The sequence below is a fragment of the Heliconius melpomene genome, unplaced genomic scaffold, assembly GCF_056956725.1.
Source record: "Heliconius melpomene rosina isolate 202511_hmr_F unplaced genomic scaffold, ASM5695672v1 ptg000057l, whole genome shotgun sequence".
NCBI classification, from domain to species: Eukaryota; Metazoa; Arthropoda; class Insecta; order Lepidoptera; family Nymphalidae; genus Heliconius; species Heliconius melpomene.
The window spans coordinates 34,403-178,581 of NW_028181880.1; the positions used below are offsets into that span (position 1 = coordinate 34,403).

The 144,179-nt window shown below is 44.7% G+C and overlaps 7 protein-coding genes and 2 pseudogenes across 7 annotated transcripts; 5 read left to right on the plus strand and 4 right to left on the minus strand.

The window, feature by feature from the left end:
• Positions 1-16,723: 16,723 nt before the first annotated feature.
• Positions 16,724-18,886, minus strand: LOC146526363 (uncharacterized). Its single transcript, XM_085207203.1, has one exon. It carries the CDS (start codon positions 18,884-18,886, stop codon positions 16,724-16,726), a length of 2,163 nt encoding a protein of 720 aa, XP_085063329.1.
• A 3,164-nt stretch (positions 18,887-22,050) lies between these two features.
• LOC146526364 (uncharacterized) lies at positions 22,051-23,170 on the plus strand. Its single transcript, XM_085207213.1, has one exon. It carries the CDS (start codon positions 22,295-22,297, stop codon positions 23,048-23,050), a length of 756 nt encoding a protein of 251 aa, XP_085063339.1. The 5' UTR covers positions 22,051-22,294; the 3' UTR covers positions 23,051-23,170.
• A 4,528-nt stretch (positions 23,171-27,698) lies between these two features.
• Positions 27,699-28,931, plus strand: LOC146526365 (uncharacterized). Its single transcript, XM_085207204.1, has one exon. The coding sequence runs from the start codon at positions 27,699-27,701 to the stop codon at positions 28,929-28,931; it is 1,233 nt and encodes a 410-aa protein (XP_085063330.1).
• A 17,437-nt stretch (positions 28,932-46,368) lies between these two features.
• LOC146526366 (uncharacterized) lies at positions 46,369-47,172 on the plus strand. The gene has a single exon (XM_085207205.1). It carries the CDS (start codon positions 46,369-46,371, stop codon positions 47,170-47,172), a length of 804 nt encoding a protein of 267 aa, XP_085063331.1.
• An 857-nt stretch (positions 47,173-48,029) lies between these two features.
• On the minus strand, positions 48,030-51,051 carry LOC146526367 (uncharacterized; annotated as a pseudogene).
• Positions 51,052-63,850: 12,799 nt separating this feature from the next.
• LOC146526368 (uncharacterized) lies at positions 63,851-90,413 on the minus strand. The gene is made up of 7 exons (XM_085207206.1): positions 89,774-90,413; positions 88,367-89,542; positions 87,809-88,240; positions 82,851-83,117; positions 78,463-78,784; positions 64,800-64,972; positions 63,851-64,005 (listed from the first exon to the last, which is right to left on the minus strand). The coding sequence occupies exons 1-7, from the start codon at positions 90,411-90,413 to the stop codon at positions 63,851-63,853; spliced, it is 3,165 nt and encodes a 1,054-aa protein (XP_085063332.1).
• A 264-nt stretch (positions 90,414-90,677) lies between these two features.
• Positions 90,678-91,999, minus strand: LOC146526369 (uncharacterized; annotated as a pseudogene).
• Positions 92,000-103,891: 11,892 nt separating this feature from the next.
• Positions 103,892-106,792, plus strand: LOC146526370 (uncharacterized). Its single transcript, XM_085207207.1, has 2 exons — positions 103,892-106,373; positions 106,733-106,792. Exons 1-2 carry the CDS (start codon positions 104,028-104,030, stop codon positions 106,790-106,792), a joined length of 2,406 nt encoding a protein of 801 aa, XP_085063333.1. The 5' UTR covers positions 103,892-104,027.
• Positions 106,793-124,285: 17,493 nt separating this feature from the next.
• Positions 124,286-125,089, plus strand: LOC146526371 (uncharacterized). Its single transcript, XM_085207208.1, has one exon. The coding sequence runs from the start codon at positions 124,286-124,288 to the stop codon at positions 125,087-125,089; it is 804 nt and encodes a 267-aa protein (XP_085063334.1).
• Positions 125,090-144,179: the final 19,090 nt, after the last annotated feature.

Genomic DNA, 144,179 nt, shown 5'->3' on the forward strand with positions numbered 1-144,179 from the left:
CCGCGCGGGAGCAACCTGTGCGCGCCTACTCGGGCCAGGTTGGTAGGCGGTCAGCTTCCCCAAGCTGACCGCCCTCTAGCAAATTAGGGCGGAAGGCGGCGATCGTGTGCCGCCCTCCGGCGACCCGGTCTCTTACGGCGGATGGCGACTTCGGCAAAAGCCTCCCTCGCCCGTTCCGCCGACTCCTTCTCGAGCACCACTGCCTCGCAGAAGGATGAGACCGCATCCCACGACGTCTCGCTGCCGGCCATAGCCTTGACCACGGCCGGCAGGGAAAGGTCGTCCCCTATGACGTCGCGCAAAGCGCGACGTTGAGACGCCCAGGCTGAGCACACCTCCAACGTGTGCTGGGCCGTCTCATCGAGGCAGTCGTCGCAGTGGTGGCAGCGAGCGTCGGGCTCCCTCCCGGCGATCCGACACAAGTAACCCCCGAAGCAGCCATGCCCCGAGAGCACTTGTGTCATGCGGAAGGTTAGGACGCCGTGACGCCGCGCTAACCACTGGCGGAACACTGGACGAACAGCCTCGATCGTCCTCAGGCCGGCAGTTGGTGTTGCCAGCCGAGTTTCCCACAACTCCATTGCGGCTACCCGCACCTCCTCAGTGCGTGCCTGGCTTGCCGGTTCCCCGGACACTAGGCCTATTATTTCTTCATTTGGTTCATATATTTCATTATTTTCCATAATTTTAATTATTATTATTATTTGAGAATCAATAATTAATCAACGAATAATCCTATTTTCATTAAATATACCATCCTCTATTGAATGATATCAAAATTTACCTCCTTCTGAACATTAATAATAATAATAATAAAACTCTTTATTTCACACCATAATACATAGCATAACTTAAAATTAACAATAGCTTATAAAATAATAAAATGTGAAAAAGGCGGCCTTATCACTAAAAGTGAACATTCTTATAATGAACTTCCTATTTTAAGAAATTTCTAATATGGCAGATTATATGTAATGGATTTAAACCCCATTTATAAAGGAATATCCTTTTTTTAGAAATGGCAACCTGATCTAATTTAAATTACCAAAATAGAGCTTCTCCATTAATAGAACAAATTATTTGAAAAAAAAGATTTCAGAAATAATAAATAAAATTATTCCTCACCGTAAACCTTTTGATACTATAATAGTATGTTTTCCTTGGAATGTTCTTTCTCGACAAATATCTCGTCATCATTGAAATATAGTTAATAATACGATAATATATCCAATAAATAATAAGTTTATATTAAAATTATGAAATCATTTTACTAAACCAGTTACTAAGGTTATTACTCCAATAGCTCCTGTTAAGGGTCAAGGTCTATAGTCAACTAAGTGATAGGGATGATTATGATTAGACATTAATTTACTTCTCTAGAATAAAGAGTTCTTAAAATAGAAATTACATAAGATTGAATAATTGCTACGGCAGATTCAAGAATTAATAATAAAATTTGAACAATAATTAAAATAATTAATAAATAATTAAGTATATTAATACCTGTATTACTTAATAAAGTTAAAAGTAAATGACCTGCAATTATATTAGCTGTTAATCGAACTGCTAAAGTTCCAGGTCGAATAATATTACTAATAGTTTCAATTAGTACTATAAAAGGTATTAAAATAGTTGGTGTTCCCTGAGGAATTATATGAATAAATATATGTTGTGTATTATTTAATCATCCATAAATTATAAATCTTAATCATAATGTTAAAGATAATGAAAGGGATATATTAAGATGACTTGTTCTAGTAAAAATATATGGGAATAAACCTAAAAAAATATTAAATAAAATAAAAAAGAATAATGAAATAAAAATAAAAGTTGATCCATTAATTCTATTTGGTTCTAATAAAGTTTTAAATTCATTATGAAGTTTATTAGAAATAAAATTTCATAATAAATAATGACGATTAGGAAAAAATCAGAAAGATAAAGGAATAAATAATAATCCAATAAATGTTCTAATTCAATTAAATGGGAAATTAAATAAATTTGTTGAAGGATCAAAAATTGAAAAAAGATTATTTATCATTTTCAAAAAATTTTTTTGAAATTATTTTTATTATTTTTTTTAAAATTAAAATTATTTTTATAATTATAAATAAAATAATTTATAATTATAAAACTAATAAAAATAGAAATAAAAAATAATAATGAAATTATTCAATTGATAGGTATTATTTGAGGAATAAAAGAATATTACAAAAAGTAATAATTTAAATTTGACATATTTATGTTATTTATTAACTAATTCTTTATCATTAGAAGTAAATGCTAATTTACTATAAAATGGTTTAAGAGACCAGTACTTGCTTTCAGTCATCTAATGAAAAATTATTAATTCAATTAATAAAGTTTCTTATAGGGATTCTTTCAATAACAATAGGTATAAAACTATGATTTGCCCCACAAATTTCAGAACATTGACCATAATAAATTCCAGGACGATTAATAAAAAATCTAGTTTGATTTAATCGTCCTGGATTAGCGTCAATTTTTACTCCTAATGATGGAATTGTTCAAGAGTGAATTACATCTGTAGCTGTAACTAAAATACGAATTTGATTATTTATAGGTAAAATAATTCGATTATCAACATCTAAAAGTCGAAAATTATTTAAATTTTCATTAGATTGAATTATATATGAATCAAATTCAATGTTATTAAAATCAGAATATTCATATCTTCAATATCATTGATGTCCAATTGATTTTAATGTAATTAAAGGATTATTAAGTTCATCTATAAATTAATTTTTAACAAAAACAAAAACCGACTTCTAACAACGAACTAAAAAGTGAAAAATAATTTTACAAAGATTTTATAATTTTGAAGTCGGTGTCAAGCTAATGCTAATACAACACCTTTACTACAATATCTAATTACTAAGCCTGTTTGTTCTACTGAGCACCGACTTCAAAATTATAAAATCTTTGTAAAATTATTTTTCACTTTTTAGTTCGTTGTTAGAAGTCGGTTTTTGTTTTTGTTAAAAAATAATTTATTTTACGATTTTAAGTGATGGGTAGATCTTAAAATGATGCTTCTTGAACGAGTGGTGATGGTGGTGGTAGTGGTTGTCAACGAGTGGTTGTCCCATGTAAAACTTCATTTAATTAGGGTTTATTTTTGCGCAAAGTAACATTTTGGTATATTGACAAGAACATACATAAAAAGTATTCGGGCGAATTGGGAATCTCCCTTTTTTGAAGTTGGTTGAAAATGAGAACATTCTCTTTTTTGAGGTTGATTGAAAAGAAATGTAACGATCAGGAATCTCACTTCTGACATCGAGTTAAAAAGTTTTTGCTTGTAACTATTACAGTATAATCAATTTTTTACCAAAAAAAACAAACTTTCTCAAATTTCACCGGATTCCATAATCGGAATCTAGCCAAACTTTCACCAAATTATCCTTGAAGTGTATCCTTTCAAATAAAATAAGAATCATCAAAATCAGTTTGCGCGACATTAAGTTATGCGTCTATTTGTCGCGCACATACCTAATGCAAATTTAAGACTTATGTGATTTTCTCATGGATACCATTGTCAGACATGGACCAAAAAAAAATGGGACCATTCGGGAAGCTTCACCTTTCAAATAAAAAAAAATATCAAAATCGGTTCACCCAGTCAAAAGTTATGAGGTAACAAACATAAAAAAAAATAATAAAAAAAAAAATAAAAAAAAAATAAAAAAAAAAAAAAAAAACAGTCGAATTGATAACCTCCTTTTCTTACAGAAGTCGGTTAAAAATATATAACAATCGTAATGATGGAAGTGCAATAAAAATTAAAGTAATAGCTGGTAAAATAGTTCAAATTAATTCAATTATTTGACCCTCTAATAAAAATCGATTAATATATGTCGGCGTGGGTGATAATTTACTTAAATATTGGGAATAAATTCATAATTAGTTAATTAATTACAAAAGATGTTTTAAGGAGTAAAATTAGAAATAACATTTAGAGTTAATAAAATGCTGTAAATATTGAATTGATGGTTTTGTATTTGTCAGTTTCCAGTGGCGCCACTTTGGGCGCGTCACCGTTGTCAATGTCATTGTTAACTTATAAAAGGCCGTGCGGGTGTTGTACGCCCAGTCGAGGCTCTGCCACGGCTCGGAGCACTACTCGTGCTTCACCGCTGGTTAACCTCGACTATTTTAATTATGAATGTTGTTAAGACCTATTCGTAATTATACTGGACTGGAGCAGTGAAAGGCGAGTGTTGATATATCGGAAAGGGATCCCTTAAGCCTACTCCTGGGGTCACAAGTCCCAGGCACTGCTCCAAGCCATCATTTAAAGAATAAGATAATGTTGTTATTATTTTCCTTGTAATTTACTATGTTTCCAGTTATTATTTGGTTTATTTATTTGTTTTAGATTTACTTATTTATTTAATTTAGTATTTCGAGTAGAACGAAAGGCCAGGACATGGTCGGAGGTTCTACTAGTTTATTTTTAATGTCTATTACGCCTCTTTATTTCCGACATCAGAAGCGGGATAGATCCAGCAGGTCCATCCTTTCACATCTTCTGAATAAACAAACGTGCCAAGGCATTCGGAGACACTCTTGCTAATAGAAGAGATGAGAAACGCTGTCTAAACAACATCGGGCTAGTATATTACGTGAAGTAGAGGGTATGTGTGGAGGAGGAGAACTAACGGAGGTTGCTCATGAACAACTGCGATTGGCGCCCAAACCAGGTGAGAGAGTAATGGTGCAGGATTCCGTGTCGGCATCGGGAGAGGTGACACATAAAGGATCAAGTTTTGCTTAGAAGAAAGTTATTTGACTATATTTATTATTATTGTTATTTTTGTGTTATAAATTGAGTTTAATAATTTTGTTGAGGACAGGGGCCTCCAAAATTTGTGTGTATGTGAACAATTTTGTTGAGGACAGGGGCCTCCAAAATTTGTGTGTGTGTGTGAACAATTTTGTTGAGGACAGGGGCCTCCAAAATTTGTGTGTGTGTGAACAATTTTGTTGAGGACAGGGGCCTCCAAAATTTGTGTGTGTGTGTGTGGACAATTTTGTTGAGGACAGGGGCCTCCAAAATTTGTGTGTGTGTGTGAACAATTTTGTTGAGGACAGGGGCCTCCAAAGTTTTCTTGCTACCTAAAGTTTTTCAATATTTGTTAACTTATTATGATAAAGGTCAGGGGCGACCTTATTGCAGAATGGCCGTGTCGGCGTGGGTGATAATTTACTTAAATATTGGGAATAAATTCATAATTAGTTAATTAATTACAAAAGATGTTTTAAGGAGTAAAATTAGAAATAACATTTAGAGTTAATAAAATGCTGTAAATATTGAATTGATGGTTTTGTATTTGTCAGTTTCCAGTGGCGCCACTTTGGGCGCGTCACCGTTGTCAATGTCATTGTTACTTTATAAAAGGCCACGCGGGCGTTGTACGCTCAGTCGAGGCTCTGCCACGGCTCGGAGCACTATTCGTGCTCCACCGCTGGTTAACCTCGACTATTTTAATTATGAATTTGTAATTATACTGGACTGGAGCAGTGAAAGGTGAGTGTTAGTACTGTAAAGGGACCCTTAAGCCTACTCCTGGGGTCACAAGTCCCAGGCACTGCTCCAAGCCATCATTTAAAGAATAAGATAATGTTGTTATTATTTTCCTTGTAATTTACTATGTTTCCAGTTATTGTTTGGTTTATTTATTTGTTTTAGATTTACCTATTTATTTAATTTAGTATTTCGAGTAGAACCAAAGGCCAGGACATGGTCGGGGGTTCTACTCGTTTATTTTTAATGTTTATTACGCCTTTTATTTCCGACATATAATTATTGAAAAATAAATTTATTATTAAACTAGCGGACGCGCGCAGCTACGCTTGCGTATTTAAGGGTGAATTCTAATAACCCATGAAACATGTGTTCAATGAAATATTTTTAAGAGTCTAAATATCAATTTTTTTAAAAATCGGCGATTTGAGAATTTTCCCATACAAACTTTCAACCCCTTATTTGCATCCTTAGGGGGTGAATTCTAGAAAACGATGAAACACGTATTCAATTAAATACTTTTAAAAATCTAAATTTCAAATTTTACAAAATTCGGTGCCGATTTAAATTTTTTTCCATACAAACTTTGAACCCCTATTTCACCCCTTTAGGGTTAAAATTTTTCAAAATCCCTTCTTAGTGGATGTCCAGATTACGAAAGTAAACTTTTGTCCAAATTTCACGTTTCTACGCACAGCGGTTACGGCTGTGCGTGCGTCTTACCTCAGTCAGTGAGGACAAGTCCTTTTATATATATAGATATGCTACTAAAATTGTAATTATAATTAAAATAATTAATGTATGGTCATGAAAAAAAATAATTTGTTCTATTAATGGAGAAGCTCTATTTTGGTAATTTAAATTAGATCAGGTTGCCATTTCTAAAAAAAGGATATTCCTTTATAAATGGGGTTTAAATCCATTACATATAATCTGCCATATTAGAAATTTCTTAAAATAGGAAGTTCATTATAAGAATGTTCAGAAGGAGGTAAATTTTGATATCATTCAATAGAGGATGGTATATTTAATGAAAATAGGATTATTCGTTGATTAATTATTGATTCTCAAATAATAATAATAATTAAAATTATGGAAAATAATGAAATATATGAACCAAATGAAGAAATAATAGGCCTAGTGTCCGGGGAACCGGCAAGCCAGGCACGCACTGAGGAGGTGCGGGTAGCCGCAATGGAGTTGTGGGAAACTCGGCTGGCAACACCAACTGCCGGCCTGAGGACGATCGAGGCTGTTCGTCCAGTGTTCCGCCAGTGGTTAGCGCGGCGTCACGGCGTCCTAACCTTCCGCATGACACAGGTGCTCACGGGGCATGGCTGCTTCGGGGGTTACTTGTGTCAGATCGCCGGGAGGGAGCCCGACGCTCGCTGCCACCACTGCGACGACTGCCTCGATGAGACGGCCCAGCACACGTTGGAGGTGTGCTCAGCCTGGGCGTCTCAACGTCTCGACGTCATAGGGGACGACCTTTCCCTGCCGGCCGTGGTCAAGGCTATGGCCGGCAGCGAGACGTCGTGGGATGCGGTCTCATCCTTCTGCGAGGCAGTGGTGCTCGAGAAGGAGTCGGCGGAACGGGCGAGGGAGGCTTTTGCCGAAGTCGCCATCCGCCGTAAGAGACCGGGTCGCCGGAGGGCGGCACACGATCGCCGCCTTCCGCCCTAATGTGCTAGAGGGCGGTCAGCTTGGGGAAGCTGACCGCCTACTAACCTGGCCCGAGTAGGCACGCACAGGTTGCTCCCGCGCGCTACTCCGAGCAGGCCGTCGAGGGTGCCCACACACCCTTGACTCCGCGACGTGCCTTGCAGGCTCCCGCCGCCGCGTTTCGCGGAAGACTCACGTCCCCGTGTCTCGCGGCCAGTGGCGGTCGAGGAGGAGCACCGTGAGGTTTTAGTGGGTATTGGGATAATACTATCCAATTAGCAGAAAATGTTAAATTCTGAGGCATGATTCTCGATAAAAGACTGAACGGAATTGCCCATGCTGAACATGTCAGTAAAAAATGTGAAAACGGCATCAACGCTTTAAGAGCTGTGTCTGGTGTGTGGTGGCGTGCACACCCTTATACTCTCAAACTACTGTACAATGCCATTATCCGTAGTCACATTGACTACGGATTATTTGTTTTAGACCCCTTTAACAAAGTTGCTACTGAAAAACTCAATAGGATCCAATACAAATGCCTACGAATTATTATAGGTGCAATGAAGTCATCTCCCACCAACGCACTGCAGGTTGAGTGTGTTGATCCTCCTTATCCTATCCGTCGCCAATTCCTGTCTGATCGGTTTGTTGGTAAAATGTTACAGCTGTCATCCCACCCTCTATGGTCCAAGCTATCTGATTTAGCGGACCTCATTCCTCCGGGCAGGCCCCTACCCTACTTGCTCAATAGTTTCCTGAAATTTACCTCTCTTCCTCATCCCTTGTCCTCTTCTCCGTCTAATCCTTAATTCAAAAATTAAAAAAATAAAATTTATATTATAAGATAATAAAATTATTGGTGAAATTTTTTGTCATGTTATTAAAATAAATCTATTAAATCATGATAATCCTTCTATAATATTAGGAAATCAAAAATGAAAAGGAACAGAACCTATTTTTATTAATATTGCAGAATTTATAATAATTGATAATAAATCATTAATAAATATTTTTATAAGAAATAAATTCAATAGGATAGAAAATAAAAAATTAATTGATGCAATAGATTGAGTTAAAAAATATTTTAAGGAAGCTTCTGAATTTAATAGATTATTGGGGGAAGAGATTAAGGGGATAAATCTAAGTAAATTAATTTCTAAGCCAATTCAGCATCCTAATCATGAATTTGATGAAATAGAAATTATAGTTCTGAAAAATAAAATAAATAAGAAAAATATTTTATTGGAATTATTAATTAATAAAATAAAAAATAAGAATAAAATATTCTAAAGATGAATTTAAATTCATTATAAAAAAATATATATTTTAGTGTAAAATGCACAATAATTTTTGAAATTATTAGATATAGTTTAATTCTATAAAATATAATAAAGGTAAAAAATTACATTATTTATCCTATCAGAATAATCCTTTTATCAGGCACTTTATTTTGAAAAAAAGGGGATTTCCTTTATATTTGGGGTATGAACCCAAAAGCTTATTTTAGCTTTTTTTTATTTGTTAAGTAATACTTTTTGCGCCTTACGATAATTTCTTGCATAAGTCCTGCACTTTTAATGGTTGCCTGTAAGAGATCACTTGCAGTGATAAGGCCGCCATTGCACATGTTAATTTAAGTACCTATGTATCCTTCGTTTTCTTTTCTTTTCTATTTTTTTTTTCTGTGTAAATTTTATATATATATATATTTTTTCAATGCAATAAAGTATTATTATTATTTTTTTTTTTTAAATTAATTAATTATTATTTAATTAATATTATATTTATAATATAATTTTTTAAATAATTATTAATCGTTTATTATATATTTTAATTTTTAATATGAATATTATAAAAATAGGAGAAAGAAAAATATTAAAAATTTAATAATTAATATTAATATATATATACATTAATTAAATTTATTATTATATATATATATATATACGTCGGAGTTGGGTGGATTTCCCTCGCACATAGTTTTGAGTGCCCGGTCTACTGTGTGCTTTAGTGGATAATGTTGGCATGAGTAAACACAATTTGTGATATTACGAATTAATTACAACACCGTAATCAATACACAAGAAAGCAGCTACCGCTATCCCAGTAGGTAGATACACAACACGGAACGCGGGACAGTTTCAGTGTCGTCTGCACCGGCCGACTGCCAAACACAAAGTGAGTCGAGGTCCGTCGGCCACGCTTCGACTCGCCCCTTCCATACCAATGCATAACACTAACTCTGTCGAGCGCCAATAGATGGCGCTGGCGTTCCGGAACCACATCAATACTACAAATTCCGACACGGCCATCCTGCTAGCACACGTCCTCGTGTGTTGGTTAGCCTAGAAGAAAAAGCTACAACAGTACCTCGTACCGCTCGGCCAACCTACATCAGAACCTTACCAACCAACTTCCAGAACCGTACACTAGAATTGTAATAGACGTACACTAGTAATTACACTAGTAATTGTATACCAGAACCTTATACCTGAACTGTATACCTGAACTGTGTACCTGAACTGTATACCTGAACCTTATACCTGAACCTTATACCTGAACAACTTGACCCTCGACACTAGATCAACTCGACACCAGATCAACTCGACACCAGATCAACTCGACACCAGATCAACTCGACACCAGATCAACTGGACACTACAATTTGACACCAATCTGGATCATAATTGTAACTAACCACTACACACAAATACCACAGCCATGTACCATCGACATCATAACCAAAACTTCACTTTACTTTACTTTACTTCACTTTACTTCAGCAACAAGTTACAACCAAATTAACAGAAACCTCCGAGTAAAGACCTCTAACGCCACAGCTCTCCAGCCGAACAGCAATCAAATTGCTCTCTCACATCTCAATACGCATATCAATCGAGTGGATCGCCCGTGTACGTCACCTCTGCGACAACACGCTACGGTCTCTGCAGACCACGACCTCAGTACGGTCGAAAACCTCTCAATACGCATATCCACCGCGTGGATAGCCCGTGTATGTCACACCTGCGACAACACGCTACGGTCTCTACAGACCACGACCTCCGCCAGAGTTAAACGCACACCGCGCACCCACGGACTACTTGAGTTGCCCCAAGAGATACCGATTTCTACCGGGCTACGACTACGAAATAACTACTGGTACGGTCGAACACATTACGGCCGATAGAACCATTTACTCGAGTCTCTTCAACTACTTAAGCTTGAACACCATCATATCATCAACAACATCATAAATTACACATTGATTTCGTCGGGTACATGACTTGCTGGCATTTTCCTCAACCTATCGTGAGCAAATTTGTACGTTACAAGACGTTTACAATTTACAGAACCAAAACTGACAACCTTAAATGAACCTTTAAATTTTGAATCGAATTTTTACACTTATTAACTTTACAATATTAACAATACGCCAACAGAAAACTTACTTACTTTCGTTTTTGTCATATCAAAACGGGACCTACCATATTCCGCACACTTCGTAATAATGTCTGATGCTACTTAACGAATTTCGTCAATGTCAACGACAGTCTATACCTCACTACTACACATAAATGATATAAATCAATGATACATACCAATGATACACATCAAAGATACACACCACAGATACACACCATTGACACACATTAACGACAAATCAATGACACACACCAATGATACACATCAATGACACATCAATGATACACACCACCGATACACATCAATGATAACGGTATCGTTATTTTATGAATTAAAATCTACCGGTTCATCGTACAATTTATCTCGAGTTGTACCCTCCTACAGATTCTTGCCACAACTTATTACCACCGCTAGTCTCAAACGTTGTCGACATGGACTTTAACACACTTCTGACGCGCTTTACCTGCCTGTTAGCACTGGGTAAGCCCGCCGCCGTAAGATGCCAACCTAAGTCTACTAGTGAAAACTACCACCAGTAAAACAATCTTCCCTGGTCAGCTATGATGCGAGTTGGAGCCCCAAACAAAGCCACAAGTCACCTCGTGAACACTCCAAGAGTCAATGCCTGCCGCACGAAACAAAAGAACACACTTCGCGAACGCGTCTGTCAGAATGAAAATGTACTCCTTATCGTTTCACCGCTGAGCCTATTCGCCACGTCTACACGAACCGTATTTCACGGCATCATTACCTTAGGGATTTGATGCAGGCCAGTTTGAACTGTTCCTGAGTGAGATTTCGCGACCCTACAAGTAACGCAGACATCCACAAATCCTCCAGCACACCATGACCGGAAACCAGCAAAAGTCAAAATGCTGTTCAATAGTCCCCTCAGCCTCGAGACGAACAACAGATTCAAAACTGACGGAAATAGGAAGCTAATCCGACGAACTGCTACTACTTAATCACAGTCTCTGGAGGCGATAGAGACCTGACTAGCCTCCACTTCAAAAGGAACACTTCACTAGGTTCAAAGAGAAACCAGCCCTTGTCACAGCTTCCAACACTGCATTAAGTCCTCCCATACTGGACCGCTAAATCGGTTGAGACAATGTCAATGTCAAAATGTCCTCAAAATACACCACCACGCAATCACGAACCAAATCACCCAACACGATCACAATTGTCTTCTGAAAAATCGAAATTGAATTCTTCAGACCAAAAGGCACAGTCAAGAATTCAAACTGCCCTTCAGCTGTTATGAAAGCAGTACTGTCTACAGAATTTTCGTTTACTGTGATCAAATGAAAACCGCTTGCGCTATAGAGTTTCAAAAAATAATTAGCACCCTGAAAACGTGAAGTTTGATCAGTAATTAATGGAAGCGGATAACTGTCAGGGTTGGTATTATTGTTAAGCTCACTATAGTCAATACAGATACGGTCTGAACCGTCATACTTCTTTACTAATAAAGCCGGACTTTCAAAAGGAGGACAGCTCGACCTAATGATATTCACGTGTAAACCTTCCTTTACTCTGTTGCGTATAACGCTACGTTCGTCCGGCGACATCCTATATGGACGCCGCTGTACTGTGCGATTCGAACCAACCCGGTCACTACCACCGGTCACTACCAGTAATATCAGCTGAGATATCAGTCAAAGTCAACTCACTCACACTATCGTTATTCACTGAATTTACATAAAGATTCCCGTCAAACAAAATGTCAGTCAGTTATGTTTACTGTACAACCCTGATTTAAAATCTCGCGACAATAATATCCTAAGAGGGCAATCGTTAATACTACAAAACACAGAATTTGTTCGGTACTGTATACTCGTGTTTGACTAATACCGGTCATAGTAACAACATTACTAAACCGTCGACCACTAAATGTAACAGAAAAACTTTCAACTAACGAGAATTTAGCACCAGAATCGTAAACAAAACAAAACAGTTCACCTTTTGTCTTGTACCCTACCCTTTGGAAATTGGACACTGCATACGTCCACACGCCGCTCCATCCACTCACCGTTCATCACGCGCTGCGCCGTCCCTGCTGCCATCGCTTGGCCCGCCGCCTTCGCTCGTACACCAGATGGCGATATGACCCGGTTTGCCACACTTGAAGCACACTAAAGGCCTCGCTGCCGGCTGCTGCACCGCTTGACTCAACGTTGAAGATACAGGTGTTCGTACCGTCGCATCGATAGGCTTGCTTCTGCATTCCGCTCACTTATGGCCAGCCATTTTTCCACCGCTCAAACACTTCAGTGTTGTAAACGCTATACGTTAAAGCCGCGGGTCAGACTGATGTGATGTGAGAGAGTACAGTAGCCACAGCAACCTCTTCTTTGCCCACATCACAATGTCCAGTGATTTGTGAGGGTAGCATGTCATACTCTCGTACGCTGTTTGAGACAGCCACAAAGATGCTTCACCTTCCAGTGCCTTACTTACAGCAAGCTCGAGTTGACTGCCTCTCGGGGAGTTTGTCAAAAGCACAAGTCAGCCGTTGCGCACCACGATCTCGCGTCCGTGTCTTCTTTGTCAGGATCATAAGTGGGTAACCACATATACCTCCCTGAATTAGCCTCGGTGTATACAGGGCTTCGAACATAGCACGCCAGTGGTTATCTCCATTGTTCTCTGTGCCAACACCGATCGCACTTCTGATGTCGGAGTTGGGTGGATTTCCCTCGCACATAGTTTTGAGTGCCCGGTCTACTGTGTGCTTTAGTAGATAATGTTGGCATGAGTAAACACAATTTGTGATATTACGAATAGAAATAAAAGTGGCGAAAACCGATTTTTTCAGTTTTCCCCGCTCGGATTCAGTTGAAACTGGTGTCGATCGTTCGGTCTCCGAGGGGCCTTCAAGGTGGTATACAACCCGCGGGAATGCGCGGGAAGGTGCGGGCGGTAAGTGGCGAAAACCGATTTTTTCAGTTTTCTTCGCTCGGATTCAGTTGAAACTGGTGTCGATCGTTGGATCGTTGGTGTCGCTGCGGAGGGGTCAGTTGGTGATGGCCAGAACGTAGGAGTGTGGAAGGAGCCGAGAGTGGTTCTGACCAGATTGGACGTTGATGACGGAATGTCGACTGTCGGTAGTGTCAGGTCGAGACGAGGGTCCGGATCATCATATGGACGGTTGTGGGGAGCGTTGGAGTCAAAGGACTCAGATACTGAAAGTTTTGTGTCGATGGTGTCGGAGAAGTCAAGGACACGGGCACAATACCTGAAGGACAGGCGGAAGAGGCCTCGGAAGCCGATCGATCAGTCGGGGTCTTCTGGTGAAGGAGAGCCAGATAGACCGGCGCCAAAAGTGGTTGCCATGAGGAGACGGAAAGGTCTCGGTGAGGCAGAAAGGAAGGAGTTGCCGCTGAGGTCAGAACAGGAGGTGTCTGACAGCGCTGCGGCCGTACTGGCCAGGGCTAGCTCCAGGCTCTCGGACATGTCTCTACCATCCGAGAAAGAGCAGGACGAAGCCATACTTGCGTCTGACCTACAAAATCAGGTGGTGGACAGCCTAGCGGTGATAAGGAAGGGTGCCAGCAGATCGGGCAACCTTAAAGGAACTTTCACCAAGGCCTTTTGACGGATACCGGCCCGAGTGGGGACTCGAGCGGGTTATGTGGGACTCGTGGACCGGCTGAAGGCCAATCCCAATACCCACTAAAACCTCACGATGCTCCTCCTCGACCACCACTGGCCGCGAGACGCGGGGACTATAATCGTCCACGAAACGCGGCGGCGGGAGCCTGCTAGGCACGTCGCGGAGTCAAGGGTGTGTGGGCACCCTCGACGGCCTGCTCGGAGTAGCGCGCGGGAGCAACCTGCGCGCGCCTACTCGGGCCAGGTTGGTAGGCGGCCAGCTTCCCCAAGCTGACCGCCCTCTGGCACATTAGGGCGGAAGGCGGCGATCGTGTGCCGCCCTCCGGCGACCCGGTCTCTTACGGCGGATGGCGACTTCGGCAAAAGCCTCCCTCGTCCGTTCCGCCGACTCCTTCTCGAGCACCACTGCCTCGCAGAAGGATGAGACCGCATCCCACGACGTCTCGCTGCCGGCCATAGCCTTGACCACGGCCGGCAGGGAAAGGTCGTCCCCTATGACGTCGCGCAAAGCGCGACGTTGAGACGCCCAGGCTGAGCACACCTCCAACGTGTGCTGGGCCGTCTCGTCGAGGCAGTCGTCGCAGTGGTGGCAGCGAGCGTCGGGCTCCCTCCCGGCGATCCGACACAGGTAACCCCCGAAGCAGCCATGCCCCGTGAGCACCTGTGTCGTGCGGAAGGTTAGGACGCCGTGACGCCGCGCTAACCACTGGCGGAACACTGGACGAACAGCCTCGATCTTTCTCAGGCCGGCAGATGGATTTGCCAGCCGAGTTTCCCACATTTCAACCGCGGCTACCCGCGCCTCCTCAGTGCGTGCTTGGCTTGCCGGTTCCCCGGACGCTAGGCCTCGACGCCGGCAATAGACCGACGCCAGAGAAAGAGCATCCAGGTCCCACGGTATGACTCCAGCCAGCACGCACGCCACTTCACCGGAGATGGTCCGGTACCCCCGTATCGCCCGGATGGCCATCACCCTCTGCGCACGTCGCAGCAGAGTGATGTTGTGCCGGTCGGATCGGACCACTCCGGTGTACAGCCGACGGCTAGAGGCGCTCGGCCCATCCACATTGGGCAAAAGGCGCGCCAGTGCCGCCGCTGTCTTTAACAGTTTCGGGGCCAAAGATGTAAAGCGGCCCCGAAAACTCCACCGACCATCCAGAACAAGTCCGAGGTACTTCATGCTCCGGGCAACGTCAATTTTGACGCCACCGACGACGATGTGGGCATCTGCCGGTGGGCCCTTTCGAGGAGCATGGAAGTAGATTGCCTCGGACTTGTTGAGGGAGACTTCCAAGCCCAGCCGCTTTATGCGGCCGACTACCTCCGCAACTCCAGCAGTCGCGAGGACTGCCGCCTCTCGATAGGTCCACTGCTGCGCCAAGACCAGCGTGTCATCGGCGTAACAGAGGACCTTTATCCCCCTCAGGGTGCCGCCCCGCAGCACCCAGTCGTATCCGATGTTCCAGAGGATCGGACCCAGCACCGATCCTTGTGGAGCACCGGCCGACACAACGAACTCCTTCCAACCTCCTCCAGGAGCTGGAAAGGTCACAGACCTACCGGACAGGTAAGCCCCGATGACGCGGCGCAGGTATGGAGGCACACGATAGTATAACAGTGCCTCCTTTATGCAGGGCCATGGCAGGGAGTTGAAGGCGTTGGCGATGTCTAAAGACACCGCCAAGACTCCATTGCCTCGGGCCACCGCATCCTGCGCATAGGACTTTACCTCCAGTATGGCATCCACCGTCGATCGCCCCCTACGGAAGCCATACTGGTGGTCCGAGAGGTCCGGACCTGTCCCCTCCAAATGGTGTTGTAGCCTCCTGGCTACAACACGCTCAACTAGCTTGGCGATCTCGCTCAAGAGCACGATGGGCCTGTAGGCGGAGGCTGAATCCGCCGGGCGACCCTCCTTCTTGATGAGGACTAACCTGCCTGTCTTCCACCGCTGTGGAATTATGGCTTGAGCCAGACAGGCAGTGAATAGTCCTCGCACTCTGGGTCCTAAGGTGTTGAGGGCCAGAGTTAGCGCCCGGCCGGGAATGCCATCCAAGCCCGGGGCGGTGCTCTTGAGCCGAGATCGGCGTACAGCTTCTTCGAGCTCCTCCTCCTCCACCGGTGGTGTGACGCTGTCCTCGTCGTCCTCCTCTTCCTCCTCACGCGCTGCAGGGCGGGCCATACTGGGTGGTGCAAAACTGGCCCGCTGCGGGAATAGCGACGACAGAACCCCTCGGAGTACGTCCGGTTGGAGTGTCTGCGTCAGTGGTGGTGCCCAAGCCCGTAACCTACCGAGCACCATTCGGTAAGGTGTGCCGTACGGGTCTAAGTCTATCCCCGCGATCAACCGGTCGGGAACGCTGTAGGGCTCCGAAACAACCGCCACCTGGATAGACCACTGCGCCAGGCTTTGGACCAATAAGTCCTGGGCCCTAGCACAGTGGTTAATGTTCGCATGCAACACACGGAGAGCCATTATTGGTCTTCCATGTGTTGCACCTCCTCAGGCCCAGCTGGGATATTAGACCTGGCCGATGTTGCCGGCACTCGTCTGCGCTTTCCACCGTTATTGGTGCTAGCCTTTCCACAGGCAGCATTCCCCAACATGTGATTAGCGGGCCTTTGCGCCGCCTCACACACCGGACAATGAGGCTCTGCCGAACACGATCTCTGCTGATGCCCGGTCTGGCCACACTGGAAACACTGTTTGCTCCGGTCCACCTGGCTACTGCACTTCGCAGCCATGTGGCCCACTTCGTGGCAACGGAAACAACGTTGCGCACGGGGCATCAACAGCCTCACTCCAGCAGAGACGAAGCCAACAAGTAGTCTCGCCCCGCTAATCTTCTGCGCTGCGCCGACAGGACATCGGACCCATACTATTCCTAGACCGGCCCGGTCCTGTCGGATCTCTCCGACTTTTATATTACCCGCAGCACAGCCGGAAACTCGGCTTATTGCCGCCGTCACGTCCTCAGCAGTGGCGGAGTCATCGAGGCCAAACACCCTCAATTCCGCACATTTCACTGGCCTCGACACCTGGACCTCTTCGGGGCTGAGAACCCCACGCAACTTCTCAGCTAGCGCATCCGCCTTCTCAGCAGTGTTGGCGCCAGGCATTCTAGCGCCTAGCATTCTAGCGCCAGTAGACGCAACACGGAATCTCAGGTCCTCTATACCCAGGTCTTCCAACTTTATACTTTCCTTGACCCGGGTAAGGACATCGCTATACGACATCTTGTCGGCGACGGCTGGCTGCAACTTAATCGTCACAACTTGCGATCTAGGACGACGCAACTTTGGCTCCTTTTGCGCTTTAGCCTTTTGCGCTTTCGGCTTAGGAGCTGGCTTTCTCTTCTTGGCCCCCTTCCGGGCTACTACAGTCCAGCCCTCAGACATATCAGCCGGAGCGGGTGGCAGAGGTCGAGGCTCAGTAGATGCGGTCTTCACCGGGCCTTTCTTCTTCTTGGCCTTTTTAGACCTTTGCTCCTTTGGTGCCGGATTAGCCGGCGCCATCAAAGTGGATGCGACAGGGTCCACTTGCGCCTGCTTTGGGCTATCCACCTTGCGCTTGTCCGCCGCTAGCGGAGGTCGCAGATTTCTCTCCGGTGGTAGCCGATCTTTAAAGGCTTCCAGCCTGGTGGAGACCATAGTGCCCACTATGTCCTCCACAGCAATAGACTCCGTGGGAGTGGGTCGCAAGTCCGATGCTCTAGACCGCTCCAACTCCGCTCTCAAAAGGGCAAACTCCTTCCGCAACTCCACCAACTCCGACTGCAGTCGCGAGTTTGTTGCCTTGAGGATATCCACTTCCTCTGATGCCGTCCTCTTTGCCAGAGTATTAACGGCAGAAGAGATAACTCCGGCAGCGTCTTTAAGGGCCCTAGTAAATGTGCCCTTCAGATTCCCCGACTTGCAGGCGACTCTATTGATTATAGCCAAGCTATCAGATACTTGGCTACGCAAGTCGGAGACCATGTGCTCCTCACCGTAAAGTTCCAGGGGCACATCCGAGAGCCTAGAACTTGCTCTAGTTTGTATCGCCGCGGAGATTTCAGCAACTTCCTCCTCCGCCCTCAGCCGGCGCTCCTCGCGCTTGGCATCGTTTAGCGCCTTCTTTCCAGCAGCTAGCCCTATATTCTCATCAGGAATATTTGGTACGACCACGACTCCCTCTGGCCGAAGCAACCTTCGCTTTCGGCTTGTCTCTGTCTCCCCATCCGCATCCGAGGATTCAGAGTTACTCTTCCTGTGATGGCGCCTCTTTCTGTCCTTTCGGAACTGCGCTTTAGCCCCCTCGATAGCATTGGAGCTGTTCGACCCAACAGACATCACGCCATCGGCGTCTGACTCGGAAGCCGCCCAGAAACGGCCTCGCGACGAAAGTGACGACCTGGACCTATCTCTTATAATAGAGGCAACCTCCTCATGGTCCAGACGCTCTAACACGACTCGCGCATCCTTCAACCCCCCTCCTATTGGCACAAGTGCCGGACTTTTGCCCCTTTCGAGCAAAGTACTCCCTACGCCTTTCTCGGGCACAACTACTACTCCGCCCATCTCGGGCAACAACAGATCACCGCCCTCCTCGGGCCTCCCTACGTCATCATTTTGGGTTTTTAAGTTAACATTTTCCATTTTGTTCCCACGAGTGTGGGGGAAAAACGGTCCATCCGAGCAGTGCCCCCTGTACTCGGATAAGCCTATTACGCCAGGGTGTCGGCCGGTACCCTGGCGGGACCAGCAGTAGCGACTGATCTCCCCATCAGCCATGAACCCCTCGCGCTGCTTCGCCGCTTGGGTTGGGGTAATTTTTTATAGAGGTTTTCTTCCTCGCAGCCCGGCCGGTAAAGGCAAGGCCCTCAGTTCCATTCCTGATTAGGAGACATGACCGCAACCAAGAGTGGAGTTCCGATATTTTCGGCGCTGGCACATCACTGCACCTGCGTGGCGGTAGGGTGAGTACACACCACGCACGCCCTCCGGTTCCTCACACTGTGACCTCTGCATGACAGAGGACACGCGAAGAACCACGCCGGATTATTAGCCAGCGAGCAATCATTACCCAAGGACGAATCCTGTAGGCACCAATTACTCGCCGCCCAGGGTGCACCGGTCCGCAACACTGTTCGTCCCCCCCGAACGACAAGCATTCGAGAAAGGGCCAACAGCGGGTGAACACACGAGGAGGTCATCCGACCAAGCACCCCAACCTAACCTGACATTTTTTTTTTTTTTTTAACGTGAGGAAATCCTTTTACGGATACCGGCCCGAGTGGGGACTCGAGCGGGTTATGTGGGACTCATGGACCGGCTAAGGCCAATCCCAATACCCACTAAAACCTCACGGTGCTCCTCCTCGACCGCCACTGACCGCGAGACGCGGGGACTAGAATCGTCCACGAAACGCGGCGGCGGGAGCCTGCTAGGCACGTCGCGGAGTCAAGGGTGTGTGGGCACCCTCGACGGCCTGCTCGGAGTAGCGCGCGGGAGCAACCTGCGCGCGCCTACTCGGCCAGGTTGGTAGGCGGCCAGCTTCCCCAAGCTGACCGCCCTCTGGCACATTAGGGCGGAAGGCGGCGATCGTGTGCCGCCCTCCGGCGACCCGGTCTCTTACGGCGGATGGCGACTTTGGCAAAAGCCTCCCTCGTCCGTTCCGCCGACTCCTTCTCGAGCACCACTGCCTCGCAGAAGGATGAGACCGCATCCCACGACGTCTCGCTGCCGGCCATAGCCTTGACCACGGCCGGCAGGGAAAGGTCGTCCCCTATGACGTCGCGCAAAGCGCGACGTTGAGACGCCCAGGCTGAGCACACCTCCAACGTGTGCTGGGCCGTCTCGTCGAGGCAGTCGTCGCAGTGGTGGCAGCGAGCGTCGGGCTCCCTCCCGGCGATCCGACACAGGTAACCCCCGAAGCAGCCATGCCCCGTGAGCACCTGTGTCGTGCGGAAGGTTAGGACGCCGTGACGCCGCGCTAACCACTGGCGGAACACTGGACGAACAGCCTCTATCGTCCTCAGGCCGGCAGTTGATGTTGCCAGCCGAGTTTCCCACAACTCCATTGCGGCTACCCGCACCTCCTCAGTGCGTGCCTGGCTTGCCGGTTCCCCGGACACTAGGCCTATTATTTCTTCATTTGGTTCATATATTTCATTATTTTCCATAATTTTAATTATTATTATTATTTGAGAATCAATAATTAATCAACGAATAATCCTATTTTCATTAAATATACCATCCTCTATTGAATGATATCAAAATTTACCTCCTTCTGAACATTCTTATAATGAATAATAATCCTTTTTTAACCGACTTCTGTAAGAAAAGGTTATCAATTCGACTGTTTTTTTTTTTTTTTTATGTTTGTTACCTCATAACTTTTAACTGGGTGGACCGATTTTAATATTTTTTTTTTATTTAAAAGGTATAGCTTCCCGAATGGTCATATTTTTTTTTTGTCCATGTCTGACAATGGTATCCATGAGAAAATCACATAAGTCTTAAATTTGCATTATGCATGTGCGCGACTAATAGCCGAATAACTCAATGTCGCGCCAACCGATTTTGATGATTCTTTTTTTATTTGAAAGGATACACTTCAAGGATAATTTGGTGAAAGTTTGGTTAGGTTTCGATTATGGAATTCGGAGAAAATTGAGAAAGTTTGTTTTTGTTGGTCAAAAATTAATTATACTGTAATAGTTACAAGCAAAAACTTTTTAAATTGATGTCAGAAGTGAGATTCCTGATCGTTGCATTTCTTTTCAACCAATCTCAAAAAAGAGGATGTTCTCATTTTCAACCAACTTCAAAAAAGGGAGATTCCGAATTCACCCGAATACTTTTTATGTTTGTTCTTGTCAATATACCAAAATGTAACTTTGCACAAAAATAATAGCTAATTAAATGAAGTTTTACATAGAACAATCATAACCACTCGTTGACAACCACTACCACCACCATCACCACTCACACCACATTCCTCAAATAATACCTATCAATTGAATAATTTCATTATTATTTTTTATTTCTATTTTTATTAGTTTAATAATTATAAATTATTTTATTTTTAATTATAAAAATAATTTTAATTTTAAAAAAAATAAGAAAAATAATTTCAAAAAATTTTTTTGAAAATGATAAATAATCTTTTTTCAATTTTTGATCCTTCAACAAATTTATTTAATTTCCCATTTAATTGAATTAGAACATTTATTGGATTATTATTTATTCCTTTATCTTTCTGATTTTTTCCTAATCGTCATTATTTATGAAATTTTATTTCTAATAAGCTTCATAATGAATTTAAAACTTTATTAGGACCAAATAGAATTAATGGATCAACTTTTATTTCTATTTCATTATTCTTTTTTATTTTATTTAATATTTTTTTAGGTTTATTCCCATATATTTTTACTAGAACAAGTCATCTTAATGTATCCCTTTCATTATCTTTAACATTATGATTAAGATTTATAATGATTAAATAATACACAACATATATTTATTCATATAATTCCTCAGGGAACACCAACTATTTTAATACCTTTTATAGTACTAATTGAAACTATTAGTAATATTATTCGACCTGGAACTTTAGCAGTTCGATTAACAGCTAATATAATTGCAGGTCATTTACTTTTAACTTTATTAAGTAATACAGGTTTAATACTTAATTATTTATTAATTATTTTAATTATTGTTCAAATTTTATTATTAATTCTTGAATCTGCCGTAGCAATTATTCAATCTTATGTAATTTCTATTTTAAGAACTCTTTATTCTAGAGAAGTAAATTAATGTCTAATCATAATCATCCCTATCACTTTTTTTTCTGAGGGTAGGTGCCAAAAAGTAAATACGTTTTTAAAGTTGCTCCCAAATAATTTTCTTTTAAAAATAGTTAAAACAAATTATAAGTGAAATGTGTTATGTATAAGTGATGTATTAACAGTCACCAACCTGCCAGCAGTTATTCGTGCAATAATTTCTACACCAAAACTTTTTATCCATAATCACTAGTCTTTTGAACTCAATTACATCAACATGGAAGCTATTAAGCAATCAATACAAGAACTGTCACTACACTTCAATTCGCAAATGGCTGACTTTCAGCAAAATTTGAGTTCTGCGCTTCCTGCGGCAAGCCCCACTTCCCACATTGCAGCTCAATTTAGTGCATTTCGATCTTTTGTATTGAGTGCACTGGAGGGGCTTCAGCTGCAGGTAAATATACTGTCAAAACAGTTAGACCTTCTTGACTTGCGGACCAGAAAGAAGATACTGTTGGTGCATGGTGTGCCCGAGGAGAGAAGTACAGCTGATTCTGCCATTGCGGTGAAGGTCCTGTCCCAACATCTGAAGTTGCCTGATCTGGAGCTGGGTGACATTAGCAGATGTCAACGCCTGGGTACTGTAACATCTGATAAACCAAGACCCATACTTGTAAAATTCCGAGAGTTATCTATGCGAAATCAAATATGGTATGCTAAAACCAATTTGAAAAATACAGGCATCACTTTATCGGAATTCCTCACTAAATCCAGGCACGAGACTTTCATGGCAGCCCGAAAACGTTTTGGCATAAATAAATGTTGGACGAAGGAGGGCTACATCATTGTCATTGGGCCAGATGGGAAGCGCCATACTATTTCCACATGCAGTGAGCTAGACAATATCCACGACACGGCTGGGGCTCAACCTCTTAAAGCACCTATGGCGAGCTCAAGTGCTGGTGATTCTAAGACAAAGCCAGTTCCTCAGGTTACACGAATGAAGAGGATCGTAAACTCGAAGAAGTAAACAACTTCCTTAATGCATTAGTTTGTTCAATTAATGTTGATAGAATACTTTTAACCTTATATCTAATAACTTATGAGCTAGTGTCCTATAAATCACTAATATATTCACTAAAATGTACAAATTACCCACAACTTAAATCGTTAATATACTTATCCATTAAAATATATAATTTACCCACAATTTTAAAACGTAATATTAAATGTTGTAATGTTCGGTCCGGTTCGGTTCTTTATTTATGGCGCTTCGAGCGTGCCAGTTGAGCACTATTCACTTCGCCAATGTCACGTTGTATGGAAAACACACAAAGGAGATTGTACGGTAAAAAAGAGATTATATTACACAATAGGAGAATGCATGTCAAAAAGAGTCCAGTTAAAGTGTTGCCTTCACCTATAAAATAAAAAATCATAAAATAAATATATACATGAACATGAGTTTGTAATGTTTACTTTTTGTTAGTTATTTTGACAGGCTTATTGACACTTAATCTGTCAATGGCCGGAACTGTCTTAAACGTTTCTTTTCACGATAACTCCTAGATTACGGACTTAGTTGTATTTATCGTGTTTTACCTCTTTTTTTTTTTGTTATTGTAAGTGATTATTTGTTTATTTTATTTTTTTTATTTTTATTTTTCTAATTTTATCACTAATATTTATTTTGCTAATTTATTTATTTATTTGGACATACATATATTATATAGCTCTTATTATTATTATCATTAACATTCTGCATATACACACATTTTATTTTAATCTTATTTTTATTTATTATATATATTTATTATCTTATTAATTTTTACTTGATTATTATATTTTGGTACTGCACTATGTTCAACAACGCTAACTCAAACAGTGACACCTCTGATAATGATATATTTTGTCAGTCTACATCGTTATCATCAGATTCTAGTTTCCATAGCACTTCCGCGTCGCTAAGCACTGTTTTGGGCACGACTTTTGCGAACTCTGCCAAGCACTTCAACGTGGTGCATATCAATGCACAAAGTGTTCCCGCTCATTATCCTGATCTCCTAGCTTCCTTCGATGCCAAAAACGTTCACGCGATCCTAGTTTCCGAAACTTTCCTAAAACCTTCCTTACCATCCACATCCTATGCTTTACCCGGCTTCCATCTTATTCGTAATGACCGTACAGGGAAAGGCGGTGGTGGAGTTGCTATCTACTTACGCAGCCACATCCCTTTTTCTATTCTTGACAAATCTCCTACACTGTACTCAAATACTTCTGAGCATATTTTTATTGAAGTGTTATTTGGCACATTAAAACTATTACTTGGTGTACTTTACAGCCCTTCACTTCATATAAATTATTTTGACACCTTTGAAACTTTACTAGATAAGTATGTTCCAGGTGTTGATCACACCATCATAATGGGAGATTTTAATACTTGTCTAATTAAAAATGACTGGCGTGCTATTCGATTACAAAATATTATTAAAAGTGCTAATCTTAATCTTCTACCCACTAACGCTACCCACTTCTTTCCTAATACCGCTCCGTCACAATTAGACTTAATGATCGTTTCGTCGAATGAGCAAGTCGCTACTTATGGTCAGTTGTGTGCAGAAGCGTTCTCATATCACGATCTCATATATATGAGTTATAAAATTCGTACACCCAAAATTAAACCTACTATAATCATGCGTAGAAGCTTTAAAAATTTTAACAATGAAGCTTTCTTAGAAGATCTAGATAATATAGATTGGGAGAGTGTATTAAATGCTCCAACTGTTAATGAAAAAATTATTATATTTAACTCTCTTTTAACTGAGCTTTTTGACCTGCACGCTCCACTTCGACCAATAAAACTCAAGCACCTTCCTGCCCCCTGGTTAACGGAAGATATTAAAAAACTTATGGTAAAACGTAACTCGGCTAAATCGAAGTACAAGAGAAATCCTACTGAGGAAAACCTTAACAGGTTCAAAATACTACGGAACCGATGTAACAAAACTTGCAGGGATGCTCAACGCACTTTTATTTATAATTCTATCGAAAATTGCAATTCTGCTAGTATTTGGAAATTCCTTGACTCAATGGGTATTGGACGCTCACGAAAAACTACCGCGTTAGGCGATAGAACGGATATCAACGAAATGAATAAGCACTTCGCGAATGTCAACTTATTAAGTCAAAATGTTAAAATTAATACTATTAAGTCTATCCCTTCAATCTCTGGTCCTTCTCCCTTTCATTTCACTTCTATTTCTCCTGACGAAGTGAAGAAGCATGTTCTTGCCATTAAGTCCGATGCTATTGGCAGTGATCGAATCAGTCGGAAAATGATTCTTTTAACCATGAAGACTGTACTTCCTATCCTGTGCCATATTTTCAACTATTCCCTTTCCTCAAATACTTTCCCTGATATCTGGTGCCAGGCGATAGTTGTTCCTATACCTAAAGTGTCTAGCCCCACTTCCTTTACAGACTATCGCCCGATATCTATCCTCCCGTTCCTGTCCAAAATACTAGAACGTATAGTCCATAAACAACTCTCCTCCTTCCTTACCAGAAATCATATCCTATCTCCCTTCCAGTCTGGTTTCCGCCCTGGTCACAGCACTGTCACTGCGCTCAATAAGGTCAATGATGATATAAGATATGGAATCGATAACCAACAAGTCACTATTCTCGCTCTCCTAGACTTTTCTAACGCTTTTAATACAGTAGATTTCGAAATCCTTTTAGCTGTTCTAAAGTCTATTAATATTTCATCAGAGGCTACTGAATGGTTTTATTCCTATCTACATAATCGAGAGCAGTACATTCGTTTAAATGAAAAACTGTCAACTGTTTGCCGCCTTAATGCTGGTGTTCCCCAGGGTGGCGTACTTTCTCCTTTACTTTTCTCCATCTTCATAAATTCCGTCACCAAGCTTTTATCCTTGCCTTTTCACTTATACGCTGATGACTTACAGATTTATACAACCACGGACGTTCAAGACATTGCGAGGGCTATTAGTCTAATTAATTCCAACCTGCTAACAATTAGTACCTGGAGCAAGTCTTACGGTTTATCTATAAATCCTAAAAAGTCTCAAGTGTGTATTCTCGGCAATCCTAAACAACTATCCAAGATCTATTCTCCTTCCCTTCCTCCTACAGTCTTCGACACCTGTAACTTGAAATACTGTTGCACTGTCAAAAATCTAGGTATCATGGTGGACAGCAAACTCTCCTGGGCTCCTCAAGTTTCCGAGTTGAGCCGCAAGTTGTACTGCGCTATAGGTAGGTTAAAAAGATGGAAAAATATTCTGCCAATCAAAACCAAAATAACCCTAGCCCACTCACTTTTGCTACCTATCCTAGATTATGCAGACACCTGTTACCTGGATTTATCGCAGCAACTACTTAACAAGTTGGAACGTCTCCAAAACCTGGTTATTAGATTCATTTTCGGACTGAAAAAGTTCGATCATGTCAGTGAGTATCGTACTAGACTTGGCTGGCTTCCTATTAAAGACCGTCGAAATCTTCACACTCTTTCTCTTCTCTACTCTATCCTCTTCCACCCTGAAACTCCAACCTACCTTAAGCAGCGTTTTTCCTTTCTCGATTCCAACTCCCGTCTCACACTAAGTCTCCGCTCCCAAAAAGATAATAAGCTGGAGATACCTTTGTGCCGTACTCGTTGTTACAGTAAATCGTTCACGGTGCAAGCAGCGAAACTATGGAATGCCCTACCACGTACTATCAGGCAGTCTAAGTCTAAGAAAGCATTCAAATATAAAGTAAAAAATTATTATCTTCAATTGTAGTGTATATTTACTAATATTTATATATATTATTTATTATATTTGTGTATTATACTATATTTATTTATTTATTTATTTTATATACTTATAGTATATATATTTATGTTATGTGTGTTGTATATATCGTTTTTAATTCTCGTGTATTGACATAATTATTTTTTCCCACGCACTATGCCCGCACCCCTGTCTATCTATTCCTACAATTCGGTTGCCTGGAAGAGATCACTTTTAGTGATAAGGCCGCCTTTTTCACATTTTATTATTTGTTGTTTTTTTTTTTTCTTAAGCATTGTAAATTTTAATTTTGCTATGTATTATGGTGTGAAATAAAGAGTTTATTATTATTATTATTATTAGTTGACTATAGACCTTGACCCTTAACAGGAGCTATTGGAGTAATAACCTTAGTAACTGGTTTAGTAAAAGTAAACAAGTTTAATAACTTCCCTAAAAATTTTAATGTTGTGCATATCAATGCACAGAGCGTGCCAGCGCATTATCCAGACTTGCTCGACTCATTTAATTTAAAAAACATTCACGCTATTCTAGTATCTGAGACATTTCTTAAGCCTGCTTTGCCATCTACTGCATTTTCTCTGCCAGGTTTTCACTTAATCCGCAATGATAGGACTGAGAAGGGTGGGGGGGGGAGTGGCTATTTACCTACGCAGTCATTTTCCTTTCTCGGTATTACACAAGTCACCCTCTGTCTTCTCAAACTCGTCGGAACATATCTTAATAGAAGTCCTTTTTGGCACTCTCAAAGTTTTACTTGGTGTCTTTTATAGTCCCAATCTACATATAAATTACTTTGATGCTTTTGAGGATCTATTAGAAAGGTATGCTCCGGGGGCTGATCACTCCATCATAATGGGTGATTTCAACACGTGCTTGATTAAGAACGACTTCCGTACAAATCGATTAAAAAATATTATCAACAGTGCCAACTTAAATATCCTTCCTACGACCGCTACCCACTTCTTTCCTGGTTGTGCGCCATCTTTGTTAGACCTTATGATCGTATCATCAACAGAACGTGTTGCAAGCTTTGGTCAGATGTCAGCTGAAGCATTTTCGTACCACGACCTCGTCTACCTGTCATATAAAATACGTCCACCAAAATTGAAGCCGACAGTTGTGATGCGAAGATGTTTTAGCGACATCGACAACGAAAAGTTCATGAACGATCTTGCTGGTATTGACTGGGACTGCATATTTAATGCCGGTAATATCAATGACAAATTGAATATTTTTAATTCTATTTTGACAGAGCTCTTCGATATTCACGCACCGCTCCGGCCTATTAAAATTAAACATCTCCCCGCTCCGTGGTTAACTTCAGATATCAAGGTGCTTATGTCCAAACGTAATACTGCAAAGTCTAAATACAAGAAAAATCCTACGGACGCCAATATGCAAAGGTACAAAACACTACGGAACCGATGTAACAAGACTTGCAGAGACGCACGTCGTAATTTTATTCTCTCGTCAATTAACAATAGCAATCCTGCAAAAACTTGGAAATTCCTGAACGCGATGGGAATAGGGAACCGGCGTTCCAGTGACTCGGCTACCTTAAACAACTGCACGGATTTAGACTCGCTGAATAAATTCTTTACAGCTGTCAATGTATTGGATAATAGCACTAAAGTAAAAACTCTATACTCCTTGTCACTACAATCTAATCCTGCAATCAAACCCTTCCTTTTCTCTCCTACTTCACAAGCAGAGGTTCGCAAGCATGTGTTGTCAATTAAATCTGACGCTACTGGCTCTGATGATATTAGTCGACGGATGATCCTCCTTACACTTAATTCAATTCTTCCTGTCCTGTGTCATATTTATAACTTTTCCCTTTCCTATAATGAATTCCCTGATGCCTGGCGTCATGCAATTGTGATCCCAATACCTAAAGTACCAAACCCAGCATCCTTCTCAAGCTATCGCCCTATTTCCTTACTACCTTTCCTATCTAAGGTTCTTGAACGCATTGTGCATGACCAAATCTATCTTTTCCTACACAACAATAACATACTGTCTCCTTTCCAATCTGGTTTCCGTCCTGGGCATAGCACAGTTACAGCTCTTAACAAAGTCTATTAGCAATTTTAAAATCTATTAACTTCTCCTTGAAAGCTACTGAATGGTTTTCCTCTTACCTTCACGGACGCAGACAAAGCATCAAGCTTGACGGAAAAGTTTCATCAACATGTAGTATTAACGCCGGCGTCCCACAAGGTAGTGTATTATCACCGTTACTCTTTTCCATTTTCATTAACACTCTCACTCAACACATATCGTCTTCGTACCACCTCTACGCCGATGACTTGCAAATTTACACAACTGCAGCTATAAGCGATATACCTAATGCAGTTAATAAAATAAATTCAGATTTACAAATTATTAGTGCCTGGAGTAAATCGTTTGGACTTGCTATCAATCCCAGCAAGTCTCGGGTGTGTATGTTTGGTAGCTCCAACCAACTGTCTAAATTACGTTCTCCCTTACCCTCAATTTTATATGATAATGTTTGCTTGGAGGTTAGTGAGAGTGTTAAGAATCTGGGAATCAGGATGGACGGTGCTTTTTGCTGGTCGCCTCACGTATCAGAGCTTAGTCGGAAGGTTTTTTGTTCCATAGGTAGATTGAGAGGGTGGAAGAACATTTTACCGATAAAGACTAAAATCTCTCTGGCCCACGCTCTCCTTCTACCTATCCTAGACTATGCAGATTCGTGCTACTTAAATCTGTCCCAGCAACTACTAAATAAACTAGAGCGTCTGCAAAATCTTATAATTCGATTTATTTTTGGGTTAAGGAAACATGACCATGTGTCTCAGTACCGAAGTCAACTTAAATGGTTGTCAATAGAATATAGGCGTAACTTGCATGCTCTCACTCTCCTTTATGGCATCCTTTTCAATCCTGTTACTCCATCATACCTCAAGGAGCGCTTTAAGTTTCTGGGGTCCGATATCCTGCATTCCCAAAACCTCCGTTCCCGCCATAACCATATCCTTGAAATTCCTTTATGCCGCACCAAATGCTATAGTGACTCTTTTACTGTTAAAACAGTAAAACTATGGAATGAGCTGCCACTGGAAGTAAGACGGTCCCAGTCGATTGGGCTATTTAAACGACGCCTTAAACAGTACTATCTTCAACTTAATCTTTAAAAGGACAATATTATAAGAGTATGTATATTTATCTTTAATTGTTTATTTATGTATTTATATATATATATATGTATGTATTTATTTATGTATGTATGTTATGTTTGTTTATATATATGTATATATAAAGCTATTTGGTATTCGCTATTTATGTATTGGTTTATATATATCGTAGTACTTTTTGCACCTTTCTGCTTTCTTTACTAGATTTAATCCTTTCGTTTTTCTTTTGGTTGCCTGTAAGATATCGCTTTTAGTGATAAGGCCGCCATTGCACTGTTAATAATATTTATCATGTACTGTATTTTATTCCCTTCTTATTTGTGCAATAAAGTGTTATATTATTATTATTATTATTATTATTATTATGATTTCATAATTTTAATATAAACTTATTATTTATTGGATATATTATCGTATTATCCTATATCTTATAAAACAAAGTCGCTTTTCGTGTCTGTCTGTTGTTTCTAACTCTTCTTCTTCTAAACCACCCAACGGATTTTGATGCGGTCTTCACCATTAAGTCGAGTGTTTTTCGTAGAAGGTTTATATATAGTTTATTATTTGTACATTCTTATGTAAATTAACATAAATACGATAAATGTGTATAAAGTCCTACCCGTTGAGACACTTTCGCGCATGCGCTGCTCTAATGGTAAGTACTACATGAAAAAATGTACTGGAGCATTGTTCCTCTTAATAAGATCTACAAAAAAGTCCGCGACAGCATATTTTTATCTTTTAAGGATAACGTGTAGTGATCATATTTCTGTCTAAAAATAATAATTTCAATATATTTTTTATTGTGAGGGATATTTTTCCATAATGGTATTAATCCTTATCCTTTAAAATACTTTATTAATTTTCTACGTTAAACGAAGATAAAATTTGCTTTTACAATATTTCGAAATTGCGAATAGTTTTACAGAAAAACGCATTTAATTGTTGACACATCCCGCCGTTGACAAATCAGCTGTATGTTACTCAAGTTTCACTTATCCCTTACTCTCAGCATATAAATAAGTACATTAGTTACGTTGGCCATTTAATGTAGACCAAAACTGTCTTTTACTGTTTTTCATTTTAATAAGTACTTTAGAAGTTGTTACAATATCAAAAAAAACCTTGCTGTGAAACGGCTCGCCACTCGCCATGCGTCTCGCCATGCGTCCGCCGTGCCCGCTTGCCTTACACGCATCGGTGGTTCAGTGGTAGAATGCTCGCCTGCCACGCGGGCGGCCCGGGTTCGATTCCCGGCCCATGCATTCTATTTAATTTTCCTCACAGGCAGCCACGTCGTGCTTGCTTTTCATCAGGGACAGAATACCCCCTTCAGCATTAACCACAAGCTTGAAAAAAAAAACCCGGCTGCCTCTATAGCAACGAAGATTTTGAGTTGAATGTATTATTTAAGCGCGATATATTTGGTTACACATTTTTTGTAGTAGTTAGTAGTAGGTAGGTTTTTGTTTATAATTTCTTCCGTTTAAAAATAGTCATTTAACTATCTAAAAATAGTCATTTAAATATATTTTAATAAGTACTTGAAAAGATTTGTAGCGCAGATTTAAAATTATGGTACCTACTAAAAAATCCTTATTGAAACGACAAAAATGAGGGTTGCATTAGGGTTTTATTAATTTTCACATTATCTTAAGTGCTTTGCAAACATACATTACATGAATAATCCAGTAGTAAAAGCGGGCGAAGCCGCAAGAGGGTCGCTAGTTAACTATATTTCAATGATGACGAGATATTTGTCGAGAAAGAACATTCCAAGGAAAACATACTATTATAGTATCAAAAGGTTTACGGTGAGGAATAATTTTATTTATTATTTCTGAAATCTTTTTTTTCAAATAATTTGTTCTATTAATGGAGAAGCTCTATTTTGGTAATTTAAATTAGATCAGGTTGCCATTTCTAAAAAAAGGATATTCCTTTATAAATGGGGTTTAAATCCATTACATATAATCTGCCATATTAGAAATTTCTTAAAATAGGAAGTTCATTATAAGAATGTTCAGAAGGAGGTAAATTTTGATATCATTCAATAGAGGATGGTATATTTAATGAAAATAGGATTATTCGTTGATTAATTATTGATTCTCAAATAATAATAATAATTAAAATTATGGAAAATAATGAAATATATGAACCAAATGAAGAAATAATAGGCCTAGTGTCCGGGGAACCGGCAAGCCAGGCACGCACTGAGGAGGTGCGGGTAGCCGCAATGGAGTTGTGGGAAACTCGGCTGGCAACACAAACTGCCGGCCTGAGGACGATCGAGGCTGTTCGTCCAGTGTTCCGCCAGTGGTTAGCGCGGCGTCACGGCGTCCTAACCTTCCGCATGACACAGGTGCTCACGGGGCATGGCTGCTTCGGGGGTTACTTGTGTCGGATCGCCGGGAGGGAGCCCGACGCTCGCTGCCACCACTGCGACGACTGCCTCTATGAGACGGCCCAGCACACGTTGGAGGTGTGCTCAGCCTGGGCGTCTCAACGTCGCGCTTGGCGCGACGTCATAGGGGACGACCTTTCCCTGCCGGCCGTGGTCAAGGCTATGGCCGGCAGCGAGACGTCGTGGGATGCGGTCTCATCCTTCTGCGAGGCAGTGGTGCTCGAGAAGGAGTCGGCGGAACGGGCGAGGGAGGCTTTTGCCGAAGTCGCCATCCGCCGTAAGAGACCGGGTCGCCGGAGGGCGGCACACGATCGCTGCCTTCCGCCCTAATGTGCCAGAGGGCGGTCAGCTTGGGGAAGCTGGCCGCCTACCAACCTGGCCGAGTAGGCGCGCGCAGGTTGCTCCCGCGCGCTACTCCGAGCAGGCCGTCGAGGGTGCCCACACACCCTTGACTCCGCGACGTGCCTAGCAGGCTCCCGCCGCCGCGTTTCGTGGACGATTCTAGCCCCCGCGTCTCGCGGTCAGTGGCGGTCGAGGAGGAGCACCGTGAGGTTTTAGTGGGTATTGGGATAATACTATCTAATTAGCAGAAAATGTTAAATTCTGAGGCATGATTCTCGATAAAAGACTGAACGGAATTGCCCATGCTGAACATGTCAGTAAAAAATGTGAAAACGGCATCAACGCTTTAAGAGCTGTGTCTGGTGTGTGGTGGCGTGCACACCCTTATACTCTCAAACTACTGTACAATGCCATTATCCGTAGTCACATTGACTACGGATTATTTGTTTTAGACCCCTTTAACAAAGTTGCTACTGAAAAACTCAATAGGATCCAATACAAATGCCTACGAATTATTATAGGTGCAATGAAGTCTTCTCCCACCAACGCACTGCAGGTTGAGTGTGTTGATCCTCCTTATCCTATCCGTCGCCAATTCCTGTCTGATCGGTTTGTTGGTAAAATGTTACAGCTGTCATCCCACCCTCTATGGTCCAAGCTATCTGATTTAGCGGACCTCATTCCTCCGGGCAGGCCCCTACCCTACTTGCTCAATAGTTTCCTGAAATTTACCTCTCTTCCTCATCCCTTATCCTCTTCTCCGTCTAATCCTTAATTCAAAAATTAAAAAAATAAAATTTATATTATAAGATAATAAAATTATTGGTGAAATTTTTTGTCATGTTATTAAAATAAATCTATTAAATCATGATAATCCTTCTATAATATTAGGAAATCAAAAATGAAAAGGAACAGAACCTATTTTTATTAATATTGCAGAATTTATAATAATTGATAATAAATATAACGCGGGCAATGCGCCACAAACTGGGAAAAGTGTTATGGGAAATAGAAAAATTTAAAATATGGGTAATGACTGGAACTAAGACTTCCAAGGGCAAAATAATCATTTTGCGGTTGATGCCATCATAACCAGAAGCATCAGATTTGATGGCTAGGATACTGTTTCTTACCTGGGATGAGGTTATAGAAGCAAAGTTAAAAGGAACGATTGTGGGAGACGGCAAGGAGTTGATATAATTCAATGTATTTGCTTTAATTGTGTTGTCCATAGATGTTATCGAGGCAAAGTGTTTATTCAAGGCATCAACGTCTAGATTGCAATTCAAATCCTTACGTTGCCGGCCAATACCTAGCGATTCCAGAAATTTCCACAACTTACGTGGGCTTAAGTTTTTCATTCATTCATTTTATTTATTATTTCTGAAATCTTTTTCTTCATTTCTTTTTTCTGAGCATTTTTTCATAGTTTCATGATATAAAATTATCTGGGTAATCAGAATAACGACGGGGTATACCAGCTAATCCTAAAAAATGTTGAGGAAAAAATGTTAAATTAACACCAATAAATATGGAAATAAATTGAATTTTTAATAAATAAGGATTTAATAATAATCCAGTAAATAGAGAATATCAATGAACAAAACCCCCTAAAATAGCAAATACAGCTCCTATCACATCACTGCACCTGCGTGGCGGTAGGGTGAGTACACACCACGCCCTCCGGTTCCTCACACTGTGACCTCTGCATGACAGAGAACACACACGACAGTGAGACACACACGAGACAAAAATTATTGTGCATTTTACACTAAAATATAATTTTTTTATAATGAATTTAAATTCATCTTTAGAATATTTTATTCTTATTTTATTTTTTATTTTATTAATTAATAATTCCAATAAAATATTTTTCTTATTTGTTTTATTTTTCAGAACTATAATTTCTATTTCATCAAATTCATGATTAGGATGCTGAATTGGCTTAGAAATTAATTTACTTAGATTTATCCCCTTAATCTCTTCTCCCAATAATCTATTAAATTCAGAAGCTTCCTTAAAATATTTTTTAACTCAATCTATTGCATCAATTAATTTTTTTTTTTATTTTCTATCCTATTGAATGTATTTCTTATAAAAATATTTATTAATGATTTATTATCAATTATTATAAATTCTGCAATATTAATAAAAATAGGTTCTGTTCCTTTTCAATTTTGATTTCCTAATATTATAGAAGCAGTGGTCTATCCAGGTGGCGGTTGTTTCGGAGCCCTACAGCGTTCCCGACAGAGACAACTGGGTAGCCGACAACACCGGGGTGGTGACTATTATCACCCAGGTCGCCGCGGGCTCCCCGCCTTTCTCACGTGTAGAGAGAGGTGTGGGATGCGTCGCCGCACTTGTCGGCAACCTAGTTGTCGTAGGGGTCTACTTTTCCCCCAATCGAACTCTCGCGGAGTTTGAAGAGTTCCTTATACGATTGGGGGAAATGGTAGAGCGATTTCGTCCGGCGGAGATGTTGGTGGCCGGCGATCTCAACGCGAAGTCCAGTGTGTGGGGCTTCGCAACGACGGATGTGCGTGGTGTGACGCTGTCGGAGTGGGTTGTTGCCACCGGTTTGTCTGTGCTCAACCGAGCGACCAAGAACACGTGTGTGCGAAGGCTGGGCGGATCCGTCGTGGACGTTTCGGTCGCGAGCCCGGCCCTAGCATGTCGTGTTCGGGGCTGGCGAGTGCTGGATGATGTGGAGACTCTCTCGGATCACCTCTACATCTTGTACGAGATCTCCATACATCCTGCGGTGCCACCAGCCCCCAGTCCAAACTCGCGAGAGTACGGACCGCGGTGGCAACTGGGTCGTCTCGACAGGGAGTTGTTGGAGGAGGCCGCGATAGTGGAATCCTGGCTGCCCCAGAGCTTGGCGTCTGCAGAAGACGCCGCATCCTGGGCGTAGGGGGTGCTGACGCGTATCTGTGACGCGTCAATGCCCCGTTCCGGGCGCCGCCCTCAACGGCGGCAAGTGTACTGGTGGTCGTGCACCACCCAGTATGGCCCGCCCTGCAGCGCGTGAGGAGGAAGAGGAGGACGACGAGGACAGCGTCACACCACCGGTGGAGGAGGAGGAGCTCGAAGAAGCTGTACGCCGATCTCGGCTCAAGAGCACCGCCCCGGGCTTGGATGGCATTCCCGGCCGGGCGCTAACTCTGGCCCTCAACACCTTAGGGCCCAGAGTGCGAGGACTATTCACTGCCTGTCTGGCTCAAGCCATAATTCCACAGCGGTGGAAGACAGGCAGGTTAGTCCTCATCAAGAAGGAGGGTCGCCCGGCGGATTCAGCCTCCGCCTACAGGCCCATCGTGCTCTTGAGCGAGATCGCCAAGCTCCTTGAGCGTGTTGTAGCCAGGAGGCTACAACACCATTTGGAGGGGACAGGTCTGGACCTCTCGGACCACCAGTATGGCTTCCGTAGGGGGCGATCGACGGTGGATGCCATACTGGAGGTAAAGTCCTATGCACAGGATGCGGTGGCCCGAGGCAATGGAGTCTTGGCGGTGTCTTTAGACATCGCCAACGCCTTCAACTCCCTGCCATGGCCCTGCATAAAGGAGGCACTGTTATACTATCGTGTGCCTCCATACCTGCGCCGCGTCATCGGAGCTTACCTGTCCGGTAGGTCTGTGACCTTTCCAGCTCCTGGAGGAGGTTGGAAGGAGTTCGTTGTGTCGGCCGGTGCTCCACAAGGATCGGTGCTGGGTCCGATCCTCTGGAACATCGGATACGACTGGGTGCTGCGGGGCGGCACCCTGAGGGGGATAAAGGTCCTCTGTTACGCCGATGACACGCTGGTCTTGGCGCAGCAGTGGACCTATCGAGAGGCGGCAGTCCTCGCGACTGCTGGAGTTGCGGAGGTAGTCGGCCGCATAAAGCGGCTGGGCTTGGAAGTCTCCCTCAACAAGTCCGAGGCAATCTACTTCCATGCTCCTCGAAAGGGCCCACCGGCAGATGCCCACATCGTCGTCGGTGGCGTCAAAATTGACGTTGCCCGGAGCATGAAGTACCTCGGACTTGTTCTGGATGGTCGGTGGAGTTTTCGGGGCCGCTTTACATCTTTGGCCCCGAAATTGTTGAAGACAGCGGCTGCACTGGCGCGCCTTTTGCCCAATGTGGATGGGCCGAGCGCCTCTAGCCGTCGGCTGTACACCGGAGTGGTCCGATCCGACCGGCACAACATCACTCTGCTGCGACGTGCGCAGAGGGCGATGGCCATCCGGGCGATACGGGGGTACCGGACCATCTCCGGTGAAGTGGCGTGCGTGCTGGCTGGAGTCATGCCGTGGGACCTGGATGCTCTTTCTCTGGCGTCGGTCTATTGCCGGCGTCGAGGCCTAGCGTCCGGGGAACCGGCAAGCCAAGCACGCACTGAGGAGGCGCGGGTAGCCGCGGTTGAAATGTGGGAAACTCGGCTGGCAAATCCATCTGCCGGCCTGAGGAAGATCGAGGCTGTTCGTCCAGTGTTCCGCCAGTGGTTAGCGCGGCGTCACGGCGTCCTAACCTACCGCACGACACAGGTGCTCACGGGGCATGGCTGCTTCGGGGGTTACCTGTGTCGGATCGCCGGGAGGGAGCCCGACGCTCGCTGCCACCACTGCGACGACTGCCTCGACGAGACGGCCCAGCACACGTTGGAGGTGTGCTCAGCCTGGGCGTCTCAACGTCGCGCTTTGCGCGACGTCATAGGGGACGACCTTTCCCTGCCGGCCGTGGTCAAGGCTATGGCCGGCAGCGAGACGTCGTGGGATGCGGTCTCATCCTTCTGCGAGGCAGTGGTGCTCGAGAAGGAGTCGGCGGAACGGACGAGGGAGGCTTTTGCCGAAGTCGCCATCCGCCGTAAGAGACCGGGTCGCCGGAGGGCGGCACACGATCGCCGCCTTCCGCCCTAATGTGCCAGAGGGCGGTCAGCTTGGGGAAGCTGGCCGCCTACCAACCTGGCCCGAGTAGGCGCGCGCAGGTTGCTCCCGCGCGCTACTCCGAGCAGGCCGTCGAGGGTGCCCACACACCCTTGACTCCGCGACGTGCCTAGCAGGCTCCCGCCGCCGCGTTTCGTGGACGATTATAGTCCCCGCGTCTCGCGGCCAGTGGTGGTCGAGGAGGAGCATCGTGAGGTTTTAGTGGGTATTGGGATTGGCCTTCAGCCGGTCCACGAGTCCCACATAACCCGCTCGAGTCCCCACTCGGGCCGGTATCCGTCAAAAGGCCTTGGTGAAAGTTCCTTTAAGGTTGCCCGATCTGCTGGCACCCTTCCTTATCACCGCTAGGCTGTCCACCACCTGATTTTGTAGGTCAGACGCAAGTATGGCTTCGTCCTGCTCTTTCTCGGATGGTAGAGACATGTCCGAGAGCCTGGAGCTAGCCCTGGCCAGTACGGCCGCAGCGCTGTCAGACACCTCCTGTTCTGACCTCAGCGGCAACTCCTTCCTTTCTGCCTCACCGAGACCTTTCCGTCTCCTCATGGCAACCACTTTTGGCGCCGGTCTATCTGGCTCTCCTTCACCAGAAGACCCCGACTGATCGATCGGCTTCCGAGGCCTCTTCCGCCTGTCCTTCAGGTATTGTGCCCGTGTCCTTGACTTCTCCGACACCATCGACACAAAACTTTCAGTATCTGAGTCCTTTGACTCCAACGCTCCCCACAACCGTCCATATGATGATCCGGACCCTCGTCTCGACCTGACACTACCGACAGTCGACATTCCGTCATCAACGTCCAATCTGGTCAGAACCACTCTCGGCTCCTTCCACACTCCTACGTTCTGGCCATCACCAACTGACCCCTCCGCAGCGACACCAACGATCCAACGATCGACACCAGTTTCAACTGAATCCGAGCGAAGAAAACTGAAAAAATCGGTTTTCGCCACTTACCGCCCGCACCTTCCCGCGCATTCCCGCGGGTTGTATACCACCTTGAAGGCCCCTCGGAGACCGAACGATCGACACCAGTTTCAACTGAATCCGAGCGGGGAAAACTGAAAAAATCGGTTTTCGCCACTTTTATTTCTATTCGTAATATCACAAATTGTGTTTACTCATGCCAACATTATCTACTAAAGCACACAGTAGACCGGGCACTCAAAACTATGTGCGAGGGAAATCCACCCAACTCCGACATCAGAAGTGCGATCGGTGTTGGCACAGAGAACAATGGAGATAACCACTGGCGTGCTATGTTCGAAGCCCTGTATACACCGAGGCTAATTCAGGGAGGTATATGTGGTTACCCACTTATGATCCTGACAAAGAAGACACGGACGCGAGATCGTGGTGCGCAACGGCTGACTTGTGCTTTTGACAAACTCCCCGAGAGGCAGTCAACTCGAGCTTGCTGTAAGTAAGGCACTGGAAGGTGAAGCATCTTTGTGGCTGTCTCAAACAGCGTACGAGAGTATGACATGCTACCCTCACAAATCACTGGACATTGTGATGTGGGCAAAGAAGAGGTTGCTGTGGCTACTCTACTCTCTCACATCACATCAGTCTGACCCGCGGCTTTAACGTATAGCGTTTACAACACTGAAGTGTTTGAGCGGTGGAAAAATGGCTGGCCATAAGTGAGCGGAATGCAGAAGCAAGCCTATCGATGCGACGGTACGAACACCTGTATCTTCAACGTTGAGTCAAGCGGTGCAGCAGCCGGCAGCGAGGCCTTTAGTGTGCTTCAAGTGTGGCAAACCGGGTCATATCGCCATCTGGTGTACGAGCGAAGGCGGCGGGCCAAGCGATGGCAGCAGGGACGGCGCAGCGCGTGATGAACGGTGAGTGGATGGAGCGGCGTGTGGACGTATGCAGTGTCCAATTTCCAAAGGGTAGGGTACAAGACAAAAGGTGAACTGTTTTGTTTTGTTTACGATTCTGGTGCTAAATTCTCGTTAGTTGAAAGTTTTTCTGTTACATTTAGTGGTCGACGGTTTAGTAATGTTGTTACTATGACCGGTATTAGTCAAACACGAGTATACAGTACCGAACAAATTCTGTGTTTTGTAGTATTAACGATTGCCCTCTTAGGATATTATTGTCGCGAGATTTTAAATCAGGGTTGTACAGTAAACATAACTGACTGACATTTTGTTTGACGGGAATCTTTATGTAAATTCAGTGAATAACGATAGTGTGAGTGAGTTGACTTTGACTGATATCTCAGCTGATATTACTGGTAGTGACCGGTGGTAGTGACCGGGTTGGTTCGAATCGCACAGTACAGCGGCGTCCATATAGGATGTCGCCGGACGAACGTAGCGTTATACGCAACAGAGTAAAGGAAGGTTTACACGTGAATATCATTAGGTCGAGCTGTCCTCCTTTTGAAAGTCCGGCTTTATTAGTAAAGAAGTATGACGGTTCAGACCGTATCTGTATTGACTATAGTGAGCTTAACAATAATACCAACCCTGACAGTTATCCGCTTCCATTAATTACTGATCAAACTTCACGTTTTCAGGGTGCTAATTATTTTTTGAAACTCTATAGCGCAAGCGGTTTTCATTTGATCACAGTAAACGAAAATTCTGTAGACAGTACTGCTTTCATAACAGCTGAAGGGCAGTTTGAATTCTTGACTGTGCCTTTTGGTCTGAAGAATTCAATTTCGATTTTTCAGAAGACAATTGTGATCGTGTTGGGTGATTTGGTTCGTGATTGCGTGGTGGTGTATTTTGAGGACATTTTGACATTGACATTGTCTCAACCGATTTAGCGGTCCAGTATGGGAGGACTTAATGCAGTGTTGGAAGCTGTGACAAGGGCTGGTTTCTCTTTGAACCTAGTGAAGTGTTCCTTTTGAAGTGGAGGCTAGTCAGGTCTCTATCGCCTCCAGAGACTGTGATTAAGTAGTAGCAGTTCGTCGGATTAGCTTCCTATTTCCGTCAGTTTTGAATCTGTTGTTCGTCTCGAGGCTGAGGGGACTATTGAACAGCATTTTGACTTTTGCTGGTTTCCGGTCATGGTGTGCTGGAGGATTTGTGGATGTCTGCGTTACTTGTAGGGTCGCGAAATCTCACTCAGGAACAGTTCAAACTGGCCTGCATCAAATCCCTAAGGTAATGATGCCGTGAAATACGGTTCGTGTAGACGTGGCGAATAGGCTCAGCGGTGAAACGATAAGGAGTACATTTTCATTCTGACAGACGCGTTCGCGAAGTGTGTTCTTTTGTTTCGTGCGGCAGGCATTGACTCTTGGAGTGTTCACGAGGTGACTTGTGGCTTTGTTTGGGGCTCCAACTCGCATCATAGCTGACCAGGGAAGATTGTTTTACTGGTGGTAGTTTTCACTAGTAGACTTAGGTTGGCATCTTACGGCGGCGGGCTTACCCAGTGCTAACAGGCAGGTAAAGCGCGTCAGAAGTGTGTTAAAGTCCATGTCGACAACGTTTGAGACTAGCGGTGGTAATAAGTTGTGGCAAGAATCTGTAGGAGGGTACAACTCGAGATAAATTGTACGATGAACCGGTAGATTTTAATTCATAAAATAACGATACCGTTATCATTGATGTGTATCGGTGGTGTGTATCATTGATGTGTCATTGATGTGTATCATTGGTGTGTGTCATTGATTTGTCGTTAATGTGTGTCAATGGTGTGTATCTGTGGTGTGTATCTTTGATGTGTATCATTGGTATGTATCATTGATTTATATCATTTATGTGTAGTAGTGAGGTATAGACTGTCGTTGACATTGACGAAATTCGTTAAGTAGCATCAGACATTATTACGAAGTGTGCGGAATATGGTAGGTCCCGTTTTGATATGACAAAAACGAAAGTAAGTAAGTTTTCTGTTGGCGTATTGTTAATATTGTAAAGTTAATAAGTGTAAAAATTCGATTCAAAATTTAAAGGTTCATTTAAGGTTGTCAGTTTTAGTTCTGTAAATTGTAAACGTCTTGTAACGTACAAATTTGCTCACGATAGGTTGAGGAAAATGCCAGCAAGTCATGTACCCGACGAAATCAATGTGTAATTTATGATGTTGTTGATGATATGATGGTGTTCAAGCTTAAGTAATTGAAGAGACTCGAGTAAATGGTTTTATCGGCCGTAATGTGTTCGACCGTACCAGTAGTTATTTCGTAGTCGTAGCCCGGTAGAAATCGGTATCTCTTGGGGCAACTCAAGTAGTCCGTGGGTGCGCGGTGTGCGTTTAACTCTGGCGGAGGTCGTGGTCTGTAGAGACCGTAGCGTGTTGTCGCAGGTGTGACATACACGGGCTATCCACGCGGTGGATATGCGTATTGAGAGGTTTTCGACCGTACTGAGGTCGTGGTCTGCAGAGACCGTAGCGTGTTGTCGCAGAGGTGACGTACACGGGCGATCCACTCGATTGATATGCGTATTGAGATGTGAGAGAGCAATTTGATTGCTGTTCGGCTGGAGAGCTGTGGCGTTAGAGGTCTTTACTCGGAGGTTTCTGTTAATTTGGTTGTAACTTGTTGCTGAAGTAAAGTGAAGTAAAGTAAAGTAAAGTGAAGTTTTGGTTATGATGTCGATGGTACATGGCTGTGGTATTTGTGTGTAGTGGTTAGTTACAATTATGATCCAGATTGGTGTTAAATTGTAGTGTCCAGTTGATCTGGTGTCGAGTTGATCTGGTGTCGAGTTGATCTGGTGTCGAGTTGATCTAGTGTCGAGGGTCAAGTTGTTCAGGTATAAGGTTCAGGTATACAGTTCAGGTACACAGTTCAGGTATACAGTTCAGGTATAAGGTTCTGGTATACAATTACTAGTGTAATTACTAGTGTACGTCTATTACAATTCTAGTGTACGGTTCTGGAAGTTGGTTGGTAAGGTTCTGATGTAGGTTGGCCGAGCGGTACGAGGTACTGTTGTAGCTTTTTCTTCTAGGCTAACCAACACACGAGGACGTGTGCTAGCAGGATGGCCGTGTCGGAATTTGTAGTATTGATGTGGTTCCGGAACGCCAGCGCCATCTATTGGCGCTCGACAGAGTTAGTGTTATGCATTGGTATGGAAGGGGCGAGTCGAAGCGTGGCCGACGGACATCGACTCACTTTGTGTTTGGCAGTCGGCCGGTGCAGACGACACTGAAACTGTCCCGCGTTCCGTGTTGTGTATCTACCTACTGGGATAGCGGTAGCTGCTTTCTTGTGTATTGATTACGGTGTTGTAATTAATTCGTAATATCACAAATTGTGTTTACTCATGCCAACATTATCCACTAAAGCACACAGTAGACCGGGCACTCAAAACTATGTGCGAGGGAAATCCACCCAACTCCGACGTATATATATATATAATAATAAATTTAATTAATGTATATATATATTAATATTAATTATTAAATTTTTAATATTTTTCTTTCTCCTATTTTTATAATATTCATATTAAAAATTAAAATATATAATAAACGATTAATAATTATTTAAAAAATTATATTATAAATATAATATTAATTAAATAATAATTAATTAATTTAAAAAATAATAATAATAATAATACTTTATTGCATTGAAAAAATATATATATATATAAAATTTACACAGAAAAAAAAAAATAGAAAAGAAAAGAAAACGAAGGATACATAGGTACTTAAATTAACATGTGCAATGGCGGCCTTATCACTGCAAGTGATCTCTTACAGGCAACCATTAAAAGTGCAGGACTTATGCAAGAAATTATCGTAAGGCGCAAAAAGTATTACTTAACAAATAAAAAAAAGCTAAAATAAGCTTTTGGATTCATACCCCAAATATAAAAGAAATCCCTTTTTTTTAAAAATAAAGTGCCTGATAAAAGGATTATTCTGATAGGATAAATAATGTAATTTTTTACCTTTATTATATTTTATAGAATTAAACTATATCTAATAATTTCAAAAATTATTGTGCATTTTACACTAAAATATAATTTTTTTATAATGAATTTAAATTCATCTTTAGAATATTTTATTCTTATTTTTTATTTTATTAATTAATAATTCCAATAAAATATTTTTCTTATTTATTTTATTTTTCAGAACTATAATTTCTATTTCATCAAATTCATGATTAGGATGCTGAATTGGCTTAGAAATTAATTTACTTAGATTTATCCCCTTAATCTCTTCCCCCAATAATCTATTAAATTCAGAAGCTTCCTTAAAATATTTTTTAACTCAATCTATTGCATCAATTATTTTTTTATTTTCTATCCTATTGAATTTATTTCTTATAAAAATATTTATTAATGATTTATTATCAATTATTATAAATTCTGCAATATTAATAAAAATAGGTTCTGTTCCTTTTCATTTTTGATTTCCTAATATTATAGAAGGATTATCATGATTTAATAGATTTATTTTAATAACATGACAAAAAATTTCACCAATAATTTTATTATCTTATAATATAAATTTTATTTTTTTAATTTTTGAATTAAGGATTAGACGGAGAAGAGGACAAGGGATGAGGAAGAGAGGTAAATTTCAGGAAACTATTGAGCAAGTAGGGTAGGGGCCTGCCCGGAGGAATGAGGTCCGCTAAATCAGATAGCTTGGACCATAGAGGGTGGGATGACAGCTGTAACATTTTACCAACAAACCGATCAGACAGGAATTGGCGACGGATAGGATAAGGAGGATCAACACACTCAACCTGCAGTGCGTTGGTGGGAGAAGACTTCATTGCACCTATAATAATTCGTAGGCATTTGTATTGGATCCTATTGAGTTTTTCAGTAGCAACTTTGTTAAAGGGGTCTAAAACAAATAATCCGTAGTCAATGTGACTACGGATAATGGCATTGTACAGTAGTTTGAGAGTATAAGGGTGTGCACGCCACCACACACCAGACACAGCTCTTAAAGCGTTGATGCCGTTTTCACATTTTTTACTGACATGTTCAGCATGGGCAATTCCGTTCAGTCTTTTATCGAGAATCATGCCTAAGAATTTAACATTTTCTGCTAATTGGATAGTATTATCCCAATACCCACTAAAACCTCACGGTGCTCCTCCTCGACCGCCACTGGCCGCGAGACACGGGGACGTGAGTCTTCCGCGAAACGCGGCGGCGGGAGCCTGCAAGGCACGTCGCGGAGTCAAGGGTGTGTGGGCACCCTCGACGGCCTGCTCGGAGTAGCGCGCGGGAGCAACCTGTGCGTGCCTACTCGGGCCAGGTTGGTAGGCGGTCAGCTTCCCCAAGCTGACCGCCCTCTAGCACATTAGGGCGGAAGGCGGCGATCGTGTGCCGCCCTCCGGCGACCCGGTCTCTTACGGCGGATGGCGACTTCGGCAAAAGCCTCCCTCGCCCGTTCCGCTGACTCCTTCTCGAGCACCACTGCCTCGCAGAAGGATGAGACCGCATCCCACGACGTCTCGCTGCCGGCCATAGCCTTGACCACGGCCGGCAGGGAAAGGTCGTCCCCTATGACGTCGCGCAAAGCGCGACGTTGAGACGCCCAGGCTGAGCACACCTCCAACGTGTGCTGGGCCGTCTCATCGAGGCAGTCGTCGCAGTGGTGGCAGCGAGCGTCGGGCTCCCTCCCGGCGATCCGACACAAGTAACCCCCGAAGCAGCCATGCCCCGTGAGCACCTGTGTCATGCGGAAAGTTAGGACGCCGTGACGCCGCGCTAACCACTGGCGGAACACTGGACGAACAGCCTCGATCGTCCTCAGGCCGGCAGTTGGTGTTGCCAGCCGAGTTTCCCACAACTCCATTGCGGCTACCCGCACCTCCTCAGTGCGTGCCTGGCTTGCCGGTTCCCCGGACACTAGGCCTATTATTTCTTCATTTGGTTCATATATTTCATTATTTTCCATAATTTTAATTATTATTATTATTTGAGAATCAATAATTAATCAACGAATAATCCTATTTTCATTAAATATACCATCCTCTATTGAATGATATCAAAATTTACCTCCTTCTGAACATTCTTATAATGAACTTCCTATTTTAAGAAATTTCTAATATGGCAGATTATATGTAATGGATTTAAACCCCATTTATAAAGGAATATCCTTTTTTTAGAAATGGCAACCTGATCTAATTTAAATTACCAAAATAGAGCTTCTCCATTAATAGAACAAATTATTTTTTTTCATGACCATGTAGGGAACATTACTTATTCAAAATTAATATTAATATATTTACTAGAATCATCCGGACGCAGCGCATTGGAACAATTCAAACCTGTTCCGAGTTTTTTTGCTATGCGTGTCGTAGGCTGCTAGCCAGCATCGCCACGTTTAAAGAGTCGGCTAGAATCGCTTGCGACATTCACTTGTGTATCCATTGCTCTCTTAGCTTGCATTCAATTCTCAACCTTAACTTCTTGCTATTACGTGCTAGTTTAGCTTGTATTTTCTATTGGTATTTATTTAAATTTCTTTATTTCCTTCTGTGATTATTTTCTCTTCACGTATCTGTGAGTTAAATAAATTTGGACAATTTCTCCACAAAATTTGGATTTTTAATTTTACTCATTTAGTGTAAAATAAATAAGATCATATTAAATAGTGGTATCACATCTCAACCGCTATATTGGTGACCCCTAAATTGGTGAGCACTACAATAAATACCTACGTTTACTGCTGGCAAGAAGATTTAAAACGGCAGGAGGCCATTTTAACGACCTTGGCAAGTGACCTCTGATACAAGATGGAGGACGCGACTACTTCCAACGTGTGCAGAATTGGCGTGCGTATTCCACCATTCTGGCCGGAAGAACCAGCCCTTTGGTTTTCACAAATTGAAGGTCAGTTTGCTTTATCTAATATAACAAGTGATACTACAAAATTTTATTACGTTGCCGCTCAGTTAGATAATCAATTTGCTGTCGAGGTGAAGGATATTATCATTTCTCCTCCCGAGACGGATAAATACATCACTCTTAAAACGCAACTGATTAAAAGATTGTCTGCGTCTCAAGAAAAGAAAGTGATGCAGTTGCTGAGGCACGAGCAGCTAGGTGATCGCAAGCCATCACAGTTTCTGCGATACATGCATGATCTTGCGGGTTCATCTGTCCCCAAGGATTTTTTAAAAACATTATGGTCGAGTAGGTTACCACAAAACATTCAAACAGTTATAGCTTCACAGCCTGATCTGCCTATCGAAAAATTAGCTGACCTGGCAGACAAGGTGCATGAGATAGCACCCTCATCACCACAGGTCGCAAGCACATCTGCGATGGCCACACCCCCTGCATCCTCCATGTTGGAAGAAATGGCCAAGCAGATCCAACTCCTGACCAAGCAGGTATCGGAACTCTCGACCCAGGTACGTCACAACTCGGTCTCATCAAAATTTAGAGAGCGTTCCCGGAGCCATTCCAGACATCGCAGGAAGTCGACTACCCGGCAAAAGTGTTGGTACCATTTTAAATTTGGTTCAAATGCTAAAAAATGTGTGCAGCCATGTAATTACGGAGAGTCGGAAAACTCTCTGGGCAGCCGGAAGTAGCGGCCAACGTCTGCCCTTTACCTACAGGCCGTCTTTTCATTACCGACCGTATTTCAAAAATGCTTTTCCTCATTGATACTGGCTCGGATCTCTGCGTTTTTCCACGGTTGGCTACCAAGGCGCCCTGTACCAAGACAAAGTATGAACTCATGGCGGCGAACGGTACAGTCATTCATACTTACGGTCCTACATTGTTACACTTAGACCTAGGACTAAAGCGTACTTTCACCTGGAAATTTACCATCGCTGATGTTTCAAAGCCCATTATCGGCGTAGATTTTTTGATATTTTACAATCTTCTTGTAGATTGCAGATGTCAGCGACTCGTCGATGGAAATACCACTCTGTCAGTGCAAGCAATAAAAGAAAATATCTCCGATGACCTTGCGTCAGTCAAAGCCATTTCGGGAGAATCAAAATATCATCAGCTGCTTCATGAGTTTCCAGAGGTAACGAGACCATCAGGTACGTCTTCCTTACCTAAGCATAATACCGTGCATTACATCAAAACCATTCCCGGACCACCGGTTACCAGTAGACCTCGTCGTTTAGACCCAGTTAGACTGAAAGCAGCCAAAAAAGAATTTGACGATATGCTGTCACAGGGAACTGCCCGCTCCTCTAACAGTTCGTGGTCGTCCGCTCTGCACTTAGTTAAGAAGAAGGACGACGGATGGAGACCATGTGGTGATTACAGAGCACTCAATGCTCGCACAGTACCTGACAGGTATCCGATATGCCATATCCAAGATTTTTCCTACCAACTCTCTGGTTGTTCAGTATTTTCAACTATCGATCTAGTCAAGGTGGTGGGGATTTTATGTAGTATTTAAGGGGAGATAAATTAAACCACGTAGTACTCAGTACACTCGTACAACAGGAAGACGCTTTATTCATAGACAATATAGACAACCGGAAACTTCACAGATTATGCGCATGGAGGATCGAAATGTACTCATGAATGAATGACTCGGCGTTTTGCGTAAACATATCCCCGCGCGTTGAAAGTCTCTCTTTCAACCAGATTCTTCTTCCTCAGAATAGGCAGGTAATGGGCAAATTTTACTGAAGGATCTGCGAAGGATACCACTGGACGTCCGTACGTCAGCAACTCGGATGACTCCATCTGGGCCAGGATGCACAGCAATCACTCGACCCATCTTCCATTTTAAGGGGGGTAAATTATCTTCTTTTAGGAGCACCAATGAATTGAGTTGTAGCACACCCTTACATGATCTCCATTTAGTTCTGACCTGCAGTTCTGAGATGTACTCCTTATTCCACCGAGCCCAAAAATGTTGTCTTAGCTGCTCGATGCGTTGAAATCGGGTTAAGGAAGTTATGGAGAAGTCTATTAAATTACTTGATGGCAACGAAGTCAAGGGACGCCCAATCAAAAAATGACCAGGTGTTAATGGCATTAAATCTTCAGGATTAGATGTAATCGGCGTCAGTGGTCTGGAGTTTAAAATTGCCTCAATTTGTACTAAAGTAGTATACAATTCCTCAAACGTGAGATTACAAAGGCCCAGCACTCTAACTAAATGATGTTTGGTTGACTTGACACCAGCTTCCGCAAGACCAGCAAAATGAGGAGAATAAGGCGGAATGAAGTGGAATTTAATACCTTCCTTTGCCATTTCTTCCGTAATTGAATCACAGCTTGATTTAAGAAATCTCGAGAGGTCATTGTACGCACCAACAAACGCAGTACCGTTATCGGAGTATATATTAATGGGTTTACCCCTGCGTGCAATAAGCCTTCTTAATGCTAAGATAAAACTATTACTGGATAAATCACCTATTAATTCGAGGTGAATTGATTTTGTTGTAAAGCAAACAAAAATCGCAATGTAAACCTTAACTAACTTAGAACCTCGGCCCTGACGAACCACTGATTGAATCGGACCCGCATAATCCAACCCTATATTTTGAAAGGGAAAACTCGCTAGAAGCCGCTGCTGTGGTAAATAACCCATAGTGGGAGTAATAGTATCTCCCTTTATCCGACAACAACGTGTACATTTAAGGTAACACTTTCTAGCTAAATTTCTACCTCGGATTGGCCAATATGTGTCTCTGATAGATGACAATAACAGTTGAGGGCCAGCATGAAATAGTCTTTTGTGTTCATATTCAAACATTAGTTTAGTGAACCGATGATTTGAATGAAGTAAAATAGGATGCTTCTTATCATAATTAAAATTGGAATTTTGGAGTCGACCTCCAACACGCATAATATTTTGATCGTCTAAAAATACTTTAAATTTGTGGAGCTGACTTTTCTTAGGTAGCTCAGTTTTATTTAGCAACATGTTATATTCACTAAAAGATTCATTTTGAGAAGTGCGAATTATAACATTTAAAGCTCTTTGCAATTCATCAACAGTTAAAACACCAGTGTGTAGTAAATTTCTACATTTCCTGTCAATAAAACGCAAAACGAAAGCTATGGCACGTTGAATCCTTAAAAAATTTGAAAAAACATTAAAATTTATTATTCCGTTAAACTCATTTTTTAAATTACATTTAACTAATGTAGATACATTTGATTTAATTTCAGGTAACGTAATATCGTCTGATTGTGAAAATTTAGATGGCCAAGATGAAATATCATGTAGTAAAAAACTTGGTCCCGACCACCATTCTGTTAAAGAACCGATTGTTTCAATATCTACTCCACGCGAAATATAATCTGCCGGGTTTTGACCAGAGGGGACGTGTCTCCAATCACCATTTCCGGTCTTATCTAAAACTTCTGCAACTCTGTTGCGAACAAAAGGCTGAAGCTTATTACCAACCCAAAACGATTGTGGAGTCGGTCCAAAAATACACGCGCTTTGGTTGCAACCTTAGCGAGACTTTAACCTTCTCATAAATGCGTACTCCTACTAAGGCGCCACAGAGTTCAAGTCTTGGTATAGTTGTCGGCTTAAGTGGTGCAACGCGACCTTTAGCTAATAATAAACGCACTAATATCTCACCCTTGTCATTAACACTGCGGATATACAGACACGCACCGTACGCTTGTTCAGACGCATCGCAGAAAATATGATATTCTATGTATTTAAAGCTATCAATAATGACGCAACGTGGAATTTTGATTGTATTAATTTGCGGTAGTTTGCTAACTATATCTGACCAAATTCTACTAATGTCCTGTGGCAACTGTTCATCCCAGGACAATTTTAATAACCATAACCTTTGAAGTAGTATTTTCAAAACCATAACACAGGGACCTAAAAGTCCCAAAGGATCGAATATCTGTGAAATAATAGATAGTATTTCACGCTTACTATTATTATCTACAAAAGTTTCACCAATAGAAAAGTATAAATTATCAGGCATCGTTTTCCAACCTAGCCCTAATGTCTTAGTCGCTTCATGTCCTCCAACATTCAAATCTAATGATGAGTGTGGAAAATCGGAATTATTTAATAATCGCATGTCGTTTGACTTCCACTTTCTTAAATGCATTCTTGCTGATGCAAGAGTGGAGGTTATTTTACGACGTAATTCCTTAACTTCATTGATATCAGATCCACCTGTGAGAAGGTCATCTACATAAAAATCATGAAGAATAACTTCAGAAACCTTCTTATCGGCGCATTCTAAGCCTAACTGATGAATACATCTCGTTGCTAAGAACGGGGCGCTAGCTGTGCCGTAAGTAACAGTGTTGAGCTGATAAACTTGTAATGGACATGAGGGACTATCACGCCAGACAATCTGCTGAAGATGTCTGTCACTTGGATGAACAACTACAGTTCGATACATTTTCTCAATGTCTCCAGCTAATATATATTTATGCTGTCTGAACCGTAGTAATATAGACAATAAATCATCTTGAATTACAGGACCTACCATTTGTATATTATTAAAAGAGGCACGTCGCGGAGTCAAGGGTGTGTGGGCACCCTCGACGGCCTGCTCGGAGTAGCGCGCGGGAGCAACCTGTGCGCGCCTACTCGGGCCAGGTTGGTAGGCGGCCAGCTTCCCCAAGCTGAACGCCCTCTAGCACATTAGGGCGAAAGGCGGCGATCGTGTGCTGCCCTCCGGCGACCCGGTCTCTTACGGTGGATGGCGACTTCGGCAAAAGCCTCCCTCGCCCGTTCCGCCGACTCCTTCTCGAGCACCACTGCCTCGCAGAAGGATGAGACCGCATCCCACGACGTCTCGCTGCCGGCCATAGCCTTGACCACGGCTTGTCACGCCACTTACCGCCAGCACCTTCCCGCGCATTCCCGCGCGTTGGAAAAAATCGGTTTTCGCCACTTACCGCCGGCACCTTCCCGCGCATTCCCGCGGGTTGGAAAAAATCGGTTTTCGCCACTTACCGCCGGCACCTTACCGCGCATTCCCGCGGGTTGGAAAAAATCGGTTTTCATCACTTACCGCCCGCACCTTCCCGCGCATTCCCGCGGGTTGGAAAAAATCGGTTTTCGCCACTTACCGCTGGCACCTTCCCGCGCATTCCCGCGGGTTGGAAAAAATCGGTTTTCGTCACTTACCGCCCGCACCTTCCCACGCATTCCCGCGGGTTGGAAAAAATTGGTTTTCGCCACTTACCGCCGGCACCTTCCCGCGCATTCCCGCGGGTTGGAAAAAATCGGTTTGCGTCACTTACCGCCCGCACCTTCCCGCGCATTCCCGCGGGTTGGAAAAAATCGGTTTTCGCCACTTACCGCCGGCACCTTCCCGCGCATCCCCGCGGGTTGTATACCTCCTTGAAGGCCCCTCGGAGCCCGAACGATCGACACCAGTTTCAACTGAATCCGAGCGGGGAAAAGTGAAAAAATCGGTTTTCGCCACTTACCGCCCGCACCTTCCCACACATTCCTGCGGGTTGTATACCACCTTGAAGGCCTCTCGAAGCCCGAACGATCGACACCAGTTTCAACTGAATCCGAGCGGGGAAAACTGAAAAAATCGGTTTTCGCCACTTACCGCCCGCATCTTCCCGCGCATTCCCGCGGGTTGGAAAAAATCGGTTTTCGTCACTTACCGCCCGCACCTTCCCACGCATTCCCGCGGGTTGGAAAAAATCGGTTTTCGCCACTTACCGCCGGCACCTTCCCGCGCATTCCCGCGGGTTGGAAAAAATCGGTTTTCGTCACTTACCGCCCGCACCTTCCCGCGCATTCCCGCGGGTTGGAAAAAATCGGTTTTCGTCACTTACCGCCCGCACCTTCCCGCGCATTCCCGCGGGTTGGAAAAAATCGGTTTTCGCCACTTACCGAAGGCACCTTCCCGCGCATTCCCGCGGGTTGTATACCTCCTTGAAGGCCCCTCGGAGCCCGAACGATCGACACCAGTTTCAACTGAATCCGAGCGGGGAAAACTGAAAAAATCGGTTTTCGCCACTTACCGCCCGCACCTTCCCACGCATTCCTGCGGGTTGTATACCACCTTGAATGCCCCTCGAAGCCCGAACGATCGACACCAGTTTCAACTGAATCCGAGCGGGGAAAACTGAAAAAATCGGTTTTCGCCACTTACCGCCCGCATCTTCCCGCGCATTCCCGCGGGTTGTATACCACCTTGAAGGCCCCTCGGAGCCCGAACGATCGGCACCAGTTTCAACTGAATCCAAGCGGGGAAAACTGAAAAAATCGGTTTTCGCCACTTACCGCCCACACCTTCCCGCGCATTCCCGCGGGTTGTATACCACCTTGAAGGCCCCTCGGAGTCCGAACGATCGACACCAGTTTCAACTGAATCCGAGCGGGGAAAACTGAAAAAATCGGTTTTCGCCACTTACCGCCATCGACACCAGTTTCAACTGAATCCGAGCGGGGAAAACTGAAAAAATCGGTTTTCGCCACTTACCGCCGGCACCTTCCCGCGCATTCCCGCGGGTTGTATACCACCTTGAAGGCCCCTCGAAGCCCGAACGATCGACACCAGTTTCAACTGAATCCGAGCGGGGAAAACTGAAAAAATCGGTTTTCGCCACTTACCGCCCGCACCTTCCCGCGCATTCCCGCGGGTTGGAAAAAATCGGTTTTCGCCACTTACCGCTGGCACCTTCCCGCGCATTCCCGCGGGTTGGAATAAATCGGTTTTCGTCACTTACCGCCCGCACCTTCCCGCGCATTCCCGCGGGTTGGAAAAAATCGGTTTTCGCCACTTACCGCCGGCACCTTCCCGCGCATTCCCACGGGTTGTATACCTCCTTGAAGGCCCCTCGGAGCCCGAACGATCGACACCAGTTTCAACTGAATCCGAGCGGGGAAAACTGAAAGAGGGGCCTTCAAGGTGGTAAACAACCCGCGGGAATGCGCGGGAAGGTGCCGGCGGTTAGTGGCGAAAACCGATTTTTTCAGTTTTCCCCGCTCGGATTCAGTTGAAACTGGTGTCGATCGTTCGGTCTCCGAGGGGCTTTCAAGGTGGTATACAACAAGCGGGAATGCGCGGAAAGGTACGGGCGCTAAGTGGCGAAAAACGATTTTTTCCAACCCGCGGGAATGCGCGGGAAGGTGCGGGCGGTAAGTGACAAAAACCGATTTTTTCAGTTTTCCCCGCTCGGATTCAGTTGAAACTGGTGTCGATCGTTCGGGCTTCGAGGGGCCTTCAAGGTGGTATACAACCCGCGGGAATGCGCGGGAAGGTGCCGGCGGTTAGTGGCGAAAACCGATTTTTTCAGTTTTCCCCGCTCGGATTCAGTTGAAACTGGTGTCAATCGTTCGGGCTCCGAGGGGCCTTCGAGGTGGTATACAACCCGCGGGAATGCGCGGGAAGGTTCGGGCGGTAAGTGGCGAAAACCGATTTTTTCAGTTTTCCCCGCTCGGATTCAGTTGAAACTGGTGTCGATCGTTCGGGCTCCGAGGGGCCTTCAAGGTGGTATACAACCCGCGGGAATGCGCGGGAAGGTGCCGGCGGTAAGTGGCGAAAACCATCCTTCTGCGAGGCAGTGGTGCTCGAGAAGGAGTCGGCGGAACGGACGAGGGAGGCTTTTGCCGAAGTCGCCATCCGCCGTAAGAGACCGGGTCGCCGGAGGGCGGCACACGATCGCCGCCTTCCGCCCTAATGTGCCAGAGGGCGGTCAGCTTGGGGAAGCTGGCCGCCTACCAACCTGGCCGAGTAGGCGCGCGCAGGTTGCTCCCGCGCGCTACTCCGAGCAGGCCGTCGAGGGTGCCCACACACCCTTGACTCCGCGACGTGCCTAGCAGGCTCCCGCCGCCGCGTTTCGTGGACGATTCTAGTCCCCGCGTCTCGCGGTCAGTGGCGGTCGAGGAGGAGCACCGTGAGGTTTTAGTGGGTATTGGGATTGGCCTTCAGCCGGTCCATGAGTCCCACATAACCCGCTCGAGTCCCCACTCGGGCCGGTATCCGTAAAAGGATTTCCTCACGTTAAAAAAAAAAAAAAAAATGTCAGGTTAGGTTGGGGTGCTTGGTCGGATGACCTCCTCGTGTGTTCACCCGCTGTTGGCCCTTTCTCGAATGCTTGTCGTTCGGGGGGGACGAACAGTGTTGCGGACCGGTGCACCCTGGGCGGCGAGTAATTGGTGCCTACAGGATTCGTCCTTGGGTAATGATTGCTCGCTGGCTAATAATCCGGCGTGGTTCTTCGCGTGTCCTCTGTCATGCAGAGGTCACAGTGTGAGGAACCGGAGGGCGTGCGTGGTGTGTACTCACCCTACCGCCACGCAGGTGCAGTGATGTGCCAGCGCCGAAAATATCGGAACTCCACTCTTGGTTGCGGTCATGTCTCGTAATCAGGAATGGAACTGAGGGCCTTGCCTTTACCGGCCGGGCTGCGAGGAAGAAAACCTCTATAAAAAATTACCCCAACCCAAGCGGCGAAGCAGCGCGAGGGGTTCATGGCTGATGGGGAGATCAGTCGCTACTGCTGGTCCCGCCAGGGTACCGGCCGACACCCTGGCGTAATAGGCTTATCCGAGTACAGGGGGCACTGCTCGGATGGACCGTTTTTCCCCCACACTCGTGGGAACAAAATGGAAAATGTTAACTTAAAAACCCAAAATGATGACGTAGGGAGGCCCGAGGAGGGCGGTGATCTGTTGTTGCCCGAGATGGGCGGAGTAGTAGTTGTGCCCGAGAAAGGCGTAGGGAGTACTTTGCTCGAAAGGAGCAAAAGTCCGGCACTTGTGCCAATAGGAGGGGGGTTGAAGGATGCGCGAGTCGTGTTAGAGCGTCTGGACCATGAGGAGGTTGCCTCTATTATAAGAGGTAGGTCCAGGTCGTCACTTTCGTCGCGAGGCCGTTTCTGGGCGGCTTCCGAGTCAGACGCCGATGGCGTGATGTCTGTTGGGTCGAATAGCTCCAATGCTATCGAGGGGGCTAAAGCGCAGTTCCGAAAGGACAGAAAGAGGCGCCATCACATGAAGAGTAACTCTGAATCCTCGGATGCGGATGGGGAGACAGAGACAAGCCGAAAGCGAAGGTTGCTTCGGCCAGAGGGAGTCGTGGTCGTACCAAATATTCCTGATGAGAATATAGGGCTAGCTGCTGGAAAGAAGGCGCTAAACGATGCCAAGCGCGAGGAGCGCCGGCTGAGGGCGGAGGAGGAAGTTGCTGAAATCTCCGCGGCGATACAAACTAGAGCAAGTTCTAGGCTCTCGGATGTGCCCCTGGAACTTTGCGGTGAGGAGCACATGGTCTTCGACTTGCGTAGCCAAGTATCTGATAGCTTGGCTATAATCAACAGAGTCGCCTGCAAGTCGGGGAATCTGAAGGGCACATTTACTAGGGCCCTTAAAGACGCTGCCGGAGTTATCTCTTCTGCCGTTAATACTCTGGCAAAGAGGACGGCATCAGAGGAAGTGGATATCCTCAAGGCAACAAACTCGCGACTGCAGTCGGAGTTGGTGGAGTTGCGGAAGCAGTTTGCCCTTTTGAGAGCAGAGTTGGAGCGGTCTACAGCATCGGATTTGCGACCCACTCCCACGGAGTCTATTTCTGTGGAGGACATAGTGGGCACTATGGTCTCCACCAGGCTGGAAGCCTTTAAAGATCGGCTACCACCGGAGAGAAATCTGCGACCTCCGCTAGCGGCGGACAAGCGCAAGGTGGATAGCCCAAAGCAGGCGCAAGTGGACCCTGTCGCATCCACTTTGATGGCGCCGGCTAATCCGGCACCAAAGGAGCAAAGGTCTAAAAAGGCCAAGAAGAAGAAAGGCCCGGTGAAGACCGCATCTACTGAGCCTCGACCTCTGCCACCCGCTCCGGCTGATATGTCTGAGGGCTGGACTGTAGTAGCCCGGAAGGGGGCCAAGAAGAGAAAGCCAGCTCCTAAGCCGAAAGCGCAAAAGGCTAAAGCGCAAAAGGAGCCAAAGTTGCGTCGTCCTAGATCGCAAGTTGTGACGATTAAGTTGCAGCCAGCCGTCGCCGACAAGATGTCGTATAGCGATGTCCTTACCCGGGTCAAGGAAAGTATAAAGTTGGAAGACCTGGGTATAGAGGACCTGAGATTCCATGTTGCGTCTACTGGCGCTAGAATGCTAGGCGCTAGAATGCCTGGCGCCAACACTGCTGAGAAGGCGGATGTGCTAGCTGAGAAGTTGCGTGGGGTTCTCAGCCCCGAAGAGGTCCAGGTGTCGAGGCCAGTGAAATGTGCGGAATTGAGGGTGTTTGGCCTCGATGACTCCGCCACTGCTGAGGACATGACGGCGGCAATAAGCCGAGTTGCCGGCTGTGCTGCGGGTAATATAAAAGTCGGAGAGATCTGACAGGACCGGGCCGGTCTAGGAACAGTATGGGTCCGATGTCCTGTCGGCGCAGCGCAGAAGATTAGCGGGGCGAGACTACTTGTTGGCTTCGTCTCTGCTGGAGTGAGGCTGTTGATGCCCCGTGCGCAACGTTGTTTCCGTTGCCACGAAGTGGGCCACATGGCTGCGAAGTGCAGTAGCCAGGTGGACCGCAGCAAACAGTGTTTCCAGTGTGGCCAGACCGGGCATCAGCAGAGATCGTGTTCGGCAGAGCCTCATTGTCCGGTGTGTGAGGCGGCGCAAAGGCCCGCTAATCACATGTTGGGGAATGCTGCCTGTGGAAAGGCTAGCACCAATAACGGTGGAAAGCGCAGACGAGTGCCGGCAACATCGGCCAGGTCTAATATCCCAGCTGGGCCTGAGGAGGTGCAACACATGGAAGACCAATAATGGCTCTCCGTGTGTTGCATGCGAACATTAACCACTGTGCTAGGGCCCAGGATTTATTGGTCCAAAGCCTGGCGCAGTATCCAGGTGGCGGTTGTTTCGGAGCCCTACAGCGTTCCCGACAGAGACAACTGTGTAGCCGACAACACCGGGGTGGTGACTATTATCACCCAGGTCGCCGCGGGCTCCCCGCCTTTCTCACGTGTAGAGAGAGGTGTGGGATACGTCGCCGCACTTGTCGGCAACCTAGTTGTCGTAGGGGTCTACTTTTCCCACAATCGAACTCTCGCGGAGTTTGAAGAGTTCCTTATACGATTGGGGGAAATGGTAGAGCGATTTCGTCCGGCGGAGATGTTGGTGGCCGGCGATCTCAACGCGAAGTCCAGCGTGTGGGGCTTCGCAACGACGGATGTGCGTGGTGTGACGCTGTCGGAGTGGGTTGTTGCCACCGGTTTGTCTGTGCTCAACCGAGCGACCAAGAACACGTGTGTGCGAAGGCTGGGCGGATCCGTCGTGGACGTTTCGGTCGCGAGCCCGGCCCTAGCATGTCGTGTTCGGGGCTGGCGAGTGCTGGATGATGTGTCTATGTCGAGGCGAGAACGCAGCTGCAGGAGGAGATCGGTCGTGTGAAAGGCGAGTCGCACGACCGGTTGATCGCGGGGATAGACTTAGACCCGTACGGCACACCTTACCGAATGGTGCTCGGTAGGTTACGGGCTTGGGCACCACCACTGACGCAGACACTCCAACCGGACGTACTCCGAGGGGTTCTGTCGTCGCTATTCCCGCAGCGGGCCAGTTTTGCACCACCCAGTATGGCCCGCCCTGCAGCGCGTGAGGAGGAAGAGGAGGACGACGAGGACAGCGTCACACCACCGGTGGAGGAGGAGGAGCTCGAAGAAGCTGTACGCCGATCTCGGCTCAAGAGCACCGCCCCGGGCTTGGATGGCATTCCCGGCCGGGCGCTAACTCTGGCCCTCAACACCTTAGGGCCCAGAGTGCGAGGACTATTCACTGCCTGTCTGGCTCAAGCCATAATTCCACAGCGGTGGAAGACAGGCAGGTTAGTCCTCATCAAGAAGGAGGGTCGCCCGGCGGATTCAGCCTCCGCCTACAGGCCCATCGTGCTCTTGAGCGAGATCGCCAAGCTCCTTGAGCGTGTTGTAGCCAGGAGGCTACAACACCATTTGGAGGGGACAGGTCCGGACCTCTCGGACCACCAGTATGGCTTCCGTAGGGGGCGATCGACGGTGGATGCCATACTGGAGGTAAAGTCCTATGCGCAGGATGCGGTGGCCCGAGGCAATGGAGTCTTGGCGGTGTCTTTAGACATCGCCAACGCCTTCAACTCCCTGCCATGGCCCTGCATAAAGGAGGCACTGTTATACTATCGTGTGCCTCCATACCTGCGCCGCGTCATCGGGGCTTACCTGTCCGGTAGGTCTGTGACCTTTCCAGCTCCTGGAGGAGGTTGGAAGGAGTTCGTTGTGTCGGCCGGTGCTCCACAAGGATCGGTGCTGGGTCCGATCCTCTGGAACATCGGATACGACTGGGTGCTGCGGGGCGGCACCCTGAGGGGGATAAAGGTCCTCTGTTACGCCGATGACACGCTGGTCTTGGCGCAGCAGTGGACCTATCGAGAGGCGGCAGTCCTCGCGACTGCTGGAGTTGCGGAGGTAGTCGGCCGCATAAAGCGGCTGGGCTTGGAAGTCTCCCTCAACAAGTCCGAGGCAATCTACTTCCATGCTCCTCGAAAGGGCCCACCGGCAGATGCCCACATCGTCGTCGGTGGCGTCAAAATTGACGTTGCCCGGAGCATGAAGTACCTCGGACTTGTTCTGGATGGTCGGTGGAGTTTTCGGGGCCACTTTACATCTTTGGCCCCGAAACTGTTGAAGACAGCGGCGGCACTGGCGCGCCTTTTGCCCAATGTGGATGGGCCGAGCGCCTCTAGCCGTCGGCTGTACACCGGAGTGGTCCGATCCGACCGGCACAACATCACTCTGCTGCGACGTGCGCAGAGGGTGATGGCCATCCGGGCGATACGGGGGTACCGGACCATCTCCGGTGAAGTGGCGTGCGTGCTGGCTGGAGTCATACCGTGGGACCTGGATGCTCTTTCTCTGGCGTCGGTCTATTGCCGGCGTCGAGGCCTAGCGTCCGGGGAACCGGCAAGCCAAGCACGCACTGAGGAGGCGCGGGTAGCCGCGGTTGAAATGTGGGAAACTCGGCTGGCAAATCCATCTGCCGGCCTGAGGAAGATCGAGGCTGTTCGTCCAGTGTTCCGCCAGTGGTTAGCGCGGCGTCACGGCGTCCTAACCTTCCGCACGACACAGGTGCTCACGGGGCATGGCTGCTTCGGGGGTTACCTGTGTCGGATCGCCGGGAGGGAGCCCGACGCTCGCTGCCACCACTGCGACGACTGCCTCGACGAGACGGCCCAGCACACGTTGGAGGTGTGCTCAGCCTGGGCGTCTCAACGTCGCGCTTTGCGCGACGTCATAGGGGACGACCTTTCCCTGCCGGCCGTGGTCAAGGCTATGGCCGGCAGCGAGACGTCGTGGGATGCGGTCTCATCCTTCTGCGAGGCAGTGGTGCTCGAGGAGTCGGCGGAACGGACGAGGGAGGCTTTTGCCGAAGTCGCCATCCGTCGTAAGAGACCGGGTCGCCGGAGGGCGGCACACGATCGCCGCCTTCCGCCCTAATGTGCCAGAGGGCGGTCAGCTTGGGGAAGCTGGCCGCCTACCAACCTGGCCCGAGTAGGCGCGCGCAGGTTGCTCCCACGCGCTACTCCGAGCAGGCCGTCGAGGGTGCCCACACACCCTTGACTCCGCGACGTGCCTAGCAGGCTCCCGCCGCCGCGTTTCGTGGACGATTATAGTCCCCGCGTCTCGCGGCCAGTGGTGGTTGAGGAGGAGCATCGTGAGGTTTTAGTGGGTATTGGGATTGGCCTTCAGCCGGTCCACGAGTCCCACATAACCCGCTCGAGTCCCCACTCGGGCCGGTATCCGTCAAAAGGCCTTGGTGAAAGTTCCTTTAAGGTTGCCCGATCTGCTGGCAACCTTCCTTATCACCGCTAGGCTGTCCACCACCTGATTTTGTAGGTCAGACGCAAGTATGGCTTCGTCCTGCTCTTTCTCGGATGGTAGAGACATGTCCGAGAGCCTGGAGCTAGCCCTGGCCAGTACGGCCGCAGCGCTGTCAGACACCTCCTGTTCTGACCTCAGCGGCAACTCCTTCCTTTCTGCCTCACCGAGACCTTTCCGTCTCCTCATGGCAACCACTTTTGGCGCCGGTCTATCTGGCTCTCCTTCACCAGAAGACCCCGACTGATCGATCGTCTTCCGAGGCCTCTTCCGCCTGTCCTTCAGGTATTGTGCCCGTGTCCTTGACTTCTCCGACACCATCGACACAAAACTTTCAGTATCTGAGTCCTTTGACTCCAACGCTCCCCACAACCGTCCATATGATGATCCGGACCCTCGTCTCGACCTGACACTACCGACAGTCGACATTCCGTCATCAACGTCCAATCTGGTCAGAACCACTCTCGGCTCCTTCCACACTCCTACGTTCTGGCCATCACCAACTGACCCCTCCGCAGCGACACCAACGATCCAACGATCGACACCAGTTTCAACTGAATCCGAGCGAAGAAAACTGAAAAAATCGGTTTTCGCCACTTACCGCCCGCACCTTCCCGCGCATTCCCGCGGGTTGTATACCACCTTGAAGGCCCCTCGGAGCCCGAACGATCGACACCAGTTTCAACTGAATCCGAGCGGGGAAAACTGAAAAAATCGGTTTTCGCCACTTACCGCCCGCACTTTCCCGCGCATTCCCGCGGGTTGTATACCACCTTGAAGGCCCCTCGGATCCCGAACGATCCACACCAGTTTAAACTGAATCCGAGCGGGGAAAAGTGAAAAAATCGTTTTTCGCCACTTACCGCCCGCACCTTCCCGCGCATTCCCGCGGGTTGGATACCACCTTGAAGGCCCCTCTTTCAGTTTTTCCCGCTCGGATTCAGTTGAAACTGGTGTCGATCGTTCGGGCTCCGAGGGGCCTTCAAGGTGGTATACAACCCGCGGGAATGCGCGGGAAGGTGCCGGCGGTAAGTGACGACAGAGTTAGTGTTATGCATTGGTATGGAAGGGGCGAGTCGAAGCGTGGCCGACGGACATCGACTCACTTTGTGTTTGGCAGTCGGCCGGTGCAGACGACACTGAAACTGTCCCGCGTTCCGTGTTGTGTATCTACCTACTGGGATAGCGGTAGCTGCTTTCTTGTGTATTGATTACGGTGTTGTAATTAATTCGTAATATCACAAATTGTGTTTACTCATGCCAACATTATCTACTAAAGCACACAGTAGACCGGGCACTCAAAACTATGTGCGAGGGAAATCCACCCAACTCCGACATCAGAAGTGCGATCGGTGTTGGCACAGAGAACAATGGAGATAACCACTGGCGTGCTATGTTCGAAGCCCTGTATACACCGAGGCTAATTCAGGGAGGTATATGTGGTTACCCACTTATGATCCTGACAAAGAAGACACGGACGCGAGATCGTGGTGCGCAACGGCTGACTTGTGCTTTTGACAAACTCCCCGAGAGGCAGTCAACTCGAGCTTGCTGTAAGTAAGGCACTGGAAGGTGAAGCATCTTTGTGGCTGTCTCAAACAGCGTACGAGAGTATGACATGCTACCCTCACAAATCACTGGACATTGTGATGTGGGCAAAGAAGAGGTTGCTGTGGCTACTGTACTCTCTCACATCACATCAGTCTGACCCGCGGCTTTAACGTATAGCGTTTACAACACTGAAGTGTTTGAGCGGTGGAAAAATGGCTGGCCATAAGTGAGCGGAATGCAGAAGCAAGCCTATCGATGCGACGGTACGAACACCTGTATCTTCAACGTTGAGTCAAGCGGTGCAGCAGCCGGCAGCGAGGCCTTTAGTGTGCTTCAAGTGTGGCAAACCGGGTCATATCGCCATCTGGTGTACGAGCGAAGGCGGCGGGCCAAGCGATGGCAGCAGGGACGGCGCAGCGCGTGATGAACGGTGAGTGGATGGAGCGGCGTGTGGACGTATGCAGTGTCCAATTTCCAAAGGGTAGGGTACAAGACAAAAGGTGAACTGTTTTGTTTTGTTTACGATTTTGGTGCTAAATTCTCGTTAGTTGAAAGTTTTTCTGTTACATTTAGTGGTCGACGGTTTAGTAATGTTGTTACTATGACCGGTATTAGTCAAACACGAGTATACAGTACCGAACAAATTCTGTGTTTTGTAGTATTAACGATTGCCCTCTTAGGATATTATTGTCGCGAGATTTTAAATCAGGGTTGTACAGTAAACATAACTGACTGACATTTTGTTTGACGGGAATCTTTATGTAAATTCAGTGAATAACGATAGTGTGAGTGAGTTGACTTTGACTGATATCTCAGCTGATATTACTGGTAGTGACCGGTGGTAGTGACCGGGTTGGTTCGAATCGCACAGTACAGCGGCGTCCATATAGGATGTCGCCGGACGAACGTAGCGTTATACGCAACAGAGTAAAGGAAGGTTTACACGTGAATATCATTAGGTCGAGCTGTCCTCCTTTTGAAAGTCCGGCTTTATTAGTAAAGAAGTATGACGGTTCAGACCGTATCTGTATTGACTATAGTGAGCTTAACAATAATACCAACCCTGACAGTTATCCGCTTCCATTAATTACTGATCAAACTTCACGTTTTCAGGGTGCTAATTATTTTTTGAAACTCTATAGCGCAAGCGGTTTTCATTTGATCACAGTAAACGAAAATTCTGTAGACAGTACTGCTTTCATAACAGCTGAAGGGCAGTTTGAATTCTTGACTGTGCCTTTTGGTCTGAAGAATTCAATTTCGATTTTTCAGAAGACAATTGTGATCGTGTTGGGTGATTTGGTTCGTGATTGCGTGGTGGTGTATTTTGAGGACATTTTGACATTGACATTGTCTCAACCGATTTAGCGGTCCAGTATGGGAGGACTTAATGCAGTGTTGGAAGCTGTGACAAGGGCTGGTTTCTCTTTGAACCTAGTGAAGTGTTCCTTTTGAAGTGGAGGCTAGTCAGGTCTCTATCGCCTCCAGAGACTGTGATTAAGTAGTAGCAGTTCGTCGGATTAGCTTCCTATTTCCGTCAGTTTTGAATCTGTTGTTCGTCTCGAGGCTGAGGGGACTATTGAACAGCATTTTGACTTTTGCTGGTTTCCGGTCATGGTGTGCTGGAGGATTTGTGGATGTCTGCGTTACTTGTAGGGTCGCGAAATCTCACTCAGGAACAGTTCAAACTGGCCTGCATCAAATCCCTAAGGTAATGATGCCGTGAAATACGGTTCGTGTAGACGTGGCGAATAGGCTCAGCGGTGAAACGATAAGGAGTACATTTTCATTCTGACAGACGCGTTCGCGAAGTGTGTTCTTTTGTTTCGTGCGGCAGGCATTGACTCTTGGAGTGTTCACGAGGTGACTTGTGGCTTTGTTTGGGGCTCCAACTCGCATCATAGCTGACCAGGGAAGATTGTTTTACTGGTGGTAGTTTTCACTAGTAGACTTAGGTTGGCATCTTACGGCGGCGGGCTTACCCAGTGCTAACAGGCAGGTAAAGCGCGTCAGAAGTGTGTTAAAGTCCATGTCGACAACGTTTGAGACTAGCGGTGGTAATAAGTTGTGGCAAGAATCTGTAGGAGGGTACAACTCGAGATAAATTGTACGATGAACCGGTAGATTTTAATTCATAAAATAACGATACCGTTATCATTGATGTGTATCGGTGGTGTGTATCATTGATGTGTCATTGATGTGTATCATTGGTGTGTGTCATTGATTTGTCGTTAATGTGTGTCAATGGTGTGTATCTGTGGTGTGTATCTTTGATGTGTATCATTGGTATGTATCATTGATTTATATCATTTATGTGTAGTAGTGAGGTATAGACTGTCGTTGACATTGACGAAATTCGTTAAGTAGCATCAGACATTATTACGAAGTGTGCGGAATATGGTAGGTCCCGTTTTGATATGACAAAAACGAAAGTAAGTAAGTTTTCTGTTGGCGTATTGTTAATATTGTAAAGTTAATAAGTGTAAAAATTCGATTCAAAATTTAAAGGTTCATTTAAGGTTGTCAGTTTTGGTTCTGTAAATTGTAAACGTCTTGTAACGTACAAATTTGCTCACGATAGGTTGAGGAAAATGCCAGCAAGTCATGTACCCGACGAAATCAATGTGTAATTTATGATGTTGTTGATGATATGATGGTGTTCAAGCTTAAGTAGTTGAAGAGACTCGAGTAAATGGTTCTATCGGCCGTAATGTGTTCGACCGTACCAGTAGTTATTTCGTAGTCGTAGCCCGGTAGAAATCGGTATCTCTTGGGGCAACTCAAGTAGTCCGTGGGTGCGCGGTGTGCGTTTAACTCTGGCGGAGGTCGTGGTCTGTAGAGACCGTAGCGTGTTGTCGCAGGTGTGACATACACGGGCTATCCACGCGGTGGATATGCGTATTGAGAGGTTTTCGACCGTACTGAGGTCGTGGTCTGCAGAGACCGTAGCGTGTTGTCGCAGAGGTGACGTACACGGGCGATCCACTCGATTGATATGCGTATTGAGATGTGAGAGAGCAATTTGATTGCTGTTCAGCTGGAGAGCTGTGGCGTTAGAGGTCTTTACTCGGAGGTTTCTGTTAATTTGGTTGTAACTTGTTGCTGAAGTAAAGTGAAGTAAAGTAAAGTAAAGTGAAGTTTTGGTTATGATGTCGATGGTACATGGCTGTGGTATTTGTGTGTAGTGGTTAGTTACAATTATGATCCAGATTGGTGTCAAATTGTAGTGTCCAGTTGATCTGGTGTCGAGTTGATCTGGTGTCGAGTTGATCTGGTGTCGAGTTGATCTGGTGTCGAGTTGATCTAGTGTCGAGGGTCAAGTTGTTCAGGTATAAGGTTCAGGTATAAGGTTCAAGTATACAGTTCAGGTACACAGTTCAGGTATACAGTTCAGGTATAAGGTTCTGGTATACAATTACTAGTGTAATTACTAGTGTACGTCTATTACAATTCTAGTGTACGGTTCTGGAAGTTGGTTGGTAAGGTTCTGATGTAGGTTGGCCGAGCGGTACGAGGTACTGTTGTAGCTTTTTCTTCTAGGCTAACCAACACACGAGGACGTGTGCTAGCAGGATGGCCGTGTCGGAATTTGTAGTATTGATGTGGTTCCGGATTTTTCTTTCTCCTATTTTTATAATATTCGTATTAAAAATTAAAATATATAATAAACGATTAATAATTATTTAAAAAATTATATTATAAATATAATATTAATTAAATAATAATTAATTAATTTAAAAAAAAAAAAAAATAATAATACTTTATTGCATTGAAAAAATATATATATATATAAAATTTACACAGAAAAAAAAAAATAGAAAAGAAAAGAAAACGAAGGATACATAGGTACTTAAATTAACATGTGCAATGGCGGCCTTATCACTGCAAGTGATCTCTTACAGGCAACCATTAAAAGTGCAGGACTTATGCAAGAAATTATCGTAAGGCGCAAAAAGTATTACTTAACAAATAAAAAAAAGCTAAAATAAGCTTTTGGATTCATACCCCAAATATAAAGGAAATCCCTTTTTTTTTAAAATAAAGTGCCTGATAAAAGGATTATTCTGATAGGATAAATAATGTAATTTTTTACCTTTATTATATTTTATAGAATTAAACTATATCTAATAATTTTAAAAATTATTGTGCATTTTACACTAAAATATATTTTTTTTATAATGAATTTAAATTCATCTTTAGAATATTTTATTCTTATTTTTTATTTTATTAATTAATAATTCCAATAAAATATTTTTCTTATTTATTTTATTTTTCAGAACTATAATTTCTATTTCATCAAATTCATGATTAGGATGCTGAATTGGCTTAGAAATTAATTTACTTAGATTTATCCCCTTAATCTCTTCCCCCAATAATCTATTAAATTCAGAAGCTTCCTTAAAATATTTTTTAACTCAATCTATTGCATCAATTATTTTTTTATTTTCTATCCTATTGAATTTATTTATTTTTTGTAATAGACTTAGACATAAAATCAACTGGGATTCTGTACCAGCGATACGCTACTCTGGAGTGCCAATACCGTATTGTAGTGAGGTTAGGAACTTGGGTCTTATAATGGATTGTAATATGTCTTGGGCACCGCATATTAATGCAATCAGCAGGCGCATGCATTTCTCCTTCCATTCTCTTAGACGTCTCCAATATTTCCTGCCTCGAAAAACCAAAATTATGCTAGCGCAATGTCTTCTTCTTCCAATTCTCGACTATGCTGATGTTTGCTATTTGGATGCGACCGAGGAGCTACTTAATAAATTAGAGCGACTTCAAAATCTCGCCATACGCTTCATTTACGATCTACGTAAGTATGACCACGTTTCTCAACTTCGTGCTCAACTTAATTGGCTCCCAATTCGCCTTCGCCGTGATATGCACATCCTTACTTTACTTTTCAAGATCCTTAATTACCACAATTTTCCTGTTTACCTACGTTCCCGCTTCAACATTCTTCCTCGTCCCTCACGTTCTAGGCGGTTGTGCGTTGTTCCGGCGCTCGACATACCTAGGAGCAATACGAAATTCCTCCAGAAATCATTCACAGTGTACGCCGCATCACTTTGGAACGATCTCCCCATCCCTATCCAAAGAAGTCCTTCACTAATGTCTTTTAAATCCCAATTGAAAAAACATTTACTCACTACTGTGAACAATTAATTCACTGGATTCAGACAGTTTTTTTTTTATTTTTTTTTTCTCGTGTGTAAAACAACCGCACTCCACTTGTTTGTATACAGGGTGGAATTGACGGCACCACTTTAAATGAAACCACAGTTTTAACTATTCTATAAAAGCCTAATATAATTCAGAAAAAAAATAATTCCCAAAAATGAAAAAGTTATTTTTTCAAACAAAATAAATAATAAAATAATCGTTTTAAAAAAAAACGCCATTTGTAAAGTGTTATATTATCACTCACACACTTACCTGTCAAAGCGGCAACGTCGCTCACGCTTCATTCAAGAAATCGAGTCGCAGCAACTAGCGTAGGTATGTAGGCAACGGCGGCGAGCTGATGTTAAATTAACGCAACACTTAGGAATACACTTTACACACACTTTTATTGAATTATTTCTATTAGGTTTTTAATTTTACTTTTGTTGCACTACAAACACATTTTTTATGTTCCCGTTTTAAACTAACACTCATTTTTAACATGTTTACAAAATTATTACAATAATAGCATTTTTTTTCACTTTTTTTAACAATAAATATTACATTTTCTGTCCACATTACATTCAGCTCGATAATAACCCATATTATTACACTTGAAACATTTAATATTTCTTTTAATTGTAGCATTTCTTTTTACAATAAATGCGGATGATGATGACACAATTTCCCCCCGTAGTAGTATTATGGTTTGGAACTTCCAAGCATTCCAATTTTTTACTCCTTCCAGTTTTATTACTGTGCTGTTTCCTTTTCATTGTGATTGTTTATTTTGCTTGTTTTTCTTTTTTATTCCTTCCCGGCAACTTAACCTCCAAATTTCAATACCAACGCCGAAGCGTCGCGTGAAGTAACGCTGTTTTAATCTCGCCAGTATTTCTAATTTTCTACGATTGATGCAATCTTCTTTATTATTGTTACGACGTGGTCTGGGCCCATAACCCGTTGTATTTATTTGGTTTAGTAAATAGCATTCAGCTATAGTTCGACCCAACTACTATTGCGCAGAATGTACGCGCCGCACCGATTCTATGGAAATCCCCGGTAATCGGTGCGGCGTGAGCGGGGTGTCTTTGTACAGATAACAAAATTCATTTTTAATATTGATTAATTGTGCAATATAACACTATAATTCATAATAAATGTAGATTATACTTTTTACGCATGATTTGATATTAAAATAATTAATAAAATTATCAATACTATTTACAAATAATTACTAAATATTAATTTATTTCGTATTGAGTTTTAGCAGGTCCTCGTGTAACATTATAAAACTCGTTTAATATTTAATTTTTATACGATTTTCTATCAAAATAATCATACAAATATAAATAATAATGAAAATCTTAATAAAAAATTTAATAGTATATTCGATAAGTATTTTAGTTAATGGCAACTATTACAATGTTTTTAATTATCTGTGTGAGAACAGAACTTAGCCGCGGAACGGCTAACTTCTGTTGTATTTACATTATTTTGTTCGATTTTATACGTTGAATAATTATTAAGTGTTTTAAATTATTTGGATGTTGTTTAATATTAATTTTATCATTAATCGGATTTCTAAAATCGTGATGAATGTTTCGTGATCGTGATGATGTGATTACTGAGTATTTTTCTCAAATGTGAAACTATTGTGTCAGTATTTGAGTGTACTATCAAAACATACATTTTTTTAAGACATTTCAAACAAATGTTGAGTTTTTAATATTACTTATGATGTAAATATTAGTGATAGTAAACGGAGAATGCGACAACGACGATGTAAAACTAATGTTAAATGTAAGTACCTATCTATCGTAGTTTAATATCATTTTGTGTGTTAAAAATTTTGAATATAACTTTGTGGGTGGTTCAATAACCATGCAGTATTTCTAAATAATTTCATAATAAAGGTGATATAATAAATTGACTTAAAGTAGGATTTTGTTAAACAATTTTAATAAGAGGTTTGAACGTTATTTAGATTTATAATAAATAGGTAATTGCGTGAAAAAGAACGCGAGATATCGTTCTTTCTCGTTCGGTTTTGTTTTGACGAATGAAAAGTAGAAGTTTGGCAACGCTTAGTAGTATTTTTGTAGTAGTATGTGTATGTGTGCGTCACACGAAATACAGGTATGGAGAAAAATCGTGAAATGAAAAAAAAATCCTACGTCCAAACTGTTGAGGCATCTTGATTAATTTCTTTAGCTTCGGGTTTGAAATTTTTTACCCTATATGCAGTTTCAATTAAAGAAGCGCAGCCTCTTCCACCCTGTATATGTATTTATGTATGTATATGAATATATATATATGTATGTAAGTATGTGTGTATGTATGTAAGTATAAATATGAATGTTATTTATGTATACTTCTTTATTATCATAAATTTAGAATGTATGTATTTGCTATTATTAATTTATTTAATATTTAATTACAATCTTTAGACGTATATGTATACGCTATTTATGTATTGGAATCATTATGTGTCTTCTTTATTATTATTATAATTTTTAATTTCTTATTTATTTTTCTCTCTGTTTTAAAACTGCACTGTAATCTCTTCCCGCTGTTGGACAGTCATATCCACTTCCTTTGGTTGGCTGGAAGAGATTTCTTTTAGAAATAAGCCCACCATTGTTAACGAATTTTTCAATTTTGTTTTACTTGTATGTAATTTTTAAGTGCAATAAAGTATATATTAAATTTATTTCTTATAAAAATATTTATTAATGATTTATTATCAATTATTATAAATTCTGCAATATTAATAAAAATAGGTTCTGTTCCTTTTCATTTTTGATTTCCTAATATTATAGAAGGATTATCATGATTTAATAGATTTATTTTAATAACATGACAAAAAATTTCACCAATAATTTTATTATCTTATAATATAAATTTTATTTTTTTAATTTTTGAATTAAGGATTAGACGGAGAAGAGGACAAGGGATGAGGAAGAGAGGTAAATTTCAGGAAACTATTGAGCAAGTAGGGTAGGGGCCTGCCCGGAGGAATGAGGTCCGCTAAATCAGATAGCTTGGACCATAGAGGGTGGGATGACAGCTGTAACATTTTACCAACAAACCGATCAGACAGGAATTGGCGACGGATAGGATAAGGAGGATCAACACACTCAACCTGCAGTGCGTTGGTGGGAGAAGACTTCATTGCACCTATAATAATTCGTAGGCATTTGTATTGGATCCTATTGAGTTTTTCAGTAGCAACTTTGTTAAAGGGGTCTAAAACAAATAATCCGTAGTCAATGTGACTACGGATAATGGCATTGTACAGTAGTTTGAGAGTATAAGGGTGTGCACGCCACCACACACCAGACACAGCTCTTAAAGCGTTGATGCCGTTTTCACATTTTTTACTGACATGTTCAGCATGGGCAATTCCGTTCAGTCTTTTATCGAGAATCATGCCTCAGAATTTAACATTTTCTGCTAATTGGATAGTATTATCCCAATACCCACTAAAACCTCACGGTGCTCCTCCTCGACCGCCACTGGCCGCGAGACACGGGGACGTGAGTCTTCCGCGAAACGCGGCGGCGGGAGCCTGCAAGGCACGTCGCGGAGTCAAGGGTGTGTGGGCACCCTCGACGGCCTGCTCGGAGTAGCGCGCGGGAGCAACCTGTGCGCGCCTAATCGGGCCAGGTTGGTAGGCGGTCAGCTTCCCCAAGCTGACCGCCCTCTAGCACATTAGGGCGGAAGGCGGCGATCGTGTGCCGCCCTCCGGCGACCCGGTCTCTTACGGCGGATGGCGACTTCGGCAAAAGCCTCCCTCGCCCGTTCCGCCGACTCCTTCTCGAGCACCACTGCCTCGCAGAAGGATGAGACCGCATCCCACGACGTCTCGCTGCCGGCCATAGCCTTGACCACGGCCGGCAGGGAAAGGTCGTCCCCTATGACGTCGCGCAAAGCGCGACGTTGAGACGCCCAGGCTGAGCACACCTCCAACGTGTGCTGGGCCGTCTCATCGAGGCAGTCGTCGCAGTGGTGGCAGCGAGCGTCGGGCTCCGTCCCGGCGATCCGACACAAGTAACCCCCGAAGCAGCCATGCCCCGAGAGCACCTGTGTCATGCGGAAGGTTAGGACGCCGTGACGCTGCGCTAACCACTGGCGGAACACTGGACGAACAGCCTCGATCTTCCTCAGGCCGGCAGATGGATTTGCCAGCCGAGTTTCCCACATTTCAACCGCGGCTACCCGCGCCTCCTCAGTGCGTGCTTGGCTTGCCGGTTCCCCGGACGCTAGGCCTCGACGCCGGCAATAGACCGACGCCAGAGAAAGAGCATCCAGGTCCCACGGCATGACTCCAGCCAGCACGCACGCCACTTCACCGGAGATGGTCCGGTACCCCCGTATCGCCCGGATAACCATCGCCCTCTGCGCACGTCGCAGCAGAGTGATGTTGTGCCGGTCGGATCGGACCACTCCGGTGTACAGCCGACGGCTAGAGGCGCTCGGCCCATCCACATTGGGCAAAAGGCGCGCCAGTGCCGTCGCTGTCTTCAACAGTTTCGGGGCCAAAGATGTAAAGCGGCCCCGAAAACTCCACCGACCATCCAGAACAAGTCCGAGGTACTTCATGCTCCGGGCAACGTCAATTTTGACGCCACCGACGACGATGTGGGCATCTGCCGGTGGGCCCTTTCGAGGAGCATGGAAGTAGATTGCCTCGGACTTGTTGAGGGAGACTTCCAAGCCCAGCCGCTTTATGCGGCCGACTACCTCCACAACTCCAGCAGTCGCGAGGACCGCCGCCTCTCGATAGGTCCACTGCTGCGCCAAGACCAGCGTGTCATCGGCGTAACAGAGGACCTTTATCCCCCTCAGGGTGCCGCCCCGCAGCACCCAGTCGTATCCGATGTTCCAGAGGATCGGACCCAGCACCGATCCTTGTGGAACACCGGCCGACACAACGAACTCCTTCCAACCTCCTCCAGGAGCTGGAAAGGTCACAGACCTACCGGACAGGTAAGCCCCGATGACGCGGCGCAGGTATGGAGGCACACGATAGTATAACAGTGCCTCCTTTATGCAGGGCCATGGCAGGGAGTTGAAGGCGTTGGCGATGTCTAAAGACACCGCCAAGACTCCATTGCCTCGGGCCACCGCATCCTGCGCATAGGTCTTTACCTCCAGTATGGCATCCACCGTCGATCGCCCCCGACGGAAGCCATACTGGTCGTCCGAGAGGTCCGGACCTGTCCCCTCCAAATGGTGTTGTAGCCTCCTGGCTACCGAGCTACTAACTTACCGAGCACCATTCGGTAAGGTGTGCCGTACGGGTCTAAGTCTATCCCCGCGATCAACCGGTCGTGCGACTCGCCTTTCACACGACCGATCTCCTCCTGCAGCTGCGTTCTCGCCTCGACATAGACGCGGTACAGTCGGTCTTCCTCCTCCTGCACCTTCTGTACCCGTCTGCGATAGTGGCTGTACTGGCGTCTCGCCGCAACGCAGGTGTTACGCAGTTGCGCGATCTCCCACGACCACCAGTACACTTGCCGCCGTTGAGGGCGGCGCCCGGAACGGGGCATTGACGCGTCACAGATACGCGTCAGCGCCCCCTACGCCCAGGATGCGGCGTCTTCTGCAGACGCCAAGCTCTGGGGCAGCCAGGATTCCACTATCGCGGCCTCCTCCAACAACTCCCTATCGAGACGACCCAGTTGCCACCGCGGTCCGTACTCTCGCGAGTTTGGACTGGGGGCTGGTGGCACCGCAGGATGTATGGAGATCTCGTACAAGATGTAGAGGTGATCCGAGAGAGTCTCCACATCATCCAGCACTCGCCAGCCCCGAACACGACATGCTAGGGCCGGGCTCGCGACCGAAACGTCCACGACGGATCCGCCCAGCCTTCGCACACACGTGTTCTTGGTCGCTCGGTTGAGCACAGACAAACCGGTGGCAACAACCCACTCCGACAGCGTCACACCACGCACATCCGTCGTTGCGAAGCCCCACACGCTGGACTTCGCGTTGAGATCGCCGGCCACCAACATCTCCGCCGGACGAAATCGCTCTACCATTTCCCCCAATCGTATAAGGAACTCTTCAAACTCCGCGAGAGTTCGATTGGGGGAAAAGTAGACCCCTACGACAACTAGGTTGCCGACAAGTGCGGCGACGCATCCCACACCTCTCTCTACACGTGAGAAAGGCGGGGAGCCCGCGGCGACCTGGGTGATAATAGTCACCACCCCGGTGTTGTCGGCTACCCAGTTGTCTCTGTCGGGAACGCTGCAGGGCTCCGAAACAACCGCCACCTGGATAGACCACTGCGCCAGGCTTTGGACCAATAAGTCCTGGGCCCTAGCACAGTGGTTAATGTTCGCATGCAACACGCGGAGAGCCATTATTGGTCTTCCATGTGTTGCACCTCCTCAGGCCCAGCTGGGATATTAGACCTGGCCGATGTCTATTCCGAGCGGGGAAAACTGAAAAAATCGGTTTTCGCCACTTACCGCCCGCACCTTCCCGCACATTCCTGCGGGTTGGAAAAAATCGGTTTTCGCCACTTACCGCCGGCACCTTCCCGCGCATTCCCGCGGGTTGTATACCACCTTGAAGGCCCCTCGGAGCCCGAACGATCGACGTCAGTTTCAACTGAATCCGAGCGGGGAAAACTGAAAAAATCGGTTTTCGCCACTTACCGCCCGCACCTTCCCGCACATTCCCGCGGGTTGGAAAAAATCGGTTTTCGCCACTTACCGCCGGCACCTTCCCGCGCATTCCCGCGGGTTGTATACCACCTTGAAGGCCCCTCGGAGCCCGAACGATCGACACCAGTTTCAACTGAATCCGAGCGGGGAAAAGTGAAAAAATCGGTTTTCGCCACTTACCGCCCGCACCTTCCCGCGCATTCCCGCGGGTTGTATACCACCTTGAAGGCCCCTCGGAGTCCGAACGATCGACACCAGTTTCAACTGAATCCGAGCGGGGAAAACTGAAAAAATCGGTTTTCGCCACTTACCGCCATCGACACCAGTTTCAACTGAATCCGAGCGGGGAAAACTGAAAAAATCGGTTTTTTCCACTTACCGCCCGCACCTTCCCGCGCATTCCCGCGGGTTGTATACCACCTTGAAGGCCCCTCGGAGCCCGAACGATCGACACCAGTTTCAACTGAATCCGAGCGGGGAAAAGTGAAAAAATCGGTTTTCGCCACTTACCGCCCGCACCTTCCCGCACATTCCCGCGGGTTGTATACCACCTTGAAGGCCCCTCGGAGCCCGAACGATCGACACCAGTTTCAACTGAATCCGAGCGGGGAAAACTGAAAAAATCGGTTTTCGCCACTAACCGCCGGCACCTTCCCGCGCATTCCCGCGGGTTGTATACCACCTTGAAGGCCCCTCGAAGCCCGAACGATCGACACCAGTATCAACTGAATCCGAGCGGGGAAAACTGAAAAAATCGGTTTTTTCCACTTACCGCCCGCACCTTCCCGCGCATTCCCGCGGGTTGTATACCACCTTGAAGGCCCCTCGGAGCCCGAACGATCGACACCAGTTTCAACTGAATCCGAGCGGGGAAAACTGAAAAAATCGGTTTTCGCCACTTACCGCCATCGACACCAGTTTCAACTGAATCCGAGCGGGGAAAACTGAAAAAATCGGTTTTCGCCACTTACTGCCGGCACCTTCCCGCGCATTCCCGCGGGTTTTATACCACCTTGAAAGCCCCTCGGAGCCCGAACGATCGACACCAGTTTCAACTGAATCCGAGCGGGGAAAACTGAAAAAATCGGTTTTCGCCACTAACCGCCGGCACCTTCCCGCGCATTCCCGTGGGTTGTATACCACCTTGAAGGCCTCTCGAAGCCCGAACGATCGACACCAGTATCAACTGAATCCGAGCGGGGAAAACTGAAAAAATCGGTTTTTTCCACTTACCGCCCGCACCTTCCCGCGCATTCCCGCGGGTTGTATACCACCTTGAAGGCCCCTCGGAGCCCGAACGATCGACACCAGTTTCAACTGAATCCGAGCGGGGAAAACTGAAAAAAATCGGTTTTCGCCACTTACCGCCATCGACACCAGTTTCAACTGAATCCGAGCGGGGAAAACTGAAAAAATCGGTTTTCGCCACTTACTGCCGGCACCTTCCCGCGCATTCCCGCGGGTTTTATACCACCTTGAAAGCCCCTCGGAGCACGAACGATCGACACCAGTATCAACTGAATCCGAGCGGGGAAAACTGAAAAAATCGGTTTTCGCCACTTACCGCCCGCACCTTCCCGCGCATTCCCGCGGGTTGTATACCACCTTGAAGGCCCCTCGGAGCCCGAACGATCGACACCAGTTTCAACTGAATCCGAGCGGGGAAAACTGAAAAAAATCGGTTTTCGCCACTTACCGCCATCGACACCAGTTTCAACTGAATCCGAGCGGGGAAAACTGAAAAAATCGGTTTTCGCCACTTACTGCCGGCACCTTCCCGCGCATTCCCGCGGGTTTTATACCACCTTGAAAGCCCCTCGGAGCACGAACGATCGACACCAGTATCAACTGAATCCGAGCGGGGAAAACTGAAAAAATCGGTTTTCGCCACTTACCGCCCGCACCTTCCCGTGCATTCCCGCGGGTTGTATACCACCTTGAAGGCCCCTCGGAGCCCGAACGATCGACACCAGTTTCAACTGAATCCGAGCGGGGAAAACTGAAAAAATCGGTTTTTTCCACTTACCGCCCGCACCTTCCCGCGCATTCCCGCGGGTTGTATACCACCTTGAAGGCCCCTCGGAGCCCGAACGATCGACACCAGTTTCAACTGAATCCGAGCGGGGAAAAGTGAAAAAATCGGTTTTCGCCACTTACCGCCCGCACCTTCCCGCGCATTCCCGCGGGTTGTATACCACCTTGAAGGCCCCTCGGAGTCCGAACGATCGACACCAGTTTCAACTGAATCCGAGCGGGGAAAACTGAAAAATCGGTTTTCGCCACTTACCGCCATCGACACCAGTTTCAACTGAATCCGAGCGGGGAAAACTGAAAAAATCGGTTTTCGCCACTTACCGCCGGCACCTTCCCGCGCATTCCCGCGGGTTGTATACCACCTTGAAGGCCCCTCGAAGCCCGAACGATCGACACCAGTTTCAACTGAATCCGAGCGGGGAAAACTGAAAAAATCGGTTTTCGCCACTTACCGCCCGCACCTTCCCGCGCATTCCCGCGGGTTGGAAAAAATCGGTTTTCGCCACTTACCGCTGGCACCTTCCCGCGCATTCCCGCGGGTTGGAATAAATCGGTTTTCGTCACTTACCGCCCGCACCTTCCCGCGCATTCCCGCGGGTTGGAAAAAATCGGTTTTCGCCACTTACCGCCGGCACCTTCCCGCGCATTCCCACGGGTTGTATACCTCCTTGAAGGCCCCTCGGAGCCCGAACGATCGACACCAGTTTCAACTGAATCCGAGCGGGGAAAACTGAAAGAGGGGCCTTCAAGGTGGTAAACAACCCGCGGGAATGCGCGGCGGTAAGTGGCGAAAACCGATTTTTTCAGTTTTCCCCGCTCGGATTCAGTTGAAACTGGTGTCGATCGTTCGGTCTCCGAGGGGCCTTCAAGGTGGTATACAACCCGCGGGAATGCGCGGGAAGGTGCCGGCGGTTAGTGGCGAAAATCGATTTTTTCAGTTTTCCCCGCTCGGATTCAGTTGAAACTGGTGTCGATCGTTCGGGCTTCGAGGGGCCTTCAAGGTGGTATACAACCCGCGGGAATGCGCGGGAAGGTGCGGGCGGTAAGTGGCAAAAACCGATTTTTTCAGTTTTCCCCGCTCGGATTCAGTTGAAACTGGTGTCGATCGTTCGGGCTTCGAGGGGCCTTCAAGGTGGTATACAACCCGCGGGAAGGTGCCGGCGGTTAGTGGCGAAAACCGATTTTTTCAGTTTTCCCCGCTCGGATTCAGTTGAAACTGGTGTCGATCGTTCGGGCTCCGAGGGGCCTTCAAGGTGGTATACAACCCGAAGTTGGAAGGTGAAGGTGCGGGCGGTAAGTGGCGAAAACCGATTTTTTCACTTTTCTCCGCTCGGATTCAGTTGAAACTGGTGTCGATCGTTCGGGCTCCGAGGGGCCTTCAAGGTGGTATACAACCCGCGGGAATGTGCGGGAAGGTGCCGGCGGTAAGTGACGAAAACCTATTTTTTCAGTTTTCCCCGCTCGGATTCAGTTGAAACTGGTGTTGATCGTTCGGGCTCCGAGAGGCCTTCAAGGTGGTATACAACCCGCGGGAATGCGCGGGAAGGTGCCGGCGGTTAGTGGCGAAAACCGATTTTTTCAGTTTTCCCCGCTCGGATTCAGTTGAAACTGGTGTCGATCGTTCGGGCTCCGAGGGGCCTTCAAGGTGGTATACAACCCGAAGTTGGAAGGTGAAGGTGCGGGCGGTAAGTGGCGAAAACCGATTTTTTCACTTTTCTCCGCTCGGATTCAGTTGAAACTGGTGTCGATCGTTCGGGCTCCGAGGGGCCTTCAAGGTGGTATACAACCCGCGGGAATGTGCGGGAAGGTGCCGGCGGTAAGTGACGAAAACCTATTTTTTCAGTTTTCCCCGCTCGGATTCAGTTGAAACTGGTGTTGATCGTTCGGGCTCCGAGAGGCCTTCAAGGTGGTATACAACCCGCGGGAATGCGCGGGAAGGTGCCGGCGGTTAGTGGCGAAAACCGATTTTTTCAGTTTTCCCCGCTCGGATTCAGTTGAAACTGGTGTCGATCGTTCGGGCTCCGAGGGGCCTTCAAGGTGGTATACAACCCGAAGTTGGAAGTTGAAGGTGCGGGCGGTAAGTGGCGAAAACCGATTTTTTCACTTTTCCCCGCTCGGATTCAGTTGAAACTGGTGTCGATCGTTCGGGCTCCGAGGGGCCTTCAAGGTGGTATAAAACCCGCGGGAATGTGCGGGAAGGTGCGGGCGGTAAGTGGCGAAAACCGATTTTTTCAGTTTTCCCCGCTCGGATTCAGTTGAAACTGGTGTCGATCGTTCGGGCTCCGAGGGGCCTTCAAGGTGGTATACAACCCGTGGGAATGCGCGGGAAGGTGCGGGCGGTAAGTGGCGAAAACCGATTTTTTCAGTTTTCCCCGCTCGGATTCAGTTGAAACTGGTGTCGATCGTTCGGGCTCCGAGGGGCCTTCAAGGTGGTATACAACCCGCGGGAATGCGCGGGAAGGTGCTGGCGGTAAGTGGCGTGACAAGCCGTGGTCAAGGCTATGGCCGGCAGCGAGACGTGGTGGGATGCGGTCTCATCCTTCTGCAAGGCAGTGGTGCTCGAGAAGGAGTCGGCGGAACAAGCGTTTTTCCCCCACACTCGTGGGAACAACATGTTCAACACAATTTCTAAAAACAAAAAACCAAAACGATGAGGTGGAGTGTGTTGAGCCCGAGAAGGGCGGCGATGTGATGTTGCCTGAGAAGGGAGGAGTAGATGTGCTTAAGGCGGAGGAAGTTGTTGGTGTTGTTGCGGCGTCTCGAAGAGTGTCTGTTTCGAGTGTCGCTGCGGAGGGGTCAGTTGGTGATGGCCAGAACGTAGGAGTGTGGAAGGAGCCGAGAGTGGTTCTGACCAGATTGGACGTTGATGACGGAATGTCGACTGTCGGTAGTGTCAGGTCGAGACGAGGGTCCGGATCATCATATGGACGGTTGTGGGGAGTGTTGGAGTCAAAGGACTCAGATACTGAAAGTTTTGTGTCGATGGTGTCAGAGAAGTCAAGGACACGGGCACAATACCTGAAGGACAGGCGGAAGAGGCCTCGGAAGCCGATCGATCAGTCGGGGTCTTCTGGTGAAGGAGAGCCAGATAGACCGGCGCCAAAAGTGGTTGCCATGAGGAGACGGAAAGGTCTCGGTGAGGCAGAAAGGAAGGAGTTGCCGCTGAGGTCAGAACAGGAGGTGTCTGACAGCGCTGCGGCCGTACTGGCCAGGGCTAGCTCCAGGCTCTCGGACATGTCTCTACCATCCGAGAAAGAGCAGGACGAAGCCATACTTGCGTCTGACCTACAAAATCAGGTGGTGGACAGCCTAGCGGTGATAAGGAAGGTTGCCAGCAGATCGGGAAACCTTAAAGGAACTTTCACCAAGGCCTTTTGACGGATACCGGCCCGAGTGGGGACTCGAGCGGGTTATGTGGGACTCGTGGACCGGCTGAAGGCCAATCCCAATACCCACTAAAACCTCACGGTGCTCCTCCTCGACCGCCACTGGCCGCGAGACACGGGGACGTGAGTCTTCCGCGAAACGCGGCGGCGGGAGCCTGCAAGGCACGTCGCGGAGTCAAGGGTGTGTGGGCACCCTCGACGGCCTGCTCGGAGTAGCGCGCGGGAGCAACCTGTGCGCGCCTACTCGGGCCAGGTTGGTAGGCGGTCAGCTTCCCCAAGCTGACCGCCCTCTAGCACATTAGGGCGGAAGGCGGCGATCGTGTGCCGCCCTCCGGCGACCCGGTCTCTTACTGCGGATGGCGACTTCGGCAAAAGCCTCCCTCGCCCGTTCCGCCGACTCCTTCTCGAGCACCACTGCCTCGCAGAAGGATGAGACCGCATCCCACGACGTCTCGCTGCCGGCCATAGCCTTGACCACGGCCGGCAGGGAAAGGTCGTCCCCTATGACGTCGCGCAAAGCGCGACGTTGAGACGCCCAGGCTGAGCACACCTCCAACGTGTGCTGGGCCGTCTCATCGAGGCAGTCGTCGCAGTGGTGGCAGCGAGCGTCGGGCTCCCTCCCGGCGATCCGACACAAGTAACCCCCGAAGCAGCCATGCCCCGTGAGCACCTGTGTCATGCGGAAGGTTAGGACGCCGTGACGCCGCGCTAACCACTGGCGGAACACTGGACGAACAGCCTCGATCGTCCTCAGGCCGGCAGTTGGTGTTGCCAGCCGAGTTTCCCACAACTCCATTGCGGCTACCCGCACCTCCTCAGTGCGTGCCTGGCTTGCCGGTTCCCCGGACACTAGGCCTATTATTTCTTCATTTGGTTCATATATTTCATTATTTTCCATAATTTTAATTATTATTATTATTTGAGAATCAATAATTAATCAACGAATAATCCTATTTTCATTAAATATACCATCCTCTATTGAATGATTTCGCCACTTACCGCCATCGACACCAGTTTCAACTGAATCCGAGCGGGGAAAACTGAAAAAATCGGTTTTCGCCACTTACTGCCGGCACCTTCCCGCGCATTCCCGCGGGTTTTATACCACCTTGAAAGCCCCTCGGAGCCCGAACGATCGACACCAGTTTCAACTGAATCCGAGCGGGGAAAACTGAAAAAATCGGTTTTCGCCACTAACCGCCGGCACCTTCCCGCGCATTCCCGCGGGTTGTATACCACCTTGAAGGCCTCTCGAAGCCCGAACGATCGACACCAGTATCAACTGAATCCGAGCGGGGAAAACTGAAAAAATCGGTTTTTTCCACTTACCGCCCGCACCTTCCCGCGCATTCCCGCGGGTTGTATACCACCTTGAAGGCCCCTCGGAGCCCGAACGATCGACACCAGTTTCAACTGAATCCGAGCGGGGAAAACTGAAAAAAATCGGTTTTCGCCACTTACCGCCATCGACACCAGTTTCAACTGAATCCGAGCGGGGAAAACTGAAAAAATCGGTTTTCGCCACTTACTGCCGGCACCTTCCCGCGCATTCCCGCGGGTTTTATACCACCTTGAAAGCCCCTCGGAGCACGAACGATCGACACCAGTATCAACTGAATCCGAGCGGGGAAAACTGAAAAAATCGGTTTTCGCCACTTACCGCCGGCACCTTCCCGCGCATTCCCGCGGGTTGTATACCACCTTGAAGGCCCCTCGAAGCCCGAACGATCGACACCAGTTTCAACTGAATCCGAGCGGGGAAAACTGAAAAAATCGGTTTTCGCCACTTACCGCCCGCACCTTCCCGCGCATTCCCGCGGGTTGGAAAAAATCGGTTTTCGCCACTTACCGCTGGCACCTTCCCGCGCATTCCCGCGGGTTGGAATAAATCGGTTTTCGTCACTTACCGCCCGCACCTTCCCGCGCATTCCCGCGGGTTGGAAAAAATCGGTTTTCGCCACTTACCGCCGGCACCTTCCCGCGCATTCCCACGGGTTGTATACCTCCTTGAAGGCCCCTCGGAGCCCGAACGATCGACACCAGTTTCAACTGAATCCGAGCGGGGAAAACTGAAAGAGGGGCCTTCAAGGTGGTAAACAACCCGCGGGAATGCGCGGCGGTAAGTGGCGAAAACCGATTTTTTCAGTTTTCCCCGCTCGGATTCAGTTGAAACTGGTGTCGATCGTTCGGTCTCCGAGGGGCCTTCAAGGTGGTATACAACCCGCGGGAATGCGCGGGAAGGTGCCGGCGGTTAGTGGCGAAAATCGATTTTTTCAGTTTTCCCCGCTCGGATTCAGTTGAAACTGGTGTCGATCGTTCGGGCTTCGAGGGGCCTTCAAGGTGGTATACAACCCGCGGGAATGCGCGGGAAGGTGCGGGCGGTAAGTGGCAAAAACCGATTTTTTCAGTTTTCCCCGCTCGGATTCAGTTGAAACTGGTGTCGATCGTTCGGGCTTCGAGGGGCCTTCAAGGTGGTATACAACCCGCGGGAAGGTGCCGGCGGTTAGTGGCGAAAACCGATTTTTTCAGTTTTCCCCGCTCGGATTCAGTTGAAACTGGTGTCGATCGTTCGGGCTCCGAGGGGCCTTCAAGGTGGTATACAACCCGAAGTTGGAAGGTGAAGGTGCGGGCGGTAAGTGGCGAAAACCGATTTTTTCACTTTTCTCCGCTCGGATTCAGTTGAAACTGGTGTCGATCGTTCGGGCTCCGAGGGGCCTTCAAGGTGGTATACAACCCGCGGGAATGTGCGGGAAGGTGCCGGCGGTAAGTGACGAAAACCTATTTTTTCAGTTTTCCCCGCTCGGATTCAGTTGAAACTGGTGTTGATCGTTCGGGCTCCGAGAGGCCTTCAAGGTGGTATACAACCCGCGGGAATGCGCGGGAAGGTGCCGGCGGTTAGTGGCGAAAACCGATTTTTTCAGTTTTCCCCGCTCGGATTCAGTTGAAACTGGTGTCGATCGTTCGGGCTCCGAGGGGCCTTCAAGGTGGTATACAACCCGAAGTTGGAAGTTGAAGGTGCGGGCGGTAAGTGGCGAAAACCGATTTTTTCACTTTTCCCCGCTCGGATTCAGTTGAAACTGGTGTCGATCGTTCGGGCTCCGAGGGGCCTTCAAGGTGGTATAAAACCCGCGGGAATGTGCGGGAAGGTGCGGGCGGTAAGTGGCGAAAACCGATTTTTTCAGTTTTCCCCGCTCGGATTCAGTTGAAACTGGTGTCGATCGTTCGGGCTCCGAGGGGCCTTCAAGGTGGTATACAACCCGTGGGAATGCGCGGGAAGGTGCGGGCGGTAAGTGGCGAAAACCGATTTTTTCAGTTTTCCCCGCTCGGATTCAGTTGAAACTGGTGTCGATCGTTCGGGCTCCGAGGGGCCTTCAAGGTGGTATACAACCCGCGGGAATGCGCGGGAAGGTGCTGGCGGTAAGTGGCGTGACAAGCCGTGGTCAAGGCTATGGCCGGCAGCGAGACGTGGTGGGATGCGGTCTCATCCTTCTGCAAGGCAGTGGTGCTCGAGAAGGAGTCGGCGGAACAAGCGTTTTTCCCCCACACTCGTGGGAACAACATGTTCAACACAATTTCTAAAAACAAAAAACCAAAACGATGAGGTGGAGTGTGTTGAGCCCGAGAAGGGCGGCGATGTGATGTTGCCTGAGAAGGGAGGAGTAGATGTGCTTAAGGCGGAGGAAGTTGTTGGTGTTGTTGCGGCGTCTCGAAGAGTGTCTGTTTCGAGTGTCGCTGCGGAGGGGTCAGTTGGTGATGGCCAGAACGTAGGAGTGTGGAAGGAGCCGAGAGTGGTTCTGACCAGATTGGACGTTGATGACGGAATGTCGACTGTCGGTAGTGTCAGGTCGAGACGAGGGTCCGGATCATCATATGGACGGTTGTGGGGAGTGTTGGAGTCAAAGGACTCAGATACTGAAAGTTTTGTGTCGATGGTGTCAGAGAAGTCAAGGACACGGGCACAATACCTGAAGGACAGGCGGAAGAGGCCTCGGAAGCCGATCGATCAGTCGGGGTCTTCTGGTGAAGGAGAGCCAGATAGACCGGCGCCAAAAGTGGTTGCCATGAGGAGACGGAAAGGTCTCGGTGAGGCAGAAAGGAAGGAGTTGCCGCTGAGGTCAGAACAGGAGGTGTCTGACAGCGCTGCGGCCGTACTGGCCAGGGCTAGCTCCAGGCTCTCGGACATGTCTCTACCATCCGAGAAAGAGCAGGACGAAGCCATACTTGCGTCTGACCTACAAAATCAGGTGGTGGACAGCCTAGCGGTGATAAGGAAGGTTGCCAGCAGATCGGGAAACCTTAAAGGAACTTTCACCAAGGCCTTTTGACGGATACCGGCCCGAGTGGGGACTCGAGCGGGTTATGTGGGACTCGTGGACCGGCTGAAGGCCAATCCCAATACCCACTAAAACCTCACGGTGCTCCTCCTCGACCGCCACTGGCCGCGAGACACGGGGACGTGAGTCTTCCGCGAAACGCGGCGGCGGGAGCCTGCAAGGCACGTCGCGGAGTCAAGGGTGTGTGGGCACCCTCGACGGCCTGCTCGGAGTAGCGCGCGGGAGCAACCTGTGCGCGCCTACTCGGGCCAGGTTGGTAGGCGGTCAGCTTCCCCAAGCTGACCGCCCTCTAGCACATTAGGGCGGAAGGCGGCGATCGTGTGCCGCCCTCCGGCGACCCGGTCTCTTACTGCGGATGGCGACTTCGGCAAAAGCCTCCCTCGCCCGTTCCGCCGACTCCTTCTCGAGCACCACTGCCTCGCAGAAGGATGAGACCGCATCCCACGACGTCTCGCTGCCGGCCATAGCCTTGACCACGGCCGGCAGGGAAAGGTCGTCCCCTATGACGTCGCGCAAAGCGCGACGTTGAGACGCCCAGGCTGAGCACACCTCCAACGTGTGCTGGGCCGTCTCATCGAGGCAGTCGTCGCAGTGGTGGCAGCGAGCGTCGGGCTCCCTCCCGGCGATCCGACACAAGTAACCCCCGAAGCAGCCATGCCCCGTGAGCACCTGTGTCATGCGGAAGGTTAGGACGCCGTGACGCCGCGCTAACCACTGGCGGAACACTGGACGAACAGCCTCGATCGTCCTCAGGCCGGCAGTTGGTGTTGCCAGCCGAGTTTCCCACAACTCCATTGCGGCTACCCGCACCTCCTCAGTGCGTGCCTGGCTTGCCGGTTCCCCGGACACTAGGCCTATTATTTCTTCATTTGGTTCATATATTTCATTATTTTCCATAATTTTAATTATTATTATTATTTGAGAATCAATAATTAATCAACGAATAATCCTATTTTCATTAAATATACCATCCTCTATTGAATGATATCAAAATTTACCTCCTTCTGAACATTCTTATAATGAATTTCCTATTTTAAGAAATTTCTAATATGGCAGATTATATGTAATGGATTTAAACCCCATTTATATATATCCTTTTTTTAGAAATGGCAACCTGATCTAATTTAAATTACCAAAATAGAGCTTCTCCATTAATAGAACAAATTATTTTTTTTCATGACCATACATTAATTATTTTAATTATAATTACAATTTTAGTAGCATATTTAATAATAAATTTATTTTTCAATAATTATATTAATCGATTTTTATTAGAGGGTCAAATAATTGAATTAATTTGAACTATTTTACCAGCTATTACTTTAATTTTTATTGCACTTCCATCATTACGATTGTTATATATTTTTAACCGACTTCTGTAAGAAAAGGAGGTTATCAATTCGACTGTATTTTTTATTTTTTAATTTTTTTTTTTATTATTTTTTTTTTATGTTTGTTACCTCATAACTTTTGACTGGGTGAACCGATTTTGATATTTTTTTTTTATTTGAAAGGTGAAGCTTCCCGAATGGTCCCATTTTTTTTTGGTCCATGTCTGACAATGGTATCCATGAGAAAATCACATAAGTCTTAAATTTGCATTAGGTATGTGCGCGACAAATAGACGCATAACTTAATGTCGCGCAAACTGATTTTGATGATTCTTATTTTATTTGAAAGGATACACTTCAAGAATAATTTGGTGAAAGTTTGGCTAGATTCCGATTATGGAATCCGGTGAAATTTGAGAAAGTTTGTTTTTTTTGGTAAAAAATTGATTATACTGTAATAGTTACAAGCAAAAACTTTTTAACTCGATGTCAGAAGTGAGATTCCTGATCGTTACATTTCTTTTCAATCAACCTCAAAAAAGAGAATGTTCTCATTTTCAACCAACTTCAAAAAAGGGAGATTCCCAATTCGCCCGAATACTTTTTATGTATGTTCTTGTCAATATACCAAAATGTTACTTTGCGCAAAAATAAACCCTAATTAAATGAAGTTTTACATGGGACAACCACAACCACTCGTTGACAACCACTACCACCACCATCACCACTCGTTCAAGAAGCATCATTTTAAGATCTACCCATCACTTAAAATCGTAAAATAAATTATTTTTTAACAAAAACAAAAACCGACTTCTAACAACGAACTAAAAAGTGAAAAATAATTTTACAAAGATTTTATAATTTTGAAGTCGGTGCTCAGTAGAACAGGCTTAGTAATTAGATATTGTAGTAAAGGTGTTGTATTAGCATTAGCTTGACACCGTTCGTTGTTAGAAGTCGGTTTTTGTTTTTGTTAAAAATTAATTTATAGATGAACTTAATAATCCTTTAATTACATTAAAATCAATTGGACATCAATGATATTGAAGATATGAATATTCTGATTTTAATAACATTGAATTTGATTCATATATAATTCAATCTAATGAAAATTTAAATAATTTTCGACTTTTAGATGTTGATAATCGAATTATTTTACCTATAAATAATCAAATTCGTATTTTAGTTACAGCTACAGATGTAATTCACTCTTGAACAATTCCATCATTAGGAGTAAAAATTGACGCTAATCCAGGACGATTAAATCAAACTAGATTTTTTATTAATCGTCCTGGAATTTATTATGGTCAATGTTCTGAAATTTGTGGGGCAAATCATAGTTTTATACCTATTGTTATTGAAAGAATCCCTATAAGAAACTTTATTAATTGAATTAATAATTATTCATTAGATGACTGAAAGCAAGTACTGGTCTCTTAAACCATTTTATAGTAAATTAGCATTTACTTCTAATGATAAAGAATTAGTTAATAAATAACATAAATATGTCAAATTTAAATTATTACTTTTTGTAATATTCTTTTATTCCTCAAATAATACCTATCAATTGAATAATTTCATTATTATTTTTTATTTCTATTTTTATTAGTTTTATAATTATAAATTATTTTATTTATAATTATAAAAATAATTTTAATTTTAAAAAAATTAATAAAAATAATTTTAAAAAAATTTTTTGAAAATGATAAATAATCTTTTTTCAATTTTTGATCCTTCAACAAATTTATTTAATTTCCCATTTAATTGAATTAGAACATTTATTGGATTATTATTTATTCCTTTATCTTTCTGATTTTTTCCTAATCGTCATTATTTATTATGAAATTTTATTTCTAATAAACTTCATAATGAATTTAAAACTTTATTAGAACCAAATAGAATTAATGGATCAACTTTTATTTTTATTTCATTATTCTTTTTTATTTTATTTAATATTTTTTTAGGTTTATTCCCATATATTTTTACTAGAACAAGTCATCTTAATATATCCCTTTCATTATCTTTAACATTATGATTAAGATTTATAATTTATGGATGATTAAATAATACACAACATATATTTATTCATATAATTCCTCAGGGAACACCAACTATTTTAATACCTTTTATAGTACTAATTGAAACTATTAGTAATATTATTCGACCTGGAACTTTAGCAGTTCGATTAACAGCTAATATAATTGCAGGCCATTTACTTTTAACTTTATTAAGTAATACAGGTATTAAAATACTTAATTATTTATTAATTATTTTAATTATTGTTCAAATTTTATTATTAATTCTTGAATCTGCCGTAGCAATTATTCAATCTTATGTAATTTCTATTTTAAGAACTCTTTATTCTAGAGAAGTAAATTAATGTCTAATCATAATCATCCCTATCACTTAGTTGACTATAGACCTTGACCCTTAACAGGAGCTATTGGAGTAATAACCTTAGTAACTGGTTTAGTAAAATGATTTCATAATTTTAATATAAACTTATTATTTATTGGATATATTATCGTATTATTAACTATATTTTAATGATGACGAGATATTTGTCGAGAAAGAACATTCCAAGGAAAACATACTATTATAGTATCAAAAGGTTTACGGTGAGGAATAATTTTATTTATTATTTCTGAAATCTTTTTTTTCAAATAATTTGTTCTATTAATGGAGAAGCTCTATTTTGGTAATTTAAATTAGATCAGGTTGCCATTTCTAAAAAAAGGATAATAATAATAATAATAAGCCTTTATTGCTGAAAATTACATTTACTTTATTCTAAAACTAAAGTGGTTTTTTTTTTCAGCTTGTCCTTCGACAAAAGCCTCCTCTAAAGCTTTCCATTTTATTTTATTCTTCGCCACTCGTGTCCATGCTGGTCCAGCAATCTTTTTGAAATCGTCTTCCCAACGTGTAGCTGGTCTACCTTTACTTCTTCTGCTATCACGCGGGTACCATTCTGTAATAAGATGTGTCCACTTCTCTATCCTTTCTCTTAGCATGTGTCCTGTCCACCTCCATTTAAGGCGTTTGTATGTTGTGTATATGTTTTCAAATTTTGTTTTGCTCTTTATAATCTGTAATTTCACCTTGTCCTTTCTTTTCACTCCCATAATGCTTCTCTCCATTCCATTTTGACATATTTTGATTTTTTTAGTTTGTTTATCGTTCAATGACCAGGTTTGACATCCATATGATAAGCATGGCAGAACACATGTGTTAAACACTCTTCTTTTGTCTTTAATAGGCATATCCTTGTCCTTCAACACCTCACTCAATGACCAAAACCGTTTCCAACTGCTTGTTATTCTTCTATCTATTTCCTTTTGCATTGTATCTTCTGTAGACAATAGTTGACCTAGATATATGTATTCATTAACATATTTTATTTCCATTTGTCCATAATTTATTTTAATGTCTATTTTAGCCGAGTTTGTCATAACGTTCGTTTTTGATGTGTTAATTGCTAAGCCTACTTTGGCACTTTCATCTGACAGTTGTTGTAGCATGTGTTCTAAGCTATCTGGAGTCTCCGAAAACAGTATAATATCGTCTGCAAAGCGTAGATGGTTAAGTTTTACTCCATTAATGTTGAGCCCAATGTCATCCCATCGCAAATTTCTAAACACCATTTCTAGAACTGCAGAGAATAATTTCGGTGATATTGGGTCTCCTTGTCTGACGCCTCTTTCGATGGGAAATTCTTCCCCTGTTCTTTCCAGTTTAACTTTGGCGCTACTTCTCAAATAGATTTTCTCTAGTATCCGGATATACTTAGCATGTACTCCCTGGCTTTCTAATGCCTTCCAGATGCTACTATGATCTACGGAGTCGAAAGCCTTGTTGAAATCAACGAACCCTAAGTAGTAAGCCTTATTGTATTCTTTGTACTTTTGAAGGACCTGCCTAACTACGTGAATATGGTCTATCGTCGAGAATTTGCTGCGAAAACCCGCCTGCTCTTTCGGTTGGTTTTCGTCGAGTGCTACAGTAATCCGTGATAATATGATTTTTGAAAAGATCTTATAGATGTTCGACATCAAACTTATTGGTCTGTAGTTGCCTATGTTTCCCTTGTCCCCTTTCTTGTGTAACAAGGTGATAGTGGATTTTGTCCAATCATTAGGAATGGTTTCGGTTGCTAATATATCGTTGAATAAATTCGTTATGATGGGAGCGAGCACTGGCATTGCGTGTTTTATTATCTCATTAGATATTTGGTCTGAACCTGGGGCTTTGTCTAATTTCTGTGTTTTTACAGCCTTCATCACTTCATCTTGTAATATTATGGGTACTAATTCTGAATGTTTAGTTGTTATGTAGTTTTGATCGTCTATCTGTGATGTTTTTTGTCTTTGGTAAAGTGTCCTATAGTAGTCTGTGGCTGTTTTGAGTATCTCTTGCCTATTACTTAAGGCGTGTCCATTTTTTGTTTTTATATTTGGTATTATTGTTTTCTTTTGATTCAATTCTTTTAGGGCTCTCTTGATTCCACCAGTTTTTTTAATAAAAGCTTTTATAGTTCTCTGCCTTTTTATTTTCCTGTCTTTTCTTATGTGCTCGTTTATCTTTTTGCTTAGTTCCGATATTTTCTCTATTGTCTGTTTACTTTTTCCCTTCCGTATAAGTTCTTTTCTCTCACTAATCAATTGCTTTGTTTCTGCAGATAAAATGCTTTCATTTTTTTGTTTGTTTGTTTTATTGATTCCCCCTTTTAGTATACTCAAAATATCATTGTATCTTTCTTGGATTGATTTATAATTGGTTTTTTCGATAGTGTTCATTGCATTTTTCAGGTTGTCAAGGAATGGTTTATTATTTTCAGTGAGTGTTGATGTGGTTTTGTATGTATTATTGTTATTAATGTGTCTTCTTTTTTGTATTCTAATGCCTGATAGTATTGTTCTTATCATTCTATGGTCTGTATTGAAATTAAGCTGGTTTACAGTATTCACATCTTTAAATGCTCTTTTGTTATTGGTTAATATAAAGTCAATTTCATTCATATGCATGCCGCTAGGAGATATCCATGTCCATTTTTTAGATTTTTTCTTCTTGTAAAAGCTGTTTAAAATGCTCAGTTTGTTTTCCATTGCAAAGGTTACTAACCGTTGTCCGTTGTCGCTTCTTTGACCATATCCATGTTTGCCTATTGTATATTCTTCTCCTATGTTGCAGGTCCCTATTTGGGCATTAAAATCTCCCATTACAATAAGATTTTTGCTAGAAATTTGTACTGTTGATTGTAAGTCTTTGTAAAAATGTTCAGTTTTTATGGTATCTTCTTTTTTATTTGTTTCAGTTGGGGCATACGCTTGGATGATAGTCCATGTTTCTTCTTTTCCATGATTTAAAAGTAGTTTAATATTGAGGAGTGCTATTCTTTCATTAATTCCTCTTATTTCTTCTATTCTGCTAGCCAAGTTGTTCTTAACAAGAAAGCCAACTCCATACAGCCCAGGTGTTTCGCCCATGTAATGTAGAAGAAATTTACCATTATGATTTTGAATCCCTTCACCAAGGCGTCTCATTTCGCTTATTCCAATTATAACCCATTTGATATTATCTAACGCCAGTTCTAGTTCTATGAGTTTTTCATCTGTTCGTAGAGATCTCGCATTTAGAGTTGCGATATATATATCTGAATTTGTGTTTCTTTTTCGTTTGATTTTTTTGCTTAGAGGGTTTAGGTCATTTTCCCCCACGAGGACCAGTCGGCTTGGGGGAGAGTTTTGTTTCGTTGTATTTTCATTTTCTTTCCTGATATTTTGTTTAGTTTTCCGGCTCGTTAATTGCTATTGGTTTTTATTAGTTGTATAGTTAGAAAGAGAATTAGATCTATTTCTCATGATATCAAAAGCGTTAGCTCTGTTGTCCTTCGGCGTCCATGTCTGCTGTTTCTTAGGTTGTGCGTTGGTCTGGGGCGATGAAGACAGTTGTCTCTTACGCTTGTCCTTGTTTTCTTTTATAATAAGTTTGTCATATTTAGGTATGCAATATTCCCCTTCCTCCTCTCTTCCTCCAGTTTTGGTACTAGTTCTTTCCTTTTCTCCAATGTCTCTTTAGAAAAATCATCCTTAATATACATGTCTTTTAAATTCTTTTTATTCTTCATAATTTCACCTTTTTTCATTTCTGATAATAAGGACAGAAGAATTGGTCGAGGTTTTTTATTCTCCCTGTTTATTTTGCCAAGTCGGAACATTTTGTTAATCTCCCATTCTTCTATGTTAATATCTAAATCTTCTTTGAAAATATTTTTTATTTTTTCTAGTAGCTGAGTGAATGATTTTTCCTCCTCTTTTACACCAAACAAAACCAAATTATTATTTTTCTTCTCCCTTTTCAGTTGTTCTACTTCTTCTTCTAACTTTCTTACATTTGCTTTTAGTTTTTGATTTTCCATAACAATCGGCTGTAATTTTTCTTCCATCCTTTCCATAATTGTATTCGTTATAGACTCTGTTATCGATATTGTTTGCTTCGAGAGTTCAATTTTCATTTTATCGAATAAAAGTTGAAATTGTTCATCCATTTCTACCAAATATTGTTTTGTATATTTAAATATTACGGAAGACGGTAGGTTAAATTTAGACAGAACAAATAAAAAGTTAAAGACAATTTTAATTTGTCACTGGTAACACTGATAAGTCAATGTCAGTTTCAATATAAACTTCCTTTTAATTGTCACTTAAGATAACCTCACTATTGTTCGTTTCACATTCACACTTTGTATTTAGAATAATTCTCGTATGAAAAACCAAGTCTATTATCTCCAGATCTTCTTGACACTTATATTTATTAGATTGTGATAATAACAGCTTCGAAGTGGTACTTTAATATTAAAAAATACGATTAATTGGGGAGTTGCACTGTAACGATGTTTACGCTGTCGTAACCGGAACCGGAACCGGAATATAATCTGCCATATTAGAAATTTCTTAAAATAGGAAGTTCATTATAAGAATGTTCAGAAGGAGGTAAATTTTGATATCATTCAATAGAGGATGGTATATTTAATGAAAATAGGATTATTCGTTGATTAATTATTGATTCTCAAATAATAATAATAATTAAAATTATGGAAAATAATGAAATATATGAACCAAATGAAGAAATAATAGGCCTAGTGTCCGGGGAACCGGCAAGCCAGGCACGCACTGAGGAGGTGCGGGTAGCCGCAATGGAGTTGTGGGAAACTCGGCTGGCAACACCAACTGCCGGCCTGAGGACGATCGAGGCTGTTCGTCCAGTGTTCCGCCAGTGGTTAGCGCGGCGTCACGGCGTCCTAACCTTCCGCATGATACAGGTGCTCTCGGGGCATGGCTGCTTCGGGGGTTACTTGTGTCGGATCGCCGGGAGGGAGCCCGACGCTCGCTGCCACCACTGCGACGACTGCCTCGATGAGACGGCCCAGCACACGTTGGAGGTGTGCTCAGCCTGGGCGTCTCAACGTAGCGCTTTGCGCGACGTCATAGGGGACGACCTTTCCCTGCCGGCCGTGGTCAAGGCTATGGCCGGCAACGAGACGTCGTGGGATGCGGTCTCATCCTTCTGCGAGGCAGTGGTGCTCGAGAAGGAGTCGGCGGAACGGGCGAGGGAGGCTTTTGCCGAAGTCGCCATCCGCCGTAAGAGACCGGGTCGCCGGAGGGCGGCACACGATCGCCGCCTTCCGCCCTAATGTGCTAGAGGGCGGTCAGCTTGGGGAAGCTGACCGCCTACCAACCTGGCCCGAGTAGGCGCGCACAGGTTGCTCCGTCTCCGGTAGGCCGTCGAGGGTGCCCACACACCCTTGACTCCGCGACGTGCCTTGCAGGCTCCCGCCGCCGCGTTTCGCGGAAGACTCACGTCCCCGTGTCTCGCGGCCAGTGGCGGTCGAGAAGGAGCACCGTGAGGTTTTAGTGGGTATTGGGATTGGCTTCAGCCGGTCCACGAGTCCCACATAACCCGCTCGAGTCCCCACTCGGGCCGGTATCCGTCAAAAGGCCTTGGTGAAAGTTCCTTTAAGGTTTCCCGATCTGCTGGCAACCTTCCTTATCACCGCTAGGCTGTCCACCACCTGATTTTGTAGGTCAGACGCAAGTATGGCTTCGTCCTGCTTTTTCTCGGATGGTAGAGACATGTCCGAGAGCCTGGAGCTAGCCCTGGCCAGTACGGCCGCAGCGCTGTCAGACACCTCCTGTTCTGACCTCAGCGGCAACTCCTTCCTTTCTGCCTCACCGAGACCTTTCCGTCTCCTCAAGGCAACCACTTTTGTCGCCGGTCTATCTGGCTCTCCTTCACCAGAAGACCCCGACTGATCGATCGGCTTCCGAGGCCTCTTCCGCCTGTCCTTCAGGTATTGTGCCCGACTTCGGCAAAAAAACTCCTTCTCGAGCACCACTGCCTCGCAGAAGGATGAGACCGCATTCCACGACGTCTCGCTGCCGGCCATAGCCTTGACCACGGCTTGTCACGCCACTTACCGCCAGCACCTTCCCGCGCATTCCGCGCGTTGGAAAAAATCGGTTTTCGCCACTTACCGCCGGCACCTTCCCGCGCATTCCCGCGGGCTGGAAAAAATCGGTTTTCGCCACTTACCGCCGGCACCTTACCGCGCATTCTCGCGGGTTGGAAAAAATCGGTTTTCGTCACTTACCGCCCGCACCTTCCCGCGCATTCCCGCGGGTTGGAAAAAATCGGTTTTCGCCACTTACCGCCGGCACCTTCCCGCGCATTCCCGCGGGTTGGAAAAAATCGGTTTTCGTCACTTACCGCCCGCACCTTCCCGCGCATTCCCGCGTGTTGGAAAAAATCGGTTTTCGCCACTTACCGCTGGCACCTTCCCGCGCATTCCCGCGGGTTGGAAAAAATCGGTTTTCGTCACTTACCGCCCGCACCTTCCCGCGCATTCCCGCGGATTGGAAAAAATCGGTTTTCGCCACTTACCGCCGGCACCTTCCCGCGCATTCCCGCGGGTTGTAAACCTCCTTGAAGGCCCCTCGGAGCCCGAACTATCGACACCAGTTTCAACTGAATCCGAGCGGGGAAAACTGAAAAAATTGGTTTTCGCCACTTACCGCCCGCACCTTACCACGCATTCCTGCGGGTTGTATACCACCTTGAAGGCCCCTCGAAGCCCGAACGATCGACACCAGTTTCAACTGAATCCGAGCGGGGAAAACTGAAAAAATCGGTTTTCGCCACTTACCGCCCGCATCTTCCCGCGCATTCCCGCGGGTTGTATACCACCTTGAAGGCCCCTCGGAGCCCGAACGATCGACACCAGTTTCAACTGAATCCAAGCGGGGAAAACTGAAAAAATCGGTTTTCGCCACTTACCGCCCGCATCTTCCCGCGCATTCCCGCGGGTTGTATACCACCTTGAAGGCCCCTCGGAGCCCGAACGATCGACACCAGTTTCAACTGAATCCGAGCGGGAAAACTGAAAAAATCGGTTTTTGCCACTTACCGCCCGCACCTTCCCGCGCATTCCCGCGGGTTGGAAAAAATCGGTTTTCGCCACTTAACGCTGGCACCTTCCCGCGCATTCCCGCGGGGTTGGAAAAAAATCGGTTTTCGTCACTTACCGCCCGCACCTTCCCGCGCATTCCCGCGGGTTGGAAAAAATCGGTTTTCGCCACTTACCGCTGGCACCTTCCCGCGCATTCCCGCGGGTTGGAAAAAATCGGTTTTCGTCACTTACCGCCCGCACCTTCCCGCGCATTCCGCGGGTTGGAAAAAATCGGTTTTCGCCACTTACCGCCGGCACCTTCCCGCGCGTTCCCGCGGGTTGTATACCTCCTTGAAGGCCCCTCGGAGCCCGAACGATCGACACCAGTTTCAACTGAATCCGAGCGGGGAAAACTGAAAGAGGGGCCTTCAAGGTGGTAAACAACCCGCGGGAATGCGCGGAAAGGTGCGGGCGCTAAGTGGCGAAAAACGATTTTTTCCAACCCGCGGGAATGCGCGGGAAGGTGCGGGCGGTAAGTGCCAAAAACCGATTTTTTCAGTTTTCCCCGCTCGGATTCAGTTGAAACTGGTGTCGATCGTTCGGGCTTCGAGGGGCCCTTCAAGGTGGTATACAACCCGCGGGAATGCGCGGGAAGGTGCCGGCAGTAAGTGGCGAAAACCGATTTTTTCAGTTTTCCCCGCTCGGATTCAGTTGAAACTGACGTCGATCGTTCGGGCTCCGAGGGGCCTTCAAGGTGGTATACAACCCGCGGGAATGCGCGGGAAGGTGCCGGCGGTAAGTGGCGAAAACCGATTTTTTCCAACCCCGCAGGAATGTGCGGGAAGGTGCGGGCGGTAAGTGGCGAAAACCGATTTTTTCAGTTTTCCCCGCTCGGATTCAGTTGAAACTGGTGTCGATCGTTCGGGCTCCGAGGGGCCTTCAAGGTGGTATACAACCCGCGGGAATGCGCGGGAAGGTGCCGGCGGTAAGTGGCGAAAACCATCCTTCTGCGAGGCAGTGATGCCCGCGAAGGAGTCAGCGGAACGGGCGAGGGAGGCTTTTGCCGAAGTCGCCATCCACCGTAAGAGACCGGGTCGCCGGAGGGCGGCACACGACCGCCGCCTTCCGCCCTAATGTGCCAGAGGGCGGTCAGTTTGGGGAAGCTGGCCGCCTACCAACCTGGCCCGAGTAGGCGCGCGCAGGTTGCTCCCGCGCGCAACTCCGAGCAGGCCGTCGAGGGTGCCCACACACCCTTGACTCCGCGACGTGCCTAGCAGGCTCTCGCCGCCGCGTTTCGTGGACGATTCTAGTCCCCGCGTCTCGCGGTCAGTGGCGGTCGAGGAGGAGCACCGTGAGGTTTTAGTGGGTATTGGGATTGGCCTTCAGCCGGTCCATGAGTCCCACATAACCCGCTCGAGTCCCCACTCGGGCCGGTATCCGTAAAAGGATTTCCTCATGTTAAAAAAAAAAAAAAAAATGTCAGGTTAGGTTGGGGTGCTTGGTCGGATGACCTCCTCGTGTGTTCACCCGCTGTTGGCCCTTTCTCGAATGCTTGTCGTTCGGGGGGGACGAACAGTGTTGCGGACCGGTGCACCCTGGGCGGCGAGTAATTGGTGCCTACAGGATTCGTCCTTGGGTAATGATTGCTCGCTGGCTAATAAACCGGCGTGGTTCTTCGCGTGTCCTCTGTCATGCAGAGGTCACAGTGTGAGGAACCGGAGGGCGTGGTGTGTACTCACCCTACCGCCACGCAGGTGCAGTGATGTGCCAGCGCCGAATATATCGGAACTCCACTCTTGGTTGCGGTCATGTCTCGTAATCAGGAGTGGAACTGAGGGCCTTGCCTTTACCGGCCGGGCTGCGAGGAAGAAAACCTCTATAAAAAATTACCCCAACCCAAGCGGCGAAGCAGCGCGAGGGGTTCATGGCTGATGGGGAGATCAGTCGCTACTGCTGGTCCCGCCAGGGTACCGGCCGACACCCTGGCGTAATAGGCTTATCCGAGTACAGGGGGCACTGCTCGGATGGACCGTTTTTCCCCCACACTCGTGGGAACAAAATGGAAAATGTTAACTTAAAAACCCAAAATGATGACGTAGGGAGGCCCGAGGAGGGCGGTGATCTGTTGTTGCCCGAGATGGGCGGAGTAGTAGTTGTGCCCGAGAAAGGCGTAGGGAGTACTTTGCTCGAAAGGGGCAAAAGTCCGGCACTTGTGCCAATAGGAGGGGGGTTGAAGGATGCGCGAGTCGTGTTAGAGCGTCTGGACCATGAGGAGGTTGCCTCTATTATAAGAGATAGGTCCAGGTCGTCACTTTCGTCGCGAGGCCGTTTCTGGGCGGCTTCCGAGTCAGACGCCGATGGCGTGATGTCTGTTGGGTCGAACAGCTCCAATGCTATCGAGGGGGCTAAAGCGCAGTTCCGAAAGGACAGAAAGAGGCGCCATCACAGGAAGAGTAACTCTGAATCCTCGGATGCGGATGGGGAGACAGAGACAAGCCGAAAGCGAAGGTTGCTTCGGCCAGAGGGAGTCGTGGTCGTACCAAATATTCCTGATGAGAATATAGGGCTAGCTGCTGGAAAGAAGGCGCTAAACGATGCCAAGCGCGAGGAGCGCCGGCTGAGGGTGGAGGAGGAAGTTGCTGAAATCTCCGCGGCGATACAAACTAGAGCAAGTTCTAGGCTCTCGGATGTGCCCCTGGAACTTTGCGGTGAGGAGCACATGGTCTCCGACTTGCGTAGCCAAGTATCTGATAGCTTGGCTATAATCAATAGAGTCGCCTGTAAGTCGGGGAATCTGAAGGGCACATTTACTAGGGCCCTTAAAGACGCTGCCGGAGTTATCTCTTCTGCCGTTAATACTCTGGCAAAGAGGACGGCATCAGAGGAAGTGGATATCCTCAAGGCAACAAACTCGCGACTGCAGTCGGAGTTGGTGGAGTTGCGGAAGGAGTTTGCCCTTTTGAGAGCGGAGTTGGAGCGGTCTAGAGCATCGGACTTGCGACCCACTCCCACGGAGTCTATTGCTGTGGAGGACATAGTGGGCACTATGGTCTCCACCAGGCTGGAAGCCTTTAAAGATCGGCTACCACCGGAGAGAAATCTGCGACCTCCGCTAGCGGCGGACAAGCGCAAGGTGGATAGCCCAAAGCAGGCGCAAGTGGACCCTGTCGCATCCACTTTGATGGCGCCGGCTAATCCGGCACCAAAGGAGCAAAGGTCTAAAAAGGCCAAGAAGAAGAAAGGCCCGGTGATGACCGCATCTACTGAGCCTCGACCTCTGCCACCCGCTCCGGCTGATATGTCTGAGGGCTGGACTGTAGTAGCCCGGAAGGGGGCCAAGAAGAGAAAGCCAGCTCCTAAGCCGAAAGCGCAAAAGGCTAAAGCGCAAAAGGAGCCAAAGTTGCGTCGTCCTAGATCGCAAGTTGTGACGATTAAGTTGCAGCCAGCCGTCGCCGACAAGATGTCGTATAGCGATGTCCTTACCCGGGTCAAGGAAAGTATAAAGTTGGAAGACCTGGGTATAGAGGACCTGAGATTCCGTGTTGCGTCTACTGGCGCTAGAATGCTAGGCGCTAGAATGCCTGGCGCCAACACTGCTGAGAAGGCGGATGCGCTAGCTGAGAAGTTGCGTGGGGTTCTCAGCCCCGAAGAGGTCCAGGTATCGAGGCCAGTGAAATGTGCGGAATTGAGGGTGTTTGGCCTCGATGACTCCGCCACTGCTGAGGACGTGACGGCGGCAATAAGCCGAGTTCCGGCTGTGCTGCGGGTAATATAAAAGTCGGAGAGATCCGACAGGACCGGGCCGGTCTAGGAACAGTATGGGTCCGATGTCCTGTCGGCGCAGCGCAGAAGATTAGCGGGGCGAGACTTCGTCTCTGCTGGAGTGAGGCTGTTGATGCCCCGTGCGCAACGTTGTTTCCGTTGCCACGAAGTGGGCCACATGGCTGCGAAGTGCAGTAGCCAGGTGGAACGCAGCAAACAGTGTTTCCAGTGTGGCCAGACCGGGCATCAGCAGAGATCGTGTTCGGCAGAGCCTCATTGTCCGGTGTGTGAGGCGGCGCAAAGGCCCGCTAATCACATGTTGGGGAATGCTGCCTGTGGAAAGGCTAGCACCAATAACGGTGGAAAGCGCAGACGAGTGCCGGCAACATCGGCCAGGTCTAATATCCCAGCTGGGCCTGAGGAGGTGCAACACATGGAAGACCAATAATGGCTCTCCGTGTGTTGCAGGCGAACATTAACCACTGTGCTAGGGCCCAGGACTTATTGGTCCAAAGCCTGGCGCAGTGGTCTATCCAGGTGGCGGTTGTTTCGGAACCCTACAGCGTTCCCGACAGAGACAACTGGGTAGCCGACAACACCGGGGTGGTGACTATTATCACCCAGGTCGCCGCGGGCTCCCCGCCTTTCTCACGTGTAGAGAGAGGTGTGGGATGCGTCGCCGCACTTGTCGGCAACCTAGTTGTCGTAGGGGTCTACTTTTCCCCCAATCGAACTCTCGCGGAGTTTGAAGAGTTCCTTATACGATTGGGGGAAATGGTAGAGCGATTTCGTCCGGCGGAGATGTTGGTGGCCGGCGATCTCAACGCGAAGTCCAGCGTGTGGGGCTTCGCAACGACGGATGTGCGTGGTGTGACGCTGTCGGAGTGGGTTGTTGCCACCGGTTTGTCTGTGCTCAACCGAGCGACCAAGAACACGTGTGTGCGAAGGCTGGGCGGATCCGTCGTGGACGTTTCGGTCGCGAGCCCGGCCCTAGCATGTCGTGTTCGGGGCTGGCGAGTGCTGGATGATGTGGAGACTCTCTCGGATCACCTCTACATCTTGTACGAGATCTCCATACATCCTGCGGTGCCACCAGCCCCCAGTCCAAACTCGCGAGAGTACGGACCGCGGTGGCAACTGGGTCGTCTCGACAGGGAGTTGTTGGAGGAGGCCGCGATAGTGGAATCCTGGCTGCCCCAGAGCTTGGCGTCTGCAGAAGACGCCGCATCCTGGGCGCAGGGGGCGCTGACGCGTATCTGTGACGCGTCAATGCCCCGTTCCGGGCGCCGCCCTCAACGGCGGCAAGTGTACTGGTGGTCGTGGGAGATCGCGCAACTGCGTAACACCTGCGTTGCGGCGAGACGCCAGTACAGCCACTATCGCAGACGGGTACAGAAGGTGCAGGAGGAGGAAGACCGACTGTACCGCGTCTATGTCGAGGCGAGAACGCAGCTGCAGGAGGAGATCGGTCGTGTGAAAGGCGAGTCGCACGACCGGTTGATCGCGGGGATAGACTTAGACCCGTACGGCACACCTTACCGAATGGTGCTCGGTAGGTTACGGGCTTGGGCACCACCACTGACGCAGACACTCCAACCGGACGTACTCCGAGGGGTTCTGTCGTCGCTATTCCCGCAGCGGGCCAGTTTTGCACCACCCAGTATGGCCCGCCCTGCAGCGCGTGAGGAGGAAGAGGAGGACGACGAGGACAGCGTCACACCACCGGTGGAGGAGGAGGAGCTCGAAGAAGCTGTACGCCGATCTCGGCTCAAGAGCACCGCCCCGGGCTTGGATGGCATTCCCGGCCGGGCGCTAACTCTGGCCCTCAACACCTTAGGGCCCAGAGTGCGAGGACTATTCACTGCCTGTCTGGCTCAAGCCATAATTCCACAGCGGTGGAAGACAGGCAGGTTAGTCCTCATCAAGAAGGAGGGTCGCCCGGCGGATTCAGCCTCCGCCTACAGGCCCATCGTGCTCTTGAGCGAGATCGCCAAGCTCCTTGAGCGTGTTGTAGCCAGGAGGCTACAACACCATTTGGAGGGGACAGGTCCGGACCTCTCGGACCACCAGTATGGCTTCCGTAGGGGGCGATCGACGGCGGATGCCATACTGGAGGTAAAGTCCTATGCGCAGGATGCGGTGGCCCGAGGCAATGGAGTCTTGGCGGTGTCTTTAGACATCGCCAACGCCTTCAACTCCCTGCCATGGCCCTGCATAAAGGAGGCACTGTTATACTATCGTGTGCCTCCATACCTGCGCCGCGTCATCGGGGCTTACCTGTCCGGTAGGTCTGTGACCTTTCCAGCTCCTGGAGGAGGTTGGAAGGAGTTCGTTGTGTCGGCCGGTGTTCCACAAGGATCGGTGCTAGGTCCGATCCTCTGGAACATCGGATACGACTGGGTGCTGCGGGGCGGCACCCTGAGGGGGATAAAGGTCCTCTGTTACGCCGATGACACGCTGGTCTTGGCGCAGCAGTGGACCTATCGAGAGGCGGCGGTCCTCGCGACTGCTGGAGTTGCGGAGGTAGTCGGCCGCATAAAGCGGCTGGGCTTGGAAGTCTCCCTCAACAAGTCCGAGGCAATCTACTTCCATGCTCCTCGAAAGGGCCCACCGGCAGATGCCCATATCGTCGTCGGTGGCGTCAAAATTGACGTTGCCCGGAGCATGAAGTACCTCGGACTTGTTCTGGATGGTCGGTGGAGTTTTCGGGGCCGCTTTACATCTTTGGCCCCGAAACTGTTGAAGACAGCGGCGGCACTGGCGCGCCTTTTGCCCAATGTGGATGGGCCGAGCGCCTCTAGCCGTCGGCTGTATACCGTAGTGGTCCGATCCGACCGGCACAACATCACTCTGCTGCGACGTGCGCAGAGGGTGATGGCCATCCGGGCGATACGGGGGTACCGGACCATCTCCGGTGAAGTGGCGTGCGTGCTGGCTGGAGTCATGCCGTGGGACCTGGATGCTCTTTCTCTGGCGTCGGTCTATTGCCGGCGTCGAGGCCTAGCGTCCGGGGAACCGGCAAGCCAAGCACGCACTGAGGAGGCGCGAGTAGCCGCGGTTGAAATGTGGGAAACTCGGCTGGCAAATCCATCTGCCGGCCTGAGGAAGATCGAGGCTGTTCGTCCAGTGTTCCGCCAGTGGTTAGCGCGGCGTCACGGCGTCCTAACCTTCCGCATGACACAGGTGCTCACGGGGCATGGCTGCTTCGGGGGTTACTTGTGTCGGATCGCCGGGAGGGAGCCCGACGCTCGCTGCCACCACTGCGACGACTGCCTCGATGAGACGGCTCAGCACACGTTGGAGGTGTGCTCAGCCTGGGCGTCTCAACGTCGCGCTTTGCGCGACGTCATAGGGGACGACCTTTCCCTGCCGGCCGTGGTCAAGGCTATGGCCGGCAGCGAGACGTCGTGGGATGCGGTCTCATCCTTCTGCGAGGCAGTGGTGCTCGAGAAGGAGTCGGCGGAACGGGCGAGGGAGGCTTTTGCCGAAGTCGCCATCCGCCGTAAGAGACCGGGTCGCCGGAGGGCGGCACACGATCGCCGCCTTCCGCCCTAATGTGCTAGAGGGCGGTCAGCTTGGGGAAGCTGACCGCCTACCAACCTGGCCCGAGTAGGCACGCACAGGTTGCTCCCGCGCGCTACTCCGAGCAGGCCGTCGAGGATGCCCACACACCCTTGACTCCGCGACGTCCGTCGCCAATTCCTGTCTGATCGGTTTGTTGGTAAAATGTTACAGCTGTCATCCCACCCTCTATGGTCCAAGCTATCTGATTTAGCGGACCTCATTCCTCCGGGCAGGCCCCTACCCTACTTGCTCAATAGTTTCCTGAAATTTACCTCTCTTCCTCATCCCTTGTCCTCTTCTCCGTCTAATCCTTAATTCAAAAATTAAAAAAATAAAATTTATATTATAAGATAATAAAATATTATTGGTGAAATTTTTTGTCATGTTATTAAAATAAATCTATTAAATCATGATAATCCTTCTATAATATTAGGAAATCAAAAATGAAAAGGAACAGAACCTATTTTTATTAATATTGCAGAATTTATAATAATTGATAATAAATCATTAATAAATATTTTTATAAGAAATAAATTCAATAGGATAGAAAATAAAAAAATAATTGATGCAATAGATTGAGTTAAAAAATATTTTAAGGAAGCTTCTGAATTTAATAGATTATTGGGGGAAGAGATTAAGGGGATAAATCTAAGTAAATTAATTTCTAAGCCAATTCAGCATCCTAATCATGAATTTGATGAAATAGAAATTATAGTTCTGAAAAATAAAATAAATAAGAAAAACATTTTATTGGAATTATTAATTAATAAAATAAAAAATAAGAATAAAATATTCTAAAGATGAATTTAAATTCATTATAAAAAAATTATATTTTAGTGTAAAATGCACAATAATTTTTGTCTCGTGTGTGTCTCACTGTCGTGTGTGTTCTCTGTCATGCAGAGGTCACAGTGTGAGGAACCGGAGGGCGTGGTGTGTACTCACCCTACCGCCACGCAGGTGCAGTGATGTGATAGGAGCTGTATTTGCTATTTTAGGGGGTTTTGTTCATTGATATTCTCTAGTTATCTTTCTAGTTCCGAACTATACACACGTTGCCCCTATTTGTGCGCTAACTACCCTCAAGATGCCAATATCAAAGTGTAATACGTGTAACAAAAATATTACGAAAAAAAGACTCGGTATAACATGTAGCCGTTGTGAGAAGTGTGTTCATGGTACTACTACTTGTGCTAAACTCTCTGCAAAGCAATTAGCAACTCTTCGTAACGCCCCCGGACTGGAATGGAGCTGTGAAGAATGCTTGTGTAATGCCTCGCATAGATCATCTATCTCAATACAAGGCGATGATTCCGATGATGAAGAAGAAGAGGAACTTGTGTCCAGTAACAAAGCTGGATCGAAATTGATTCGCGAAATTTCCGCAGAAATGAAAAGAATAATAAAAAATGAGTTTGAAACATTAAAAAAAGAATTTGAAGTTTCGCTTAATTTTCTAAGTGATCAAATTTCAAGTATCGAGGAGTCTTTTAAAAAACATGAAAACAAAATAAAAATGCTAGAGAATAAAAATATTGAACTTCAAAACAGTAACAAACATCTTGAACTCCGCGTTGCGTCCGCGGAATTCAAACTACATGAAATAGAACAAAAGTCCCTCGGGAGTTCCTTGGAAATATCGGGATTACCAGAATCTGCACTACAAAAATCCAAAGAAGTCATAAAATCCATTGCTGTAAATTTAAAAATGGACGACGGTGACGTTAAATGCACACGTGTCGTGCAACCGCATAAAGAACGACCCGGATCGCTTATGGTGGAAATGAAGAACCAGCACATCAGGGATCAATGGTTAGCGGCAAATAAGCAGACACGGTCTACACTCGGTGACATTGTGCAAAGTGCGCCGCGTGAACTTACAAACACTCCGATATTTATTCGTGAAGCACTAACGCCCTATAATAAAATGTTATTATATAACAGTAAAAAACAGCTGAGTAATAATTTTGAATTCGTATGGTGCAGGAATGGCAAAATTTATGCAAGGAAGACAAAAGTGAGTAAAGTCCATATTATAAGATGTTTACTAGATATTGAAGCAATTTCAAAAATTGAAAAATAATTTTTCCTTGTGTAAATTTTGCTTTTTCTCATAATAAATATTAATAAGATGGATAACACAAATAACTCATCAGGAATAATAAAACTAAATAATTGTATAAATTGCAATAGCTTTATTAAAAATATACCTAGCAGTCATATAAATCTTTTATGTATACATATAAATATTCGATCAATAGTTAAAAATTATTCAAAATTATTACAAATTCTAGACGTAACATTATATCCTATTGATATTATAATTTTAACGGAGGTAGGAGTGTCAGATGAAACTAGTAATTTATTTAACATTCCGGGATATAAAATGTACACAAAATTACGCAAAAATAAAAAAGGTGGCGGTATAATTACTTATATAAAAGATTATTTAAAGTTCACAGTTTATAACTATAATACATATTTGTTCGAGTCACTAGTAGGCACGATTAAAACTCCTTGTAACCAAGCTGTCACAATATGTGCTATTTATAGACCTCCCTCATATAATAAGCAACTTTTTGTATCTGAACTTTCACTACTTTTAAAAAATGTACCTACGTCATTAAATATTGTAATAGCAGGGGATATGAACCTTGACTTAAAAATATCATCAAGTATAAGAGATAATTATCTTGATCTGATGGCGGAGAACGGACTGTTTTGTGGTATTACAGAATATACGCGTATTGAAAAGAGATTAGAAACAATTACGAAATCGTGTATAGATCACATATTTGTAAGGTCGCGCGGGATCAGTCCGTTCACCGCTGCAGTCGACACTGTACTAGCGGACCATAGGCTTACCGTCGTTGCACTTTGCAACGTCTATGAATCACCGGTTAATAATTGTCAATTTAACAAACAAATGAATGTTTACGACTCTGTAATATTAAGAAAGGAACTATGTAATGCAAACTGGGAACGCGTTGATGATTTAGGCACACCACTGGAAATATATACATATATTAAAGATTTATTTCAATCCGCATACTCGAAAGCTAGAAAAACTATTTGTAAAACTAAAAATAACTTACGCGTTGCACCCTGGATTAATAAAAACATTATTAATCTGTCTAAAAAAAGAGATAAGTTATTTAACAGGTGGAGACGTAATCCGTATAATGCTTACCTAAGACTACAATATAATAAGACGAGGAATAAAGTTCATAAAGTTATTGAATACTATAGAAATTTATATTATAAAAACAAAATAAATATGAATTATGGGAATACTAAAAAACTGTGGAATATACTAAATAAAATCTCGGGCAGAATATGCAAGTCAATTGACGAAGTAGTGTTGTCGGCATTTAATTGTACTAATTTGTCACCGAAAAAGATTGCGCAAATCTTCGCAGTAGGTTTTTCAGATGCCGTTAAAAAAATTATCCCAAATTGTAAATTAAAATTACTAGATAGTACAATAGATAATAATTATTCATCCATTTGTAGCATAAAATTTAAAAAAGCATCTGAAAATGACGTGTTAAAATTAATTAAAAATTTAAATGCTAATAAAGCCCCAGGTATTGATAGTATAAGAGGGTTTGAAGTTAAAGCATTGATGAAAAAAATCTGTAAACCTTTGGCCAAACTTATTAATACTAGCGTTGAAATGGGCACCTACCCGGATGAATTAAAAGCTGGTTGTGTGAGACCTGTCTATAAAAAAGGAAAACAAGATGATGTCAGCAATTATAGACCGATCTCGGTAACTTCTGTGTTAAATAAAATTACTGAAAAATTTATAAGTAATCAAATTCATTCTTTTTACGGAAAAAATGATATACTGAACAATACACAGTATGGTTTTCGACCAGGTAAAAATACGACAATGTTATTGTCAACATTTACGGACCAAGTAAATACGTGGTTGGATCAGAAACTACATGTTTTGGCGCTGTTTATTGACTTTTCCCGTGCTTTTGACACATTAAATCACAAAATACTTGCACGAAGATTAGAAAACACCGGAATACGGAGTCCATTGTTTAAATGGTGTGAAAATTACCTTAGAGATAGGAATTATTGCGTAAAAATAGGCGACAGTTTTAGCACTAGCATAAAAGTCTCGGAGGGCACGGCTCAAGGCTCTGTATTGGGGCCTTTACACTTTATAGCTTATATAAATAATATGAGTAAATTTTTTAACAATTGTATAACTTATCAATATGCTGACGATACTTGTTTGCTTGTAGCTGCTAAAGACGTGAATGAAGGAATAACATTATTACAGGAAGATTTCGATATGTTAAACAAATGGTGTCATGATAGTCATTTAGTATTAAATCCGCAAAAAACTAAATTGATACATATTCATTCTCCAAACCTCAAAGCAGGTAGCGATATGAATTGTAGTCTTATAGCTCACACTCACTGCTGCTTGCACAACCCCAGTAGCCACTGTGGCTGTCCTTCAATTGAAGTAGCACTATCCCATAAATATTTAGGATTAACTATTGATCACAACTTCAACTGGCATAAGCATATTAATTATGTATGTGATAAGCTAAGATCATTTTTGGCAAATATTTTTATTGTCAAGATTAGATTAACGTATAAGACTAAGATGATGCTTTATAACGCATTAGCTGACTCAATTATGTCATATGGACTTAGTAGTTACGGCAGAACGGACAAAACATACTTGAGTTACATATACCGGCTGCAGGTTAGAATATTGAAGAACATCGTCCCTTTAAAAATTAAATTGCAAGCGGCAACTGATGAAAACCTTCTCTTTAAATACTGCCAAGTTATTCCCCTTTATGATAAAATTAATTTTACAATATTAAAAGAAAATTATTTCGACTTGCAGTTTCAAAATAAAATCTCTCATAAAATTGCAACACGTAATATCACACAAAACAGATTAGTTTCACTATCAGCTAGTAACAAATATGGACAGCGCACCCGGGCATACATGGTTCCTAACTTAATAAATAATTTAGACCCTAGAATAAGAAGTATAATTACTGAGAGGAGCTTAAATCAATTATTAAAAAAATATTATTTAAATCTATAATTTAGACGAGTTTTGGTACTCGAGACAAACCTTCGTGGTTTTTTGTAGTGCCTTCATCAATGTAAATATATAGTTGTATGGATATTTGATAGAAATAAATAAAAAAAAAAAAAAAAATTACTGGATTATTATTAAATCCTTATTTATTAAAAATTCAATATATTTCCATATTTATTGGTGTTAATTTAACATTTTTTCCTCAACATTTTTTAGGATTAGCTGGTATACCCCGTCGTTATTCTGATTACCCAGATAATTTTATATCATGAAACTATGAAAAAATGCTCAGAAAAAAGAAATGAAGAAAAAGATTTCAGAAATAATAAATAAAATGAATGAATGAAAAACTTAAGCCCACGTAAGTTGTGGAAATTTCTGGAATGGCTAGGCATTGGCCGGCAACGTAAGGATTTGAATTGCAATCTAGACGTTGATGCCTTGAATAAACACTTTGCCTCGATAACATCTATGGACAACACAATTAAAGCAAATACATTGAATTATATCAACTCCTTGCCGTCTCCCACAATCGTTCCTTTTAACTTTGCTTCTATAACCTCATCCCAGGTAAGAAACAGTATCCTAGCCATCAAATCTGATGCTTCTGGTTATGATGGCATCAACCGCAAAATGATTATTTTGCCCTTGGAAGTCTTAGTTCCAGTCATTACCCATATTTAAAATTTTTCTATTTCCCATAACACTTTTCCCAGTTTGTGGCGCATTGCCCGCGTTATATTTATTATCAATTATTATAAATTCTGCAATATTAATAAAAATAGGTTCTGTTCCTTTTCATTTTTGATTTCCTAATATTATAGAAGGATTATCATGATTTAATAGATTTATTTTAATAACATGACAAAAAATTTCTATTGAGCAAGTAGGGTAGGGGCCTGCCCGGAGGAATGAGGTCCGCTAAATCAGATAGCTTGGACCATAGGGGGTGGGATGACAGCTGTAACATTTTACCAACAAACCGATCAGACAGGAATTGGCGACGGATAGGATAAGGAGGATCAACACACTCAACCTGCAGTGCGTTGGTGGGAGAAGACTTCATTGCACCTATAATAATTCGTAGGCATTTGTATTGGATCCTATTGAGTTTTTCAGTAGCAACTTTGTTAAAGGGGTCTAAAACAAATAATCCGTAGTCAATGTGACTACGGATAATGGCATTGTATAGTAGTTTGAGAGTATAAGGGTGTGCACGCCACCACACACCAGACACAGCTCTTAAAGCGTTGATGCCGTTTTCACATTTTTTACTGACATGTTCAGCATGGGCAATTCCGTTCAGTCTTTTATCGAGAATCATGCCTCAGAATTTAACATTTTCTGCTAATTGGATAGTATTATCCCAATACCCACTAAAACCTCACGGTGCTCCTCCTCGACCGCCACTGGCCGCGAGACGCGGCGGCGGGAGCCTGCAAGGCACGTCGCGGAGTCAAGGGTGTGTGGGCACCCTCGACGGCCTGCTCGGAGTAGCGCGCGGGAGCAACCTGTGCGTGCCTACTCGGGCCAGGTTGGTAGGCGGTCAGCTTCCCCAAGCTGACCGCCCTCTAGCACATTAGGGCGGAAAGCGGCGATCGTGTGCCGCCCTCCGGCGACCCGGTCTCTTACGGCGGATGGCGACTTCGGCAAAAGCCTCCCTCGCCCGTTCCGCCGACTCCTTCTCGAGCACCACTGCCTCGCAGAAGGATGAGACCGCATCCCACGACGTCTCGCTGCCGGCCATAGCCTTGACCACGGCCGGCAGGGAAAGGTCGTCCCCTATGACGTCGCGCAAAGCGCGACGTTGAGACGCCCAGGCTGAGCACACCTCCAACGTGTGCTGGGCCGTCTCATCGAGGCAGTCGTCGCAGTGGTGGCAGCGAGCGTCGGGCTCCCTCCCGGCGATCCGACACAAGTAACCCCCGAAGCAGCCATGCCCCGAGAGCACCTGTGTCATGCGGAAGGTTAGGACGCCTAGGAGGTTAGGCGGAACACTGGACGAACAGCCTCGATCGTCCTCAGGCCGGCAGTTGGTGTTGCCAGCCGAGTTTCCCACAACTCCATTGCGGCTACCCCCACCTCCTCAGTGCGTGCCTGGCTTGCCGGTTCCCCGGACACTAGGCCTATTATTTCTTCATTTGGTTCATATATTTCATTATTTTCCATAATTTTAATTATTATTATTATTTGAGAATCAATAATTAATCAACGAATAATCCTATTTTCATTAAATATACCATCCTCTATTGAATGATATCAAAATTTACCTCCTTCTGAACATTCTTATAATGAACTTCCTATTTTAAGAAATTTCTAATATGGCAGATTATATGTAATGGATTTAAACCCCATTTATAAAGGAATATCCTTTTTTTAGAAATGGCAACCTGATCTAATTTAAATTACCAAAATAGAGCTTCTCCATTGTCGGGTAGGTCGACAAGAGTACAACAAATTCGTGTTACGTTTTATATTTTTCGTTTAAATTTAATTATATTAACAGTTTTTACATGTATTTGCTATAAAAATAATCAGTCAAGCCTACATTACCTGGTTTACATTTATTCCTTACAATTACTGTGCAAAATAAGAAGTTATCACAAGATGGATATCCATAGTCAACTTTCTAAGAACATGGACGACATCGTGGCACTGTTTCAAGCACGTATGGATAACTTTGACAAGGTACTATCACAAACACAAAACAAAAGTCCAATCCAGAATTCTCAGAAAGTCTTTGGTGATCTGGCTACATTGTCTTCTGATTATACCAAATTCAAAGACTTTGTTTGCAAGACGTTGTCTATGTTGCGTCAGCAAATTCAGCTCCTCACAGAAGGCTACGATATGCAAGAAGCATGCTCCCGAAGGAACATTTTACTGTTTCATGGATTGCCCGAGACTGCAGATGAACGCCCAGAAGCTGTAGTGTTGAATGTGCTTCATGATAAATTAAAATTATCAAATATAGACAGTTCTATGATTGATATATCACATCGCCTGGGTACGATAAAGAGTAAGCCCAGGCCCATACTGGTCCGCTTTTCTAATTTAAAGTCAAGAAATTTAGTTTGGAATACCAAAACTTCCCTTAAAGGTTCCAGTGTAACAATGTCAGAATTCTTGACAAGACCAAGACAAGAAATCTTCAGTGCAGCTAGAAAGCATTTTGGCATTAAGAATTGCTGGACGGCTGATGGAGTGGTTATGGTGATACTGCCTGACAAAAGTCGCAGAAAGGTGGTAACAGTACAGGAACTTCAGATCCTTGTCAGCAATCATCCCCAGCCAATTAGTTCCAAAGATCCAAAGCCTTCCAGGGTTCGTCGGGGTGTTAAAAACGTTAAATAGTGTGCTTACTACTATATTTTCCTATATAAGTAGTTATAGTTTCTAGACCTTGTATTTGTGTTAAATTTATCTTCTATACTTCATTAATACTCAAATCTCGTTGGCGGCTTACGGACGACTTTTCCATATCTTGTTTTATTAAAATCTTTTCACTTAACACATTTTATAAACGCACCACTACAAAGTGTATACATTTGTTTTGACGATCACACGCGAGTAACCTTTGTAATTGCTTTGTAACTACTAACTTGCATTGTAATTGTATTATAGTCGTGCCGCTGACGTCATACTGTTAGCTAGTTCGGATAGTCGTAGTTCGGTAGATGTGTATGATAAATGTATGGATAATTGAAATATATATACTTATATATATGTATGTATGTGTATATGTATTTATATATGTGTATTGTGTGTATATATATTTTGATAAGGAATAGTATAGGTTTAAATGTGTTTTACTTTCATTGTTCTATTAAACAAGGTACAAAAAAGATATTATATTTATATTGCTTGTAATAATATATCATTGTACTGTACCAAACTTATAAAGTTACGCTTATTGTTGTTTACATTGTGTGTGTTTGTTTACACACAAACAATAATGTGGTTTTTGGTGTTGTTAATATTGTAATTTAGCATCCTCTCTTCCGAACTGCCAGTGAATGTGGGTTTGATTATATTAAAGTTTTTATTTTTGTATAATTATTGGTGTTACTGTAAACATTAGCCGATATTAATATTTATTATTTATATATTTGATCTATTTTAATTATATATTTTTATCATTTTATATTTGTTCTTATATAATTTTATTATTGCTGTAAGTATATATATACATATATAAAGTTCATAAATTATGTCAGATATTGATGAAGCCTTAAAGGATAATTATTTTACATGTTCCTCGTCTGAAAGTTTTCATAGTGTAACAACTGATGGTAGTGATTTGGGAGTTAGTGATTTTTCTTTGGATTGTAAACTTCAATCAGTATTCAATGTGAGCTCTTGCTTGAATCTGGTGCACATCAATGCTCAAAGCATACCAGCGCACTACACCGACCTTCTTGTGTCGTTTAACAATGTACCCGTCGACTGTATCTTGGTCTCAGAGTCATGGCTTAAACCTTCTCTCCCTTCTTCTCTTTATTCCATTTCAAACTTTAATCTCATCAGAAATGATCGTATTAATAAAAGAGGCGGTGGTATCTGTATTTACCTTAAAACTGATATTTCTTATAAGATCTTACAACATTCTCCCAATGAATACTCAGCCAATTTAGAATATCTCTTTCTTGAAATTAATTGCCGCCATACTAAAGTCCTTCTTGGTGTTGTTTATAGTCCCTCTATGAATATTAATTATTTCCATACTTTTGAAATAGTTCTTGAAAGCCTTGTCTCTTCTTATGAACACACAATCATTATGGGCGACTTGAACACTTGCCTTCTAAAACAAGACTCCAGAGCTAAAAGGTTACAATCTTTAATGTCTTCTTTCAATCTCTCTATTCTTACCCTCTCTGAAACACATTTTCCTCCAAATTCTGATCCCTCTTTGATTGATGTCATTATGGCCTCCAAGCCGGAGAACGTACGTGTACATGGTCAACTGACAGCCCCCTTCTCGTACCATGACCTCCTGTTTGTAAGTTACACTTTATCACTACCTAAGCGAAGAGGCAAAGTGTTAATGCGTCGTAACTATAAGCATATTGATCACGACTCGTTTGCTTCAGACGCTAGTTTAATGGATTGGTCTCATTTTTATTCATCTTCTGACATTGACGAAAAAGTTGACATTTTTAACAATAACTTATTATCTTTATTTAACGCTCATGCACCACTTAAACCAGTCCGTTTTAGACGCCCGCCTGCCCCTTGGCTAACTTCGTACGTAAAGATAATAATGAAGAAACGCGACAAAGCCAAGAGAAAGTGCAAGTGGCACCCGAGTCCAGAGAATGTTGCTGTCTATAAAAAGCTGCGAAATCGGTGTAACAGGTTGTGTAGAGATGCAAAACGCCGGTATATAACTTCCTGCATTGATAATTTCTCTCCTTCTCAAACTTGGAGATTCTTTGAGTCACTAGGCGTGGGTAAATCTCGTAACATTTCTTATCAGTCCATTGATTTGAATTCTCTAAATAGTTACTTTTCTACTTCCCCCGTGCGTATGGCCAAATCCAATAAAACTTTATGTCTTCGAAAACTGGCTCAGGCCACCCAGCCTAACTGTGATCCTTTTGCCTTCCATGAAGTGACAGTAGAGGAAGTTAGAAAGGGTATCGTATCTATTTCCTCTAAAGCTGTTGGAAGTGATAACTTAAGTCGTGACATGTTGCTGCTAGTGCTACATCTTGTAACTCCTATTATTACTCACATTCTAAACTTCTCATTCGAGTCAAAATCTTTCCCTACTGCCTGGAAAAGTGCACATGTCCTTCCGTTACCTAAACAATCTAATCCTATTCATTTTTCACACTTTCGTCCTATTTCTATCCTTCCTGTCCTTTCGAAGCTCCTTGAGAAATCAGCTTTTCAACAGCTTTCTAACTATTTATTCCAAAACAATCTTTTAAATACATTCCAGTCCGGCTTCCGTCCATCACACAGTACATGTTCAGCGTTAATTAAAGTTACTGATGATATTCGTTTCGCGATGGATAATAAAAAATTAACTATACTTATTTTACTCGACTTTAGTAACGCGTTTAACTCTGTGGATTTTGATGTGTTACTTGGTATCCTTTCCACACTTAACATCTCTCCTGCTGCCACTGAATGGTTTCGTTCTTATCTTCGGGGTCGCAAGCAAAGAATCTACACCGGAGAGCTTTGCTCTGACTGGGTTGATTTGGTAACTGGTGTACCTCAAGGCGGCGTACTCTCTCCTCTGCTCTTTTCCATTTTTATAAATGAAATTACCAAAATCCTATCTTGTCAATACCATCTCTACGCTGACGATTTACAGCTATATAGACACGCCACTCTTGAAGACTTAAACACTGCAATTTTGAACATTAACACTGATCTCGCTCATATTAGCGAGTGGGCGACTTTGTTTGGCCTTCTTATTAACCCCTCCAAATCTCAAGCTCTAATAATTGGTAGTAGGCAACTACGTGCTAGAGTAGATTTTAACACCTTACCTTGTATTAAATTAAACGAGACAATAGTACCGTTGTCTGATTCAGCAAGAAATTTGGGTCTCATAATTGATAGCCAGTTGTCGTGGTCTGCGAACATTAATGTAATCAGTAAACGTATACATTATTCTTTGCACTCTCTTAAACGCCTTCAAAATTTTTTACCCATTCGCACTAAAATCATTCTTGCTCAATCTCTTCTTCTGCCACTGCTAGATTACGCTGATGTTTGTTATCCTGATGCTAATGAAGAGGCTCTCGACAAACTTGACCGACTTCAGAATATGTGTATTCGCTTTATCTTCGGATTACGCAAATTTGACCACGTGTCTGATTTCCGTCGACAACTGAATTGGCTTCCTGTGCGTTTACGTCGTAACCTGCACATTCTCACTTTGCTTTTTAACATTTTAAAGTCATCCTCTCCTCCTTACTTAAGGGAGCGTTTTCAACTGACACTTCCAAGTGAAAGACCTGTACGCTCATGTGTAACTCAAAGAAAGCTTGAGTACCCTATATGTAATACCTTTTTCTATGAAAAATCCTTCACAGTTCAAGCAGTGCACTTATGGAACTCACTACCTAACTCTATACTGTCGGGCAATCCATCTCTAAATACTTTTAAAATCAAACTAAAACAACATTTTCTTCATCTTAATTAGAATCTTTAGTAGTCGCTTTGTCTTTTTCTTTATTAATTTTCTTTTTCTGTTTCAACTCTTTTATGTCATTGTATATATTTATATGTTTGTATGTGTGTATGTTTGTAAAAGTATATTTATGTAGGTATAGGAATATTGATTAATATTATGTATATTTGTATGTAGGTTTATTATTATTATTATTATTAACATAACATTAAAATACCGCACCCGAATTATTTCTTATAACATCTCATACATTCAAGGGTTTCTGGTAGAGATCTCTATTAGAGATAAGTTATCCTTTGTACACTTTTTTACCTGTTGTTTTAAGTTTTCTGTACATTCTATCACGTGTGGTACATAAATAAATGAAAAAAAAAAAAAAAAAAAAAAAGAACAAATTATTTGAAAAAAAAGATTTCAGAAATAATAAATAAAATTATTCCTCACCGTAAACCTTTTGATACTATAATAGTATGTTTTCCTTGGAATGTTCTTTCTCGACAAATATCTCGTCATCATTGAAATATAGTTAATAATACGATAATATATCCAATAAATAATAAGTTTATATTAAAATTATGAAATCATTTTACTAAACCAGTTACTAAGGTTATTACTCCAATAGCTCCTGTTAAGGGTCAAGGTCTATAGTCAACTAAGTGATAGGGATGATTATGATTAGACATTAATTTACTTCTCTAGAATAAAGAGTTCTTAAAATAGAAATTACATAAGATTGAATAATTGCTATGGCAGATTCAAGAATTAATAATAAAATTTGAACAATAATTAAAATAATTAATAAATAATTAAGTATATTAATACCTGTATTACTTAATAAAGTTAAAAGTAAATGACCTGCAATTATATTAGCTGTTAATCGAACTGCTAAAGTTCCAGGTCGAATAATATTACTAATAGTTTCAATTAGTACTATAAAAGGTATTAAAATAGTTGGTGTTCCCTGAGGAATTATATGAATAAATATATGTTGTGTATTATTTAATCATTATAAATCTTAATCATAATGTTAAAGATAATGAAAGGGATATATTAAGATGACTTGTTCTAGTAAAAATATATGGGAATAAACCTAAAAAAATATTAAATAAAATAAAAAAGAATAATGAAATAAAAATAAAAGTTGATCCATTAATTCTATTTGGTTCTAATAAAGTTTTAAATTCATTATGAAGTTTATTAGAAATAAAATTTCATAATAAATAATGACGATTAGGAAAAAATCAGAAAGATAAAGGAATAAATAATAATCCAATAAATGTTCTAATTCAATTAAATGGGAAATTAAATAAATTTGTTGAAGGATCAAAAATTGAAAAAAGATTATTTATCATTTTCAAAAAAATTTTTTGAAATTATTTTTCTTATTTTTTTAAAAATTAAAATTATTTTTATAATTAAAAATAAAATAATTATTAAACTAATAAAAATAGAAATAAAAAATAATAATGAAATTATTCAATTGATAGGTATTATTTGAGGAATGTGGTGTGAGTGGTGATGGTGGTGGTAGTGGTTGTCAACGAGTGGTTATGATTGTTCTGTGTAAAACTTCATTTAATTAGCTATTATTTTTGTGCAAAGTTACATTTTGGTATATTGACAAGAACAAACATAAAAAGTATTCGGGTGAATTCGGAATCTCCCTTTTTTGAAGTTGGTTGAAAATGAGAACATCCTCTTTTTTGAGATTGGTTGAAAAGAAATGCAACGATCAGGAATCTCACTTCTGACATCAATTTAAAAAGTTTTTGCTTGTAACTATTACAGTATAATTAATTTTTGACCAACAAAAACAAACTTTCTCAATTTTCTCCGGATTCCATAATCGAAACCTAACCAAACTTTCACCAAATTATCCTTGAAGTGTATCCTTTCAAATAAAAAAAGAATCATCAAAATCGGTTGGCGCGACATTGAGTTATTCGGCTATTAGTCGCGCACATGCATAATGCAAATTTAAGACTTATGTGATTTTCTCATGGATACCATTGTCAGACATGGACAAAAAAAAAATATGACCATTCGGGAAGCTATACCTTTTAAATAAAAAAAAATATTAAAATCGGTCCACCCAGTTAAAAGTTATGAGGTAACAAACATAAAAAAAAAAAAATACAGTCGAATTGATAACCTCCTTTTCTTACAGAAGTCGGTTAAAAAAGGATTATTATTCATTATAAGAATGTTCAGAAGGAGGTAAATTTTGATATCATTCAATAGAGGATGGTATATTTAATGAAAATAGGATTATTCGTTGATTAATTATTGATTCTCAAATAATAATAATAATTAAAATTATGGAAAATAATGAAATATATGAACCAAATGAAGAAATAATAGGCCTAGTGTCCGGGGAACCGGCAAGCCAGGCACGCACTGAGGAGGTGCGGGTAGCCGCAATGGAGTTGTGGGAAACTCGGCTGGCAACACCAACTGCCGGCCTGAGGACGATCGAGGCTGTTCGTCCAGTGTTCCGCCAGTGGTTAGCGCGGCGTCACGGCGTCCTAACCTTCCGCATGACACAGGTGCTCACGGGGCATGGCTGCTTCGGGGGTTACTTGTGTCGGATCGCCGGGAGGGAGCCCGACGCTCGCTGCCACCACTGCGACGACTGCCTCGATGAGACGGCCCAGCACACGTTGGAGGTGTGCTCAGCCTGGGCGTCTCAACGTCGCGCTTTGCGCGACGTCATAGGGGACGACCTTTCCCTGCCGGCCGTGGTCAAGGCTATGGCCGGCAGCGAGACGTCGTGGGATGCGATCTCATCCTTCTGCGAGGCAGTGGTGCTCGAGAAGGAGTCGGCGGAACGGGCGAGGGAGGCTTTTGCCGAAGTCGCCATCCGCCGTAAGAGACCGGGTCGCCGGAGGGCGGCACACGATCGCCGCCTTCCGCCCTAATGTGCTAGAGGGCGGTCAGCTTGAGGAAGCTGACCGCCTACCAACCTGGCCCGAGTAGGCACGCACAGGTTGCTCCCGCGCGCTACTCCGAGCAGGCCGTCGAGGGTGCCCACACACCCTTGACTCCGCGACGTGCCTTGCAGGCTCCCGCCGCCGCGTTTCGCGGAAGACTCACGTCCCCGTGTCTCGCGGCCAGTGGCGGTCGAGGAGGAGCACCGTGAGGTTTTAGTGGGTATTGGGATAATACTATCCAATTAGCAGAAAATGTTAAATTCTTAGGCATGATTCTCGATAAAAGACTGAACGGAATTGCCCATGCTGAACATGTCAGTAAAAAATGTGAAAACGGCATCAACGCTTTAAGAGCTGTGTCTGGTGTGTGGTGGCGTGCACACCCTGAAGTAAGTAATACAGGTATTAATATACTTAATTATTTATTAATTATTTTAATTATTGTTCAAATTTTATTATTAATTCTTGAATCTGCCGTAGCAATTATTCAATGTTATGTAATTTCTATTTTAAGAACTCTTTATTCTAGAGAAGTAAATTAATGTCTAATCATAATCATCCATATCACTTAGTTGACTATAGACCTTGACCCTTAACAGGAGCTATTGGAGTAATAACCTTAGTAACTGGTTTAGTAAAATGATTTCATAATTTTAATATAAACTTATTTTTTATTGGATATATTATCGTGTTATTAACTATATTTCAATGATGACGAGATATTTGTCGTGAAAGAACATTCCAAGGAAAACATACTATTATAGTATCAAAAGGTTTACGGTGAGGAATAATTTTATTTATTATTTCTGAAATTTTTTTCTTCATTTCTTTTTTCTGAGCATTTTTACGCATTTCAGCGGTGAGGAATCATTTTAGAATAGAATAGAATAGAATATACTTTATTGCACACATAAAAGAAATATATAGAAAGAACAACACAAATAAAATTTAAAGAAAAACACGTATGCAAAGGCGGTCTTATTGCTTTAAGCAATCTCCACCAGACAACCTTTGAAACATTACGGATAAAATGTAACGAGGAGAAAGGGGATAACGTCTCAGTGCAAATTTTATGAAATATAATTAAATATTATATAATATATAATAAACTAAGTCAATAATATAAAATAAACTTACATAAAATGTGTTTAATGTTTATATACTTTACACATACATACATACATACATACAAATATTGAAAAAAACAATATATACTTACACATATATACATACATACATAAAACGTGTTCAAAAATATATACATAATATTAAAAAAAATAAATAAAGATAAACTATTATACTAAATTAAATAAGTACTCTTTCAGACGATTTTTAAAACTGTATAGACATTTGGAATGACGAACTTCTGTAGGAAGTTCATTCCAAAGAATTGCAGATTTCATAGTAAAAGAGTTAGAATAAAATAGGGTATGGGAAGTTGGTAATTTAAGGAGATTATCACAACGGGATCTAAGGTGGAGGTGAAGAAGTGAATCGGCACCTAGGAAACAAAATCGATCTTTTAAGTAGGAGGGAGAGAGAGAGTTGTACAGGATAGAATAGAGGAGAGTCAGCATGCGGAAATTTCGGCGATGTCGGATAGGAAGCCATCCAAGCTGACGACGATGATCAGAAACATGATCAAATTTACGTAAACCGAAGATAATAGATTTTGTAACTGCTCTAGTTTATTTAGTTGTTCCTCAGATAAGTCTGGGTAACACGAATCAGCATAGTCTAAAATCGGTAACAGTAGTGAATGAGCTAGAGCAGTTTTGGTCTTTATAGGTAGGAAATATTTCCATCGTTTGAGCGATCCGATAGTGGCAAATAATTTACGGGTAACCTCAGCTATCTGTACTGACCAAGATAGGGAATTGTCTATAATAATACCAAGGTTCTTAATAGATGGACTCAGGCTCAAATCGACGCCGCCAAACTGTATAGCAGGGAGGCTATTCTGGTCAAGTTTTTTTAGTTGCTTAGAGCCACCAATAATACTGACTTGTGACTTGGCAGGATTGACAGTTAAGCCAAAAGATTTGCTCCACCTACTAACATTCCGCAAATCTTCGTTAAGCTTATGAATAGCCTCACTAACATCATCAAACGGGGCGGCTAAGTAAATTTGAAGGTCGTCAGCATATAGATGAAAGGAAGAGCGAGAGATTTTGGGAAACTGAATTAATAAAAATGGAGAAAAGGAGAGGATAGAGGACACCACCTTGGGGAACACCGGCAGAAAGAGAGCAAAGGGAAGATGACTTGTCATTGGCTTGAACGTACTGTTGCCGATCACATAAATAGCTTCTGAACCACTCAGTGGCTTCAGGAGAGATATTTATTGAACGCAGAACAGCAACCAAGAGATCAGTATCAACAGAATTAAAGGCGTTGCTAAAGTCCAGCAAAGCAATGACTGTAAGATTTTGTTTGTCCATGCTAAGTCTGATATCGTCACAAACTTTAATCAAAGTAGTGACTGTGCTATGCCCGTTACGGAATCCAGACTGGAACTCGGATAATATATGGTTGTCAAATAGATATTGATTTAGTTGCTGAAAAACAATACGTTCCAAGACCTTTGACAAGAAAGGAAGGATGGAGATAGGACGGTAGTGAGAGAAGGATTTTGGATCTTTGGTTTTGGGTATGGGGATAACGCGGGCAATGCGCCACAAACTGGGAAAAGTGTTATGGGAAATAGAAAAATTTAAAATATGGGTAATGACTGGAACTAAGACTTCCAAGGGCAAATGCGGTTGATGCCATCATAACCAGAAGCATCAGATTTGATGGCTAGGATACTGTTTCTTACCTGGGATGAGGTTATAGAAGCAAAGTTAAAAGGAACGATTGTGGGAGACGGCAAGGAGTTGATATAATTCAATGTATTTGCTTTAATTGTGTTGTCCATAGATGTTATCGAGGCAAAGTGTTTATTCAAGGCATCAACGTCTAGATTGCAATTCAAATCCTTACGTTGCCGGCCAATGCCTAGCGATTCCAGAAATTTCCACAACTTACGTGGGCTTAAGTTTTTCATTCATTCATTTTATTTATTATTTCTGAAATCTTTTTCTTCATTTCTTTTTTCTGAGCATTTTTTCATAGTTTCATGATATAAAATTATCTGGGTAATCAGAATAACGACGGGGTATACCAGCTAATCCTAAAAAATGTTGAGGAAAAAATGTTAAATTAACACCAATAAATATGGAAATAAATTGAATTTTTAATAAATAAGGATTTAATAATAATCAAGTAAATAGAGAATATCAATGAACAAAACCCCCTAAAATAGCAAATACAGCTCCTATCACATCACTGCACCTGCGTGGCGGTAGGGTGAGTACACACCACGCCCTCCGGTTCCTCACACTGTGACCTCTGCATGACAGAGAACACACACGACAGTGAGACACACACGAGACAAAAATTATTGTGCATTTTACACTAAAATATAATTTTTTTATAATGAATTTAAATTCATCTTTAGAATATTTTATTCTTATTTTTTATTTTATTAATTAATAATTCCAATAAAATGTTTTTCTTATTTATTTTATTTTTCAGAACTATAATTTCTATTTCATCAAATTCATGATTAGGATGCTGAATTGGCTTAGAAATTAATTTACTTAGATTTATCCCCTTAATCTCTTCCCCCAATAATCTATTAAATTCAGAAGCTTCCTTAAAATATTTTTTAACTCAATCTATTGCATCAATTATTTTTTTATTTTCTATCCTATTGAATTTATTTCTTATAAAAATATTTATTAATGATTTATTATCAATTATTATAAATTCTGCAATATTAATAAAAATAGGTTCTGTTCCTTTTCATTTTTGATTTCCTAATATTATAGAAGGATTATCATGATTTAATAGATTTATTTTAATAACATGACAAAAAATTTCACCAATAATTTTATTATCTTATAATATAAATTTTATTTTTTTAATTTTTGAATTAAGGATTAGACGGAGAAGAGGACAAGGGATGAGGAAGAGAGGTAAATTTCAGGAAACTATTGAGCAAGTAGGGTAGGGGCCTGCCCGGAGGAATGAGGTCCGCTAAATCAGATAGCTTGGACCATAGAGGGTGGGATGACAGCTGTAACATTTTACCAACAAACCGATCAGACAGGAATTGGCGACGGATAGGATAAGGAGGATCAACACACTCAACCTGCAGTGCGTTGGTGGGAGAAGACTTCATTGCACCTATAATAATTCGTAGGCATTTGTATTGGATTCTATTGAGTTTTTCAGTAGCAACTTTGTTAAAGGGGTCTAAAACAAATAATCCGTAGTCAATGTGACTACGGATAATGGCATTGTACAGTAGTTTGAGAGTATAAAGGTGTGCACGCCACCACACACCAGACACAGCTCTTAAAGCGTTGATGCCGTTTTCACATTTTTTACTGACATGTTCAGCATGGGCAATTCCGTTCAGTCTTTTATCGAGAATCATGCCTAAGAATTTAACATTTTCTGCTAATTGGATAGTATTATCCCAATACCCACTAAAACCTCACGGTGCTCCTCCTCGACCGCCACTGGCCGCGAGACACGGGGACGTGAGTCTTCCGCGAAACGCGACGGCGGGAGCCTGCAAGGCACGTCGCGGAGTCAAGGGTGTGTGGGCACCCTCGACGGCCTGCTCGGAGTAGCGCGCGGGAGCAACCTGTGCGTGCCTACTCGGGCCAGGTTGGTAGGCGGTCAGCTTCCCCAAGCTGACCGCCCTCTAGCACATTAGGGCGGAAGGCGGCGATCGTGTGCCGCCCTCCGGCGACCCGGTCTCTTACGGCGGATGGCGACTTCGGCAAAAGCCTCCCTCGCCCGTTCCGCCGACTCCTTCTCGAGCACCACTGCCTCGCAGAAGGATGAGACCGCATCCCACGACGTCTCGCTGCCGGCCATAGCCTTGACCACGGCCGGCAGGGAAAGGTCGTCCCCTATGACGTCGCGCAAAGCGCGACGTTGAGACGCCCAGGCTGAGCACACCTCCAACGTGTGCTGGGCCGTCTCATCGAGGCAGTCGTCGCAGTGGTGGCAGCGAGCGTCGGGCTCCCTCCCGGCGATCCGACACAAGTAACCCCCGAAGCAGCCATGCCCCGTGAGCACCTGTGTCATGCGGAAGGTTAGGACGCCGTGACGCCGCGCTAACCACTGGCGGAACACTGGACGAACAGCCTCGATCGTCCTCAGGCCGGCAGTTGGTGTTGCCAGCCGAGTTTCCCACAACTCCATTGCGGCTACCCGCACCTCCTCAGTGCGTGCCTGGCTTGCCGGTTCTCCGGACACTAGGCCTATTATTTCTTCATTTGGTTCATATATTTCATTATTTTCCATAATTTTAATTATTATTATTATTTGAGAATCAATAATTAATCAACGAATAATCCTATTTTCATTAAATATACCATCCTCTATTGAATGATATCAAAATTTACCTCCTTCTGAACATTCTTATAATGAACTTCCTATTTTAAGAAATTTCTAATATGGCAGATTATATGTAATGGATTTAAACCCCATTTATAAAGGAATATCCTTTTTTTAGAAATGGCAACCTGATCTAATTTAAATTACCAAAATAGAGCTTCTCCATTAATAGAACAAATTATTTTTTTTCATGACCATACATTAATTATTTTAATTATAATTACAATTTTAGTAGCATATTTAATAATAAATTTATTTTTCAATAATTATATTAATCGATTTTTATTAGAGGGTCAAATAATTGAATTAATTTGAACTATTTTACCAGCTATTACTTTAATTTTTATTGCACTTCCATCATTACGATTGTTATATATTTTTAACCGACTTCTGTAAGAAAAGGAGGTTATCAATTCGACTGTATTTTTTTTTTTTTTTTTTTTTTATTATTTTTTTTTTATGTTTGTTACCTCATAACTTTTAACTGGGTGAACCGATTTTGATATTTTTTTTTTATTTGAAAGGTGAAGCTTCCCGAATGGTCCCATTTTTTTTTGGTCCATGTCTGACAATGGTATCCATGAGAAAATCACATAAGTCTTATATTTGCATTAGGTATGTGCGCGACAAATAGACGCATAACTTAATGTCGCGCAAACTGATTTTGATGATTCTTATTTTATTTGAAAGGATACACTTCAAGGATAATTTAGTGAAAGTTTGGCTAGATTCCGATTATGGAATCCGGTGAAATTTGAGAAAGTTTGTTTTTTTTGGTAAAAAATTGATTATACTGTAATAGTTACAAGCAAAAACTTTTTAACTCGATGTCAGAAGTGAGATTCCTGATCGTTACATTTCTTTTCAATCAACCTCAAAAAAGAGAATGTTCTCATTTTCAACCAACTTCAAAAAAGGGAGATTCCCAATTCGCCCGAATACTTTTTATGTATGTTCTTGTCAATATACCAAAATGTTACTTTGCGCAAAAATAAACCCTAATTAAATGAAGTTTTACATGGGACATTCACAACCACTCGTTGACAACCACTACCACCACCATCACCACTCGTTCAAGAAGCATCATTTTAAGATCTACCCATCACTTAAAATCGTAAAATAAATTATTTTTTAACAAAAACAAAAACCGACTTCTAACAACGAACTAAAAAGTGAAAAATAATTTTACAAAGATTTTATAATTTTGAAGTCGGTGCTCAGTAGAACAAACAGGCTTAGTAATTAGATATTGTAGTAAAGGTGTTGTATTAGCATTAGCTTGACACCGACTTCAAAATAATAAAATCTTTGTAAAATTATTTTTCACTTTTTAGTTCGTTGTTAGAAGTCGGTTTTTGTTTTTGTTATAAATTAATTTATAGATGAACTTAATAATCCTTTAATTACATTAAAATCAATTGGACATCAATGATATTGAAGATATGAATATTCTGATTTTAATAACATTGAATTTGTAGGGAACATTACTTATTCAAAATGAATATTATTACATTTACTAGAATCATCCGCACGCAGCGCATTGGAACAATTCAAACCTGTTCCGAGTTTTTTTGCTATGCCTGTCGTAGGCTGCTAGCCAGCATCGCCACGTTTAAAGAGTCGGCTAGAATCGCTTGCGACATTCACTTGTGTATCCATTGCTCTCTTAGCTTGCATTCAATTCTCAACCTTAACTTCTTGCTATTACGTGCTAGTTTAGCTTGTATTTTCTATTGGTATTTATTTAAATTTCTTTATTTCCTTCTGTGATCATTTTCTCTTCACGTATCTGTGAGTTAAATAAATTTGGACAATTTCTCCACAAAATTTAGATTTTTAATTTTACTCATTTAGTGTAAAATAAATAAGATCATATTAAATAGTGGTATCACATCTCAACCGCTATATTGGTGACCCCTAAATTGGTGAGCACTACAATAAATACCTACGCTTACTGCTGGCAAGAAGATTTAAAACGGCAGGAGGCCATTTTAACGACCTTGGCAAGTGACCTCTGATACAAGATGGAGGACGCGACTACATCCAACGTGTGCAGAATTGGCGTGCGTATTCCACCATTCTGGCCGGAAGAACCAGCCCTTTGGTTTTCACAAATTGAAGGTCAGTTTGCTTTATCTAATATAACAAGTGATACTACAAAATTTTATTACGTTGCCGCTCAGTTAGATAATCAATTTGCTGTCGAGGTGAAGGATATTATCATTTCTCCTCCCGAGACGGATAAATACATCACTCTTAAAACGCAACTGATTAAAAGATTGTCTGCGTCTCAAGAAAAGAAAGTGATGCAGTTGCTGAGGCACGAGCAGCTAGGTGATCGCAAGCCATCACAGTTTCTGCGATACATGCAAGATCTTGCGGGTTCATCTGTCCCCAAGGATTTTTTAAAAACATTATGGTCGAGTAGGTTACCACAAAACATTCAAACGGTTATAGCTTCACAGCCTGATCTGCCTATCGAAAAATTAGCTGACCTGGCAGACAAAGTGCATGAGATAGCACCCTCATCACCACAGGTCGCAAGCACATCTGCGATGGCCACACCCCCTGCATCCTCCATGTTGGAAGAAATGGCCAAGCAGATCCAACTCCTGACCAAGCAGGTATCGGAACTCTCGACCCACGTACGTCACAACTCGGTCTCATCAAAATTTAAAGAGCGTTCCCGGAGCCATTCCAGACATCGCAGGAAGTCGACTACCCAGCAAAAATGTTGGTACCATTTTAAATTTGGTTCAAATGCTAAAAAATGTGTGCAGCCATGTAGTTACGGAGAGTCGGAAAACTCTCTGGGCAGCCGGAAGTAGCGGCCAACGTCTGCCCTTTACCTACAGGCCGTCTTTTCATTACCGACCGTATTTCAAAAATGCTTTTCCTCATTGATACTGGCTCGGATCTCTGCGTTTTTCCACGGTTGGCTACCAAGGCGCCCTGTACCAAGACAAAGTATGAACTTATGGCGGCGAACGGTACAGTCATTCATACTTACGGTCCTACATTATTGCACTTAGACCTAGGACTGAAACGTACTTTCACCTGGAAATTTACCATCGCTGATGTTTCAAAGCCCATTATCGGCGTAGATTTTTTGATATTTTACAATCTTCTTGTAGATTGCAGATGTCAGCGACTCGTCGATGGAAATACCACTCTGTCAGTGCAAGCAATAAAAGAAAATATCTCCGATGACCTTGCGTCAGTCAAAGCCATTTCGGGAGAATCAAAATACCATCAGCTGCTTCATGAGTTTCCAGAGGTAACGAGACCATCAGGTACGTCTTCCTTACCTAAGCATAATACCGTGCATTACATCAAAACCATTCCCGGACCACCGGTTACCAGTAGACCTCGTCGTTTAGACCCAGTTAGACTGAAAGCAGCCAAAAAAGAATTTGACGATATGCTGTCACAGGGAACTGCCCGCTCCTCTAACAGTTCGTGGTCGTCCGCTCTGCACTTAGTTAAGAAGAAGGACGACGGATGGAGACCATGTGGTGATTATAGGGCACTCAATGCTCGCACAGTACCTGACAGGTATCCGATACGCCATATCCAGGATTTTTCCTACCAACTCTCTGGTTGTACAGTATTTTCAACTATCGATCTAGTCAAGGCGTACAATCAAATACCAGTACACGTCAATGATATCCACAAAACAGCCATTATAACTCCTTTTGGACTTTTCGAGTTCCCGTACATGACCTACGGACTGCGCAATGCAGCACAAACCTTTCAGAGGTTCATGGACGAAGTGCTACGTGATTTTGATGACTTTTGTTTTGGTTACTTAGACGACATTTTGGTATTTTCCAGTTCTGAAGAACAACATCAGCGCCACATCAGACTACTCTTCACCAGGCTCAAAGAGTATGGTGTTTTGATAAACACATCCAAGTGTGTCTTCGGGCAGCGACAGGTAAAATTTCTTGGTTACCTAGTGTCAGGTTCTGGGACTCAACCTTTAGAGACGAACGTAAAGAGCATAGAGGAGTGCAGTGTGCCGAAAACTGCTAAGGAATTACGACGTTTCCTCGGTATGTTCAATTTTTATCGGCGTTTTATTCCCGATGCCGCAAATATCCAAGCACCATTAGATGCTGCGCTTCTAGGACCTAAGATGAAAGGAGCTAAGCCGATCACTATGACGCCGGAGATGATGGAAGCCTTTCAAAAATGTAAGACTTGTTTATCTCAAGCCACATTACTGGCTCACCCAGATCCTTCTGCAGAGCTAGCTATTGCCACTGATGCTTCTGATGTCGGAATTGGAGCAGTTCTTCAACAACGTGTTAATAACGTATGGCAACCTCTTGGTTTCTTTTCTAAAAAATTAACATCTGCGCAGAAGAAGTATAGTCCTTACGACAGAGAACTGTTAGCCATTTATGAAGCCATTAAATATTTTCGACACATGGTTGAGGCTCGAAACTTCGTGATTCACACGGATCATAAACCTCTCACATATGCATTCAACATTAACAGGGAGAAATGCTCACCGCGCCAATATCGGTACTATGATTATATTTCTCAGTTCACAACTATTATTCAATACTTACCAGGACGTTTGAACGTAGTGGCTGATACTCTGTCACGACTGGAAGAGGTGAGTCGATCTATCGATTACCAGGCTCTAGCACTTGCTCAAGATACTGATCCTGAACTGCTAGGTCTGCTTCAAAAAGGCTCATCGTTAAAACTGGTTAAGGTAGATTTGCCACACTGTAACCAGAAGTTATACTGTGACGTATCAATGTCTTCTCCGCGCCCGTTCATTACTGAGAAGTTTCGCCGACAAGTTTTTGAAACTTCACACAGCTTGAGCCATCCTGGTAGGACAGCTACAGTGCGGCTGGTTACACAGAGATTCGTATGGCCAGGGATTCGCAAAGACTGTAGAGAGTGGACACGAGAGTGTGTACTTTGTCAAAAGAGCAAAGTTCACCGTCATACCCTTGCTCCCTTATCCTCAATTCCAACTCCTACATCGAGGTTTGCACACATCCACCTCGACATCGTCGGACCTTTAACTATTTCGTCTGATTTCAGATATTGCCTTACTGTCATCGACCGTTTCACACGATGGCCTGAGGCATTCCCACTTAAGGACATCACAGCTGATTCCTGTGCTGCCGCTCTTCTCTCTGGTTGGATAGCAAGATTTGGTTGCCCTCTTCGAATTACAACCGATAGGGGTCGGCAATTCGAGTCGCATCTCTTCAAGGCACTATCAGCCATGGTTGGTGCACATCACTTTACGACTACTTCGTATCATCCAGCTTCCAACGGCTTGATCGAGAGACTCCATCGTCAGCTGAAGGCAGCTATCATGTGCCATCCCTCTTCGACCTGGACGGAAGCACTTCCCTTAGTGCTGCTGGGCATCCGTAGCGCTTGGAAGGATGATATTCAGGCTTCAGCGGCTGAGCTGGTCTACGGGGAGCCCCTTCGACTTCCAGGGCAATTTCTTGCACCCTCGGAGGATTACAGGACAGCAGATATCACAAATCTGGTCACTCGTCTTCGTGCTGGTATGGCACGACTCTCACCGAAGCCCACGTCATGGCATAGGACAGGTCCTTTTTATATGCCAGCTGACCTTGCAGAGACAACACATGTTTTTTTACGGCAGGACCACGTCCGCAAACCACTGGAACCACCTTATGCAGGCCCATACAAGGTTCTCAAGAGGACTCCTAAATATTTCAAAATAGACATATGTGGTAAGCCTAATAACGTTAGTGTGGACAGGATCAAGCCCGCATATGTTACGAGAGAGGCCGTTCCTGCATCAAAGAGGATAATAACAGCACCAAAGGCTATCTCTCAATCTGACGTGGAGCAGACACTTGAGAAGCGGACAAGAAGCGGAAGAAGAGTCAAGTTTCCAGACTACTATCGCCCTTAACCAGGTCTCTGGGGGGGAGTACTGTAGGGAACATTACTTATTCAAAATTAATATTATTACATTTACTAGAACTAGACTACACGCAGCGCATTGGAACAATTCAAACCTGTTCCGAGTTTTTTTGCTATGCGTGTTTGCTGCTAGCCAGCATCGCCACGTTTAAAGAGTCGGCTAGAATCGCTTGCGACATTCACTTGTGTATCCATTTCTCTCTTAGCTTGCATTCAATTCTCAACCTTAACTTCTTGCTATTACGTGCTAGTTTAGCTTGTATTTTCTATTGGTATTTATTTAAATTTCTTTATTTCCTTCTGTGATTATTTTCTCTTCACGTATCTGTGAGTTAAATAAATTTGGACAATTTCTCCACAAAATTTGGATTTTTAATTTTACTCATTTAGTGTAAAATAAATAAGATCATATTAAATAGTGGTATCACATCTCAACCGCTATAAATTTGATTCATATATTTTTCATTCAATCTAATGAAAATTTAAATAATTTTCGACTTTTAGATGTTGATAATCGAATTATTTTACCTATAAATAATCAAATTCGTATTTTAGTTACAGCTACAGATGTAATTCACTCTTGAACAATTCCATCATTAGGAGTAAAAATTGACGCTAATCCAGGACGATTAAATCAAACTAGATTTTTTATTAATCGTCCTGGAATTTATTATGGTCAATGTTCTGAAATTTGTGGGGCAAATCATAGTTTTATACCTATTGTTATTGAAAGAATCCCTATAAAAAACTTTATTAATTGAATTAATAATTATTCATTAGATGACTGAAAGCAAGTACTGGTCTCTTAAACCATTTTATAGTGAATTAGCATTTACTTCTAATGATAAAGAATTAGTTAATAAATAACATAAATATGTCAAATTAAAATTATTACTTTTTGTAATATTCTTTTATTCCTCAAATAATACCTATCAATTGAATAATTTCATTATTATTTTTTATTTCTATTTTTATTAGTTTTATAATTATAAATTATTTTATTTTTAATTATAAAAATAATTTTAATTTTAAAAAAATTAATAAAAAAAATTGTTGAAAATGATAAATAATCTTTTTTCAATTTTTGATCCTTCAACAAATTTATTTAATTTCCCATTTAATTGAATTAGAACATTTATTGGATTATTATTTATTCCTTTATATTTCTGATTTTTTCCTAATCGTCATTATTTATTATGAAATTTTATTTCTAATAAACTTCATAATGAATTTAAAACTTTATTAGAACCAAATAGAATTAATGGATCAACTTTTATTTTTATTTCATTATTCTTTTTTATTTTATTTAATATTTTTTTAGGTTTATTCCCATATATTTTTACTAGAACAAGTCATCTTAATATATCCCTTTCATTATCTTTAACATTATGATTAAGATTTATAATTTATGGATGATTAAATAATACACAACATATATTTATTCATATAATTCCTCAGGGAACACCAACTATTTTAATACCTTTTATAGTACTAATTGAAACTATTAGTAATATTATTCGACCTGGAACTTTAGCAGTTCGATTAACAGCTAATATAATTGCAGGTCATTTACTTTTAACTTTATTAAGTAATACAGGTATTAATATACTTAATTATTTATTAATTATTTTAATTATTGTTCAAATTTTATTATTAATTCTTGAATTGCCGTAGCAATTATTCAATCTTATGTAATTTCTATTTTAAGAACTCTTTATTCTAGAGAAGTAAATTAATGTCTAATCATAATCATCCCTATCACTTAGTTGACTATAGACCTTGACCCTTAACAGGAGCTATTGGAGTAATAACCTTAGTAACTGGTTTAGTAAAATGATTTCATAATTTTAATATAAACTTATTATTTATTGGATATATTATCGTATTATTAACTATATTTCAATGATGACGAGATATTTGTCGAGAAAGAACATTCCAAGGAAAACATACTATTATAGTATCAAAAGGTTTACGGTGAGGAATAATTTTATTTATTATTTCTGAAATTTTTTTCTTCATTTCTTTTTTCTGAGCATTTTTACGCATTTCAGCGGTGAGGAATCATTTTAGAATAGAATAGAATAGAATATACTTTATTGCACACATAAAAGAAATATATAGAAAGAACAACACAAATAAAATTTAAAGAAAAACACGTATACAAAGGCGGTCTTATTGCTTTAAGGAATCTCCACCAGACAACCTTTGAAAAATTACGGATAAAATGTAATGAGGAGAAAGGGGACAACGTCTCAGTGCAAATTTTATGAAATATAATTAAATATTATATAATATACTAGCGACCCTATTGCGGCTTCGCCCGCTTTTACTACTGGATTATTCATATAATGTATGTTTGCAAAGCACTTAAGATTATGTGAAAATTAATTAAACCCTAATGCAACCCGCATTTTCGTAGTTTCAAAAAGGTTTTTCCAATTGTTTTACACAGCAAGGATATTTTAGTAGGTAATTAGGTAACCGTAATTTTAAATCTGTGCTACTAATCTTTTCAAGTACTTATTAAAATATACTTAAATTACTATTTTTAGATAGTTAAATGACATTAAATAATACATTCAACTCGAATTATCCAATACGTGCAAACGCATCTAAATCTTCGTTGCTATAAAGGCAGGCGGGTTTTTTTTTCGAGCTTGTGGTTAATGCTGAAGAGGGTATTCTGTCCCTGATGAAAAGCAAGCACTACGTGGCCTGTGACGAAAATTAAATAGAATGCATCGGCCGGGAATTGAACCCGGGCTGCCCGCGTGGCAGGCGAGCATTCTACCACTAAACCACCGATGCGTGTAAGGCAGGCGGACGCGGCGGACTCGCTTGTATAAGCATAACGTCGCGAGGCGCGTTTCGCAGCAAGGATTTTTTGATATTGTAACAACTTCTAAAGTACTTATTAAAATGAAAAACAGTAAAAGACAGTTTTGATCTACATTAAATGGCCAACGTAACTAATATACTTATTTATATGCTGAGAGTAAGGGATAAGTGAAACTTGACGATACAGCTGAAGTGTGAACGGCGTGATGTGTCAATAATTAAATGCGTTTTTCTCTAAAACTATTCGCAATTTCGAAATAGTTTAAAAAGAAAATTTTATCTTCGTTTAACGTAGAAATTTAATAAAGTATTTTAAAGGATAAGGATTAATACCATCATGGAAAAATATCCCTCACAATAAAAAATATATTGAAATTACTATTTTTAGACAGAAATATGATCACTACACGTTATTCTTAAAAGATACGAATATGCCATCACAGACTTTTTTGTAGATCTTATTAAGAGGAACAATACTCCAGTATATTTTTTTCATGTAGTATTTACCATTAAAGCAGCGCATGCGCCAAAGTGTCTCAGCGGATAGGACTTTACACACATTTATCGTATTTATGTTAATTTACATAAGAATGTACAAATAATAAACTATATATAAACCTTCCCTGAAAAATACTCGACCTAATGGTGAAAACCGCATCCAAATTTGTTGAGTGGTTTAGAAGAAGAAGAGTTAGAAAGTTCAGACAGACACAAAAAGCGACTTTGTTTTATAAGATATAGGATAATAAACTAAGTCAATAATATAAAATAAACTTACATAAAATGTGTTTAATGTTTATATACTTTAAACATACATACATACAAATATTGAAAAAACAATATATACTTACACAAATATACATACATACATAAAACGTATTCAAAAATATATACATAATATTAAAAAAAATAAATAAAGATAAACTATTATACTAAATTAAATAAGTACTCTTTCAGACGATTTTTAAAACTGTATAGAGATTTGGAATGACGAACTTCTGTAGGAAGTTCATTCCAAAGAATTGCAGATTTCATAGTAAAAGACTTAGAATAAAATAGGGTATGGGAAGTTGGTAATTTAAGGAGATTATCACAACGGGATCTAAGGTGGAGGTGAAGAAGTGAATCGGCACCTAGGAAACAAAATCGATCTTTTAAGTAGGAGGGAGAGAGAGAGTTGTACAGGATAGAATAGAGGAGAGTCAGCATGCGGAAATTTCGGCGATGTCGGATAGGAAGCCATCCAAGCTGACGACGATGATCAGAAACATGATCAAATTTACGTAAACCGAAGATAAATCTAATACATAGATTTTGTAACCGCTCTAGTTTATTTAGTTGTTCCTCAGATAAGTCTGGGTAACACGAATCAGCATAGTCTAAAATCGGTAACAGTAGTGAATGAGCTAGAGCAGTTTTGGTCTTTATAGGTAGGAAATATTTCCATCGTTTGAGCGATCCGATAGTGGCAAATAATTTACGGGTAACCTCAGCTATCTGTACTGACCAAGATAGGGAATTGTCTATAATAATACCAAGGTTCTTAATAGATGGACTCAGGCTCAAATCGACGCCGCCAAACTGTATGGCAGGGAGGCTATTCTGGTCAAGTTTTTTAGTTGCTTAGAGCCACCAATAATACTGACCTGTGACTTGGCAGGATTGACAGTTAAGCCAAAAGATTTGCTCCACCTACTAACATTCCGCAAATCTTCGTTAAGCTTATGAATAGCCTCACTAACATCATCAAACGGGGCGGCTAAGTAAATTTGAAGGTCGTCAGCATATAGATGAAAGGAAGAGCGAGAGATTTTGGGAAACTGAATTAATAAAAATGGAGAAAAGGAGAGGATAGAGGACACCACCTTGGGGAACACCGGCAGAAAGAGAGCAAAGGGAAGATGACTTGTCATTGGCTTGAACGTACTGTTGCCGATCACATAAATAGCTTCTGAACCACTCAGTGGCTTCAGGAGAGATATTTATTGAACGCAGAACAGCAACCAAGAGATCAGTATCAACAGAATTAAAGGCGTTGCTAAAGTCCAGCAAAGCAATGACTGTAAGATTTTGTTTGTCCATGCTAAGTCTGATATCGTCACAAACTTAAATCAAAGTAGTGACTGTGCTATGCCCGTTACGGAATCCAGACTGGAACTCGGATAATATATGGTTGTCAAATAGATATTGATTTAGTTGCTGAAAAACAATACGTTCCAAGACCTTTGACAAGAAAGGAAGGATGGAGATAGGACGGTAGTGAGAGAAGGATTTTGGATCTTTGGTTTTGGGTATGGGGATAACGCGGGCAATGCGCCACAAACTGGGAAAAGTGTTATGGGAAATAGAAAAATTTAAAATATGGGTAATGACTGGAACTAAGACTTCCAAGGGCAAATGCGGTTGATGCCATCATAACCAGAAGCATCAGATTTGATGGCTAGGATACTGTTTCTTACCTGGGATGAGGTTATAGAAGCAAAGTTAAAAGGAACGATTGTGGGAGACGGCATGGAGTTGATATAATTCAATGTATTTGCTTTAATTGTGTTGTCCATAGATGTTATCGAGGCAAAGTGTTTATTCAAGGCATCAACGTCTAGATTGCAATTCAAATCCTTACGTTGCCGGCCAATGCCTAGCGATTCCAGAAATTTCCACAACTTACGTGGGCTTAAGTTTTTCATTCATTCATTTTATTTATTATTTCTGAAATCTTTTTCTTCATTTCTTTTTTCTGAGCATTTTTTCATAGTTTCATGATATAAAATTATCTGGGTAATCAGAATAACGACGGGGTATACCAGCTAATCCTAAAAAATGTTGAGGAAAAAATGTTAAATTAACACCAATGAATATGGAAATAAATTGAATTTTTAATAAATAAGGATTTAATAATAATCCAGTAAATAGAGAATATCAATGAACAAAACCCCCTAAAATAGCAAATACAGCTCCTATCACATCACTGCACCTGCGTGGCGGTAGGGTGAGTACACACCACGCCCTCCGGTTCCTCACACTGTGACCTCTGCATGACAGAGAACACACACGACAGTGAGACACACACGAGACAAAAATTATTGTGCATTTTACACTAAAATATAATTTTTTTATAATGAATTTAAATTCATCTTTAGAATATTTTATTCTTATTTTTTATTTTATTAATTAATAATTCCAATAAAATATTTTTCTTATTTATTTTATTTTTCAGAACTATAATTTCTATTTCATCAAATTCATGATTAGGATGCTGAATTGGCTTAGAAATTAATTTACTTAGATTTATCCCCTTAATCTCTTCCCCCAATAATCTATTTAATTCAGAAGCTTCCTTAAAATATTTTTTAACTCAATCTATTGCATCAATTAATTTTTTATTTTCTATCCTATTGAATTTATTTCTTATAAAAATATTTATTAATGATTTATTATCAATTATTATAAATTCTGCAATATTAATAAAAATAGGTTCTGTTCCTTTTCATTTTTGATTTCCTAATATTATAGAAGGATTATCATGATTTAATAGATTTATTTTAATAACATGACAAAAAATTTCACCAATAATTTTATTATCTTATAATATAAATTTTATTTTTTTAATTTTTGAATTAAGGATTAGACGGAGAAGAGTACAAGGGATGAGGAAGAGAGGTAAATTTCAGGAAACTATTGAGCAAGTAGGGTAGGGGCCTGCCCGGAGGAATGAGGTCCGCTAAATCAGATAGCTTGGACCATAGAGGGTGGGATGACAGCTGTAACATTTTACCAACAAACCGATCAGACAGGAATTGGCGACGGATAGGATAAGGAGGATCAACACACTCAACCTGCAGTGCGTTGGTGGGAGAAGACTTCATTGCACCTATAATAATTCGTAGGCATTTGTATTGGATCCTATTGAGTTTTTCAGTAGCAACTTTGTTAAAGGGGTCTAAAACAAATAATCCGTAGTCAATGTGACTACGGATAATGGCATTGTACAGTAGTTTAAGAGTATAAGGGTGTGCACGCCACCACACACCAGACACAGCTCTTAAAGCGTTGATGCCGTTTTCACATTTTTTACTGACATGTTCAGCATGGGCAATTCCGTTCAGTCTTTTATCGAGAATCATGCCTAAGAATTTAACATTTTCTGCTAATTGGATAGTATTATCCCAATACCCACTAAAACCTCACGGTGCTCCTCCTCGACCGCCACTGGCCGCGAGACACGGGGACGTGAGTCTTCCGCGAAACGTGGCGGCGGGAGCCTGCAAGGCACGTCGCGGAGTCAAGGGTGTGTGGGCACCCTCGACGGCCTGCTCGGAGTAGCGCGCGGGAGCAACCTGTGCGTGCCTACTCGGGCCAGGTTGGTAGGCGGTCAGCTTCCCCAAGCTGACCGCCCTCTAGCACATTAGGGCGGAAGGCGGCGATCGTGTGCCGCCCTCCGGCGACCCGGTCTCTTACGGCGGATGGCGACTTCGGCAAAAGCCTCCCTCGCCCGTTCCGCCGACTCCTTCTCGAGCACCACTGCCTCGCAGAAGGATGAGACCGCATCCCACGACGTCTCGCTGCCGGCCATAGCCTTGACCACGGCTTGTCACGCCACTTACCGCCAGCATCTTCCCGCGCATTCCCGCGCGTTGGAAAAAATCGGTTTTCGCCACTTACCGCTGGCACCTTCCCGCGCATTCCCGCGGGTTGGAAAAAATCGGTTTTCGTCACTTACCGCCCGCACCTTCCCGCGCATTCCCGCTGGTTGGAAAAAATCGGTTTTCGTCACTTACCGCCCGCACCTTCCCGCGCATTCCCGCGGGTTGGAAAAAATCGGTTTTCGCCACTTACCGCTGGCACCTTCCCGCGCATTCCCGCGGGTTGGAAAAAATCGGTTTTCGTCACTTACCGCCCGCACCTTCCCGCGCATTCCCGCGGGTTGGAAAAAATCGGTTTTCGCCACTTACCGCCGGCACCTTCCCGCGCATTCCCGCGGGTTGTATACCTCCTTGAAGGCCCCTCGGAGCCCGAACGATCGACACCAGTTTCAACTGAATCCGAGCGGGGAAAACTGAAAAAATCGGTTTTCGCCACTTACCGCCCGCACCTTCCCACTCATTCCTGCGGGTTGTATACCACCTTGAAGGCCCCTCGAAGCCCGAACGATCGACACCAGTTTGAACTGAATCCGAGCGGGGAAAACTGAAAAAATCGGTTTTCGCCACTTACCGCCCGCATCTTCCCGCGCATTCCCGCGGGTTGTATACCACCTTGAAAGCCCCTCGGAGCCCGAACGATCGACACCAGTTTCAACTGAATCCAAGCGGGGAAAACTGAAAAAATCGGTTTTCGCCACTTACCGCCCGCACCTTCCCGCGCATTCCCGCGGGTTGTATACCACCTTGAAGGCCCCTCGGAGCCCGAACGATCGACACCAGTTTCAACTGAATCCGAGCGGGGAAAACTGAAAAAATCGGTTTTCGCCACTTACCGCCCGCACCTTCCCGCGCATTCCCGCGGGTTGTATACCACCTTGAAGGCCCCTCGGAGCCCGAACGATCGACACCAGTTTCAACTGAATCCGAGCGGGGAAAACTGAAAAAATCGGTTTTCGCCACTTACCGCCCGCACCTTCCCGCACATTCCCGCGGGTTTTATACCCCCTTGAAGGCCCCTCGGAGCCCGAACGATCGACACCAGTTTCAACTGAATCCGAGCGGGGAAAACTGAAAAAATCGGTTTTCGCCACTTACCGCCCGCACCTTCCCGCGCATTCCCGCGGGTTGTATACCACCTTGAAGGCCCCTCGGAGCCCGAACGATCGACACCAGTTTCAACTGAATCCGAGCGGGGAAAACTGAAAAAATCGGTTTTCGCCACTTACCGCCATCGACACCAGTTTCAACTGAATCCGAGCGGGGAAAACTGAAAAAATCGGTTTTCGCCACTTACCGCCGGCACCTTCCCGCGCATTCCCGCTGGTTGTATACCACCTTGAAGGCCCCTCGAAGCCCGAACGATCGACACCAGTTTCAACTGAATCCGAGCGGGGAAAACTGAAAAAATCGGTTTTCGCCACTTACCGCCCGCACCTTCCCGCGCATTCCCGCGGGTTGGAAAAAATCGGTTTTCGCCACTTACCGCTGGCACCTTCCCGCGCATTCCCGCGGGTTGGAAAAAATCGGTTTTCGTCACTTACCGCCCGCACCTTCCCGCGCATTCCCGCGGGTTGGAAAAAATCGGTTTTCGCCACTTACCGCCGGCACCTTCCCGCGCATTCCCGCGGGTTGTATACCTCCTTGAAGGCCCCTCGGAGCCCGAACGATCGACACCAGTTTCAACTGAATCCGAGCGGGGAAAACTGAAAGAGGGGCCTTCAAGGTGGTAAACAACCCGCGGGAATGCGCGGGAAGGTGCCGGCGGTAAGTGGCGAAAACCGATTTTTTCAGTTTTCCCCGCTCGGATTCAGTTGAAACTGGTGTCGATCGTTCGGGCTCCGAGGGGCCTTCAAGGTGGTATACAACCCGCGGGAATGCGCGGGAAGGTGCCGGCGGTAAGTGGCGAAAACCATCCTTCTGCGAGGCAGTGGTGCCCGAGAAGGAGTCAGCGGAACGGGCGAGGGAGGCTTTTGCCGAAGTCGCCATCCACCGTAAGAGACCGGGTCGCCGGAGGGCGGCACACGACCGCCGCCTTCCGCCCTAATGTGCCAGAGGGCGGTCAGCTTGGGGAAGCTGGCCGCCTACCAACCTGGCCCGAGTAGGCGCGCGCAGGTTGCTCCCGCGCGCTACTCCGAGCAGGCCGTCGAGGGTGCCCACACACCCTTGACTCCGCGACGTGCCTAGCAGGCTCCCGCCGCCGCGTTTCGTGGACGATTCTAGTCCCCGCGTCTCGCGGTCAGTGGCGGTCGAGGAGGAGCACCGTGAGGTTTTAGTGGGTGTTGGGATTGGCCTTCAGCCGGTCCATGAGTCCCACATAACCCGCTCGAGTCCCCACTCGGGCCGGTATCCGTAAAAGGATTTCCTCATGTTAAAAAAAAAAATGTTAGGTTAGGTTGGGGTGCTTGGTCGGATGACCTCCTCGTGTGTTCACCCGCTGTTGGCCCTTTCTCGAATGCTTGTCGTTCGGGGGGGACGAACAGTGTTGCGGACCGGTGCACCCTGGGCGGCGAGTAATTGGTGCCTACAGGATTCGTCCTTGGGTAATGATTGCTCGCTGGCTAATAATCCGGCGTGGTTCTTCGCGTGTCCTCTGTCATGCAGAGGTCACAGTGTGAGGAACCGGAGGGCGTGCGTGGTGTGTACTCACCCTACCGCCACGCAGGTGCAGTGATGTGCCAGCGCCGAAAATATCGGAACTCCACTCTTGGTTGCGGTCATGTCTCGTAATCAGGAATGGAACTGAGGGCCTTGCCTTTACCGGCCGGGCTGCGAGGAAGAAAACCTCTATAAAAAATTACCCCAACCCAAGCGGCGAAGCAGCGCGAGGGGTTCATGGCTGATGGGGAGATCAGTCGCTACTGCTGGTCCCGCCAGGGTACCGGCCGACACCCTGGCGTAATAGGCTTATCCGAGTACAGGGGGCACTGCTCGGATGGACCGTTTTTCCCCCACACTCGTGGGAATAAAATGGAAAATGTTAACTTAAAAACCCGAAATGATGACGTAGGGAGGCCCGAGGAGGGCGGTGATCTGTTGTTGCCCGAGATGGGCGGAGTAGTAGTTGTGCCCGAGAAAGGCGTAGGGAGTACTTTGCTCGAAAGGGGCAAAAGTCCGGCACTTGTGCCAATAGGAGGGGGGTTGAAGGATGCGCGAGTCGTGTTAGAGCGTCTGGACCATGAGGAGGTTGCCTCTATTATAAGAGATAGGTCCAGGTCGTCACTTTCGTCGCGAGGCCGTTTCTGGGCGGCTTCCGAGTCAGACGCCGATGGCGTGATGTCTGTTGGGTCGAACAGCTCCAATGCTATCGAGGGGGCTAAAGCGCAGTTCCGAAAGGACAGAAAGAGGCGTCATCACAGTAAGAGTAACTCTGAATCCTCGGATGCGGATGGGGAGACAGAGACAAGCCGAAAGCGAAGGTTGCTTCGGCCAGAGGGAGTCGTGGTCGTACCAAATATTCCTGATGAGAATATAGGGCTAGCTGCTGGAAAGAAGGCGCTAAACGATGCCAAGCGCGAGGAGCGCCGGCTGAGGGCGGAGGAGGAAGTTGCTGAAATCTCCGCGGCGATACAAACTAGAGCAAGTTCTAGGCTCTCGGATGTGCCCCTGGAACTTTGCGGTGAGGAGCACATGGTCTCCGACTTGCGTAGCCAAGTATCTGATAGCTTGGCTATAATCAATAGAGTCGCCTGCAAGTCGGGGAATCTGAAGGGCACATTTACTAGGGCCCTTAAAGACGCTGCCGGAGTTATCTCTTCTGCCGTTAATACTCTGGCAAAGAGGACGGCATCAGAGGAAGTGGATATCCTCAAGGCAACAAACTCGCGACTGCAGTCGGAGTTGGTGGAGTTGCGGAAGGAGTTTGCCCTTTTGAGAGCGGAGTTGGAGCGGTCTAGAGCATCGGACTTGCGACCCACTCCCACGGAGTCTATTGCTGTGGAGGACATAGTGGGCACTATGGTCTCCACCAGGCTGGAAGCCTTTAAAGATCGGCTACCACCGGAGAGAAATCTGCGACCTCCGCTAGCGGCGGACAAGCGCAAGGTGGATAGCCCAAAGCAGGCGCAAGTGGACCCTGTCGCATCCACTTTGATGGCGCCGGCTTATCCGGCACCAAAGGAGCAAAGGTCTAAAAAGGCCAAGAAGAAGAAAGGCCCGGTGAAGACCGCATCTACTGAGCCTCGACCTCTGCTACCCGCTCCGGCTGATATGTCTGAGGGCTGGACTGTAGTAGCCCGGAAGGGGGCCAAGAAGAGAAAGCCAGCTCCTAAGCCGAAAGCGCAAAAGGCTAAAGCGCAAAAGGAGCCAAAGTTGCGTCGTCCTAGATCGCAAGTTGTGACGATTAAGTTGCAGCCAGCCGTCGCCGACAAGATGTCGTATAGCGATGTCCTTACCCGGGTCAAGGAAAGTATAAAGTTGGAAGACCTGGGTATAGAGGACCTGAGATTCCGTGTTGCGTCTACTGGCGCTAGATTGCTAGAGTTGCCTGGCGCCAACACTGCTGAGAAGGCGGATGCGCTAGCTGAGAAGTTGCGTGGGGTTCTCAGCCCCGAAGAGGTCCAGGTGTCGAGGCCAGTGAAATGTGCGGAATTGAGGGTGTTTGGCCTCGATGACTCCGCCACTGCTGAGGACGTGACGGCGGCAGTAAGCCGAGTTTCCGGCTGTGCTGCGGGTAATATAAAAGTCGGAGAGATCCGACAGGACCGGGCCGGTCTAGGAACAGTATGGGTCCGATGTCCTGTCGGCGCAGCGCAGAAGATTAGCGGGGCGAGACTTCGTCTCTGCTGGAGTGAGGCTGTTGATGCCCCGTGCGCAACGTTGTTTCCGTTGCCACGAAGTGGGCCACATGGCTGCGAAGTGCAGTAGCCAGGTGGACCGCAGCAAACAGTGTTTCCAGTGTGGCCAGACCGGGCATCAGCAGAGATCGTGTTCGGCAGAGCCTCATTGTCCGGTGTGTGAGGCGGCGCAAAGGCCCGCTAATCACATGTTGGGGAATGCTGCCTGTGGAAAGGCTAGCACCAATAACGGTGGAAAGCGCAGACGAGTGCCGGCAACATCGGCCAGGTCTAATATCCCAGCTGGGCCTGAGGAGGTGCAACACATGGAAGACCAATAATGGCTCTCCGTGTGTTACATGCGAACATTAACCACTGTGCTAGGGCCCAGGACTTATTGGTCCAAAGCCTGGCGCAGTGGTCTATCCAGGTGGCGGTTGTTTCGGAGCCCTACAGCGTTCCCGACAGAGACAACTGGGTAGCCGACAACACCGGGGTGGTGACTATTATCACCCAGGTCGCCGCGGGCTCCCCGCCTTTCTCACGTGTAGAGAGAGGTGTGGGATGCGTCGCCGCACTTGTCGGCAACCTAGTTGTCGTAGGGGTCTACTTTTCCCCCAATCGAACTCTCGCGGAGTTTGAAGAGTTCCTTATACGATTGGGGGAAATGGTAGAGCGATTTCGTCCGGCGGAGATGTTGGTGGCCGGCGATCTCAACGCGAAGTCCAGCGTGTGGGGCTTCGCAACGACGGATGTGCGTGGTGTGACGCTGTCGGAGTGGGTTGTTGCCACCGGTTTGTCTGTGCTCAACCGAGCGACCAAGAACACGTGTGTGCGAAGGCTGGGCGGATCCGTCGTGGACGTTTCGGTCGCGAGCCCGGCCCTAGCATGTCGTGTTCGGGGCTGGCGAGTGCTGGATGATGTGGAGACTCTCTCGGATCACCTCTACATCTTGTACGAGATCTCCATACATCCTGCGGTGCCACCAGCCCCCAGTCCAAACTCGCGAGAGTACGGACCGCGGTGGCAACAGGGTCGTCTTGACAGGGAGTTGTTGGAGGAGGCCGCGATAGTGAAATCCTGGCGGCCCCAGAGCTTGGCGTCTGCAGAAGACGCCGCATCCTGGGCGCAGGGGGCGCTGACGCGTATCTGTGACGCGTCAATGCCCCGTTCCGGGCGCCGCCCTCAACGGCGGCAAGTGTACTGGTGGTCGTGGGAGATCGCGCAACTGCGTAACACCTGCGTTGCGGCGAGACGCCAGTACAGCCACTATCGCAGACGGGTACAGAAGGTGCAGGAGGAGGAAGACCGACTGTACCGCGTCTATGTCGAGGCGAGAACGCAGCTGCAGGAGGAGATCGGTCGTGTGAAAGGCGAGTCGCACGACCGGTTGATCGCGGGGATAGACTTAGACCCGTACGGCACACCTTACCGAATGGTGCTCGGTAGGTTACGGGCTTGGGCACCACCACTGACGCAGACACTCCAACCGGACGTACTCCGAGGGGTTCTGTCGTCGCTATTCCCGCAGCGGGCCAGTTTTGCACCACCCAGTATGGCCCGCCCTGCAGCGCGTGAGGAGGAAGAGGAGGACGACGAGGACAGCGTCACACCACCGGTGGAGGAGGAGGAGCTCGAAGAAGCTGTACGCCGATCTCGGCTCAAGAGCACCGCCCCGGGCTTGGATGGCATTCCCGGCCGGGCGCTAACTCTGGCCCTCAACACCTTAGGGCCCAGAGTGCGAGGACTATTCACTGCCTGTCTGGCTCAAGCCATAATTCCACAGCGGTGGAAGACAGGCAGGTTAGTCCTCATCAAGAAGGAGGGTCGCCCGGCGGATTCAGCCTCCGCCTACAGGCCCATCGTGCTCTTGAGCGAGATCGCCAAGCTCCTTGAGCGTGTTGTAGCCAGGAGGCTACAACACCATTTGGAGGGGACAGGTCCGGACCTCTCGGACCACCAGTATGGCTTCCGTAGGGGGCGATCGACGGCGGATGCCATACTGGAGGTAAAGTCCTATGCGCAGGATGCGGTGGCCCGAGGCAATGGAGTCTTGGCGGTGTCTTTAGACATCGCCAACGCCTTCAACTCCCTGCCATGGCCCTGCATAAAGGAGGCACTGTTATACTATCGTGTGCCTCCATACCTGCGCCGCGTCATCGGGGCTTACCTGTCCGGTAGGTCTGTGACCTTTCCAGCTCCTGGAAGAGGTTGGAAGGAGTTCGTTGTGTCGGCCGGTGTTCCACAAGGATCGGTGCTAGGTCCGATCCTCTGGAACATCGGATACGACTGGGTGCTGCGGGGCGGCACCCTGAGGGGGATAAAGGTCCTCTGTTACGCCGATGACACGCTGGTCTTGGCGCAGCAGTGGACCTATCGAGAGGCGGCGGTCCTCGCGACTGCTGGAGTTGCGGAGGTAGTCGGCCGCATAAAGCGGCTGGGCTTGGAAGTCTCCCTCAACAAGTCCGAGGCAATCTACTTCCATGCTCCTCGAAAGGGCCCACCGGCAGATGCCCACATCGTCGTCGGTGGCGTCAAAATTGACGTTGCCCGGAGCATGAAGTACCTCGGACTTGTTCTGGATGGTCGGTGGAGTTTTCGGGGCCGCTTTACATCTTTGGCCCCGAAACTGTTGAAGACAGCGGCGGCACTGGCGCGCCTTTTGCCCAATGTGGATGGGCCGAGCGCCTCTAGCCGTCGGCTGTACACCGTAGTGGTCCGATCCGACCGGCACAACATCACTCTGCTGCGACGTGCGCAGAGGGTGATGGCCATCCGGGCGATACGGGGGTACCGGACCATCTCCGGTGAAGTGGCGTGCGTGCTGGCTGGAGTCATGCCGTGGGACCTGGATGCTCTTTCTCTGGCGTCGGTCTATTGCCGGCGTCGAGGCCTAGCGTCCGGGGAACCGGCAAGCCAAGCACGCACTGAGGAGGCGCGAGTAGCCGCGGTTGAAATGTGGGAAACTCGGCTGGCAAATCCATCTGCCGGCCTGAGGAAGATCGAGGCTGTTCGTCCAGTGTTCCGCCAGTGGTTAGCGCGGCGTCACGGCGTCCTAACCTTCCGCATGACACAGGTGCTCACGGGGCATGGCTGCTTCGGGGGTTACTTGTGTCGGATCGCCGGGAGGGAGCCCGACGCTCGCTGCCACCACTGCGACGACTGCCTCGATGAGACGGCCCAGCACACGTTGGAGGTGTGCTCAGCCTGGGCGTCTCAACGTCGCGCTTTGCGCGACGTCATAGGGGACGACCTTTCCCTGCCGGCCGTGGTCAAGGCTATGGCCGGCAGCGAGACGTCGTGGGATGCGGTCTCATCCTTCTGCGAGGCAGTGGTGCTCGAGAAGGAGTCGGCGGAACGGGCGAGGGAGGCTTTTGCCGAAGTCGCCATCCGCCGTAAGAGACCGGGTCGCCGGAGGGCGGCACACGATCGCCGCCTTCCGCCCTAATGTGCTAGAGGGCGGTCAGCTTGGGGAAGCTGACCGCCTACCAACCTGGCCCGAGTAGGCACGCACAGGTTGCTCCCGCGCGCTACTCCGAGCAGGCCGTCGAGGATGCCCACACACCCTTGACTCCGCGACGTCCGTCGCCAATTCCTGTCTGATCGGTTTGTTGGTAAAATGTTACAGCTGTCATCCCACCCTCTATGGTCCAAGCTATCTGATTTAGCGGACCTCATTCCTCCGGGCAGGCCCCTACCCTACTTGCTCAATAGTTTCCTGAAATTTA

Coding starts and splice junctions, on each gene's coding strand:
- LOC146526363 (XM_085207203.1), bottom strand. CDS start 18,886: ATGGAAAATGTTAACTTAAAAACCCAAAATGATGACGTAGGGAGGCCC.
- LOC146526364 (XM_085207213.1), top strand. CDS start 22,295: ATGGAAGCTATTAAGCAATCAATACAAGAACTGTCACTACACTTCAAT.
- LOC146526365 (XM_085207204.1), top strand. CDS start 27,699: ATGGGTGATTTCAACACGTGCTTGATTAAGAACGACTTCCGTACAAAT.
- LOC146526366 (XM_085207205.1), top strand. CDS start 46,369: ATGGAGGACGCGACTACTTCCAACGTGTGCAGAATTGGCGTGCGTATT.
- LOC146526368 (XM_085207206.1), bottom strand. CDS start 90,413: ATGAGACGCCTTGGTGAAGGGATTCAAAATCATAATGGTAAATTTCTT. Junction 88,241..88,366: donor ACAACAACTGTCAGATGAAA/GTGCCAAAGTAG, acceptor ACATATATCTAG/GTCAACTATTGTCTACAGAA. Junction 78,785..82,850: donor ATCTACTCCTCCCTTCTCAG/GCAACATCACAT, acceptor CAAAACTTTCAG/TATCTGAGTCCTTTGACTCC.
- LOC146526370 (XM_085207207.1), top strand. CDS start 104,028: ATGTACACAAAATTACGCAAAAATAAAAAAGGTGGCGGTATAATTACT. Junction 106,374..106,732: donor GTTACATATACCGGCTGCAG/GTTAGAATATTG, acceptor TCTATAATTTAG/ACGAGTTTTGGTACTCGAGA.
- LOC146526371 (XM_085207208.1), top strand. CDS start 124,286: ATGGAGGACGCGACTACATCCAACGTGTGCAGAATTGGCGTGCGTATT.